The 121,921-nt window shown below is 55.1% G+C and overlaps 11 protein-coding genes across 20 annotated transcripts in view; 7 read left to right on the top strand and 4 right to left on the bottom strand.

Annotated features, from left to right (window-relative positions):
- The first annotated feature begins 3,197 nt into the window (after positions 1-3,197).
- On the top strand, positions 3,198-21,804 carry ANO9 (anoctamin 9). Its single transcript, XM_035539696.1, has 24 exons — positions 3,198-3,653; positions 8,999-9,064; positions 9,272-9,388; positions 10,038-10,177; positions 10,477-10,526; positions 11,125-11,183; positions 11,384-11,466; positions 13,143-13,277; positions 13,388-13,484; positions 13,867-13,927; positions 14,987-15,069; positions 15,539-15,643; positions 15,900-16,064; positions 16,159-16,195; positions 16,710-16,821; positions 17,095-17,152; positions 17,318-17,415; positions 17,621-17,787; positions 18,320-18,472; positions 18,787-18,934; positions 19,636-19,755; positions 19,909-20,002; positions 20,122-20,234; positions 21,128-21,804. Exons 1-24 carry the CDS (start codon positions 3,648-3,650, stop codon positions 21,153-21,155), a joined length of 2,295 nt encoding a protein of 764 aa, XP_035395589.1. The 5' UTR covers positions 3,198-3,647; the 3' UTR covers positions 21,156-21,804.
- A 4,174-nt stretch (positions 21,805-25,978) lies between these two features.
- On the top strand, positions 25,979-31,419 carry SIGIRR (single Ig and TIR domain containing). The gene is made up of 10 exons (XM_035539733.1): positions 25,979-26,225; positions 27,997-28,132; positions 28,433-28,619; positions 28,700-28,830; positions 29,058-29,198; positions 29,324-29,467; positions 29,591-29,693; positions 29,773-29,923; positions 30,311-30,491; positions 30,823-31,419. Exons 2-10 carry the CDS (start codon positions 28,126-28,128, stop codon positions 31,023-31,025), a joined length of 1,248 nt encoding a protein of 415 aa, XP_035395626.1. The 5' UTR covers positions 25,979-26,225; positions 27,997-28,125; the 3' UTR covers positions 31,026-31,419.
- A 1,362-nt stretch (positions 31,420-32,781) lies between these two features.
- PKP3 (plakophilin 3) lies at positions 32,782-42,337 on the bottom strand. 2 transcript variants are annotated; one of them, XM_050711016.1, is made up of 14 exons: positions 42,299-42,337; positions 39,315-39,507; positions 38,169-38,245; positions 37,238-37,962; positions 36,741-36,864; positions 36,367-36,571; positions 35,925-36,099; positions 35,544-35,661; positions 35,184-35,351; positions 34,654-34,839; positions 34,270-34,423; positions 33,645-33,837; positions 33,150-33,237; positions 32,782-32,892 (listed from the first exon to the last, which is right to left on the bottom strand). In XM_050711016.1, exons 1-14 carry the CDS (start codon positions 42,335-42,337, stop codon positions 32,857-32,859), a joined length of 2,481 nt encoding a protein of 826 aa, XP_050566973.1. In that variant the 3' UTR covers positions 32,782-32,856. The 2 variants fall into 2 exon arrangements, with proteins under 2 accessions (XP_050566973.1, XP_035395564.1); XM_035539671.1 differs by lacking the exon at positions 42,299-42,337 and having other exon boundaries at positions 39,300-39,546.
- Positions 42,338-44,871: 2,534 nt separating this feature from the next.
- On the bottom strand, positions 44,872-70,185 carry B4GALNT4 (beta-1,4-N-acetyl-galactosaminyltransferase 4). The gene is made up of 20 exons (XM_035539688.1): positions 70,035-70,185; positions 59,640-59,755; positions 56,887-56,994; positions 56,396-56,491; positions 56,000-56,090; positions 55,547-55,647; positions 54,752-54,819; positions 54,355-54,433; positions 52,583-52,649; positions 50,792-50,935; positions 50,414-50,523; positions 49,986-50,086; positions 49,675-49,757; positions 47,752-48,952; positions 46,661-46,968; positions 46,151-46,304; positions 45,928-46,000; positions 45,668-45,821; positions 45,209-45,335; positions 44,872-44,986 (listed from the first exon to the last, which is right to left on the bottom strand). Exons 1-20 carry the CDS (start codon positions 70,183-70,185, stop codon positions 44,872-44,874), a joined length of 3,447 nt encoding a protein of 1,148 aa, XP_035395581.1.
- A 2,639-nt stretch (positions 70,186-72,824) lies between these two features.
- LOC118244490 (dispanin subfamily A member 2b-like) lies at positions 72,825-74,123 on the top strand. Its single transcript, XM_035539521.2, has 2 exons — positions 72,825-73,098; positions 73,589-74,123. Exons 1-2 carry the CDS (start codon positions 72,883-72,885, stop codon positions 73,796-73,798), a joined length of 426 nt encoding a protein of 141 aa, XP_035395414.1. The 5' UTR covers positions 72,825-72,882; the 3' UTR covers positions 73,799-74,123.
- A 3,743-nt stretch (positions 74,124-77,866) lies between these two features.
- On the top strand, positions 77,867-79,117 carry LOC118244491 (dispanin subfamily A member 2b-like). 2 transcript variants are annotated; one of them, XM_035539523.1, is made up of 3 exons: positions 77,867-77,935; positions 77,990-78,103; positions 78,965-79,117. In XM_035539523.1, the coding sequence occupies exons 1-3, from the start codon at positions 77,867-77,869 to the stop codon at positions 79,115-79,117; spliced, it is 336 nt and encodes a 111-aa protein (XP_035395416.1). The 2 variants fall into 2 exon arrangements, with proteins under 2 accessions (XP_035395416.1, XP_035395415.1); XM_035539522.1 differs by having other exon boundaries at positions 77,867-78,103.
- A 915-nt stretch (positions 79,118-80,032) lies between these two features.
- LOC118244492 (dispanin subfamily A member 2b-like) lies at positions 80,033-81,068 on the top strand. The gene is made up of 2 exons (XM_035539524.1): positions 80,033-80,218; positions 80,925-81,068. Exons 1-2 carry the CDS (start codon positions 80,033-80,035, stop codon positions 81,066-81,068), a joined length of 330 nt encoding a protein of 109 aa, XP_035395417.1.
- Positions 81,069-82,466: 1,398 nt separating this feature from the next.
- Positions 82,467-83,367, top strand: LOC118244634 (interferon-induced transmembrane protein 5-like). The gene is made up of 2 exons (XM_035539713.1): positions 82,467-82,652; positions 83,149-83,367. The coding sequence occupies exons 1-2, from the start codon at positions 82,467-82,469 to the stop codon at positions 83,365-83,367; spliced, it is 405 nt and encodes a 134-aa protein (XP_035395606.1).
- A 1,746-nt stretch (positions 83,368-85,113) lies between these two features.
- PGGHG (protein-glucosylgalactosylhydroxylysine glucosidase) lies at positions 85,114-101,700 on the bottom strand. 4 transcript variants are annotated; one of them, XM_035539073.2, is made up of 14 exons: positions 101,681-101,700; positions 99,509-99,776; positions 98,150-98,360; positions 97,083-97,518; positions 95,876-95,995; positions 95,547-95,681; positions 95,101-95,212; positions 90,124-90,196; positions 89,482-89,618; positions 88,729-88,862; positions 88,371-88,466; positions 87,825-87,922; positions 85,493-85,707; positions 85,114-85,313 (listed from the first exon to the last, which is right to left on the bottom strand). In XM_035539073.2, the coding sequence occupies exons 1-14, from the start codon at positions 101,681-101,683 to the stop codon at positions 85,249-85,251; spliced, it is 2,103 nt and encodes a 700-aa protein (XP_035394966.1). In that variant the 5' UTR covers positions 101,684-101,700; the 3' UTR covers positions 85,114-85,248. The 4 variants fall into 4 exon arrangements, with proteins under 4 accessions (XP_035394966.1, XP_050566956.1, XP_035394967.1 ...); XM_050710999.1 differs by lacking the exon at positions 101,681-101,700 and adding an exon at positions 100,719-100,792; XM_035539074.2 differs by lacking the exon at positions 101,681-101,700 and adding an exon at positions 100,556-100,659.
- A 7,287-nt stretch (positions 101,701-108,987) lies between these two features.
- PSMD13 (proteasome 26S subunit, non-ATPase 13) lies at positions 108,988-117,344 on the bottom strand. Its single transcript, XM_035539072.1, has 13 exons — positions 117,118-117,344; positions 116,925-117,003; positions 116,038-116,072; positions 115,901-115,956; positions 115,486-115,529; positions 115,146-115,232; positions 114,677-114,848; positions 114,127-114,206; positions 113,917-114,042; positions 112,932-112,994; positions 111,905-111,985; positions 110,578-110,694; positions 108,988-109,815 (listed from the first exon to the last, which is right to left on the bottom strand). Exons 1-13 carry the CDS (start codon positions 117,210-117,212, stop codon positions 109,720-109,722), a joined length of 1,131 nt encoding a protein of 376 aa, XP_035394965.1. The 5' UTR covers positions 117,213-117,344; the 3' UTR covers positions 108,988-109,719.
- A 674-nt stretch (positions 117,345-118,018) lies between these two features.
- SIRT3 (sirtuin 3) overlaps positions 118,019-121,921 on the top strand; it is a 6,282-nt gene continuing 2,379 nt past the window's right edge. The window contains exons 1-7 of one of the 5 annotated variants that reach the window (XM_035539064.2): positions 118,019-118,096; positions 118,314-118,413; positions 119,493-119,690; positions 120,199-120,431; positions 120,576-120,676; positions 120,904-121,065; positions 121,480-121,689. In XM_035539064.2, the coding sequence (XP_035394957.2) occupies positions 118,042-118,096; positions 118,314-118,413; positions 119,493-119,690; positions 120,199-120,431; positions 120,576-120,676; positions 120,904-121,065; positions 121,480-121,689 (1,059 nt within the window). In that variant the 5' untranslated portion in view covers positions 118,019-118,041. Of the gene's footprint in view, positions 118,097-118,313; positions 118,414-118,678; positions 118,777-119,489; positions 119,691-120,198; positions 120,432-120,575; positions 120,677-120,903; positions 121,066-121,479; positions 121,690-121,921 lie in introns of those variants that run through there. The other 4 variants (XM_035539063.2, XM_035539066.2, XM_050710997.1 and 1 more) reach the window with 4 other exon arrangements.

The raw sequence follows: 121,921 nt of genomic DNA, 5'->3' as shown, positions 1-121,921 counted from the left end.
ATTCGACATCACTGGCTTCTGTCTGATTCTTGTCTTCCCTCCTTTTCCAATAGCAGGTAGGATTCAAGCCCAATGTGAATTATTTTCTGCCCATTTCACTTAGCAGATTTTCTTGGAAACTTCTATCTGGCTTTTGACTGATGTCTTCGAAATTAACCCAAAGTCCTACAAACGTTTTCATTTTTTTCTTCTCTACCCATTTTATGCCACTCAGACTGCACAAACAGAATGGCTAATTTAATTGCTAAGGATCTCTCTGGTGCTGGGCTGTCACATGAGGCTGAGCAGCCAGTTCTCATCTCTGCATATCTGAGCAGGATGAAGGATCTCTGCCTCCAATCAGTTCATAAGTGGCACAGAGGTGCCTCAGGGAAACACAGCCCTTCTGACAAAAAAGAAAGAAGTTGCAGTTTGACACAAAAAACAACTAAACAACCTCTTCTGAAGGATCTTTCTTCTTTCATGTCCTTCCAGCCAGATGCGCAGGAAGGCAATACCCTTCAAAATCAAAGAAGGAGGGAAGGAGGGAAGGAGGGAAGGAGGGAAGGAGGGAAGGAGGGAAGGAGGGAAGGAGGGAAGGAGGGAAGGAGGGAAGGAGGGAAGGAGGGAAGGAGGGAAGGAGGGAAGGAGGGAAGGAGGGAAGGAGGGAAGGAGGGAAATCAGAGGCCCTGGGGACTGAAAAGACCAAATAAATACTTTAGCACCATCCTAAATTAGGGATGCATGCATGCAGGATCACTTTGGAGCATTCAGAAGAGGACTGCTCTGTCAGAAAGCATCACTGCGAGGCAAGATGTAGACAGGCACCCTCTTTCTAGTAGAAGGGGTTTAATACATGAAGCTTTCAGCTGTTTGTTACTACTTCTCAGATGGAAATTACGTCTGCACGTCTGGCTGGGACTGACAGGACAAGGGAGTGCTCCTAGAGAGCCTCAGTACTGACTCGCTCAGTGCAGGTCAAACCACTGCCCAAAGTGGTTGAAATGTGTCAGGCTGATGCGATACCACAGCAGATTAGGATGTACTCACGTGACTGACCCCAGCAGCAATAAACCGTTAAGAACGATAACATCTTAAATAATTCTGTCTGCTTACAAAGCGTTTGTGCTGTTGCAATGCCTCAGCAAACACACAAATTGGAGTTTCACACCACCTCACGCCTTAACCAGATATTCCAGTGACAGGCTGGAGAGTTCATAATTTCCCTCCCTGCTTTTAGTTTCCCATGCTGCCATCCTCAGCACCATTCCCCCAAGAGCACTAAATGCCAAGGCAGCGTGTTGCAGGAGAGTTACGTGAGGAGGAAAGCACTGAAATAAGAACACCATCAATTTGGCTGCCGGCCTTGCTGCAAAAGGAGCTGAATCTTGCCAGGGCAGAGCCAAACTCCTCCTGAACTGAAGAAGAAAAAGTTCATTGTTTCCTCCGAGTGCTGTGAGAAACACCACAGGGGTCAAACACCTAGGACAAAAAGCCAGTCTGCAGGCACAGACTCACCTTCTCTGCTGGCTAGCAAAGCCCATGAGCTCTGGGGACTGGTGCTGGAAGCAGCTGCTGCCCGTGTTCAGTGAGCTACCCTATCTGCAGAGCAAAGTCCTCCCAGTCCTCCTTGGCAAAGTTTGCAGGACAAAGACACAGATGTGCAGGCAGAGCCACGTGGCTGTCCCACCTTTCCGTTTAACCCAGCAGTGCTCAAATTGCAAAGGGCCTTAGTATTCTGTCGGGAGACATGGAAAGCACCATAGATCCTGTCTTAAAAGACTTCACTCCTTTCCCATGTAAACACGCACATGTTCTCCCACACCCGTAGAGAGCTACTGGCGATCAAGACAGTTTTCCCCTCCTGGCCAGCCCTGCAGATCACTTCTGGGAGGCTAAAGGTTGCTCCTTGCCCTGCTCTACCCTTGATTTCAAACACAGCAGGAAACTCAGAAGACGGCTCTTTTTAAAAAATGGTAATCGCAGGGCTGATTCATCGTCTGTTCAAGGCACTTGGCAAAGCCACAGAATGACTGGAAAAAACAGCGTGGAGATGCCAGCCGCCTTTCCTGCCAAGATACACCTGGGTTACCCCCCAGGAGTCATATTATATAAGAGCTACCCAATACAATGCCCTTGGAGAGCACAGGAGAATCCGAACCAGGGGATGACTAACTCTTCTGGGAAGAGACAGCTCTTCTTATCTTGGAAACTAAAACAAGAAACCACCGTAAAATAGATATAGGGAGAGTTGTCAGACATGGCTCACACATAATGTTTTCACTGTCTCTTTTTGCAAAAAGAGAGCTATACCCTGCTCCAAGCTGTAGGTCTGGATGAACTGAGCCTTTGTGATCATATAAGCAAGCAAACAAAAACATTTGTGTTTTGTTTATGATTTCCAGTGGCTCACTGCCAAGCACCTTGCCACAAATGCCGTCAGGAAGGCAGGGACTGAAGCAGTCACACTCTAGTAAATCACATCTGCTTAGAAGTGACAAGATTTTAAGGAGCAGGGGGAGGCAAGAGGCCTATGTGGTTTGGGGGAATATTCAGGGCACACTTTGATGCTTCCCTCTTCAGCCATAAGGGAGGGAATACTTGTTCTTAGGGACTGTAAAACACCAGGAGACGTTCCCATAATTGTTGGCACTGGACGCTGAGGCCCCGCATGCAGCAGCACTATCACATATGGGAGAACGAAGGGCAAAACTTCCAGTGCTGCTTTCAGCAGCCAGCGAGGTATGAAGAAAGGATTTATTGGTCTCTGTTCAGCCCTTCCAGGAAGCCAGATTTTCTTTGTGGTTTGGAAAGACCAGACTGGGAAATATAAGAGGAGCAGAAAACACTGGGCCACTGAGAAACCGTGGAGACCATCCTCACTTACCTGAAAGCTCATACTTGGCCTCTTTTCCTTGTCCTGACAGTTAAAAAATCTCACCCATGACCCCATCCTGTTCGCTCTCAAAGCCTGTGCTGCTCTCACCATCTTTTCCATGTAGCCCAGAGCTCCCCCCAACAATGAGACAGATCGTGCACAGCCCAGATTTTTTTTTTTTTTAAGGTTTAATGCTTCGCCCCAACTCTTTATTTCTCAGCTTGAAACGAAGAGTTTAATGCTTGCTAGAGCTTCTGCTAATTTCCTTCTTCTAATTTCTGCTAACTTCCTTCCTCCTTTTGGCCCCTGTTTGTGAAACCTCCTTGGGGGTGTTCGCAGGACACAGCGAGTGGCTTTATAACAGAGAAGGAAGACAGGTGGCCAAGGTGCTCTCAGCGAGCTAACAAGAGGAGCCACAAAGGCCAACTCCACGGGGTTATCAGCCTACGCCGCTGGGCGGTACTGGGCTTGCCACTCCTTTGAACAAGGGTGAAGGGCAGATTTCTCACCTCCTCCTTCCTATCTGCCCACTGCCGAGCAGAAGCAGCTCCCTCCCAAGGCAGGAGGGAGTCCCACACGGAAGTCGAGCCACCGCTCCCGTTCACATGAGACCTCAGGCAGAGGTGCTGGGGAAGCCGACCACCTCCTGCCAAAAAACCCCAGGAGCCTCTCAGCCTGCTCCACCTGCAGCCTCTGCCACACCACCTGCCTGACAGACAGCTCCCAAGGGACCTGCCAGGAGGAGCCAAAGGAGAGCAGGGGGGGGAAGAGAAAGACTCTTCACTTCACCATGCAGGTAGGAAATAGAAATTGCTCAGCTACTTCCAAGAGGTGGGTTTTTTTTCCAGCATCTCAGAACCATCTGTAGCTTGGAAATTCCTACACTGTAAGCGCTGATCTCTGCCACTCACATGCTTTCAGCCCCTAGGGTACTCAAAAAAGTACCATAAAACCTCAGTTCCTCTTTCCAGTGAGCAATCTCATCTTATCATGACCATGTAAAGGGGAAAGCAGTGCACTGTGCTTGCTCTGCAGTTTCCCCACAGTACCTGCAGCGTGGGAGCGAGGCAGAGCTGAGCTCCACACACCACCCCAAAGATGAAGGGGGGTCAGGCCAGTGGGGTCACGCATGGCCCCACACCTTGATGCCACAGTTCAGAGTTTTCAGAGAGCAGATCACAGAAGCGTGGTTTGGTTTTAAGAAGGCTGAGACCAGATCTTTAGTTTCTACATGCCCAGGAAAAGGCACTGCTTATTCCAGCGGAGGTGACAGCTTCCCATATTAGAGGGGCGCCTATGCCAGAGGAGAAGGGGAGCTGCAAAGATTTGTTTCTTTAGCGTGAAAGGAAAAGGCAAAGTTTCTTTTATTCAAAAGGCAAACTCTCTATGACTGGGACAGCTAGAAAAAGCACAGGTATACCGTCTGCCTGTTCAATTAAAGATTGTCACATTTCTTAGGAAACTATGAGGTAAGGTGGAAGTGCTCCAGGGGAAGGGAGGAGAGCACAGGAAACATTTGTAGGAATCATCCCCAAGACAAGATAGCAGTTCGGTCATCTTTGTGTAGGTGATAGGAACCACCCAAACTTTCACCAGCCTACAGCTGGAAAGGAAAACAAGGATGCCGGATCCTGCCCAGGTGGTTCGCCTCGGTTACTCACGTAGGTGACTACACTTCCAGCTCAAGGGTACCTCAAAAGGATCTGGTAACCTCTTTGCACGGGGAGCAGGACACCTGGCTGCCTACAAGGAGCCAAGGACCCACTGGTACAGCTGGAGAGAAAACTGGCACACTTCAGGGCACGCAAACCCTCCTTGACAGTGCAAATACTGCTCTTTGTGCAGGTTGCTTCTCCCACAGCTTGGCACAGCGTGCGTCCAACCCTGCTCCAAGCACAGCGCAGGAAAAGGGCTAAATGGGAACCGTCCTTCTTGATAGCAAGGAGTAGAGTCCATGGTTTATACAACCGCTTCGGAGCTGAGGCAGCCTTGCCCACACACGAGGCTGACCTGGCTGCCTCGTGCTTCCAGAGCAAAACAGCTGTCACCAGATTAGTGCTGCCAGTCCCCAGGGCCAGAGAAATAGGTGTGGGAGTCCTAATGATCCAAAGTCCCTGCCTTCTGCAGCTGTCCCTTCACACGAGACACATCTTGCCTCAGAAGCAGGCAGGGCTCCTGCACAACGGCCCCAGCAGAGGAAGCTTAACCCAGCCTTTGCCTCACGTTCAGCCCTGCTTGCATGGATGTCAGCAGCCACCGAGAATTAAGCCTGCTGAAACACCACCCTTCTGTCATCCCAGGTCTGCAACCCCCCCCTCTGCAGCTGAATGCAATTTTGCCTGTTACTGCTCCAGAGGTGGGCACTGGTAATTATCTGCACTGATCTGCAAATAATTTGCAAATCCTTCCCCCACCTCCCCGTTTTTCAGTCCTACAGAGAGGCACTCACAGTGCCTGCAGAGGGGGGACCAGGTGGTAAATCCTATTGCTATGGGAACACAGAGACAAGCCTGCCGAGCTGCTGCAGACCCTGCTTCCACAACCTCCTTATTGCCTAGACAGCTGTACGCAGGTGGCCTGAGAAGCATCCCCACTGATTCTGGGGAAAATTAAAAAGTAACAGGTCCCTCTTGGGATTAAAATCAGCGCTTGCTGTTTCAGGAACAAGCAGAAGCAAGGGCAGGATCTGGCAGCGTTAGGTCCAGGAGACTGGCCACGTTATGACTGGGAGTGCTGGCAGAGGGAGGATGCTCTGCCGAAGCTCTGCAGGGACAGAGCAGGACTCAGGGGCTGGTGGCACCGCGGGGTCTGCAGGTGAAGCTCCCGATACTCCACAGCCCCTTGGTCTGGCCTCAAGAACTGAGTCCCGTGACTGGATGCTGCCCGTGCACGAACCTACCTCGGTAATCCCTTCAGCAAGCTTTTCTCTGGGGTAGGTAGTGCTGGTCAGGATGCTTTGCCTCCCAGTAGGGGACCGTGCGTGCAGATGACATGCGTGGGAGCCACCTGGAAACAGAAGCCGCAACGCTAGCAGATCCGTTCACCTTCTCCTGAGCTCTGCTGGGGCTGACACCAGTTGGACAGCAGCGTAGGGGTGCGTCTGGGAACACCTAGGGTACAAAAGGGTACCCTCAGCATTGCAGGGATCACTGCTAGAGCCGAAGGGCTGGCAGCCTTTGCAGGATGAGGTGCACGCACAGGCTGGGAGAAACCAGCCAGGCAGGAATGAGACAACGCAACCTGCAGAGAGGTGGTGCCAGCCCAGATCTGTGCCAGCATCAGAGCATCAGGAGCTGGGGCAGAGCCCTGACGGGACTCCTGCTCCCTCCCCGTGCCCAGAGAGGGGCTCTCAGACAGGGACAGGTAGATCCGCTGCACCAACTCGGTTATACCCACCTGGGGAGACCGACCAGAGTGAAAACTCACTTCTCCCAACCCCAAAGCCTGCTCAGGGCTTGGATGGAGCAGATGATAGCACCACAAATGCCCTTTGTGTCGTGGCTTTAACTGAGGAACCTTTCAGCAGTGGGAAGCACTGGTTCTTACCGTAACAGCGCCTCTATGGGGGGGATCCATCTTCTCAAGTTTTCTTGCTTTGACTTTCTCAGTCTCCCCACTGCTCTTCTGCTCTGGGTGAAGCCAGGGCCGTGGCTCCACATTAGAAAGTATGTGGCAGAGCATTTCAGCCCTTTCCTCATCTCAGTCTCACTGGCTCCCATGGCCTCATTCTTCAGTGGAAGCTTGGGATCCAGATCTTACATCAGGACTTGGTTGCACCACCACTGCTCCACTCCCGAGATTACAGCTGGATGAACTCGTCTGTCTGGCAGCTGTTTTTTGGGACACAAAGTCTTCAGTGGCAATCCTGACTGATGATATCCCCTTCCCCAGCAGCTTCTTCTTACTTCTGTGCTGCATCACCGTGCCCTTAGAAACAGCAGCGTAACTGTTTGCGGGGCTGCACCATGAATCACGCCAAAGAACTGCAAAAAAAAAAAAAAAAATATAATTTTTAAAAGTGCCACTTTTAAGACAAGATCCATTCCCTGCCCTTGTATAGCACGGCCTTCAGAACAGGTCTTTATTAAACTCATTGCGCTCACTGGGATCTGAAGCCCAGCACGTTCTCTCCAACCCCCTGAAGGGCTGGTTGGACTAATCCTCTCTTGCCTAAGAGCAACTATGGCTGCGGGACCGGGATGAGATCACGCTGGGGAGGCCAGGCACAGAGGATGGGGACAAAGTGTTTTGAAGCTGACATGCCCTTGTACCGGCACCCACCACCAGGTCCAGGCCACCCAAGGGTGCTCTCTGCAGCATCCCTCAGAGGAGGGGCACCCTAGGCTGGGCAGAGGGCACCTGCTGCCACATCATCATCTTACTTGCTTCATGCAGCCCCAAAACCACACCGCTTGGGTGTCTGAGCATAATTAGGCTCAGACTAACTTGGGTGCCTGAGCATAATTGTGCGTTCGCTCCTGCACAGCCTCTCTTTGGAGCTGCCAGTGCACAGGAGGTGAGCAAGAAGAAACCAAGGGTCAGCTGCCCCTGGGCCACAGACTGAGCCATTTGTGGTGCTTTCCAAGGAATTATTTTCCACCCTGTCTGCTGCGCAAGCCTCCCATTGCCTGCACCCCACTCTCTGTTCCAGGGACTTCAAAACTGCCATCCCCATCCTGGCCCAAAAGCTAAGAGCTCCCTACCTGAAAGGGAATAGTAAAAAGCAGAAAAGGCAGATGAGAGTCTTGTAAAAACCATTGATGCATGGAGAGGGAGTGAGTAAAGCATCCACACTCTTCTGGTGCAGATGTCAGTGCACCAGGTGAAACACGGAGGAGTGAAGTCCAGAACAGAGGGAGGTTTTGTTCTGCTGGCTGGCTCCCTCGGGGCCCCAGGACTCTGTAGATGTTAGGCATTACAAGAGAGCAAAACAAGGCTGCCCTTGCTCATGGAGCAGCAATCCCTTAAGGATCCCCAAACACAAAGACACATTTTTTGACTCAGGAAGAGCCTGAGCTGGAGACCAAGAGTGCATGGGAGGAGGTTTTGGACATGCCTGCTCTAACCCCCCTCCCCAGGTACCCCCTTCACGGCCACTGGGAGAGGAAAACTGGGCTGGGCAGGCCTTGATCTTACATTGTAATGCATTTTTACCTACATGGGCTGCCTCTTTTGATGTACTGCAAGCTGCCATGCCAATGGTACACCCTAGAGCACCCAAATACCAGGAGTTTCATCTCCCATCAATCTCCTCACAGTCTGTCCCTGTGCCACAAACACACACCGAGGCTGGGCCTGGAGGGATGAGGGATGCCTGCTGCTGCAGGCAGCAACCCCAGGCTGGTACAGTCAGCAAGGGCTTTGTGCTTCTGCAGCCTGAAACATTTGCAATCCTCACTCATTCATCTCCTGAAAACAGGCACGGCACCCCAAGAGATGCAGAGTGAAGTCAGATGCAGCACCCTGCAGGGAGGCGCGAACATGAGACTAGCACAACTGAGCGCAGGGAGCCTGGCTGATCCCAGCAGCTGCACCTCGCAGGAAGACCCTTCTGTCATCCTGGGCAACCTGCTGTCCCACCTGCCTTTATTTTGGACTCATTTGGTCCCTATTCTTCAGATAAACCACAAGTCGAACGGGCAACACTGAGATGCACTCTGCTTAACCCCAGCAGGTTATTTATCTCATAATCGCTGCTGATGGGCAGGAACCACTCTTTGCTTTGCTCCTCCAGGCCAACTACACGCCTCCACCAGCCCATCTGGGGCATGCCCAAGATCCTCCAGCCCATACTCTCTTTCAGGATACCTTTCATCTGCTATTACCAAACGTCCCTAGCTTGGACAGCCTGACAGAGCCTGTGCAGACCACATACAGTGCTGGGCTGGCAGACAACACTGCAAATCCTTTGCCTGCACTATTAAAGATGGGTTTCTCCATACCACAGCAGAGTGCTGCTTACCTGCTCTCACCAGCTGGAGCAGGGCAGCTTGACCCCATTGCTTCCAGCAGCATGGGCAAGACCTGACCCAGGGCATCGCAAAGCCATCCAGGTGTTTGCAGAGAGAGGTTTGCTCTGTGTTCAAATGCAGGATCTCCCAGAGACCCCACTGAAGCCTTTGCTGTTTTTCTCTTCCACAGGATGAAATTCTGTTGACTCCCTGGAGAAATTTTCCCTTTGAAGACTCAGATCCATTTGCCTCTGCGGTAAGCTCGGGTCCCTCTACACTCACAGTGAGTTCAGAGCTCAAAAATGAGGGTTTGAGGAGATTTGGGGGGGGATTTGGATTTTGCTCAATGCCAGTCCCCAGGGCCCCTCTATAGAGCATGAGAAAGGTCCAAACCTCCAAGGGACTGGAGCCAAATGGGAGAGCTTGCCATTCCCATTAATTCCCTCGTATTTTCTGTGGGCAGGATGAAGAGAAGTGGGATTTCATCCTCGTGAGTGACATCCACGAAGTGGGCAGTGTGAAGGAGATCAAGAGGAAGAAGTTCCTGGATGAGCTGAGCAAGAAGGGGTTCACCATCAAGGTGAGGGGCAGCAGATATGGGTATCTGCTACGTAATGGAACGTCTATAAACAACTGGCTTCGAAGGGAAGGTTAAAGAAAGATAATTAAAGCCAAAAAAAAAGTCTATCCCTGTACTAATATGTGTGTATATATAAACAAACAAAATACTCATTAGTGACATAAGAATTTAGGTAAGTTTATTGACCTTTATATCTCTATGTGAAAACTAAGTTTTGAACTGGAATTCACACTCACAAAATCTCTATAATTACTTAGCACAACTATCACATGCTCTTTAGATCACCTATATCTTTCACGCTACACTAAAGCATTTCCAAACCAACAGTTCATTTTAATCACCCCAATTATCAGTTTATCTGTTTTCAGCAGATCATATTTTTAAAAAGAAGAGTAAGGTGAGACAGAGGTTATTTCTCTTTCAAGAACAAAAGGCTGGGGATATCTTGTGGTACCCAGGATCCCAGCCTAGTTCAGGCCTCAGGAAGAGACCCAAGCCCTCAAGCCAATCACCCCACCATGTGTAAAACACATGGCACACTCACCCAGGGGAGACCCCAGCCCCAGGACTCACACAGCCCCTAGATCTTGCAGCTCTGCCTTTTTCTCTGCCTGCATTGCTCTAACAGCCTCTCTCTTCTACCCACTAGAAAATTGAGGACAAGAAGCTATTTTATGGGGTCCGTGCCCCGAAACATATCTTCCGGAAATACCAGTGGCTCCTGAGGAACCCTCAGGACAGCCGGCTGCAAGACTTTGATGCCTGTCATGACATACCAGTAACCGCCAGGTGGGTCCTGAGCTGGGCTGCTGGCTTCCAGCACCTTGCAGCTCCTTACCACCACACCAGCATTCACTTTTCATCTCAGCTCACAACTGTGCCCGGCTTTTCATTCTCCACAGAAAGCAAATTACCACCATTGGTACAAAGTAGCCAGCTCCTCACTGTCCACAACCAGATCCCTGTTTCTTCCCCACTTCCTTCCCTGGGGTTTGGTGCACACCTCCTTTCCCTTCCCTGCTCTCCAGGGCAACAACACCAGTCTGTATCCTCAGGCTAGCCTGTAATCCCAGTTTTTCCTTGCTCAGGATACGGATCGTGAACTTCATCTTGCTGAACACGGTCACGCCTGACCTCGGTAAGGGAGCGGGGCCAGTGAGCCCTTACACCCCCTTTATCCCCGGGGTGATGCACAGCCAGGACCAGCAGGACAGCTCCTGCCCTCTGCCAGGCACAGGCACCCCAGCTGTCTCAGCACCCTTGGGTGGGGATGTGACAAAAAAGAGGTGCGGCTCTGGGAGGTCAATTTGCTGCCATATCCAGAGGCTGGGAGACTTGGACTGCAGGAACCATCAACAGCCCTCTACTCCCTTTCCCCAAATCCACTGCCACCTTTTCTGTGTCCCCAAAAAGGCTCGTCCCTCTCTGGCACCCTGGGATCAGCAGGAGAGGTAGCAAATGTGCTGACTCTCCAGCTGTCTTTAAGGACCTGCCTACCTGGCTCGCTCCCAGCACCAGCCCCAACACAGCCTGCGGCATCCCAGCTGAGCAGCACAACCACAAGGATTAGCGCTGATCCCTTCTGGACAGCTCAGCCTCTCCCAGGCATTTTTTTTTTCTGTCCCCCGCCCTTAAGGCTTCAGAAAAGGTTTTGGGTGATGCTGCCTGGCAGGAAGCATGCGGGGGAAAAGCAAAGCTTTGTGTCACTAATCCTTCCCGTTCCGCTCTGCTACCAGAGAAGCTGAATGACCTGATGAAGAAGAAGGTCTTTGAGGCAATGTTTCCACTGCACGAGGTGAGGCCAAGTACGCAGATGCCTGGGAGGAAAAGCCACAAGAGGTGGAGGAACCAGACCGGGTGGGAGAGAGCTTTGGGTAAAGGGCTATATCGGGACACTCCTGGATGTAGGGCACAACCGGGCTCCAGATGGGAGCTGGGCTGGGGATTAAGGTTTCCCTGATGTTCCTGGGTCCAACCAACTTCTCTGCTCTCCAGAAAGAAGAGGTAAGAGAATTCCTAAAGGAGAAGTGGGCTCGCTGGAGAGATATATTTTGCCAACAGCCGATTGAGAAGATCAGGTAACGTAGGCAGAAGAGGCACAGGGGATCCATCTAGCCAAGAGGCCCCACCTGAAACCCTTTCCCAAGCTCATGCGTTGTTTTTTTTGTTTGTTTTTTAAATCACTAGTTTGTACCTGGCTCTTCTCACATGTATCGGGCCTTTTCTGCAGCTTGTGAAGTTCTTAGCCTAAAGGGTATCCCATGGCACCAAGCTCCATCTGCTAATTTTACAGCATGAAAAAAACCCCGCATCTGAGCAGTTTTTAATTAGCCTCTTTCATTTTCCACCACCCTCTCCCATGTACGAGATGAGAACAGAGCGTCAGTGAACACATCCAGCCTGAGGCCGAACTTGGGACATTAAAGGCAACAAGGGGCTCCTATAGCCACATTAAAACTCAGGGAAGAGCATGGCTATTTTAAAAAAGGGAAGAAAACTAAGTCTCCATGGCCAGGAGAAGGAAGGCAAAAATAACATGCTGCTTCATAAGGTTTTCAGTGTGGGAGGGAGATGAAATGCTAAAATCGCATTCTCTTTCCTTAAATGTGTCTTACAGTTTACAAGTCTAGCAGGGGTACCAGGGAGCCTCAATCCCTTCATGGTGCTCAAGGTCAGACAAAACACCATTTCTAAGGTCAATGCATCCTGACCTGTTGTTATCACAAAAGGATTAAGGGGCCAAGTATGAAATCATTTTCTTAACACAGGCCAGGGAGCACATCACCACCTCTGAGTGCTGGCAGGGAGTGAACCCCTCTGGAATATCGGAGGGGAGGCAGGTCCCTCAGTCACTAGTTACCAGCATTTCTTACCCATGCCTCCAACCCTCTTACCCAGACAAGAAAAAGTGAGATGCTGCTGTCAGAAGAATGAGACGTGAAAATATTGCAGGGAGATAGATGAGCTCGGGAGGGGATATTGCTCTGGTTGGAGAAACGCTGCACCTTGTGGCCCTCTCATCTTTTTGAAGCCTTTCTGTTCTGTAGACACTGATTGCAACTTGGTCTCTCAATCACTCCCACCACTTTTACCTAGAATACAATTCATCTGACCACGTCTACCCTTAAGTCAGCCCCTCTGGGATTGCCTCATGGGAGGGCAGAAGCAGCATTTGTGGGACCATGCCCACAGTCATTACAGAGGCAGGCATCACGCAACAGTGGCCCTCTCTGTGGCATATTAACCAAGACGGGGGGAATGAGGAACAAAATCTCACTCTTTAGTTTGCTTCAGTCACCAGGCTGACTGAGAACAGGAGAAACCACCTCATTGCCTTCTCCAAGCCCTGCAGGACAGCATGCCCAGCACCACACGGCCCCCAGGAGAGCTCTGCATTTCTCTCCATCCCACATTCACCTCTCAGATGGAGACGTGCTCTGAGCAGGTCTTTGCTGTGCAGCCCTACAGCAACGTCCATAGTGCTCTTTGCTGCATCCTCAATTAGAGCCCACACACAGGGAGTCCCAGAATCTCCCTTTGCTGATGAAATCCCCTGGAAACTGCTGCCCACTCCTGCTTCTTCCAGGTTGCTTGGGCTGACTCTCCCATCCCGGTCCCAACCAAATCCCCAGATATGCAACACTGCCCCTCCTGGACATGGCTATCCCTTTGGGGGTGGAAGAGCATTTCCTAGTGACCCCAGGCAGCATTGTCTCCTCACTGGCTCCAAAGCACATCTCACCTTTCCTTCCAGGTGCTATTTTGGTGAGAAGGTGGCCCTGTACTTTGCCTGGCTTGGCTGGTACACCTACCTGCTGGGGTTCGCTGCGATGATCGGCCTGGTGGTCTTCGTGGCTGGGATTACTGTTTTCAACTCCAGCCAGGTGAGGTAAGGCAGCTGAGAACACCAAATGCACATGCCCTTCACAACCCTTTGCTGTGCATATTGCTTTGACCACTGTCACTCCCCTTTGCTTCTCTCTACTCCTTTCTCTCCAGCAAGGAGATCTGCAAAGCCAATAACACCATCATGTGCCCACTCTGCGACCAGAAGTGCCCGTTCTGGTTGCTCTCTGACACCTGCACCTATGCCAGGGTAAGTAGCTCACTTTCCAAGACAGGCTCAAGGTGAAGGATGGGGAAACTCCCAGCTTATGCTATGCCCATGCCACCAAAAATAAAAGCCTGCAAGTTGGCTACAACATGCAGGAGACCTCCACTGATAAGGAGGAAGAGCTTTAGCCAGATCACCGTCTCCATCACCACCAAAAAAAAGGAAAAGACCATGGAAAAAGCATTTGCCACAATCTAACAAATCCCTGCTGTCTATCCCCTTCCTGCATTTTGCCCTCCTGCACCATCTTTACGTGTCTCTTGGGAGATCAGGGCAGCAAGAGGACTACTGAGTGCAGAGGCTTCTCCCCAGCCCCAAGGTGCTCCTTGGTGCCCCCATCACATTCTTCCTTGATCTTCTCCAGGTCACTCACATGATTGACAACGAGGGGACAGTTTTATTTGCCATGTTCATGGCCATCTGGGGTAGGTGTCAATGTCTCAGCACCACACACATGGAGCTTGCAAAGAGGAGCAGCCCGCTATAGCTTAGGGGGAGAGGAGGTGAAAGAAAATGGGACACCAACACAGCTCCAGCATTCAGGGGCTTTTTAGTCCTTAGCTCCTCTACTTCCATAGCCATCAGTTCCCCCTCCAGACAGCACAAGGGATAAAATCATCCCCCAAATTCCCTTTTACTTCTCAAATACTCCTCAGCTGTCCTGCCTGAGAGCTTTTACTCCTTCATCCACCACAGCCTCCACCCAACTCTGGTCCTTTTCTAGCAGCTGCCTGTAAGTGGTCACAGCTGCAGGAAGGAGGGACCACCACATCCCTCATTAATCCTTCTCAGATTGCCACACAATCTTATAGCTTCTGTGGAAGACCACTAGGCTCTGAGTCGATGTGATCCCATCACCATATTAGCTACACATTTAGTCTGGTTTCACCACAGCCCTTTCAGTTACAAGCACCACCATGGCTGTAACCAGCCAGCAGCTGGGCTGGGTGTTTCACCGCTGAGCAGGTTACAGACGTGGTCTTGCATGTCCCTATGGGTCAGCTTCCACAGAACAATCTTAGGAAGGTGAATTAACAGAGTGGGTGGCTGTAAATGGATTTGCAGAGGTATAGCTGTGCTGAGGTGCAACGTGGGATGCCTACTCTGTTTTAAAGCATATTTTTCATCGGTCCAGAATAATGTGTTTGGCTGGCCCCATGTAACCACACCCACCACAGCAGACTAACCCTGGTGTTTATTCCGGTTTAGATCAAATCCTTTACAGTCCCTAGAGCTGGCCTGACCCCCAGTAAAAACTCACCCCCATACCTCCAACCTCTTCTTCACTGCTGCTCATCCCGGGTCCTTTCTGGTCGCTGAGGTGCAGAGGTGGCTACTTGTCCTTCGTGGGCCAAGAGCAGTCCAAGCAGCTTTGCCATCAGGTTGGATGGTAACACGACTGTCCAGCCTGTGCTGTGGAACAGAGGGGTGACTTCTGCAGGGCCATCCCTGAGGGTCACCATGTTCCCACCTTCCCCCCACAGCCACCGTGTTCCTGGAGCTGTGGAAGAGGCAGAGAGCCACCGTGGTCACCAACTGGGACCTGTACAGGTGGGATGAGGATGAGGTAAGGATGTCATCTTTCCTGCTTGGTGCTTTTCTTTTCAGGGCAGGAAATAGCTGGGCTTGCAGAAGAGACATGGCAGAGGTACCTCTCTGTGGATCTGGACATGTAATAGAGGCACTTAAGCAAGGGGCAAAGTCAACGCCTGGCTCCTTTGACAGTCCCAGTAGAGGCAGACCCCTCCAGAGAGCTGAGCAGATGCTGATCTCCACTCTGCATTGCTAGCCCCCTCTTCACCTGCAGGAGTGCTTGAACTCAGTCAGGACTGGCCATGCTGTTGTAGGTTGGGTTGGGTGCTCAGTCCTGTCCTCTGGTTCTGCTCATCCCACACCTCCATTTACACAACCACCCTGGGCTTTCCACCACCTGGGAACGGCTCTGTTGGATCCTCCATTTTCCATATATATATGTGCATGTGTGTGTGTATTTGTTTTATTTACAAATATAGATATATATATATATATATTTTTAGGAGGAGCTGGCTTTGGAGCTGATCAATAATTTGCAGCACGAACCTCGGCGGTACCAGCACTCCTACTTGCGCAGCACCATCGTACTCATCTTGGTTCTGGTCATGGTATGTGCCAGGATAAACATAGGGTAGAAGAGGCAAACCCTTGACACTCTCATTTCTCCCTGTGAGTGTGATGGGCCTAAGGAAAGTCTAGATGAGGAGGGGTGGAAATGTCCATGTTATGAACCTCTAATCCTCCACTTAAGAGGACTGGCTTGCTTTTGAGGCCAGTTCCACATGGTGAAGAGAACCAGTGTCTGAAGGCCTGGTGGTCCTCAGCTGGAATGGCTTCTCCTCACCCCACCGCCCTCCTCCACAGATTGCTGTGCTGATCGGCATTGCCCACGCGCTCGTCATTTATCGGGTGGTTGTGACGGCTCTCTTCACCCAGAGCGACTTTGAATTCTTCCGCGAGCAGGCCAACACAGTGGCCGTGATGACAGGGGCTGTGCTGCACTACCTCACCATCGTCATCATGACCAAGGTGCAGAGTGTGGCACAGGGTGGGTGGTGGTGGGGCTTGCCCTTTTTTTCCCATCATCGACGCTCCCCTCTTGTTTTACACCTCTCTCCTGCAGGTCAACAGGCGTGTGGCCCTCTTTCTCTGTGACCTGGGTAAGGGAAACTGGGGGCTGCCCCCTGCCTGCACCTGCACCCCACAGCGGTACCCCCACCCCATGGTCCCCAAACGCAGCCAGGCTCATGGCCCCTTCCCTTCCTCCACCACTACAAAGCATCTCCCAGGCAGCTCTCACCATGCAGGTCCCCAAGGAAGACCAGCAGCCCATCAGTGGCCCCCATGCTGCAAGCTGGCTGTCCCCAGCCACGTTATGCTTTGGAGGGGCAGTGGGGCTGAGAGCTGGGATGAGCAGGAAGCCATAACAACCACCAAAGAGCTTATAACATGGTTTTCCTCCCAACCAGAGGCCCCCTTCTGCCCCAGCTTGTGGCTCTGAGGGATCTTTCTTCTAACCTGGGCTTACCACCCTCAGAGGGCTCAGGTGAAGGGGCAGGGAGAGCTCCACAGGGCGCAGGGACCCCTTTACAACCTCCAAGGCTACCATGGGATCCAGGGGGAGCGGGGCAAGGTCCCACCACCGTGTGACCAAAGCCCTGTTTCTGTCTACAGAGAAACCACGGACCTTCTCCCAGCGTGAGAACAACTTCACCATAAAGATCTTCATCTTCCAGTTCTTCACGAACTTCTCCTCGCTCATCTACATCGCTTTCTTCCTGGGGCGGTGAGTGGTGGCCGGAGGCCCAGGAGGAGCCCAGCCCATCCACCCTCCTCACCAGAGCACAGCGCCCAGGGCAGCTGGTAGACGGGAGAGGGCCACAAACCACCTGGGACCTCAGCAGGGCTTTTCCCTGAGGGTGCGGTGGGTGGGGGGAGCCCCTTGCCTCTCTGCTGATGCCTGGAGGTCGGTGCTCTCCATCCTGCCACTGGATGTTCACCCAAAGAGGGGTCAACGGTGGGGCTCAACAGATGTCATTCTTCTTGCTTCTCTGCTCAGGATCAACGGCCGTCCAGGGAACTACGTGCGCATCGCTGGCAAGTGGAGGCTGGAGGAGGTGAGGGACTTGCTGTGAAACCCTCTGACCCCGCACCACAACTCCTACACTGCATTTCCCCGCTACCCAGCAAGGCTCTGCTGAGCCTCAGCTTGGCCAAGTAGCCCCTCAGGGCAGGTCACACTGCTTGCGGTGCACAACTCCTCTCCTCTTATCCCTTTGCAGTGCCACCCCAGCGGCTGCATCACCGACCTCTTCATCCAGATGGCCATCATCATGATGCTCAAGCAGACCATCAGCAATCTGATGGAGTACCTCATCCCGTAAGTCTTCCTCCAGCCTGCAGAGCACTTCCCAGTGTTCCTGTATATGCAGGACAGCTTCCCAGCTCTTACAGAGAATAACCCTGGCCTTTGGGCCAAGATTTCCTCCTTTTCCCCATATCAGGTCTCCAGGGCTGTCACTGCCAGCAGTTCAGCCCCACTGTCCTCTGCAGGCAGCGGTACAAATTGCTTCCTCCCCTTGCAGCTGGATAGGCCACAAAATACGCACTAGGCAGAAGCGCCCCAAGAAGAGAAACATGGTGTTGGGGGAGGAGGAAGAGCCTGAGGACCCCTGCAAAAAACAGTGGCTGAGCAACTATCAACTCAACGAGGTCAACACCTTCAGCTTGTTTGATGAGTTCTTGGAGATGGGTACGTAGGGAAGGGGAGGGTGAGCAAGGAGGGGTGCTGTGTGCAGTGCCATATGTCCTCCTTGGGTGGGGAGAGCCTGACGTTGGGGAGCCCTTGTATAGGCAAGGGAGAGCTCTGAGACCCAGCTCCATGCCCAGCCCCACTCCAAGAGCCCTGGCACACCAAGATCATTCGCAAAGTCAGGGAGGACAGGCAACTGTGTTGGCCTTGGGTCCCTGCCTAGCATCTTCCTCTCCTCCTAGGAGCATCAAGGTGATGGCTGTAACCCTTAGGTGCTCCCTCTGCTTGGCTGGCTCAACCAGTGCCCAGTGGGGCCCCCATGGAGCTCCCTCTCTGATAGCTCTGGGAGAGGTGGGTGTCCCCTTTGGGGGTGGGGGGTCTCCAAGACAGGTCTATCTCCCCCTTTCAGTCCTGCGAGGCCCCTCTGACACAAGCCATAAAGCAGGACAAGCCCACACTGCAGCTGGGTCCCTGTGGGATGACCCCTCCAAGGCAGCTCTGTGCCATCACCCAGCATTTCCCCCATCTGCAGTGATCCAGTACAGCTTCACCACCATTTTTGTGGCTGCCTTTCCCCTCGCCCCTCTGCTGGCTTTCTGCAACAACCTCTTCGAGATCCGTCTGGATGCCATCAAGATGATGCGGCTGCGCCGGCGCATGGTGCCCAGGAAGGCCAATGACATCGGTGAGATGGGGCCCTCTGTAGCTGCTGCTTGGGAAAACAGTGCAGGTGGTGAGCCCCTTCTAATGTGGGGAGGTCTGGAGCATCCCTTTGCCAGGGGCTGGTACCACTTGGCTGTGGAGCACAGGGAGAGCTGTGTATTGGGGAAGGAGAAGCAATTTCAGATCCTGCAGAGGTTGAAGGGCATCTTGGATCTCTCCTTCGTTGAGCCAGGCCTCTTCTGGCTACGCCAAACCAGCTGGGGCTGGGTTTGCAACCCCTGAAGAGTGGGAGAAAGCTGGCGGGGGGGGGTCACAGTGTCTGCTCCTCTCCCGCAGGAATCTGGCTGCAGGTCCTGGAGGCCATTGGCATCCTGGCTGTCATCGGGAATGGACTGGTGATCGCCATCACATCTGACTTCATCCCTGTGCAGGTCTACAAGTACACGTACAGCCCCTGCATGACGGAAAACAGCACTGCTGTGGAGTGAGTGTTGCTGGTCAGGCGCCCCCACCCCTGCAGCCCTGCCTGCAGTGTCCTGTCCTGCCTCAGTGCAAGAGCGTGAGGCGTCCCCCAGAGTGGGGTGGGTCAAAAAGAGTTTTCAAAAGTCTTCAGAAAGAGAGTTTTCCAGATGGCACCAACTTCAGCATCGCAGCCAGCCTCCCACTCACATCAGTGGGTAAACTGGTGCCTCTGAATGGAAAGAGCACTGTGTAGCACCCGAGAGCTGCAGGGAGGACTTTCAGCTGGGTGCCTGCCCATGCCCTCTCCTCCCCTCCCTCTTTTCCCACCTTGATTCACCGGCCAAACTCAGTTAAATTGGATAGAGGTGGATAGTCTCAGAGACTTTCATCCCCTCAGCTCTGTGAAAACGAGTGGCTGGGGAGTGGAGGGAGAGCCCCAGACAGAAGCTGGCTTCCCCCCAAATGGGAGGCTACAGTCTGTGCTCAACCACACTACTAATCACCTGAGAGTCCACATACCAGGGAACCCTTAGACACAAAAACTGATTGCTATAAAGACTGTCTGCCTGCAATCTGGGGCCTTTAAGTCCCCCCCAAAAAAGGACACAAGAGCTGCAATTTCCTTTAGGGCATGCCATAACTTCTCCGAGTGTGGCCACAAAGCAGGAGTTTCCCCTCGCCGCAGGGTTTCTGTGCCCAGATGTGCCCTTTCCTCCCCCACAGCTGCCTGACCGGCTACATCAACCACAGCCTCTCCGTCTTCCATGTCCAGGACTTCGAGCCCCACACAAAGCTGGCCGAAAATCAGACAGACTTTGTCAGGGGCAAGATCACGGAGTGCAGGTACCGGCACCCCTGCCAGCCCCTCGCCACGGCACCTAGCCCCTGGAGGAAGCCACCAGAGCTCCCCTGGGACTGCCGTGGAGGGAGCTGAGGTGGGACGTGATGCCTGGCGAGGGGGGAGCCTGGGCTGGCGCTGACGGGGCTCTGCTGCAGGTACCGGGATTACAGGAACGCTGACGACTACAGCTACACCGTCCAGTTCTGGCACGTCTTTGCAGCCCGGCTTGCCTTCCTCATCCTCTTTGAGGTGAGCACTTAGGGCAAGCTGCCCGGGGAGGCACAAAGAGGCTGGGGCAAACACGGGGGTGGTGGCATAGACCTGGGGAGCTGCTCACTGCCCGCGGTGGCTCTGTTTGTTTTCTGCAGCACGTGGCTCTGTGCGTCAAGCTGATCGCAGCCTGGTACGTCCCCGATGTCCCCCAATCAGTTAAGAATCATGTTCTGGATGAGAAACACAGCAACCTTCGGAAAGAACTGAGGTGGGTGATGCCCCAGAAGGTGCTACGGGTTGCTGTGCTCAGAGACAACATAGTGTCCAGCTGGACACCCAGCTGGTTGCAAGATAAGCCCACTCCAGAGCCCCATGGTTGGGCTGCCTGCCTTCATGGGCACAGAGGAGCATGGGGCTATCAGCCCCTGCCTTCTGGTAAGCTCCTCCATCACACTTCTGGAGGTAGCTTCTCCCCAGCTTTCAGTCCAGCCCCTGTTGCTTAGGGCCTACAGCACTAAATGTTCATTTTAAGGTGGGCTGCCTTACCTGGAGAGGAGGAGCCACCTCCCTCCATGCCTGCAGCATCACTGAGCAACCCCGGTGCCTGGCTTTCAAGTGTCTCAAGGCCAGTGAGAAGAGTTCCACCTGAGGTGATTCAATACTAAAGCTCACCAGAGGGCGGGTCTGCTTGCCTTCGACTTTTCCTTTAGGAAAGACGAGCTCCAAAAAAAAACAAGGAGCAATTTTGTCCAAATTTTCCATTTAAAACTTTGCTGGGGGGTGGGGGAACCCACAAAACAATTTCAGCTGGAGGCAGAATCAACTTAGCAGAAAGCTGTAGGTGCTGCTATCCTCTAGGACTGAACCCTGCTTTGGAGGAGGGCTCAGCCTGCCCCTCCCCACAAGCCTCCCCTGAAATCCAGGTGAGAGCAGAGCTGTGTGGGGTTCAGGAAGCATCACACCACCACCATCCAGCTCCCAGGCTGCGGCTTCCCACCAGCAGAGAGATTTTGCACACATGGGGACTTTTCACAAACAGGGGGTCGTTCTTCGCTTATATCTGGCAAACGGCCCTGTTCCCACTCGGAACATTTTCCCACTCCCCCCTTCCTTCCTGATGTGGATATCCCATCCATAACCTCCCTCTCCCTTCTCCCCCAGCACGATGGAGTACTCCACTGAGGTGTAGCCTCCTCACACTGCAAAGAGTGAGAAGCACAGACCTGAGCCCCTCTCCCCAGCCCGGCAGTGCCACAGGCACCGGAGGAACCGCCGCGGCACCGCCGGCAGAGACAGGCCATGTGCCCCCGAGCTTGGACTTGAGCTGGGGAGCTGACGGCAGCTTCACAGAGCAGGATGCTTTATGACTTGCACAGCCACGAGGAGGAAGAAAGTCGCAGCAGAGACAGGAATGCTACCTGGGGCACAGGCTGGGCGAGCGCGCTGCTGGTCTGCAGGAGGTGATCGAGCTTCCGCGTCAGTCATCGCCTCCACATGCTGTGCAGCCTCACAGGAAAAGGCAGCTACTTCAGTCCAGATTCCCTCTCCAGCTCCTTCTTGTTCCTTGGCCCCTTCTTCCTCTGCCTTTAGTGACCTCCCTGCTCCTGTACCATCAAGAAAATTCAGTCCTTCCTCTTTCACACCGGCCAGCACAATCCTCTCGGCACAACTACCGTGTGGCTGCAACTCCAACCCATCGTTTTCACAGGCTGGAAAAGCGAACTCATGGGCCTGAGTGGCTTTTGCACTGGGCCCTGCCAAGTCACTGCATCTGCTCTGACTTCATTACATTCCCACCTCAACTAGAATGAGAGAACAGTAAATAAACACACTAACTGCACAGGTGCAAGCAGCCTCATCTTCAGCTGCCGTGAGTCACTGTAGTCACACAGGAACCGTTCCCACCTCCCCTCCTTTGCCATCCACATCACCCAAAGAAATCGCCTACTCCAACCTCTCTTTTCTTGATGTGGATAATCAAAAAAGGGCTGGAGCTGGACCACTTGTACCTAGCACAGCACTAGGGCTGAGGGAGAGGTGCTGGCTAGTGACAGGATTAGAAGAAGTTGGCGCTTTGACCATGCGTAGTGAGGAAAAAACATTTTAATTTGCTAGGGTAACAAAAATGCCTTAAGCTACACAGAAAATCCTGAGTCACAGGGCTAGAAAGGGTTATTTCTTGCTGCAAAACAAGTCACTAGCCTAAACCCAAGCCCTGCCAGCCTGATATTTCTTCCCCTCTTCCCTTACAGCTCTCCCTTCTCCCTACAAACACAAGGGGGTTTTGTCTGTAGCAGAGCAGGGGCTACGTGCCACAGCTGGTCTGGTGTCACAGCCATCATTGTGACTTTTCAAATATTTATTTCCAGCCTCTTTGTTTTGCTTCCTGCCAGGCCTACCTGCAGATTTACCAACTCAAGGCAGAATTATTTCCACAAAAGGAACGATGTGTTTGTTCAGCACTACACAGAAATGAGAATGTGCCCTCAAACGTGGGATCCTTCACTCAACGTCAGGTGCAGAAACAGCCCTTTGATGCCCCATGCCATGTTAGACCTGTATGTGGCAGCCTTGCTGAGTTGGGTTGGCAAACACGGAAACAAATTTCCTCTTTTTTTTTTTTTTCCTACCTTCAGTCAATGAGGAAGACAGGAGCACAGGCTGGGGCATTACCGCTCAGTTTCCAGTTTTGTTATGGTCCCTGTAAGCTCTGGGCAAATCCACCGGGGAGTTTTAAAGCTGACCTCTGAGTTTTAGGGTCTTTTTCTTTATGAGAACTGAAAACTTTTAACCAGTTTTGAAGTTTAACCTTGAGCTCCACACTTTCATCATCTCCTCTGTAAAATGGCAAATAGGAACCTCAAGGTGAATTGTGGGAATAAGCTGAATAAAACGTGGGAGCTACATGGGTAAGCACGTGTGTGAGCACGTGTAATAAACATGTAGCTACAACACAAACTCGGAAAGATGCAGATAATGAAACCAGAGAAACACAGGTCAGGAACAAGTATTTCATTAGGGCTCATACGTTCTGTAATTAAAAGTCAGAATAATCCAAGGCCCTGTAAAGAAATGTACACAGTGATGCTTCTTCCTGTAACGCAACCTGTCCTCGCTGTTATAAAGCACCATGGGCACTGCGCATCACAAGAGGCCACACTGCTTGCAGCTCGCTTGAAGGGTCAGAGTAGCCACGCACCTGGAGAGTCCCTGTCCTGATTTAACAACGAAAAGCCACCACCTGCTGTGTTTCCTGGGAAAAGGAGAAGAACAGTGACAGTGATTAAATGTCTGCTACGAGGCGGCACCTCATCCTGTAGCAGTGTTCTCATTTATGGGACGTGGAGGTGAACTCTGGTACGCAGCCGCCTGGCAGCATTAAGTAGCTCAACCTTAATTAGCTTCAAGCTGTTAAATGCATCAAGAACTGGCTATTAGCAATCTCACATCGATAAAGTTATTTTCATCTGCCTCCTAGCTGGCAGGGAGCTCTTCCTACCTCAGCAGCACGCGCTCACCTTGGGCCAGGGTGCAGCAGCAGGGGGACAGGGTCACAAACCCCACAGCAGCACAGCACACCAAAGCAACAACCTCAAATCAAGAGCATTTTGGCTGCAGCTTGGGATGCAGAGCCAGCTCCTTCCCTACGGCTGCCCCACGTGTGATGACCCCAGCCACTGCCTGCCTGGCACAACGCAGCCCTGTCAAGGCACAGAACAGGGGTAGAGCTATTTTATTGCTGAACCCCAAATACTCACGGTCTCCTGAGGGTTCCACCACACACTTCCAGCAGTAGTGGGGCTTGCAAGGGCTCTGCCTTGCTACCAAGGCCAGCAGGTGACTCTCCCAGGGGTGACATGCCTGTGAATACCTACCCAGAACTGCAGCGAAAGGCACCAAAGTTAACTCAAACTGAAAACTTCACTCCCAAGAATGTGGAAAGCCACAAACCACCAAGCAGGGAAACGAAACAAACCATGCAATGCTCTCAGCCCTCTGGCTTGTTCTGTCCTTTTGCCACTGTGACCAAGATCCGCTCCATTTCTTCTTGCTTTAACTTACCTGCAGGAATAACTCTGACGGACAAGAAAGGTTTTATCAGCCCTCAGGTCCCTACTCTGCCTCCTCGTGCCCTTGCCATTCACATGCGCTGGGGTTTGTTCCTTGGGATCCTTTATCACAGAGTCATTAGGGTTGGAAGGCCCTCCGGGATCATCCGGTCCAACCATCGCCCTGCCACCAATGTCACCTCTAAAACATGTCCCTAAGCACCACGTCCAACCTCTCCTTGAGCACCCCCAGGGACGGTGACTCCACCACCTCCCTGGGAAACACCTCCCAGTGCCTGACCACTCTTTCTGAGAAGAAATGTCTCCTCATTTCCAACCTGAACCTCCCCTGGCACAACTTGAGGCCATTCCCCCCAGTCCTATTTGTCCTATATAGGCCTATCACCAGCAATCTGCAAGAAGAGGCTGACCCCCACACACAGGGACCACAAACCCTATGGAGAGGAGCACCAGCTGCACACAAACCCAGCCTCAGTCCCTCTATACACCCTTTTTTCCCCGCACATATCCAAGCTTTTCCCTCGGGATTTTCCTGGCTCGGGGAGCGGAGCGGCGGGACTACAACTCCCGGCGTGCCCCGCGCGGGGCGGCAGCCACTTCCGACCCGCCGGCGGGCGGTTGCCGTGGAAACGGGGGGGGGGGGCACAGGCTGACCTGTGCAGGCCGGATTTGTTTTTGTTTTTTTCCCCATAGTTTTTAACAGGATTTTTTTTTTTCAACGGCTATCTGATGAGCTGCAGACAGAAGGAGCTGCGCTGGGCAGCTTCATTGAGCAACGGCAGGCCACCTGAACAGAAGATCCTAGAAAAGCCTTTTAAAAAAAATTAAATTAAATTAAAAAAAAAAAAAAGCTGTATATGCATTTTGGAAGGAAAAGTAAAACAAACAAACAAAACAAACAAACAAAAAAACACCCTTAAAACATAGAAAAATAAAAGGGCAACCAGAAGGTGAAGCACTGGGGCCATGACGCCGTCTCCCTACATCTTCCTGCCTCTGTGCATCCGTACCACACAGCCCTCCCACCAAAATCCCCCAGGAGCCAGAAACCTCCCCAGTTTCTGCCCTTCTCGTGCCACAATGCTGCCTGGTGGTCGCTGTATGAATTTATTCTTAGAAAAGTCCAGCGGGGAGAGACACCCGGCAGTTCTTACCGCTCCCACCACCATCGTACTCCACTGGAGCAGGGCGTTTCAGGAGGAAATAGCCACTTTTCTTCCCTTTTCAGCCCCAAATTGTGTGATGACTTCACTGAAGACACTGATTTTGGTGCTCTCAGGCACAGCCAGGTTCTCAGGCAGCATGTCAGGACTGGGATGCTCTTATACTAGTCATTCACTGCTCCAAACATCACCACAGCTAGGAACATAACCCATGCCTGGGAGTGCTGCAGCTCTAATATTTACCTCCTTGGTAAATATCACAGCTGTCACCTGCTGCTCATCAGCAGCCACGTCTCACCCAGCCCCGGTCCCCCACTGCAAGCTGACCCCACATTACCCACTTGGTCCTGCTGAGATCCTTCGGGCACAGCTGCCACCCTCCTGGTCTTGTCTGCGCCCCGCCATCAGTACCTCACCTTGACGAAGCCCCAAAGCACCAAGTTTTCGGGTACTCAGCAAACTCTGTCTCCAAAATGCACCCTGAGCATCAAGTCAATGCCTCTGACCTCCCCTGTGGCCTAGGGAGCCGATGTTACCGGTGGGTGCAGGTTTCGTCTCGCCCCAACGCTTCCACGGGCTTTTCCAGCCACAGGGAGCTGGGGGGAATTTCCTCCTGCATGCACCCAACTCCCCGGGGGCTGCTCGGCTGGCAGGGTGCACGGCTTGCCTTCCTTCTCCTTTTTTCTCTTTTTTTTTTTTTCCGTCTTTTTCCCCTCCCATAATGCCAAAGTTATTTAGTTTTTTTTTTTTTTTTTTTTTTTTTTTTCCCCAGCAGGTTCAGGTGGAGGTGGAGCAGCAGGAGGAAGGGAGGGACGGCCAACTCCTCCTGCAGGCCTGGCGCCCAGCGATTGGGGCGGCAGGGGAGCCCAGCAAAGGGCACGGGCTGAACTGGGGAGGGGGAAAAAATAATAAATTAAAAAAAAAAAAAAACTCCACCAAGCACTGGTCCGGCAGGTCCAGTCGGCTCAAGCGGCGCGGGAGGGAGGCAGCTGGCAGGGAGCCTGCAGCCAGAGGAAGCTCCTGAAGGTAAATGCAGCTCTCCGCTGCTTCCCTTTCCGCGTCGAAGTCGTCTCGGCCAGAGTTGGTAGGGTCTTGTCCTCTCCCTGCAAGCCCCACTGCTCTCCTCTGGCTCCCCAGGCAGCTTCCATCCCTGCTGCTTGCTCCCCTGCTGCCATGCCTCCCTGCCCGTCTCGCTCTCTCCATGGCCTTGCTCTGGGGGGGATGCCACAGCCCAACCATTGTGCTTGGATTGCTACAAATCCGGCCTGTTACTTATCCCAAGACATAGGAAATGGGAGCGTGCTACACGTTGCCCCGTGCTCCTCCTCCAGCCCTACACTGAGCTGCCCTCTGGGCACTCATTTTGTGCCCCAGAACAAAGGAGCCCCAGCTGTGCCTCCCCATGGGACTATGGAGGCATTGAGGGCTTCCCTCTGCTCTCTGACCAGCCCACATTTTGATGGGACTTAATATTTGCAACCATGAAATGATGTGAGAGCGACCCATCTGGGCAGGACGAAGTGCAGGCAGAGCATCCCACCAGGCAGGGAAAGCCCCACGCCACCCCAATATAGCCAGGTAGGGGGGGGAGCTCATCTCCAGCCCCTGTTCTTCTATCTTGAAGAAACCCAGTTAATCACAGAGACACCCAGTTAATATTTCAGGTATAAATCATCGTTCAGCTGCTCAAGCGTTTCCTGCGTACCTTGACCCCCAACTTCACCTGGTGCCAGGGCCGCTGTGCCAAAGGGAAGCAGGGTGCCTCCGTCCCCACTCCCAGCAGCGTCCCAGCATGGCTTCTCCAGGGACAAACTGGGTTCCATCATTTCAAAACCAGTTTGAGCGATGAAGGGCAGGGGCAAAGAGGCAGCCAAGAAGGATTTTTACCCCTGCTGGCCCCAGCAGTTATGCTGGGTGTGTTTACGGTCGCGCTGCCTTGCATAAACACCTGCAACGTGACGTCCTTGCTATTCCCACATCAGCCCCAGCAGGCACAACACCCGCGCTGGGGGCTCTGCAGGCGTCTGGGGACAGAGGAGCCCAACCCCACCGCCAGGCTCTGCTTCACCGTTTGCTCCTGGTGCCTCTGCAATCTATCAGCAGGGTGCAGGGTGTCCTCCCTGGTCCCCCTTCTTCCCATGGGTTGATTGCAGCCTCTGCTTGTGCGATGCCAGCTGGGGGCTGGTCCCTGAGACCCCCACATGCAGGGCACGTTGTGCGGCTGCGCCTCTCCCTGGGCATGGCCACGGGGTAGCACTGCACCAAGCCTCCTAACGTGGCCAGGAGCACTGCACCCATTTAGATTAGTTCAACAGTATGAAAGCTCATGAGATAGGGAGCCTGTGCTGCTATAAATAAACCACCCCGTGGCTTAATTTGCAATTTCTATGGGCACCTTGGGCTGGAAGCAGCACCGTGGCCAAGCCGCGCAGCACGGAGGAGGGTCCCCCGCTTGCACACCCCAACGAGTGGCTGTGTTCGGATCGTGGCTCGTTTCCCCTCACCGGCCTCTGGCTGGTTTTAGCTGGCGGAGCATTGTCCCGAAGCCATGTTTTTAATGTCCCACAGCCCTTAGTTGGTCATTAATCACCTCCTGACCAGGAATTTGCAGGCTGTAAGTTAGCACTGTGCAGGCAGAGCAGGTGACTTAGTGGCTGTGCTTTGGCTTCGCCCCATGGTGGCTCCCACCACCCCGTGACCCAAATTGCTGCGGGGAGCAATAGGGCGCTTGCCCAGCGTTGTGCCAGCCCAGCAAGGAGCACCCAGTGCTCACGGAACAGTTTCTCATCTCTTCCAGCCCCAGTCCGCCCCGCGGTGGTGGTGGCAGCGGCAGGAGAACTTTGCCCCCCCGGAAGACGGCACGCCGTGGGGGCCCTCCTGTCGTGGGTGGCCCGCCAGCAATGCCAGCAGCTGATCGCTCCTGACCATGGCAGGTAGGCTGCAAAATGAAATGTTTCACATATTTTCAGCTGGGAAGGACCCCATGCTCTTGGGCATGGCGGAGGTCCTGCTTGTTGCTCCGGGGGTGGGTGAGGGGGCTGTCCAAGCCCCCAAAACCGGCCCAGCCTGCTGCAGTGCAGCTGCAATCAGTGCTCTCTGCCAGACCCCGGCGGCTGAGCTTGTTTTTCTGGGGAAGCCGGGATGGCTACGGGGCTGTCATGCTTTCCACAATGCCAGAAGGTGTATCCCTGATGGCTTTCCCCTCTGAAACCCCCTTCCCACTGTGCCCACAGCCCTTTGCAGCGTGCCTCCCGAACTTCTCGTCCCGGCTGCCAACGAGACGCTGGCGCTGGCGCTGGGGAGCCGGATAGCGCTGAACTGCACCGTGCGCTGGGCAGCCACCGATCACTGCGAGCCTGTCCCCGCCTGGACCAAAGATGGGCAGTGGCTGGGCAGTGAGAGCAGCCAAGACACCACTTGGTAAGGAGCCTGCCCCGGGGTACGTCTGTCTGTCTGTCTGTCTGGGTTGCCCAACCCACAGTAGCTCCTTCTCTCCCCAGGTTTGGCCAAAATGCCTCGGTGCACCTCCTCGCCACCATCCTGCAGGTCAACCTCACGCATGACGCTGACTTCGGGGTGTTTGCCTGCTGGGTCAGCAACACCACGGCCACATTCACCCTGCGGCGAGAGGGTAGGGGCACACAGGGACCAAGTTCTGGTGGGGACAGGGTGGGGGACAAAGAAGGGACACCTACGAGGAGGGTGGTCACATAGGGTGTCTGCAGTGGCCCCGTGGGTATCACAAAGCAGGCACTGGGGGCATGGCTGCACACTGGGATGCAGACCACAATACATTAAACCCAGAAGCCTGGGTCTGGAGCCACTGACTGCTCACTGTTCCCTTCCCCATCCTTGCAGAGGCCGCGGGGCACGTGAGTGCGGTGCTGGCAGCCCTCCTGGTCCTGGCCCTCCTGGTGCTGCTGGCTGGGCTCTACATCAGGTGCCGCCTGAGCGTGCTCCTCTGGTACAGGAACCACTATGGCGAGCTGGAGATAAATGGTGAGAAGAGTGTAGAGAACAGGGTGCCCCCCCTTAGGACAAGCCTCCCCTGGGCCAGGGGCTCACCAGTGTGCAAAGCTCCCCCAGATAGGCTTCCCTTTTCCCCATGGTCACTGCCTCCCCAGATGGGAAGCTGTACGATGCCTACGTGTCCCACGCCACTGCCCCGGATGACCGAAAGTTCGTCCACTTCATCGTGAAGCCACAGCTGGAGAACCGCTACGGCTACAAGCTCTTCCTGGACGAGCAGAACATCCTGCCCAATGCTGGTAGGCACTGGCCGCCCACCCAGACCTCTGTGGGATTGGGCAGAGGGACAATGCCAGCACCTGGGCTTGGAAACCAAGAGAGGACAGGAAAAGGGCTGAGCTGCTTGTCTCTCTCCCACGCAGAGCCATCAGCTGACTTGATCATGAACGTAAGCCGGTGCCGGCGCCTCATCGTAGTCCTCTCTGTGGCCTATCTGGAGCAAGACTGGTGCAACAGCAGCTTCAGGTACGAGCCTGCTCCTGTCAGCTCCTGGGGGAGAGGAGGCGGTGGGCCCTCACCCTCCTGCCACATGCCTGACTCACAGGGAAGGCCTTTGGAGGTTGCTGGAGCTCTCCAAGAAACCCATCTTCATCGTCTTTGAGAGCCAGTACCGGGAGATCACGCACCCTGCCATCAGCCTGCTGAAGCAGCACAGGAATGTGGTGACCTTGCTGGTGTGGCGAGCTGACTCCATGGTAAGAGCAAGGTCCCACATTGCCAGCAACCCCCCTTTCTATCCCCGGTGACCCATTTTGTATAAACTCAGTGATCAGGAGCCCCGTGCCGCGCCAGGGCGTCCCCCAGCTGAAGGAGCCGGGGCAGTGAAGCTTTGTCCCCGCGCTGCTGTGGCTGCTCACGTCTCAGGGCTGGGCTGTGAGCTGCTGCGCTCCAGCAGGTTGGGCTGGTTTCTCTGCCGCTGCGCGGGCACGCTGCCATGCCGGGAGCACAGCTCTGACCTTGGCTGAGCTCCCAGCTCCAGAAAGAGAGAGCCGAGCCCCACAGAGCCTGCCACAGCCCCACACAGGCTGGGCTTGGCTTTGCTGCAGCCCTAATTCGACCTGGTCCCTTCTTAACCCACACAGACCCCGTCGTCAGACTTCTGGAAAGAGCTGTGCCTGGCCCTGCCCCGCAAGGTGTCCTTCCAGGGGACCATGGGGGACCCACAGACCCAGCTGCAGGAGGACAAGGACCCCATGCTGATCCTGCACAGCAGCTACCTGGACAGCCGGGGGGACCCCCACCCCGACGGAGACCTCGGTGCAGGTTCGTGTCCTCCACCCCCTCTCCCATGGGGGACAGATGTGCTGGGGACAGGGGGAGCCGTGCGCTAGAGGTCACCGGCCTGACGTCCCTCTGTGCGATGCACAAGGGCAGAAGTTTGCCAGTCCTGGGGTACAGAGGTGTTAATTTTATTGGCAGGGCCACGAGGGATCCTTTCGAGCCAGTGCCAGTGGGTTGGGGGGGGCAGAGGGGCTGCTCAGAGTGGGACCAGCCTCACAGCTTGCCCCTTTGGACTACATTTACACTACTGTAGTGGTAAGGTTGGCTTGAGCCCCTTCCCCAACACCTAACCCATCTCCCCAACTCCTTCCAGGCCTCCGTGGATGTCTTTTCAGAGGACCCCCACCTCCCCACGTCAGCAGCCTCAGGGTGCCTGCGGCTTTGGCCACCGGCACGCCGGAGGACGCGCAGCAGAGGGATGGACACAGGGCCGAGATCGACATCTCGGACCTGGGCTCGCGCAACTACGGCGCCCGCACAGACTTCTACTGCCTGGTGACGGAGGATGACATCTGAGCAGGGCCACGACGGGGAAAGGGGGTGCCCCCTGCTCCGCAGGACTGCACGGATCCAGGTCGCAGCTGGAGGATCCCAAGCGCTGTGACTGGACCAGCACTGTGAAGAGAGGAGCTGGCTCCTTCTGGCAGCACGTTCTCTGCTTGAAAACCACCGCAGGGCCTGGGCACCCTTGGGTGCTGGGTCCCCCTCCCTTGCCACGGGTGGAAGGGACATTTTTTCCACCTAACGGACAAATGTTGGGATTGGCAATGCCCTCCAAGAAGCAGTGTGCTCTTCTGTCCCTTTTCCTCTCATGCCCCCAGTGGCCTGGGCTGGAAAGCCCATGGGAGCAGCCAGAGCACCGCCGGCTGCATCACCCAAATCCCAGTGGCAATAAAATGCTGCTGCTTGGAGCAGCTCTGGTCTGTCTGCAGGGACACGGGTGACAGTGGTGGGCCCCCGGTGGGTGGCAGGGCACTGGGGGTCTCCCTGCCATGGACAGTGGGGCAGGCAGCTCCACACACTGTCCCTGTGCTGTGTGGTGTCCTGTCTCCACACCATGTTCCCACCACGTTGACTCAGAACAAAGAGGACGAGCATGCTGGCACCGCAGGGCCAAGCTCCCCCACGCCAGCATCCCGCAGGTCCTCTCTTCCCCTCCAGCAGGCACAGGGGTGTTGTTCAAGGCCTTTATTTCGGGGATACACAGTGCAAGGGGAGCTCGTACACGGAGAGCTGGGGAGACAAACGCACCGCCCGGACCACGCTGGGCCCAGGCATGCCAGGACAGCCGCGTCCAGGGCTGCTGCAGCCCCTCCTGGCAGTGCTGCCTGCTCTCCTCACCCTGCCTGCCCCCCACCCCCTGTACCTATACTCTACCCCGTTTCCCAGACAGGGAGCGCGGCACACCCCAAGCGCAGGGCTCCCCCTACCAGCCCCAAACCCACTGGCAGACCCAAGCGACCCCCCAGCCCCGCCGCACACCCCAACCCGGCCTCCGCCTCCGCAAAGTGAGCTTTGGACCCATGCTGGCCCCGCTGGCGCCAGCCCGCGCTGGGCACCAAGGGCATCTCCCCACCCCATGGGGAGACGCCGCCCAGCAAACACAAGCTGCCTGGCCCTGCCCGGATCCTGCTTACGCAGCACCAGCCCCAACCCCGAGCCCTTAACAGAGCAGCAGCAGTGCCCCAAATGGTCCCTGTGGGGTGCAGGGATGGGGACAGCCCACCTTCCCGCAGCGGGGGCACAGGCAGCCTCAGTCACAGCTCCACGCAGAGCCCCCAGCAAAGGGAGGACTGAGAACCACATCGCCGATGCCAGTCCCGGCTCCTTACAGCCACGTAAGGAACTGCCCCTCGGAAAATCTGGGGAGCCAACAGCAGCCACCTTGGACACCCCCCCCCAGGCTCCCTGCTTTGAGCAAAGCCCCGTCCCCATGCAGCCAGGGCAGGACTGGTGGCACAGGCACCTGGTACACCACGATTTGGGGAGCTCAGCCCTCTTAGTGGGGGGGAGCTGGAAGAGGAACTCCCTCAAAAGCCCCCCTTGCCACCAGCACTGCTTTGCAGGAGCCTCCCCAGAGCTTCTGCTCCTCAGCCAAGCCACGAGACGAGCTTGAAGTGGCGCAGGAAGAAGGGGGGGGGGGGCTTTGCAGCACCTGCGTCTCCAGCCCAGGGACAGGGTGCCCAGCAGAGGGGTGCAGGCACGAGGGGTACAAGGAGCAGCCGGGGACTACGCTACGCAGCAGGGGGTCCTGTGGCGAGCAGCTTCCCCAGGGCACAGGAGGCAGCGAGGAGCATCCCAGCAGGGAGAGCGAGGGCTGTGCAGTCCCTTCTCTCAGGGTTTGTCCTTACAGGCCAAGGAAGTCCTCCTTCCGGTACCCCTTCTGCAAGAGAACAGGCCACCCGTCACAACGGCGCGGGGACACCACTGTCCCCGCTCTTCTAGGCACCTGCCACCAAGGGGACAATGCTGTGGAGACGTCCCCACCTCTTCAGGAGGCAAAGGCATAGAGGCCGAGCGAGCTGTGTGCCTGGATGCATCTGGGTGGCTCGGTTTTCCAGGGTGAAGCCCCTGACCCTGGCTCCCTTGGGCTCCACCCCAGGGCCCCGCTCCAGGATCCCGTAGGAGGGAGGTACGTACCACCTTGAAGTCCCGGTGGAGCTTGGTGTACTGCCACATGTTGCCCAGGAGGCTGGCCGCCGCTCTGGAGGACTTCTCGTTGTCCGAGCTGGAGCAGAGAGAGGCTGCAATGAGTTTTTGGGTACCACCAGGCACGGGATGGCGCCCACCAGCCCACGGATACCACCCCAGAAGGGCCAAGGGCTTGGGGGAAAGAGGCAGGAGACTACAGGCTGGGGCCCACCACGACGGGCTGGGTGAGCAGTGGTGAAGGGTGGCTGCAGCAATGGGCACCCCCATGGTGGGGTGTCCCGAGAAGGCTGTTTACAGCCTTTTAGGGCTGGAGGCCGGCCTTGAGGCCCCTCTGCACTGCTCTGGGGATTCCCAACACCAAGCCTCAGGAAGGGAGGCTGGTTGTGAGCCTCGTCCACCTCGCTGGAGCGGGGGAAGAAGGGGAAGAGCAGGACTGGACCCCAGGTCCACACTGGGAGAGAGGAGCAGGCAGGGAGCTCCCACCTGTCCCTTCTCTTCTTGATGTAGAAGAGCTTCCTGAGGCCATCGAAGTAGACGATGTCGCGGGCAGCCATGGGGCTCTCCACCACCAGGTTGTTGAGCACGGCGATGATGTTCACAATAACATCAGCAGGAGGTGCCTTGTCCCCAACGCTCCCCGGCAGCTTCTCAATCAAGTGGCTGACCACCTTGGTTGCTGGTGGGCAAAGGCATCATGTCAGAGCCCCAGGGGAGGTGCGGTGGCCTAAGGGAAGAACCCTGCAGCCAAAAACCCCGTGGAGCAGGACCAGGGGTATCTTCAAGCCCCAGCTTTGCTCTCTGCGGTCCCTGCTGGGGCTCCCTGGCACCTGGGAGAGGAGCAGCCGACGGGATGGGCGAGGGGGGCAAGGACAAATCAAGTGAGATGGCGGGGTTGAGGCAGAGCAGAGCACGCAGGAGGCATTTGGTCACTGGGGACAGGGGACGGAGAGGACACCTCACATGCAGGCAGTCTGCCTGCCTCTAGCTGTGAGCTCAGCAGGCAGGAAGGTGCTGAGACACGCCCGGAGGTAACCAGAGGCCAAACGGAGGATCAAAAAGGGTGGAGAGCGTCCAGCCCTGGCCCTGCCCAGCCCTCCCTGGCACTCACACATCTCGTCCTTGTTGCGTGCGTGGCGGGACAGGTTGCGGATGAGCCCCGTCAGCGAGCGCAGCTGGTGGTGGTCGGCGGTGCGCACGCGATCCAGGACGGGGTTCAGGATGCGCTCCTGCTCCAGGGCCAGCCGGCTCAGCACACCCGCCCACTGCGGGGGCAAAAACACGCGGTGGAGGCACCCATTAGGACCACTGGGCACCCGCCTCCTCCTGCCCCGTTCCTCCTCCTCCTCGCCTTGCCCAGCGTGGCCGGATGACCTGGCTGGCGAGGAGCGTGGCGGCCACGTCCCCCCCCCCGCCCCAGGCACAGCAGTGACCAGCAGGAACAGCCCAGCGAGACGGGACAAGCCCAGGGGACGCTCCCCTCCCGCGTCCTCACCCTGCGGTCCCCAGCAGTGATGTTCTGCAGGGCGCCCGAGGCCGCCTCGGTCGTGTGCTTGTTGAGCTCGCAGCGCTGCAGCAGCCGGTTGTAGATGCCCACGATCTGCGGGTTCCAGAGCCACTCCATGCCTTTGGGGTCCTTGGAGACCTCTGTGAAGGTGACGATGTCCGCGTTCAGGTAGTGCTGCGGGGACGGGGGGGGTGCATTGTTAGACCTAGAGGGGTGTCCCCTCCGCAGTGTCCCTTGCCGCTGGCATCCCCTGTGTGCACGGGCACCCCCAGGACCTGGCAGGGAGCTGGCAGGTCACACCCTTCAGCGTGGAGGGGGTTGGCACCCATTGCCGCATGCAAGCGCCATCTGATTCACCCTCTGCTGAGTTCACCCGCGTGTCCCACCCAGCAGCCAAAGCCAGCGTCCACCTCCGCCCCGCTGTCATCACATCCACCAGCTGCTTCCCTGCCCCAGCTGATGCGGCTGTCATGGCACAAAAAGGGCCCCCCCAAACCCACCCCCCCCCCGCCACTGACCTCACGTGCTTTCTTGCTCTGGGGGCTGAAGCAGCCCACCAGCTCCCCCGTCATGGTGCCACCATTGTTCCTGCGGTGGCCCTCCAGGCGCTGGAGGGAGGAGGGGGGCATTTCGTCATACAGACGGTAGGAGAGGTTTCGCAGGACGCAGACTGCATTCTCCACGCTCTGGGGAGAGAAACGGGGCATGGAGGGGTCAGTCCTGGAGAGCACGGAGCGTGGGCACATCCCCTGGAGCACAGTCATAGGGGGGTCCCTACTGGGATCCATGGCCGGAGTCACACCAATGACACCAACACTGGCAGCGCCCTGCTGTGCCCAGTAAGCTTGGACATATCCAGAGCAAATCCCGGGGCTCACCTTGTCCTCCGACTTGCCCACTTCCAGGGAGCTGTTCACGTAGTGGATCATGGAATCCACCAGCCCGTGGCACTCGCGCATCTTCTGCCGGGTCTGCTGGCTGGCAGAGCTGAGATTCCTGCATGGGGAACAGGGATCCATCACAGCAAGAAGGGGTTTTACCGTGACCACCACCTCCTGGTGCCCCACCACTGCAGGGAAGGCAGCTAAAGCCACGGGGCTGACAACACTTTGCCTTGATGCACCAGCGCTGCAAGGGATTGGGACCCCAGAAACAAGCCCTAGGGCCCTGGCTCAGTACGTTGGCAGTGCAAGTGGTGTCTCTTCCCCCACCCAAACCTTTACCCTCAAGCAGGAGTGGAGCTGGTGCAGAGCAGGTACCTGAGGAAGCCCGTGGAGTTGTAGAAGATCTCTGCCTCGGAGGGGTTCTGCTGGATAACGCCCGAGCCACCCAGCCCAGAAAGGGGGACCAGGACGAGGTCTGTGAGCTGCTCCAGCGTGTCCCGAGCCAGGCGATCCTTCAGGTTGTCGCTGGAGGAGAGATTCCACAGGATCCCTGTGCAGAGGAGAGGGATCCTCAGACCTGGGGACGGCTGCAGAACATGCCCACCCTGACCCACCTCCCCAGGGCTCACACTGGCCACCCACAGCCAGGCACAGCAACGGGACAGCTCGCAGCTGGGGACACCACCCAGGTGGGTGCTGACAATGCAAAGAAGTTGTCCCCACCAAGCATCACCCTGGCCTCACTCACAGCGGGGGGTGGACCAGACCCACCTCCACGCGAGGAGGACCCCAACCTGCCCCCGTGGCCATCTCTGACCTGTGACGTTCTTGCGGAGCTCATCGTCAGGCTCCCGCAGCGTCCGCATGAGCTCATAGATGCCGTTCTCCTCCACCAGCGCCAGCTTGTTCTCGGCGTTGTCGTAGATGAGGTTGCGCATGGCGCCGGTGGCGTGGCGCTGCACCTCCTGGTTGGGGCTGTTGAAGAGCTTCACCAGCTTGGGCATGGCCTGGAGGCTGCGGGCCTGGGAGGGGAGAGGCCGGATGGGTTGAGAGGCCAAGCCCCTCTCCCTTTCGCTTGGGGTCTGGGGCTCCTTCCACCTCCTTCACCCCTCCAGGAGCGCCCCACCACAGCAGAAAGGAGCGGGGGACCTGATGAAAGCAGGGACAGCCCCGTCCTCTGCAGGTGCCCACCTGCTTCTTGGCGTTGCTGTCACTGTAGCATTTGTGCTGGAGGTAGGCAGCGCCCAGGACCTGCAGGTTGGGGTCACTGGCTATCAGGTATTTCACCGCGGAGGGCAAGTCGATGTCGTCAAACCTGGAAGCCACAGGCAGATAAGGAAGAGCCCAGGCAGGGCATCCCCCGAGGGTCTTCTACCTCTGCTCCCCACCACATCCCACTTCTCCAAGACCAGCCAACCCATCACACTCCTTCCTGTGGCCGAGTGAGTGTCTTCCCACCCTCACATCTCAGGATGGGCTCCTGGCAGGAGATAAAGGCACGTAGAGGAGATAAAGGCACTTAGAGCTCGACCCGCACCGTGGTACCTTGCTATGGGGCTGAATCCTGCCAACCACCTCACCTCTCCTGCTTCCCTCGCAGCAGGGCAATGCCAGGAGGGCTGGAGGGTTTTGCCCTAAACCAGCCGAATGCCTAAGGAGGACAAAGGACACAGCTGGTTGGCACTCACCCTCCCGACTGCTGAGTGAGCAGCGTGCTGTGCCCGTTGTACATCTCCATGCCGCGTTGGTCCTGGAGGTGGTGGCTGGACTCAGCCAGGCTGCGCACAGAGGGCGCACGGGAGCTGTGCTCCACCATGCCCATGTAGGAGCCCCCGATGCCCGCCTGCGAGGACGGCTGGATGCTGCCAAACGAGCTGGTGCTGAGACGGGAGCGGTTGTTGCTCTGGAAGCGCTGGAGCGTGCGCATGGCCGGCGCCCGGATGGTGCGGCTCTGGGGCACCTCGCCGCCATCCAACCAGTCGGAGGAGCTCTTTGCATTGGAGCCAGCGCTCATCTGCCTCTCGAAGGTGTACGAGCGGGTGAAGCCGCCGTTGCCTTGGCTTTTGTAGAGGGACCGGTGGCCTATGGGGTCCAGCTGATCCGAGATGACGCTGTAGCGGTCATCCGCAGTGGTGGGTGGCAGCGGCCCGTCAGCCAGCCGCAGGGAGCGCAGCGACAGCGTGTCGAAACTCTGCCGAGCCCGGTAGTTGCGCTCGTGGAAGGAGCTGGGGCGCGGGGAGGTGTTGGCAGCCTGCGACATGGCGTAGCCGGTGCCGTAGGCCCGGCCCTTCGCTATGCCCCCATTGCTGATGGTCGCCATGCGTTTGTGTGGCGTGAGGTCCACCGCTGACCGTGAGGACCAGCTGCTGCCCTTGAGCGTGCCAAAGTCTTTCTTGGCCATTGACTGATACATCTGCAGGGTGGGGAGCACAGGGTTAAGGGAGGATGCCTGTGAGCCTGTCCCCTCCATCCCCACCATGAGCAGAGGAAAGGACAGAGCCAAGAGCCCCCTCGGTGCTAAGTTGCAACTAGAAAACTACAGCTAGAGGCTGGGCATCCCCAGCTGACTGGGAGATGGGTCCCAGTGCAGGGGGGGATGGCGAACCCCCCAGTACATACCGAGCTTTTGGAGTCCAAGCCATTGCTCTGGGAGCGGGAGCTGAAGGACGGGCGCAGGGTCGTGCCATACTGACCGCCTGCAGGATGGAGGTTGGAGGCAGTGAGGGGCACACCCACATCCAAGCAAGCGGGGAGACATTTGGGCAGAGTGGGACGGATGCTGCTCCCCTACCCTGCTGCCCTAGGGGTAGCAGAGCCCCTCTGGGAGCTGCGCTGGTGCCAGGGCAGTGGCAAGAGGGATGAGCGAGTCGGAGGACTGGGGATGTGCCTGCCTTCCAGCCACGGAGAGCAGGAAGAGGCCGTGGAGACAGCGCGCCTCCCACAGCCTCCCTGCCTTTCATCGTGCCCCGACGGCGAGAGGAATAATTGCTACCTTGGCAGGGACACGGTGGCTCAGCACGGCTCCCCTTGGCCTTACCAGGGCTGGGATCTGTGCTCAGAGAGCCTGCCGTGCCCTAGCCGGGACGCTTAGTCATGGCCTCCTGCTGCGGGAGGCTGCGGAAAGCACAAACGTGCCACCACAGCCCGCCGGGTGGCCGTCAACAGCAGTGCTGTGCCTTGGGTGCCACCAGGTGTCAGAACGGGGACAGCTGAGGATGGGGACAGCTTTGGGGCTTGGGGGGTGAGCAAGGCAAGAGCTGGGAGCCCCCAAAAGCTGGTCCCCCAAAAGCTGGTTCCAGGGACGGGGCACGAGGGAGGATAGGGAGACCCTGCCACCGCTGTGGCCGCAACGGGAGCATGACCCGCACCCACACCCAGCCTTGGTGAGCCCAGGGGTGCCGCGGGGTCTCTCCCCTTGCCGCGGCGCAGCCCAGGGCGCAATGGGGAGAAGCAACAGGGCGGAGGCCACGAGCTCAGACGTTAAATGGAGGCGCTTGGAGCCCAGCCAGCAAGGCGAGACGCCGCTGAGAACCCAGGGACGGGGAAGGCGCAGCCCGCAATCCCCGGGGAGCCCAAAGCGGGGCACGGGACCCCACTTCCCTCGGGGTGGGGGGAAACTGAGGCACGGGGGAAACCAGCCCAGGCTTGACCCAGTTTGCTCCGGGGCGTGGGGCAGGTGTGGGCACGGGACTCCTGTTGAAGCGCAGGGAAAAGGGAAACCCCCCCACCCCCCCTAAATAAAAAAGCCACCTCGCGGTCTCCCACCTCTGCCGTCGACCTGGTCGAGCACGGCGGCCTCGGGGTGCGCGGCGGCCGCCTGCCCCCGCAGCAGCATACGGATGCGGACCTGCTCCTGGACGCGGGCGCTGCGCAGCCTCTGGGCCTCGGCTGCCTCCCGGCCTCGGCCATCCAGCTGCCGGTCAGAGGGCAACGCCAGCGAGCAGACGCCGGCCTCGGGCTGCAGGGCCGAGAGCAAGAAGTTGTTCGTCTCCTGCATGGTGGTGGCGGCGAGCGGGGCCGAGGCGAGCGGGGCCGCCCTACTACGCAGGTGAGCACGGCAGGGCGGCGGCGGGGCCTTCCCTGAGCCGTAGGGAGGCACCCGGCCCGCCCCGCCGCTGCCACGCCTCGGCGGCCGCTGCTCACACCCGGGTAGGACAGGGCGGCCGCGGGCCCCCCGCCGCCATCGAGGCCCCCCGAGAGGTGCCCACAGGTGGAGGCGCCAAGGGGCGGCCTCACAACAACGAGAGCATGAGGGGTGTGGAGGCTGCCCGAAGGGGTTTGGGGGAGGACGTGCCTGAGGCTACCATGACTCCCTTGGCAGGCTCCCCATTAACCCCCAGAGTCTCAGAAGCTGCCCTACCAGTAAGCCCCAGACCTCCCCATTAATCCCCAGACCCCTGCACTGACCCACCAGTGAGACGTGGACCCCTACGTGGTCCTGCCAGCCGACCCTTGGAGAGCCCCTGACCCCTGGGCAGCCTCCCTATTGACCCGCAGACCTTTGTGTGGTCTCTCTGGTGAGCCCTGGACCCCACCATGGACCCACTAGTGAGACCTGCACCACACCATGGCCTCTCCAGTCAGTCCCAGAACCCAAGGCAACCCCCCTGGAGAGCCCCAGACACCCACATCACAGCTCAGAAGGGTTCCGGACCACCAGCTAGCCTCCTTGTTGACCCCCTTGTGGCCCACCAGTGAGCCTCAGACCTCCACGTGGCCTCTCTAGTGAGCCACAAACCCCACATGGACAACCACTGATCTCCCCCATATCCCCCCATCACCTCCCAGCCAGCCTCAGACCAACAGACAACCTCCTTAGATAGCCCCAGACCCCCAGGTGGCCTCCCAGGAGAGTCCTGGACCCCCATGCAGCCTCCCCATTGACCTGCAGAGCCCCCAGCAGCGAGCTCAGGACCTCCACAGCCAGTCTCAAGCCATCTCCTTGGAGAGCCCCAGCTCCCAGGCAGCCCCTTAACGCTGACCCTCGCCCCCCAGGTGCTCCCCACCCCAGGTGGGGCGCAGGGCTGGCCCACCAGGGGGCTCCACTGGGGGCTTGGGGCAGTAATTAGGGGCCAGGCTCTCCCTGCTTTGCTTTTCAAATCAGCTGGGGAATTAAACAATAATAATAATAAATAAATAAAAAAAGGGGGCGGCTCAACGCCGCTGGGCTGGTGGCTGTGAGCATGGAGGCAATGAATGTGGGGTGACTCAGCTGCTGCCACGCACAGGCACTAATTAGGCTCGCCCCACCCACCCAGCCACCCTGGCCGACCCCAGCGTGGGGGGGCACGCCTGCTTTTCCTCAGCCCAGCACGCTCCCGAAATCCCCACGGCTTTGTTTTGTGCCAGGCCGTAAACCACCGCTTTCCCTTCTGCCCAAGTTCTTTTCCTGAGCTGCGCACTCGTGAACCGAGCTGTGTACGTTCTCAGCCTCGGGACGGGGTTGGAGCGGGACCGTTGGTGTCTGCGGTGGCTTTGGCGTTCAGCGTCACCGCTCTGGCCCCGCCTGGCAGAAGTGTCTTGGGGTTTGGCAGCTGGTGAGCTGGCCAGGGCTTGCAACACCCAGCGATGACAGCTCCAGACGGTAGCTTTTGTGCTTCGGTAGGAGGGGGAAAAGAGCAAGGAGGAATGTGCCGCCGTCAGCAGGAGCAGCGGCTTATGCTGGGCGGGAGAGCGTTTCACGGCCAGGCAGCCTGTCCTCTGCTTTGATGTGTTCCCCAGTGCTGGTGGCTGCAAACCCCAAAACCCCAGGGCCACCGCAGCACCATGCCCTGGGACTGAGGACCCCCCCCCACCTCCCCATCTCTCCCTGGGGGGCTTTGTAGGTTTCGGAATCACACCTGATCCTTCCTTTTTGGGGTCTGCAGCCCTAAGGAGACCCTGCTCCCGGCTCCGTGCCCACCTTGTGCCACCCACACGGGTACACCGAGTCGAGCAGAGCTCGGCAGGGCGCTCCCAGCCTGCATGAATCACATCCCCCCCGCCCCAGGAGCAGGCGGTTCGCTCCCCGTGCAAGTTGCTGCTTGCTCGCGGCCCCATGCCAGGCTCCGAGGGACACCCCTCAGGTGTGCCTCCGCACCCCCAAAGTGGGCAGCCGGGGCTCTGCAGCCCCACAAAATCATTTGGATCGGGCACTTAGAAAGAAAAACAGCAGCAAATCGGCGCAACGCTCCTATTTGGAGCAGAACCAAGGAGATGTGGCCACAGCCAGAGCAATGCGGGGATGAAAAAACTCTGCGGACGCACCAAAGCAGCTGCTGGCTTGCACCCTGGAGGCACCCGCGTCCTCTCCTCTGTGCTGCGACTAACGCCGTGTCCCCCACGAGACCTCTGTGCCCGGATGCAGGTTGTCCCCTCAGCCCCACTAGGTGCCTGTCCCTAAAAGCAGGTCCCCGGGGAGCCTGTGGCTGCCGGTGCCACCGGCGGTTCAGGCAGGGAGTGGCTGACAGCACCGCAGCGCACGTGGGCCTCCCTGCCCACAGTGTCCCTTTGACAGCAGGGACACAAGAGGCACAAGGACGTTTGGGGAGGGACAGAAAAGCTGCTCGGCCAAAGCTGGCCAGGAACTGGCAGCTGACGGACACATCGTCCAGCACGAGCTGCCCCTTGCCACCTGGACAAGCTGGCTGTGGGGATGCCAAAGAGTGGCTGATGCCACCAGCTCGTCCTGGTGGGACCCACAGCCCCTCAACACAATGACAACCCACACTGGGGACAGCCACACACGTGCAAGACTGGCCGGCACGTACCTTGTTGGGTGGCCCTGGAGGGCCGGTGCCCTGCAGCATCCTCCCGGCCAGGCGTGCGCCCCTCTGGGTGCTTCAGGGGAGCCGAGCACCCCGGTGCGGGGTCGGTGTTGCCGTCTGTGCCGTGGCGGGTGTGGGGCCGCGGCAGGGCCCGCCCCGGGAGCTTACCCAACCAGTCTCTTCACCGTTGTTTTGCATGTGCGCTCAAAAACCCGCTTGCCTCACAGCCAAGTTTGTGCTTTTGGGGCTCGTGACAAGGCTTCGGCTCTCGGTGGCTCTGCGACTCACCATCAGTGGGGTTCCACGGGTCCCCCCGTCCCAGTCACCTCCACGATGGTCCCAAAAGCCCTTTCGGTCCCCACCACCGTGCCCCTTTGGCTAATGCGTCCTTCCCAATGTGGGCCATTGAACCCCCCACCCAGCACAGGGCACCCATGGGTGCAACAAGGGGCTTCCGAAGAAGACAAGAGGGAGCAGAAGCAGGGGAGGGGGATGCAGCTTTTGGGGTAAGGGGCTCCCCCCTGCCCTAGAGGCTCCCGGGGAGCATGTTTGCATGTGTGGGATTGAGCAGGAGCCCTTTGAAGCCCAGATAAGCCGAAAGGGAGCGTTTGAAACGAGCCAAACCAGTTTCAGGGCCATCTCTCCCACCAGCGCCGGAGCCACGGCTCCACACCGCACCCAGTGCTTGCCAGCCCCCTTTGCCCACCACCATCCCTGTGCTCAGCTCCATGGCCGGCCCTACAGAGAGGTGCTGGGCCACAGGCTCGGGGCTGGCACACATCTCTGTCCCCCCCCACCCCACAGGACCCAACAAGCCCAAATGCAGCACCCCCCGGGGCAGGGCGAGCCGCTCAGCAAACGCCTCTCCCTCTTGCTCCTCAACAAGAGGGGAACTGCCCCGGCCCCGCTGTCATTTGGGGTTCCCCTGCCCTACCAAAGCTGACACCGCAGAGGCTCAGTGTCCCCAACAGGGTGAGCGGTGACAGCGCTGGTAGCAGCAGCTCCAGCGGGAGCGCTGCCCACTCTGACGGCTGGAAAAGTTGTGCCTAAGGAAAAGCGGCTTTGGGGATCATGCTGCCCACGAATTTTGGGGTCGGCGTGGCCACCCGCCCCGCCCGGGACTTCTCAGCCCCGAGGCCACCTCCTGGTGCAGCAGGCAGAGCCCTTGGCCACAACAAAGCGTTGAAAAAGGGCTCGAAAACGAGGGCAGCTGGGCGAGGAGAGCAGCCTGCGAGTGGCATCGTGGGGATAAAATCCCGCTGCCTGCCCTCCGTCCTCATCCCACAGCAGAGAACGACCCCAACAGCAAATCCTGGGGTGACCTGAGGGACATTTCAGCTCTCCGGGGGTGTTTAGCCTCGCTGCATCACCCACACAACGGGCAAGGAGGATGCCCCACGGCCTGCTTTTAGCCCCTGCTCCCGCAGCGGGGTGAGCTCCCCGTGTGGGGCACGGGCGGGTGGAGCCCAGGTGTGGGGTGGAGGTTCCCCAATCTCCCTGCAAGCCCGGGCGTGCATCAAAGGCACCTGGCTGCCTCCTCCTCCTCCTCCCTTTTTCTGCATGTTGCCACCCAAAAGAGCAAACCCTCACCCCGTACCCGTCCTCCTGCTCTGCCCCACCAAGGCTCTGCCTTGAGGTGCAGGGTGACATGGGGTTTGGGGGGAAGGAAATCCCAGCCAAGACATTGATTTTATTTTTTAAGAATTAAAAAAAGAAAAAAAAAACAACGAACAAACAAATAAAAAAAAACAACAGACAGAACTTCCTGAAAACAGCTTCCTACCTCATAATTTCACAGAAATTAGCTTGGAAACGTTGTTTGCTCTCCCCCGCTCCCAATACCTGCTTCGGGCTCTGCCCTTTCCCCCCCCACAGCCCCCCCTCCCGGGCCTAAGCATCGCCAGCTCGTCCTGCTTGAGGGGGTCCAGGAAGGGGCTCTGCCCCTGCCCCATCCGCCCACAGCAGCGGGGGCAAAGCCGAGCCCCCTTCTCCCCTCCAAGCCTGCCTCTGGGGTTCCAAGGGAGGGCACAGGCAGCCCCGCTGGGCTTGGACCCCCACCCTGAAGGTATCTGCTCCAGCAGCCCCCCACAGAAGCTTGGCACTGACATTTTGTGGGGGATGCAGAGTCGGCACTGCCTGCGAGCTTAGGTACCGCATTTTTGGGTACTGTTTTTCCAGGTACCCTTTTTTGGGTACCTTTTTTTTGGGTACCATGTTTTTGGGTACCTCTTTCCCACCTCCAGCATCGCCGGCGCAGCACAGCCCCAGGGCTCAGCCCAGAGGCTTCGCCCCTCCTGACAGCAGGATGCCCGTTGCCCCAGCGCTAATGAGTTAATAAATTCATTTCTGACTAAGAAATTAGACCCTTAAGAAAAAAACCACGAGCCCGCTTTCGCCCACCCCCCCCTTCCCCATATCACCCCCCCAAAGTAACTGCGGTTCGTTTAGAGATCCTGGTGGCAGCGAGCGCCCTCCGTGCCAGCACTGGTGGCTATGGGCAGGGTTTGGGGACGGCCAGGTGGCGGCGGTGGCCGACCTCTGGTGGGGCCTGGCAGCTGCAGGACGGGCTCGGGGCGCTAGTCCTTGGGCGGCTTCTTGCTGCGGGTGTTCCACATGCCGCGCTTGGAGTGGTAGTAGTGGTAAAAGTTCCTGAGACGTAGGCGCTCCACCTCCAGCCCGCTCTGAAGGACCCTACAGCCAGACAGAGGGACAAACACTCAGGGAAAAGGAGGGCACGGACACAGCTGGGGGCACCCCAAAGCCAGGTCGTGGCCTTGGGAAGCCGAACACCCCCTCGGAGGTGGCTCGAAGGTGCAGGTGACACAACCTGACAATGGGAAGGGCCCAAAGCAGAGCGGAGGCCAGCCATGCCCACAGGGGAGGGTTCAGAGGTCCCGGTGCCCCCATCCTCACCTGTCCAGGAGCTCCCAGTCCTCCCCGCCCCAACGGTCCCTGAACTCCTCCGTGTTCATCCCTCCGACGCGGTCAAAGTCTGACTTGTAGATGCCGAAGAGGCCAAAGCCATTCACCTCCCAGTAACCTGCAGGGGAGAGCAGCGGGACCCCCGCCCCGCCAAAACATCACCCTCGGGTGCTCCCTACTCCCTGAGGCCCAGCCATGGGAGCACCCCATCCCAAACCCCCCTTTCAGCCATCCCTTTCCACCACGGGTCTGCCCCCATCACTGCCACCTCCTGCTGTGGTTGGTTCACAGGGTGACACCACAGTTTTTGGAGCACCCTTGGGCTCAAAGCCCGTCTCACCAAAGCAGACCACACTCATCCTCTCGCGTGACCGAGCACGACTGTAACCCAAGCCCGACACCACAGCGATGCTTGGGCACGCAGGGGGCAGTGCCTAGGACACCACTCACCGTTGGGCTCCCGTGGGGAGCTGCCGCAGCTCAGCCTCATGACGATGGGCGCGTAGGCCAGCTTCCCCTCCACGCAGTGCTTCCGGATGCTGTCCAGGATGTTGGCAGGGAAGTGGATGTGCAGGTCACACAGGAACACGATGCTGTGCCCGTCCTGCAGGAGGGGACAAGACGCGGCCACAAGGCTTGCGGACAAACAGCCCCAAGCCCCACCAGAAGCCACAAGCGAGGGGAGCAGTGGTTCCTACCACACAGCTCACCTCAACCATGTCCACGCCAGCCTGCAGCCCGGCCGAGCGCTCGAAGTTGCCCATGCGCCGCAGGTACTGGTAGCTGGGGAGAGAGACCGGGGCAGTCAGCATTGGTGGTGGAAGGGGACAAAAGCGAGAGGGACTGAGAATAACAGAGAGGATTGGCCCTGTGAGCCTTGTGAGGACCGTAGTGGGATGTGGATGGGGTTCAGGGGTCTTTGGGGTAGGTTACCGGGGCAGCTTGGCATCCTGCAGGGCTTTCTCAACGTCCATGTCATCACTGTCAAAGTCCACCAGGATGACGTTGAAGTTGGCGTCCTTCGTAGCCTCGTACAGACCGGCCATGTCCGAGATGAACTGCTGGACCCAGCGCGCTTGGTTCTTCACTGCCAGGCACAGCCACAGAAGTCTCTCAGACCTCGGGATCCCAGCAATGAAAGTCCCAAGAGCACGCCCAACCACACCAGCACCCCATCTCATGAGATCAGATAACCTCAGCATCACTGTGGACCTGGCCTCCTGAGACAGCCCTGCTCAGTGGTTGCCCAAGACACCAGAAAAGATGCTTGGCCCTACCATGGTCATGGGGATGTCCCTACACCCCTCTGCCCAACACAGTGTGTGCTGCAAGCCACAATTCATACCCTCTTGGCTGCCAGCAGAGCCTTGGGCCAGCCTGGAGGATGCAGTGGGCAGCAGGAACAACAGACACCCCGAAGAGCCACGTCCTGCCGTCACCTACCAGGTACCACGAAGTGCACCATGATGTCCTGCTTCCAGCTGAGCTGCAGAGGCTGGCACAGGATGGGTTTGCCATACAAGATGCTCCAGGTGCTGGGCTGGGGCTCGGTGACCCCCAGGGCTGGCCCCTCAGGGTTGGTCTCGGCACTGTCGTCCTGCTTGCCATGGTGCAGGAGGACATAGACGTACTCAGAGAGCCGCACCGTGCGCTGGCCCCGCTCCGCCAGTTCCAGCTCCAGCAGGTAGCGGTTCCCTCGGGCTGTGTCCCGGCGCTTCTCCACGTTGACGATCCTCAGAAGGGTGTAGATGCTGCAGGGAGAGGAGAAGCAGCTGAAGCCACCACTGCCACGAGCTCTGCTCCCCGTGCTTGAGGGGCTGGGCTGAACCTGGTATAACCTAACCACCTTCTACAACTCAGTAATGTGTCTGTCCACGTGGGAAGCAGTGGGTATTGTTTACCTGGACTTCAGCAATGCATTTGATGCTGTTTCCCACAGCCTTCTACTAGACAAACTGCCAAAACACAGACTGGATAGGTGGACTGTAAGATGGGCCAGCAGTTTGCACTCAGAGGATGCTGAGCAATGACTTACTCAGGCTAAAGAACCTGAGCAAAGTCTGAAGGAGTTGGGTCTGTTCACCCTGGGGAAGAAAAGGCTCGGGGGGGGACCTCATCACAGTATTCCAGTTCTTAAAGGGCAGCTACGAGGAGGACCAAGGCTCTCTCTTCCCTAGGAGCCACATCAAGACAAGGTACAGCAGACACAAGCTGCACCAGGAGAGGTTCTGTCTTGATATAAGCCAATTTATTTTTTTTTTTACAGTGAGAACAACCACTCGCTGGAACAACCTGCCCAGGGACATGGTAGCATCCCCACCACCGGAGGTTTTCAAGATGTGACTGGAAAGGGTGTCAGGTAATCTTGTCTAGGCTCCTTTTTCCCTCCCCAGAGGTTGGGCCCGATGATCTTCCGAGGTCCCTTCCAACCCCTATGATTCTAACCCAATGTCAGGATCCCTCGGTCCCAAAAAGCCAAAGGGGGCAAAAAGGCAGGACCCCCACCTCCCGCCCACACCCTGCTGCCTCCCTACCCGCCGTTCTTCTCATTGAGCTTCTCCATGTACTGGGCCACCACGTCGACCACCTCGCTCTCGCTCAGCTGCAGGTTGCCCGAGACATTGCAGCGCAGGTCGTTCCAGTCGGAGCGCAGGAGCTCGAAGTCCACCGAGCTGACGCTGAACGTCCTCTGCCAGTTGATGGAGTCCTCCAGCCAGCTCTGCGGCAGCTCTGCCGTTTCGTAGCTGTAGTCCGAGACCTCCTCCTCTTCTTCCTCCTCCTGGCCCTTTCCCTCCTGCTGGGACGCCGTCAGCTCCGACATCTTCAGAAAGGATGTCACCCTCGTCCCCACCTCGGAGGAGTTGTAATCGGTGGTGGCAGCCACCCTGCCCGGGGTAGCAGTCGTGTCCTCGCGGGTCTCCCGGCTGAAGATCCCCTCGGCCCCCAGTTCTTCCCATTTGTTCACCCGCTCCCACCTCCTGCTTCCCATCCACGTGCTCTTCCTCCTGGCCGCGTCTCTTTCTTTGGAGATGTTGCTCAAGAGCCAAGGGGTCCGGTGGCCGGGGACGGCTCGGAGCTTGCCGGAGGTGATGGGATGTCTCTGAGGGGTCCTGGAGTGAAGGTGCACTTTCTTCAGAGGCTTTGGGTAAAGGAAGATGCCGGGGAAGACAGGCTCCTGGGCAGGGGTTTTGCGCTTGCCCATCTGCAGCCTGGTCACGTACACCTTCTCCTGGGTTTTCCGGGGTTTTTTGTCCTTCTTGGACACCATGGGCTTGTTGGGACCTGGTGTTTTGGCTCTTCCACCAAAGATAGGAACAGAGAAGTGGGGTTGGAGGCTCAGGGCCCCAGCATGCTTGGAGGATGCCAGCAGCCCTAGCTCATCTTCCTTGCCCTTGCTGGGCTCCTGGGGTAGCCACTGGAGCATCCTCCCGTTGACTCGCTCCTGCATGGGTCCTGTAGCCCCATAGCCATGGGGACCCTCGGGGGTGGCTGCAGGGCTGGGGGTAGCCAGGGGCATGCTCCACCTTCCCATGCCTGCCTCATCCTGCACCTGGTCCCGCTTGTGGCGAAAGCTGTAGTACTCCAGCTCGTCCCCATAATCCTTGGTGATCGACAGGATCTCCTTCTTTTTGGCTCTGGTTACGGGCTCGAGGTTTTTCTTGGCTTCAGGAGGTGGGTCGGTAGGCTCAGGGCTGTCTGCTCCATCCTCCTCCTCCTCATCGTCCTCAAGAAAATCTAGGAAGCAAAGCCAGAGGTAAATACCCAGAGGGTTCAGGCCATTCTGCAGCACGATGGCTCAAGACAAGCAGGCAAAGCTCGTCTCCCTAAGGAGGATAAACCTGAAAACTGCCCCGAGGTGAGGGAGACTGAGGTGGCAGGTGCTGAGTGATGCACGCCAAGAACAGGGGTGAGAAATTCTGCTAATTAACCCCTCCAAACCTCGGCTAATTAACCCCTCCAAATCCTGGCACTACTCCCATCTCACCTGGGAGCAAACCTACCCTGCACCAAGAGCAGGGAAGGCTCTGAAAAAGCCTGGCTTCTCCCCAGGAATCCCTGCCTGCACAGGCATCCCCAAAGTCCACACCGGGCCCAGCTCGGAGAGACCAACCCAATGCTGAATCAAACCTGGGTGACGCTAATAACAGCTCGATTGGAGAGGAGAGGCAGAGCAATCAGACAATTAAATAGTGGGCTTGCAGGACAAGAGAGGGAAAAACCACACTGGTCTCCTCTTACAGATGCTGCAGCCACAGCTGCTTTCAGCCTGGGAGATGCAGCTTCAAAAAGCAGGGAGGGTGAATCCCCGAGCCCCCAGCAGCAGCACATCACCGGAGGCATCCCAATACGTTGCCTCTCGCAGCAGGTGGGCCGGTGGGTCAGGATGCCAGGTCCTCAGCCCCGTGCCAAGCTGCTGATAGATGCCCGAAAGCTGCCAGCGGGCAGGCATGACTCACTGTCTGGGCTGAGGAAGAGAAACGCTCGCTGGCGTGGGTCCTCCTCTTCCTCATCCATCTTCATGTACTTATAAAAACCAAACCTGAGAGACAGAGATGAAAGATGAGGTCCTGCAGATAAGGGAGGGGTGCTCGCGGGCGGGCGGGCGCGTGCTGCCTCGCACACACACACACGAGTGCACGGGGGAACGTCCCCAACCACAGCCCGACTCTGGGATGGGAGCTGGGACCCCAAACCCAGCCCAGGAGCCCACGAGATGGAGGTGGCCCTTTGCTGAGGACAGGGCTTGGGGTCACGCCCCGACACTTACTTCTCCAGGTAGAGTGGGGACTCCCGATAGAAGCACTTGTTCTCGGTCTCCATGTGAGTGAGGCGTGTAAAGTCGTTGGGGTACACGAACGAGAGGTAGACCTGGGGAGCCGAGCACACGGCCGTCACCCCTGCGCAGGGTGGGCTCACTCTGAGGATGTGGGGGACGGGTGGGGGGCATCCCAACAGCCAGGAGACCTCAGCTCCATCCCAGCACCACAAACACACCGTGGGGTGCTCATCTCGGACCCCCTCAGGTCAAGAGGGGGAAGCTCAGCCTGACCCTCCAGCCGGGGACAGCTCCTGGCGTTTAACCAGGTGGACACGGCCCTGCCAAGCCAAACCCCGAAACAAGGGCAGGACCTTTGGCAGGCATCCCATGGGAGCGTGACCCCGTTCCTCCCGCAGGCGTTGTGGGGAGACACTTACGAATTGCAGGCCCTGGTAGCGGGCGATGGGGAAGTCCTTCACCACGTAGGTGGGGCTGTAGGCACAGGGCACCAGCACGTTCTCCACTCGGGATGGCTCTATCGCAGGGGCTGAAGAGAGGCAGCTGCAGCTCAGCCCCAGCCTGTGCTCTTCCACCCCTGCAGCCCCCTCCCACATTACAGTTTGTAGCCCAGACCATCCCAAATCGCTCCCTGTAGAGCTGTCCTTCACCTTCAAGACGGGCAGAAGGCAGGGAACATGCTCTAGGTACCTGGGGCAGCCAGGTCCTGCCTTTTTCGTTGAATCACAGGATGGTTTGGGTTGGAAGGGACCTAAGAAGTCACGGAGCAGTGCACGGACCCGGTCCCAGGCACTTACTGAGGAAGAAGGTGTCCCTCGGGTCGGGCTTCAGCATGTCAGCCCCATGCTCGTCCTGCTGCGCCTCCCAGAGGTAGCTCCCGCTGTGGCTGGCCAGGGACTGCGGGATGTGCTCCACGTGGTTCATCTTCAGGGACGACTCATCTGCGGGGAGCAAGGGCAGAGGCTGGACCCCACAGGCGCCCACCTCAGGGCTCGCCCTCCAGCCTCCAAGCACTGTCCCACCATCCCTAGGGAGCCGGGAGCACCCTCCAAGGCGGCACATCCCAGCCTCTGTCCCCATCCCACCTGGAAGGCTCAGGGGATTGGGGATTCCCCCTCCTGTCCCCATTTGTTCACCCAGGACACAGTGTGGGAGACGGGTCTGGGGGGAGAGGGGAGCCCTGGGGACCCCCCTGTGACTGTGAGGGGAACCTGGCTGAGCCCCACTGCTCAGCACCGGTTCCCGTGTCCCCCCTTGCCCAGCAGGGACACAAGGGACATGCCCCCCAAAAAGAGACACACGCACACACACACACGTGCTCTGTGACCCCAAACTGATGGTGGTCCTCACTGGGAACAGCACGCCCCACAGATTCCCAGCTCCTGCGGAGCCGATGAGCCTGCACCTGTGCAAACACAGCTCCTTCAGCCCTCTCACGGGCTTGCAGACCCTGTGACTAATCAGCCTGATAATTACTGACATCAGCTAATGACACGGAGGGACAGGGTACAGCTGATCTCAGCCGGGAGCCCCAGCTCTGATTACAGCATCGCTCGCCACAAACACAAGGGATGGCAGCACGCGGAGGCTTCAGCTCCCAAGGACACGGGAATTAAGCCACGAGCGCCGTTCCCCTTCAAGCTGCAGGTAAACACAACGCGAGCTTGTTTTTGCCCTTTCTTCTATTTAAGGATTCATGCGACACGTTGTCCTTGGCTATTAAGCAGCCCCCAGAGTGCCCAAAGGGAGGTCACCGTGCTCTGGTCACCTCGGTCCCACGCAGAGCTGCCTGTCCCTAGCACCCAAGGGCGCCCTGCGAGGCAACGGGCAGGTCCCGAAGCCAGCAGCACCACAACCGCTGCTTTTTGCTGTGGAGTGTGGGGAGATGTGGGACACGTCGCCTCGGATCAACGGACCCAGGGCTCCCCGTACGTCCCCATGCAGCAAACCGAGGTCGGGCTGCAGCCCCTGGAAAAGGCTGGAGCAAGGGAAAGGGAAAAGCTTTTGGAGGAACCCCAAGGACAGGCACCTCCTGCGTGGCTTGGCTTTTCCCTGGGATGCTGCTGGGCTCCAAAGGGAGCTCGGAGGCAGGAGCGTGCCAACACTGACGGATAGTGGCTGGGGGGGACTTATCTCAGCCTCATCCATCTCCTAGGCACTGGCATCAGCGGCTCAGCCCCCTCCATCCCTCTTCTCCCCACTGATCCCCGTGCACTGCCCGTCCTGTTGCCTCATCAGAAACCTTCGAGGGCATGTTTGATGACCGGCTCTCAAGCACGGTGAGTGCAAGACCCATCTATCAAGCGCTTTCTTGCTGCCCGGCCGGGGAAGGGGCAGGAAGCAGAAGATCTATAGATTTAATTAAATCCCCCACCATCCGTCCCCACCTAGATGACAGCTCCTCATAACTCAGGGCTGGGCCGAGGAGCTGAGCTGTTCGCCGAGGAACCAGGTCTCTTTAGGAGGGTGGAGGCTGAAGTGCAGCAGCCACGGGAGCTGCGTTTCCATGGCGTGTCACCTCCAACATCCCGTTTTTGGGAGGGCCACAGAGCGATGGGGTGCCTAGGGAGGTCCCGGGTGGTCCTTACCTGTGTACAGAGAGATGTAGGAGGAGTCGATCACCTCGAACTTCAAGCTGGGAAGGAAAACTCGCCACTAGGAAAAGAAGGACAGGGAGGATCAGTGGGAGGACGGGCCCTCATCCACCCTCAGCTCTCAGGAATTCTTCTGCATCGTTCCCAGCCCCAACCCTGCAGGGGTGGAAGGAGAGGTAGGGCTGACCCTACACAGGTCCAGACCCATCTCCTGCCTTAACCCAAGGTGGTCTGGGCTTATTCCATGGGTGGCTGGAGAGGACAAGGCTCCCAGAGGTGGGACAGAGGGGCTCATGCTACCTGCTGGCTGGGACTGCCACATATTCCAGTTATTTGTGGTCCTTCCAGGCCAGGCAGGACAGATCCAGCCCTGCTTCAGCAGCAGCCTCTTCACCGGCATCAACAACATCACAGGGGCAGCACAAACGTGGGCAGTGCCTTGGCAGGGCAGGGACAATGTCAAGGATCAAGACCATGACCAAAGCCCTAAAATACACCGAGCCCCAAAACACATTCTCCTTCCTCTGTCTCTCCGCAGGGCTGCAAAACGCCGGTGGTGAGGACCACAACCCACACCAGCCACTGCAGGAAACCAGCACAGTCCAAAGCAGGTCACGAAGCAACCCACTGCAAATTCCTGCTGCTTTCTTCATGACTCGTTTCAATGCAGCTTAAGCTGATCTAGGGTACGTCAAGTTTGCATTGACTTACGAGGGTCTTCCCAGCTGCCTGCACCGATGTGACTACATGTTAAAAGCATGCCTTCAGATGGATGCGAGCCTTTGTCCAGACAAGCCTTTAAGTACCCCCAGGGAGAGATGCATTAGGGTCCTTTTTTGTTGTTGTTTCTTTGCAACCATCTGCGAGGCTTCCCTCCCTCCAGCAAAAAATGCCTTCCCCACCCCCCATTTGTTTTTCACATCAGAAATCCAGATCTTATCAGCGCTGGATGCACTGGGACCGGAGCCCTCGGAGGGTGAGGTTGAGAGATGAGGAGGAGAGAGGCGAGGAAGGGGAGTTGTCAGCCTCTCTCCCCGATGCTTTGCTGGCACAAGTCTGACTGCAGTGATTAATGGCTGTTTGGGAGAAAGGAAACCTTGGCGAAAGAGCTGACATCTTCCCCTCCCAAAAAAAAAAACAAAAGCCCGAGCTCCTGAGATGTATGCTTCAGGGCAGCGCAGGCAAGGCAGGCAAGTTCAGATTTGAAGCTCCTGGTATCTCTGAAAAGAGGGTGGGAAGAAAAAAAGAGACCCAAGGTAACAAGGTGGGCTGACAGCTCGAGGTGACAGTCACAGACAGTCCTGGATTGGACCTGTGGCTGTCCCGATCTTACCCACGGTCTGGGCTCCCCCAAAAAGGGACCTTTCCTCCTTTTCCAGCCCAATTCTCTTCTGCACAGAGCAAGAGGGAAGGGGAGGGGATGGGACTGGCTGTGCAGCACTGGTGTCTGACCACCACTGCAGCCCAGAGCAGAGTCACTCTGTTAGCATCCATTACAGGAGGTCCAGGGACACAAATGAGGGATGACGGAGTCTTTAGGTCCCTAAAAGCCGTCGACACGCAAGGATCGGACAAGGTGGGAGAAAAGCATGGTGTGTAGGAACAGCCCGGGTGAGCGAGTCCCAGCTCTGCTCCAAACCAAGGAGAAATCCTGGCTTTGTTTCGGGATAAAGCACTTGAAGGCACACCAGGAGAAGCCCCGTTAATGGCTTTGACGACGCGATGAAGTAAACCTGGGAGGAGGAGCACAGGGAGCATTTACTCACCCCAACCTCTACGTGGTCCGAACCTCGGTCGTCTTGCTTATGGAGCAGCTCGAAGTAGTAGCGCCTGGACGACATGAGGCTGCATAAGAGGAGAAAAGGCTGTTTAGGAAATATGCCTGTTACTGCTTCCAGCACGATGGGGAGCCCCTGGACCCTCAGGGCCAGAGGAGCTCTCTGCAAACTGCCTCTGCCTTGCTCACGTGTGGCTAAACTTCTTGGGGTGGGGAGAAAGGCACAGTGAGCAGGATATCTGCTGCCCAACTCAACCGTGGAGAAGCCTTATAAGAACTGGTCCCCACCTTGTAGTGCCCAACACATGTGAGCCCTGGGCGAGTGTTGTTTTTTTGGGGGAAGGGACTGTGGAGGAAGAGCTGGTCAGGGTCAGGGCACAGCTTACCGCAGAGGCTTGGAGACCTGCGAGCTGAACTTGGTGAACTCCCCCGGGGCCGTCCACTCAGTGCCCAGCTGGGGGAAGGAAAAAGGAGCGTGTGAGAACCGCTGGGCCAAGCAGGCACAAGCCCAAATTCAGACAGGCGGCAAGGAGCAATCCTCCGCCTCCACCAGGCACTGTGCCACGCTGCAGAAAAGCTCCTCAGGCAGGAGGACAGAGGACTCTACCCCAGGGTCCCCCTGTCCCCCCAGCATGTGGCACTCCTGGCACAGGAGCTTGCCATCAGCCATGATCAGCAAGATCCCAAAGGCACATAGGTGTGGGGACAGACCACAGGGTGTCCAGTTAACCAAGAAAATCCAGGAGCAGCCGATCCCCTATCCTGGGACATGAGCTTTGGTAGCTACAACTAAGATGTGACCAAGGAGCAGATGATACTTCAGAAGCCAAACTTGAGCCTGGCCAGGGGCAGAGATGGGAGGCCTGGCCTGGCTAAGATGGCCTGGCATTTCCCAGGAGGACGAAGCAGCAGGAGAAGCTGCCTCTGACAAAGTCACCCACGAACTCTGCTTGCTCTTTTAAGAGCTGCTGCAGCAGAGGGACTCATCAAAGGGAGATTTTGTGGTGGGGACGGTGCCTATGGGTTCAAGACACCAGTAACTGAGTACTGGGGATCCCCACAGCACAGTCAGGCAGGGTATTAGCATGCTGGAAACGAGAAGCACCCCAAGGGAGGAGATGCCCTCAGCAGGAGCTCGAGCATCCCTGGTGCAAGCTAACCCCGAGGACAATGGTGCGCACCTTGCCCACAAACGCAGCCAGCCGGGAGTTGGACGGGCTCTCGTCAGAGCTGAGCCAGAACTCCGAGTTGTCATCTGATGCCACGGAAAACTGGAAATCCCCTGGGGAGAGCAGAGGAGAAGATCACCACGGAGGGATACAGCAGTCCTGGCGGCCTGGGCCGGGTGGCTGAAGGTGACAGCTTCTCCTTGTGACCCAGGGAAACAGAGGGATGGATGGACAGAGGCAACAGGCTGCCCCAAACCCCACGCTGTGCTCTTCTGGGTGGGACCAGGGCTTTGTCTCCATTCAAAACAACCACAGAAAAGGATCTTTGCCCCAAAGGGGCAAGCCAGGGGATTTGGGACTCTCTTCTGTCCTCCCCTTCTGTCCTTATGTGGTCCAAGAAGGGGGGAAGGAGGCAGCTTCTCCACATCACAGCAGGGGGAGAAGAGGCCGAGCTCCATCACTCACCATCCTTGAAGGGGTGGATGTAGCCAAAAATCCTCAGCCCGTAGTTCTTCCACTTGGGCGACACGGCCAGCTTCTTCACTGTGGTGCGGGTCTGGGGATGCAAAAGCACCCATGGTTCATGCCTTGCACCAACACCACCCGCCCCTTGTCCTCCTGGGGTCTTGTACCCCTAAAACCAGAGGGGACACGGCGGTCCCATCGCCACCCAGATCCCTCCATCTCGGCTCTGGAGCTCGGCTGTCTCCAATGGAAATGACCTGCCTGAACAGGACCCAAAACCTGAAGGCTAAGGTCTCGGGGAAGGGCCAAGCTCACAGCAAGGGGAGATGAAGAAGCACCCAGAGGGGGATGAGCAACCCCCCCCTCCCACCCACCACCTTTGGGTCCGGGACTCACATGGGGAAAGAGCGGAAAATGGAGGTTCTTCCTCAGGTGCCTCACGGCTCCTCCGCACCAGTCTTCGAAGACGTGCAGGTTTGCCTTCCCTTTGTACTGTGGGATGAGAGTGCCGGGGAAGAGGGGGGGAGGTAAGTGGGGCACCTCCCCAGGACAGCATCAGGGAAGGCTGAAATGTGGATGGGGCCGTCACCCATGCTAACAACCAAGAGAAAGGCTGATCCCCATCCCTGTGCCAGCCCCACGGTCACAGCACCAAATCCCAGCAGATAATCCTCCTCCTGCTGCTGCAAGGGCATCCTTTGGCTCCCAGGCAAGCTCATACAAGGGCTGATTCCCTTATGGGTATGACAGCAAAAGCTCATCCCCATCATCACCCATCCCACTGGCACCCGAAGGCCGGGTGGAGGGGACCACATGATGCTACCACATCCCTGGACAGCAGGGTTGTGGCTGTGCTTCCCCTCCACCATCACCTCCTGCCTGCATACCTGTTCATCCCAGGGCAAAGCCTGCTTGGTCAGGTTGAGTTTGGGGTGCCTGGCAGCTCGGTCGGACCACGAGCCCCTGGAAAGCCAGCCATCCAAATCCTGTCCGTCCTGCCAAGGAAGCAGGAGAGGGAGGTGAGAGGCGCAGGGCATCGGGACCAGTCTGCTGCAGGAGGAGGCCCCCCTACACATAAATGTCTCATTTGGGATGTCAAGCATTTCCAAACCAAGGGGAAAGCTTTCCAGGATAAATGCAAAGGAAAGCAGGGCACCCCAGCACAAAAACATATTGGCGAGGTGTCCCAGGGAGCAGGGCTTCAAAAATGTTCCAGCTAAACGCATTTCCCATCCTCTGTTGAAAGTGCTCCTGCTCCTAAACAGCATGCTTTCTGTTCATCCAAAACACTTGGCCGGTCCTACAGGCTCCTGGAAAGGGAGCATCTGGGGCTTTGTTTCCAAAAGAGCAGAAGCCTGGGCAATAATGCAATCTGTGTGTCTGCGCCTCCCTGCTCCCCTCTTCCTTTAAGGGGGATTAGGTTAATCCCATCACTCGGGTCTCATAATTTAGAAGGGATTAGGGGAACAGTCACTTGCTGAAAAAGTGGCACAGAAGAGCTGTGTGCTTTTGGAGCTTCCCCTGCACTAACACCGGCAGAGGCCAGAGCAAGCAGGTGAGCCCGAGACAAGGAAGGATGGGAAGGGATGAGCGACACGGGGCCAAAACCTCACCCTTCAGCCCCAGTGCCCTCCGAGCAGGGACATGCTGTGTGGTCACTCTGAGGCTGCCTGACCCCAGAGGACTCACAGTCCCCCGTGGACTTGGATGGGGACGGAAAGACAGTGTCATCCCCCCCCAAAAGAGGAGCCAAGCGTCCCCAAAAGCAGCAGCGAGCCCGCTCCAGAACCGCAGTGCCGGCAAAGCCCAGCCCGTTAAGATGTGCAGCGCCAAGGAAATAATTAGCAAACTTTGCCTAAATGAGCTCATTACCGTCCCGGAGGAGGGGAACGATGACCTTGGAAGGCATTATTAGGGAGGAGGCGTAATCGTGCTCCCTGGGAAAGCCAGGATGCAATTACAGAGCAGCCTCACCAGAACACCCCAGCATCGGGGCCAGGGTGTCCTGCACACGGGGGCAGGGAAAACAGCAAAATTAAAAAAAAAAAAAAAAAGAGCAAAACTAAAGGATCGGTGTTGCCAACAGCAAGATCCACACCAATGCCTGGCACACGCTTGGAGCACAGTGGGAGTAAAGTTTCCCATCTTTGCGTTTAAGCTGCAGCTGTTGCTCCGGATTCAGGGAGCCTCTTCGATGCCTCTCCAGGCATCCAACCTGCTCTGAAGCATCTTTGCCACACAGCGAAGGGCTGCTCTTTTGGTAAGCAACGGGGCTTGCTGTCCCACTCCCGAGAGCCACAACAGGACCAGGGCTGCCTGCCTGGGGCCCCCGAGCAAGAGGAAAGCAGGCAGGAGGCTGAGCAGTGTGACAAGAAGGCAGCAGCAGGCAGAGAGCATCCTCCAGGGGGGAGAAATGCAGGGAGAGCCTGCAATGAGAGGAGGGCAGGGATGCTGGCATCTCCTCCGAGGGCCCTTGCGATGGCAGGTGCAGAATGAAAAGCACTGGGGGGAGCGCGGCTCACTGTCGCCACTCTCACTGTCAGTTCCCACTGACTGGAAGAGTTTTGGGAAACATAACCCTGATTTTTAAAAAAAAGGAAAGAAGGAAGACCCAGGGAGCTACAGGCTGGTCAGGCTCACCTCTGTACCTGGCAAGATCATGGAGAAGATCCTCCTGGAAACTGTGCTAAGGACCAGGGAAAATAAGGAGGTGACAGCCCACGTGGCTTCACTAAGGGCAGATCATGCCTGGCAAAGCTAGTGGCCTCCTACCATGGGGTTACAGCATCGGTGGATAGGGTAAGAGCAACATCATCTGCCCAGAGGAGCTGTGGATGCCCCATCCCTGGAGATGTTCAAGGCCAGGTTGGATGGGGCTAGGGGCAGCCTGGTCTGGTGGAGGGTGTCTCTGCCCATGGCAGGGGGTTGGAACCAGCTGGGTTTTAAGGTGCCTTCCAACCCAAACCATTCTGTGGTTCTAGGACCATGTGCAACGGGGCAGGGGGTGAAGAGCGAGCTCACCCTGCTCTACAGCCAAGTGCTGTCTCCCAGAGCAGCAGTGCCGGCCCACTGCCACACATGGAGGCAGCTCCCACCGCAGCCAGCTGGCTGGAAAGCTCCCAGGGGCCTGGTGACAACCAGGTGAACAGAGGACAGCAGGGTGTCCTCACGGCACAGATGTCAAGTGCCTCCTGTTAGCAAGGTGAGACCACACCTGGGCTACTGGGTCCAGGCTGGGGCTCCCCAGTACGAGACAGACGTTGACAAACAGGACTGAGCCAAGAGGAGGTTACCAAGACACACAGGACACAGGGGAGGGTGGCCTTGCCCAGTGAAGCAGGACCTTATTGCCCTCGACACCTATGTAACAGTACGTAGAGGACGCCAGACTTCTCAGACAGGGCAAGAGACAACAGGCACAGGTTGCAATGCTGAAAGCTTCGCGCGAGCGTGTTAGGGAATTTATTTTCCACCATGAGAGGTGTCCAACAGAACCAGAGAGGTTGTGTCCTCTCCATCCTTGGGCCTACTCCAGACTCGGAGCCCCCTGCTCTACTTGGCCAGGTGTTGAGGCACCAGACTCGGGCCAGGGATCTCGGCCGGTCCCACCCCACCTCAGACACGTTACGGCTCCCGTTACCACCTGCTCCTCCTCACGGCTCTCGCTGGAGTCCTCGGCCTTCCCCCGCCGTGCCAATGCCTGGGCCGACGCCGGCCGCCTGCCAGGGTCCGTCACCTCCGCCAGCCGCTCACCATCTGCAACACCAACAGGGAACTGGTGAGCGGGACCACGGCCACCCCCCCTTATCCCAGATCCCTCTGGCATCCTTCGCCCTGAGAGGCTGTGGATGCCCCATCCCTGGAGGTGTTCAAGGCCAGGTTGGACGAGGCCCTGGGCAACCTGATCTAGTGGGTGGCATCCCTGCCCATGGCAGGGGGTTGGAACTGGGTGATCTTTGAGGTCCCTTCCAACCAGAGCCATTCTACGACCCCATCACCACAAGATGCTCCTGGGCCTTTCCTGGAGCCACCTCCTCACCCTGGGGCCGGGATGGACGGGGTGACAGTGAGGCGGGTTCTGGCTGTAATTCCCTTTGTTGCATTCGTCCTAAGCAGCTTGCGGTGGCTCGCCAGCATCAGGTTTAATTACTCCTCTCACAGCCCTTTGACGTAAGAGACAGGATAAGCTCCCGCGGGACCTCGGCTGTCTGTCCAGCGCTGGGGACAGCGCTGAGCTCTGCCATGAATTAAACTCAATCCAAGCATGGCGTGGAAACTAAAATCGCAGAATATCCTGAGGTGGGAGGTACCCACGAGGATCATCAAGGCCAAATCCTGACTCCACACAAGGCAACCAAAGAGTCAAGCCATCTAGGAGCATTGCCCAAATGCTTCTTGAACACCAGCATGCCTGGGGCCATGATCATGTCTATGGGCAGCCTGTTCTGGTGCTTGACCACTCTCTCAGTGAGGACTCTTTTCCTAATACCCAGTTGAAACCTCCTCTGATGTAGCTTCAAGCAATCCCTTCGCATCCCACCACCAGAGAAAAGAGATCAGCACCCCCTCTGCACTCCCCACCATGAGGACATGGCGGGCAGCCAGGGGGTCTCCTCTTCTCCAAGCTGAACCAAACAAGCATCCTCAGCTGCTCCTCATAAGCCGTGCCCTCTGGGCCTTTCAGCACCTTTGCTGCCCTCCTTTGGGCACACTAATATTTTTATACCCTTCTCACATCATGGAGCCTAGAACTTCACACAGCCTATGCACGCATCCCGGGTGGGATGCTCCCATCTATCCAGCTCTCTCTGTAGGGCCTCCCTACCCTCAAAGGAACCAACAGCTCTTCTTAATTTAGCATCATCTGCAAATTTACTTAGTTTAGGACTCAACCCACATCCCAGCGCTCTGATGTAACCAGAGAGAAACCAGCCCAGCCTGCCCCATGGGCTGTGCATGGGACAAGGACAGGTCCCAGCCCTCCTCCCACTGGTCCCCAGCTCTCCTGGGGCATCCCACACCTCTGAGCTCACCACACTGACCACCTTTTCCCCCCAAAAAATCTCTCCAAATATATCTTCCTGCCCGCTAAAGGGGAAGAAGGGATCCTACACCCACCGAGGGAGCTCAGGGACCCACTGCAGATGGCTTCGTTACCGGGTGCTGCGATAATTAGTGCCAGCCTACAGGCTCCCCTCTGCAGCTTGCACTGATCTTCTTTGGCTGCCAGGGAGGGTTCATATTAAAACGCCCTCGCTTTGCAGTGTGAAAATAATCTGCTTCCCCCAAAATAACAGAGCAGACTTGAAAACGGTATTAGCTATCTCTTGGAGGGGCGGCAAACCCCCTTCGCTCACCACAACAGACGGATGCCTGCGAAACTTTTAAACAAGCACGGAGGACCCCAAAACCAGCACGGCAGCCCCCCGATGACCACAGCGGGGTCCCCCCTTACCAACAACCCCGCACCCCAGTGAGAAACCCCCTTGGGGAGCCTAAAACACCACAAGTAGTGACGGGTCCCCACAGACAGCAGGAGGAGCGGGGTGGGGGGCACCAAGATGCCCCCCACTCTCCATCCCCTCGTCTAGCAGCCCCGGGGGGCTTGTCCCTACCCGATGCCATTAGCATTCAGGCGGCCGCGCAGCCCATGTCTCCTTGGAGATGGCGGCACAAATCCCGTCCCTAGCGCAGCGCGGGAACAGGAAATTAAGCTCTAAAGCCCCCTTATTCTGCTCTCAGCCATTATTCAGCCCTGGCAGCTTCGGCTTTCTCCTGGCAGCTCCCTGCCTCCCTCCCACGTCTTTAGACATGCATCGTTCCTCCTGCGACCCCATCGAGGTTGAGAAGGGGAGCGTCGCGGGGGGGAACGGGACCGGCTCCAGCTCTGCAGACCCTCCCCGTTCCCATACATCCTCTCCGGGAAGACCTGAGCTAGCAGCATCCCAGGCTGCAGGACACGGAGGCATGCGGCTGTGGCCTTCCATTCACTGCACAGATGCTGCCCCCAGTTTTGGGTCCGGTATATGAGGTATTGGGGAAATTGGAGCGAGGTTAGCAGAAATGCACGCAGTGAAAGAGGAGTCACCACACGGAGGCAGGCACCTGCCTCTACCCCACGCAAAGCAGAGTCTGAGATGCAAAAATTCAATTTTGGCCATGCAAAACCAGCCAGGGTGAGGTCGGTCCCCAAGCACACCATCATCACCTCCCCCAGCAAGACAGCCGTGGAGCAGGAGGTGCTGCTGCTCCTACATCCCCCAGCCTTACAGTCCTCTACAGGTACACCACAGCAAGAGATGCTCTTGCCAATGAATTCACTCATATCCCAGCCCTGCCACTACAAATTCATTAGGGCAGGGTTAATTGCGCCTGCATGCTTTCAGCAAAACCCTCTCTTCTTAGCAAGGATAGGGAGGCAAGCGTGTGCTCAGAGAGGTGGCCGCATCCCAGGAGGAGGAAAAGCGCCAGCAAAGCCATGGAAAAAGGTTTCTGCGACAATGTTTGTTCTTCAGCAATTCAAATATTGGGTAGGAAAGTCAAGGACAGGCTTTGGCCCAAAAAATAAGTGCTAATCAGCCTGGCTGCAGCATGTGGGAACTGAAAATGAGCACCCCCCTTGAGAAAGGGAGGGAAAGGCCAGCATCTCATACCAGCCAGCAATGGGTTGGGAAGGAAAAGGCTCCCCGAGATGGAGCCCGTCAGCACGGGAGCGAAGGCCTGTCCCCGGGGGACGAGCCAGACCTCTGGTTTTCCACAACCGCAGCCACACAAACCCGCTCCGTGCCGCTCCAGCCAGCCAGTACCGCGGCGCACAGAGGCCCTTTCAAGCTGCGAATTCCTGCCTTCCTCTTCCCCTCCTGCTCCGCCGGCGGCACGCGGCTGGCTCGCCCCGAACACAGCCCCTTTCTTCGGGCAGGCTCTGGAGCTGGGATTTCTCCTGCTGCCTTGATTCGAGGCCAACCCTGCCAAATCGGGGGGAGATGCCCCTCAGTGATGCTTTCTCCCTAATCGTTCCCAAGGCGGTGCTGAGAGCTCGCTCTGCTCTTGCCCACCCAGAGGAGTCTCTGGGGATAAATGTGAAGCCAGCGAGCTGAGCTGCCTGTCCCCAAACCCAGCAAGCCGAGCTCCCCGTCCCACCCCTCCAGCTCTTCCCGTGTCCCTCGCACGGATGGGAGATGCTGCCAAAGGGTTCACAACCAGGCACGCACCACCCCGCTGGATGTAAAATCAGGGATGGATGTAAAACCCTCCCCACCTCTCCTCCAGACCCAGCCAGGCTCGTGCAAGCCGTCTCCCTCCTCCCAGCGCCCTGCTGTCATTATCAGCATCCCCAGGCAACGCCAAGAAAGAACAGAAGAGCAGCCCTCGCCTCCAAAGCAGAGGGTGCTGGAAGCCCAGCCCCAAACAGGGGACAAAGGCACTGGCGAGCCTCATTGTTCGGCTCCTGGCCCCACTCCGCAGCAAAGCCCAGAGGCAGCAGCGAGGATAAAAGGCTCCTAGGAGATGCTGCTGTACGGGGAGGAGCATCCCCTCTCCTCTCCCTTCCCCAAAGCAAACCCCGACTGGGTGCTGCCAGCAAGACGAAAAGCCCAGCACCAAATTTCCAAGCACATCAACCAGGTGGGATTTGGGGCACAAATGGGTTATTTGCCATCACGTTCCCCCTGAGCCTTTGCCCGGTTGCTCCTCTCGCTGCTCGTCCCCTCCTAGCAGGGCCCTGCACCAGCCCACCTGCAAGGTGCTGGTGAAGATACAGGTGAGGTGTTTGGGGCCAGGAAGAGCTGGGAAATGAGGACGGTCAAGCAAGATATCGAATTTGCACTGAAGCCCCCCAAAATCTTGTGCTAAAAACAGAACTCAATTTGTAAATGCCACCACAGAGCCTCCAGAGTTTGGTTTCCCAGGCTCCACAGCACCTACAGGGGGGCACAGAGGGATTTGGGGTTTGGTTGCCCCCCAAAAAGCCAGCAGCACTAGCAGTGCAGGCTGCTGCAGGATGTTTCAGCTGCCCCAATGAGCAAACCACGAGCGGAGTGATGCAAATGGGGATGGAGAGATGTTGCTCGGTGCTCCCGACCGAGAAATCTCCCCAGAGGCAAGCATCTGCTCTTGTCTTCCTCTTTCTGCTGAACTGGAGATGCTAAAGCAAGCTGGATCTTACTCCAAGCCAACCACCGGCAGCACCTCCACCACCTGCCCCCGAAATATCGGCAGACTGGGCTGCACCAGTTGCAAAACCATCTCGGTGTCTTCAGAGCTGCATCCTTACAGCCTGACCCTCCCGGCGAAGAGATGCAGAGAGGCAGCAGCTCAACTCACGCACAAAAAAAGCGTGGAACATCAGGACGGAGATGTAACAACCCCATCAAAGCCCGGCCCTGCGGTCTAACCAAGGCTACAGACGGAGCTTTACTGCTTACAGAAACCCAAGCCCTGGGTTTGCTGCTCCTTGGCATCCCAAAGCTGCTCCCGGCACACCGGTGATGGGGTGAGATGCAGGAGCATCTGCTGAGGGCCAGGTTTTGGGTACGCTCGGTACCTGACCTCCCATCTTGTGAGGCTGAAACGCCTCGGCAAGATCTGCGCACGTCCTTTTCTCCTCCAGAGGCTGTGTGCTGACCTCAGAATTTTTAGGGTGCTTTTGAGCTCCCCGAGCTCAGGAAGGGACAGGCACAAAGCTCTCCCAGCCCCGTCACCCCTCTCCAGAGGGAGCCTGGCCACCCCGAGGTGCCATCCCAGCGGATAATTACCAACAGCTCGGTGCTCACCGCCGTCATGCAGCCTCTGAGTCAGCAGCCAGCAGCGCGAGCTTCCCCCGCCAACGGGCTGCCGAGCGATTACAACCAGGCAGCCAGAGTCGATACTGCAAACTCCTCTCAAGGCCACAAAAACCATCGGTGCATCTGTCCGGGAGGTTGGGACGAGGCAGAGGACCACACGTGGCATCCCAAGGAGGGACACAGACCAGTGGCCGGGCAGGGATATTTCCCCTGACACCGCTGCTCCCGGCAGCTTCGCTCGTGCCACAGGAGGTGGCAGCGGGATGGACCTGCAGCACCTTCCTCTGCTGATCGGTGGTTTCTTGGAGCTCATCAGGCTCCAAAACATCAACGCCTCACACAGGCAGCCCCACATCCCCATGCTTGGCCCCAAATCCTTCTGGGCACCCAGAGCTCCCCAGCTCCCACCTCCCTGCACCCCTGTCGGTCTCCATCCTCCCGTTTCATTTCATTTGACACCAGCCCCAAAGCACCTCACAGTGGCCAGCGCCTGTGTTATGTCCTCCCCGTCCTCCCCCAGGAACTTCCAGCAGCCTTGGGTGCTTTTGAACCTTTGCTTGGCTTTTAAATTAAACTTGAGAGGGCACAGAGGGGGCTGCCGGGCTGGTGGCCAGGCTGGGGACGCAGCAGCTTCCCCACATCCCGCAGCGGGGCTAGGGGCAGACGCAGAGGAGATGGATGGTGACCCCAGCATCACCAGCCCCACGGCAAAAAGAGACTTCAAACGAAGCCTGGAGACGAACAAAACAGCAAGAAATTCATTTTTAGCAAAAGCCCACATTAAAGAGACTGAGGAGTATTTTTTGTTGGGTTCTTTAATGTCTTTTTTTTTCTTCCGGTTTTTTAAGAGAACTCAAGCTGCTGGAAGAGGTGATGCACCTCCCCTGCTGTGCAAAACGGTGCTGGGGAGGACCAGGACCCTGCAGAGCTACAGGGACGCTCCGACAGTGCTCCGGCACCCTCTGCATCACATCCCAACCCAGCTGGGCACTGGGCACCAGTTCCTCCCCCCCTCATTTGGGGTCTGACCTACTCAGGGTACCCGCACCGGGGACCCTGTAGAGGATATCCTTTATGTATCTATCTATATATCCTTTAAAGGACCCTTTAGAGGATAAAAGGCACCCTAAAGGAGCATCACCTGTCACGGCTCAGGATGCAGAGGGGATGCTGAGCCCCCTGTCCCTGACAGCTCTGGGATTTCTGCTGAGGCAGGAGCCAGAAACGTGAGCTCTTAGCCCCCTCCCAGACATCACAAAGGGGAAGCAGGAGGACTGTTTGGATTAGTTAGGTGTAGCCCATCATTTCACTTAATTACCAAGCCTTGCAGTTGTCCCCACCCCGTTTTAAGGAGCAGCTCAGTGCTCAGCCAGGGCAGAGGTGCCCAGGGCAGCTCAGAGCCGCACTGCCACGTTTCCGAGCCACACGCCAGCTCGTTTTCCAGCCCCAAAGCTCCGAGACAGCCCCGGCCTCCCAAGGACAGGACTCACTTGTCTGCCTGCCTCCTCCTCCTCCCCTTCCAGCAGCTCTTGGCAGGGCAGGAGCGGTTACAAAGAGCCGATTCAGGGCAGTGGGGCCGCCATGAGGAGGGAAAGGGCTCCCCGGGGGAGGCCCAGGGGATAGCACGGAGGGTAAGACAGCGGCTCTGGGGACAGCAGCTGCCATCCGCCGCGCTCAGCCTCCCCGCGAGCACCGCTGCCCTTCCACAAGGGCGACCGAGCCTTTTCAAAGGGCTCTTTCTAATCCTCTCCCCTACCTGCACCTCTGAAGAAAGGAATAAAGCCGCCCAGCTTCACAAGCGTGCCAGCCTTCCAATTAAAAAAAAAAAAAAAAAAAAGCATGTGAACCAACAAGATGTGCTCGGGATGCTGCACGTCAGCCCGAATTCACTCCTTCCTGCTGTCCCCAGGGGAACAGGCGAGGACGGGGTGTGCAGGCAGCGATGCTCACAGCTCCTCCCGGAGAAGCATGGTGCTCCCCACTTCAGCGCTTTGGATGGAGGTGGGAATTGCTCCGGCATCCAGCAGGGCCCGAGAAGGTCCAGGGCAGCTCAGCCAGCAGCTGGGCAGCTCGTGAGGTTCAGCAAGGCCAAGTGCAAGGTCCTGCAGCACTGCACCCAGCCCGTGCCAGCACAAGAGGAATGGAGTTTTCAGAGCAAGCTGGAACACCTCCTCTATGAAAAAGGGTTGAGAGTGCTGGGCATGCTCAGCCCAGTAAAGAGAAGGCTCCGGGGAGACTCGTTGCAGCCTTTCCATACTTAAAGGGGGCTCTTAAGAAAGATGGATAGGATGAGGGTTTTAAATTGTAGATTTAGACTGGAGGTAAGAAAGAAATCCTTCACTCTGAGGGCGGTGAGGCACTGAGCAGGCTGCCCTGAGCAGTTTTAGGTGCTCCATCATTGGAAGAGCTCAAAGTTGGGTTGGACAGGGCTTTGGGAAACCTGGTCCGGTGGAAGGTGTCCCTGCCTACAGCATGGGGGCTGGACTAGCAGGTCTTTAAGGTCCCTTCCAAGCCAAAATATTGTGATTTATGATCTCAGCACCCCCCAAACCAGCACTGCCTCTGCTCACAGCATTTTGGGGAGTTCTCTAGGCCACCCCGCACGCCAGCACCTCACCCCGCAAAAAGCCCTGCTAGATTTTCCTCCCCATTTTGGCTTTGGATAGAGCCATCACCCTCCTCCAACAAATATCCCACACCCATCGCAGGACCCTCCCGAAACCAGGATCCCAGCACATCTGCTGCTCCTTTGGCACCAGCAAGAGCCCCGCGCATGCGATCACTGCTCCAGCAAGGTGGCAGCCAGGGAGCAGGACCAGCCAAGCACCCCTGCTAAGAGCGATTTTAAATGTCTACTGTAATATTTTTTTTTGTCTGTTCTTCCCCTTTTTTTCCATTTTATTTTTTTTCCTTTCCACCTGGCACGCAAGCATTTCCACCCCATTGACTCAGTGCGGTTTCCAGCCGGGATAACACTCTAATGGTCTCATTATTTCAGATGAGGAATCTGTGTGTTAAATTAGGCAGAGAAGGGTAATTATCTACTTGTGGGAGATAAGGAGAAAGGGGGTATTTTTTTTTTATTTTTTATTTTTTAATCAGGGACATGATGGCAGCATGGTTCCCAGCTAAGTCCCCAACCACGCTGCTCCTGCTCCTTGTGTGAGTGCCTGCCAGGCCACTGGACCCCACAAACCCCCCAAAAATCCCACCCCCCCATGCTCAGACCCCCTCCACGCATACCTCTTGGCCTGGCCCACCCCTACCTTGCCCCCAACAGAGCTGCCAGGAAGACTCACGCCCCGCATCTTCAGCTTCCAGAAAGCCCGTGGGCTCAGTGCCACTTGGTTTAATGAGTAATTAACCCTTCCAAGCACCTCCTGCTGGCTGACGCAAGCCAGGCAGCATCCTCTGAGGCAAGCTGAGAGGTCTTGGGCACCCCCTGGTTCTCTTGGTCACAGCTTCCCAGCCACCTCTCCCACTCCAGGCACAAGCGTCCCCCAAATCCCCACAGGCTCTGGGGCTGGGGACACCTTTAAGCTCAGAAGATCAGGTACCGGCCGTGCCAAAACCTGTTTTTCCCCCAGCTTTTAGGCAGCCACGTCCCCAGATGCTGGGTCTGAATCTCCACCACGTACACCACGGCGTGGAACAAGCCCAGAGCCCAGCAGAAAGCACCAGAGCACCGTCCTCACCCAGCACCTTCAAACCCATTTCTCCTTACGCAGCCCTAAGAGCATTCCCCCCGCTGCGATCCCCAGGCTCTTTTTCCCCCACCTTTCTCCCCCAAAACGAGGATCCCACCGGGAGCTCGTCTTTTCAGGGCTTTCTGCCGGGAGCCAGAGCACGGCGATGCATCTCGCTGCTACAGCAAACAGCATCCCCTCGCCCCCCGAGCACCGTAACGGGCCAGCACGGATGCGGGGCACATACAGGAGGTGGCGGGGGAGAGCAGGAGCAGGCACCCACTGGATTCAGCACCCCTAAAACACAGCCAGGGAACGTGCTTTTGCTCTGAGCATCCTCCTCGGAGAGGAGGAAAACCTCACCCAGAGGGGCTACAATGGACGGACAGCCAGGCTTGCCATCCCGCACCATCTGCCAGTCCCGAAAGAGGACTTTTTCTGCCCTAAAAAGGCTCCCAGGCAGCCTCTTTGGGGTTAGACTTCTGTAATTTGGGGGTTTCCTGATAAGCACGATCCTGCAGCAGAAAAAAGAAAACAAGCAGCGCTCCCTGCAAGTGCTCCTCGGAGATGATGCCCAAGCAAATCTCATTTCCTGCTCCTCTTATTGGCGTTATCCCGATTGCACCGGTGGGGCTTGAAAATCTGCAGGATCATGCTGCTCCTGCAGTCAGAAACTTTGGGTTTAGCAGCTGAGAGACTTCACCAGCCTCAATCTGCTCAGAAAAGTCATTCCTCCCCTCTACGAGCACCAACTCCTTATTCCTTTCCCATGATTTTAGGGCACAAAGCACTAAAAATAAATAAATTAAAAAAAAAATGGGAGACAGGTTCTTCCTGCAAGCCCATCAGAAACATTTCAAACTCAAGTTTTGGCCCACCTGTCAAATATTTTGTGCAGTTTCACACCAGGCAAACAGCCCAACGAGGTCTGCAAGGCGGAAAGCTGGGGGTCCATCAGCGTGAAGCCCCTCGCCCAGCCGCTCCCCTGGGGCTAAGCTTTTGGGGGAGCACAGCACCGGGCCCTCAGGGCTAGCCATGCTGCAGCCTTCCACATCCCTTCCCAGGTAGGAGAGGGGTTTGGGGGTTTCTAGGGGGGTCCCCACTGAGGGAATGGGGATGCTCTGGGGACGGGGACCTGCATCACTGCCTGGGTGCCCCCAGGTTTATGGACAGCTTTCTTTTGTTAGCACGGAGAAGAAGCAAATGGCTGGGAAAAGAGGTGGGAAACCCTCAAGAAAAGAAAATAACAGAGTAATAAATTTTAAAAATAATGAAATAAATAATAAAAAAATGGAAAATAATAAAAAAATGAAAATAAATAATATTAATAATAATAATAATAGCCCTGAGGGCTCCTCGGCTTCCTCCTGAGGGTGCAGGGCTACGGATGGAGGACACTGGACATATGTCCCCTACGGACACTGCCTGTAGGGGAAATATGGGATGGATGGGGCATGAGGGGAGACACCGGGGAGGGGGGTCAACGCCCACCGGGGGGTCTCTGTGATCCCAAGGGAGGAGTCCCGGGGGTCTCGAGGCGGGGGTCCCGAGGGATGGGGGGATTACCTCTGCCGTAGGCGAAGGGGATGCGGAGGGCGCGCCCCTGGCGCACCAGGCTGATGTGGAGGTAGGTGAACCAGACGGCGAAGGTGAGCAGCGCCAGCAGCAGCAGCAGCTTCAGCTGCTTGCGGATCTTCTTCACCGGGAGCCGCGGCATCACCGCCCGCCGCCGCCGGCCCCCTCTCCTCCTCCCACCGGTGTCGCCCCCCCCGCCAGCCGCCCACCGCCCCCAGCCCCCCGCCGCCGCCTAGCCCCGGCCCCTCGGGCCCCCGGCCGCCGCTAGGGGCCGGCAGCGGGGCAGGGGCGGCGGCGGCGGCGGGGCTCGGCAGCCCCCGGCCCCCCGGAGCATCGCCGCCGCCCCGTGGCGCCGGGACCGGCGGGCGGGGGATGAATGGGGTGGCCGTGGGAACGCTGGGAGGGGGCGCCACGGCTGAGCGACGGCGCCGCCGGCCAATCGCAGCCCGCGCGGCCCGCGGCTCGGCCAATGGGTGAGCAGAGGGGGCGGGGGGTGGGGGGGCCGGGGGAGAGGCCATGGGGGGACGGGGGGGACGGGGGGCGGCTTGGCCGTGCCTGTCCCTGGTACCGCGCGGGGAGGGGGGGGGGGAGATGGTGGGGAGGGGGGAAGGAGCCGAGGGGAGGGGGGGGATCGGGATGGGGGCTCCGGCTGGGCAGACCCCCGGGGGTCGCGGATCCCCCCCCCCGCCGTGGGGTGGTACGGCCTGCGCGGCTGCGGAGGGGCGGGGGGAGCCCGGGGGTGGGGGAAGGAATAGTGGGGGAGGACGGGACATGGGCACCAGCCCCAGCCCGTCCCCATCCCATTCCACCTCTGTCCCCATCCCCATCCCCGTCCCCGTCCCCGTCCCATTCCATCTCTGTCCCCGTCCCTATCCCGTCCCCATCCCATCCCATCCCATCCCATCTCGTCCCCATCTCATCCCATCCCCATCCCATCCCACCCCATCCCATCCCATCTCCATCCCGTCCCCATCCCCATCCCATCCTCATTCCATCCCCATCTCCGTCCCCGTCCCCATCCCATTCCAACCCTGACCCCATCCCATCCCCATCTCCATCCCCATCCCGTCCCCATCTCATCCCATCCCATCCCCATCCCTATCCCCATCCCCATCCCTATCCTTGTCCCAGTCCCAGCCCCGCGCGGTCCCACTGCCGCCTACCGGCAGCTCCTGCAGGCTCGGGCCCCCCGTGTCACCAAAACCTCTCCCACCGTAGTTCCCCCAGTCCAAACTCTGCCAATAATTAGCGATGGAGCTAATAATGCCCGTGGTGATGACGGCCATCACATTTGGCACCGGAGGAGCCGGCCCCAACTCACTTCACCTCTGCAGAGGCAGCATTTGGGGGGCAGGATGGTTTTGTTTTTTTTTTTCTTCCTTTCTGCTCCGCAGCTTGGAGCAGCAGCTCCCCCTCCATGTAGCGTGGGGCTGGGAATGAAATCGGGGGAGAAAGCACGGTGATAAAAAAAAATCACAGCAGCCGCAGCTGGGGAAACTAGAGGGCACCCGCACTCCAGGCTGCGCTTTCCCGCTCAGCTGGCGAGCAGATGTGGAAGGTTAATTGGCTCATAATTAAACCTTTTAGGCAACCATGCAATATGTGACATGGGGAGCTCGGCTCGCCTGACTGTCCCAAATGGCCACAGCAGACGTGTGTCCCTCCAGACAGTAAGGAAATTCAGGGTTTTGTCCCCTACGAGTGGCACCCTCCGGCCTCCCCCATTTCCCCACGGGCCAGAGCGGGGCCTGGGTCCCCGGCCGAGAGCTCTGTCCTGGCCCTCCGAAGGGCTGCATGGCACAAGGTGATGGCAGGGACAGGTTTGGGGGATCAAAAACCAGTGCCTGCTTTCTGAAACACCCGCTGAGGGTGGGGAGAGACGGGGGTCCCAGCGCCACACAGTGAGGACACGGTTTGGGATTTCTCCCTCAAGCATCCAGGCTCAATACCAGGGACAAATCTTACAGTGCCACACGGTGGGGCCATTATTTTGGGGTTTCATCAGCGGGGTCGCACGGTGGGAACATTATTTGGGGTTTCTTCCCCAAGCAGCCAGACTCCACACCGGGGTGAAGGCTTCCAGCGCCACATGGAGGGGACATGATTTAGGGTTTTGTCATCAGGTGCCCGGGTTCAACCCCAGGGACAGGGGTCGCAGCACCACATGGTGGGAATGTTATTTAGGGTTTCTGCATAGAATCGTACAATCGTTCAGGCTGGAAAAGACCTCCTAAATCACCTGGTCCGACCCAGAACCTCGCACTGAAGTCCGCCACCAAGCCTCGCTACGGGGTGCTGCATCTCCACGTTTCTTGGAGCCCTCCAGGGATGGTGACACCACCACGTCCCCGTTCCAATGCCTCACACCCCTTTCCGTAACGAAATTTCTCCTAATATCTAGCCTAAACTTCCTCTGGCGCAACTTGAGGCCGTTTCCCTTCATTTGGTGGACGGGAAAAGAGCCCTCCCCCCCCCGCCACGACTCCCTTTAAGCTAATTTTTTTTAGCGCAATGAAGCCTCCCTGAGCCTTCTCCCAGCCCAACAACCCCCCCCCCAGCCCATCCAGCAGCCGGCACCACCCTCATCTTCTCCCCTTTCCCCCCTCCACCCCCCCAAAAAAAAAAAAAAAAATCACTTTAACGACCCCAAATCCTGACGCTTGGGGACGATGCAGGGCCCAGCTCCGGGGCCAGGACATAGGAAGAGGGCGGGCAGGGCTTTTTCCCCTCCCCAGCCCCAGAGGCTGGGAAACGAAACCTCGAAACCTGCGGTTGCTGAGCGCCCCCTCGCCGGCAGCACCGCCCCCGCCGCCCGCCCCCGAACCCCGAGCAAGCGGGGATGGAGAGAACCCGAGCCCCGGGAGTTTCGCTGCCGCCCTACGAGCCTCTGGTGGAGGGCTTGGACATGGAGAGCATGTCCCGAAGCGTCGTGGTGCCCGTGGAGGCCCCCCCGGTGCAGCCCCCCCCCCGCGACCACCTGGCTTGGTCGCTGTGCTCCACGCTGTACGCCAACGTCTGCTGCCTCGGCTTCCTGGCGCTCGTCTTCTCCGTCAAGGTTTGGGGAAAGGGGGAAAGGGGGAACGGGGACGGGGATGGGGTGAGGGGGGCGGTCGGGGTCAGTGTCGCCACCCGGGGGGTGGTGGGGTAGCGGCCGCGCAAGGTGGGGGGGATGGAGCCGGGGAGCCCCAAAAGCCCAGCTCTGGGATGCGCCGTGGACCCCACAGAGTCCCTTGGAGCCCCCCAAAATTGCCAAGCCTGGGGTTGCCCCATGGACACACAGAGCACCAAAAGCCCCGGCCGTGGGTTAATGGGTGGACCCCGCAGAGCCCCTGACCCTGGGGTGACCCGCGGACCTCCCCAAATCCACCATCCTGGAAGTGACCCCGCACCTCAGGGAGCTCTGCAGACCCTCCGCAGACCTCCAAGCCCAGGATGCTCCACAGGTTGCCCAGAGCCCCCACGCCGGGGGGCGAGGTTCCTCTCCCCCATCCGCACCCCCCTCTCGCCAGCCCTGACCCCACTGACTCCGGCTTTGGTCTCCCCAGTCCAGGGATCGCAAAGTCCTCGGCGACTACAGCGGGGCGCTCAGCTACGGCTCCACCGCCAAGTACCTGAACATCACGGCCCTGCTGCTCAACATCTTCCTCATCATCCTCATCATCGCCCTGATCGCGAGCGGCACCATCACCATAGTCAACGCGCTCAACCACCAGCAGCAGCAGCAGGGCAACCACCCCTTCCTCGGCCCCACTTAGCCTCTTCCCCGGCACCGGGGGCAGAACTCGGCCCGCTGCAGCCCCCGCCGCCCCTCAGAGCAGGGCTGGGATCCCCGCGCAGCCCCTCCGGTGCCTGCTGGGGTCTTGCCCTGCTTTCCTTGCTGCTCCAAGTCCCTCTGACCACCGCTCAAAGTGCCTCGTGACACCTCTCCTCCGGTGGGAGCCGAGCCCCCAGAAGCTGGCTTTGGGAAGGGGACGCGCACGCTTTGCCACTTGCTTTGCTCTGGCTTTTTTTTTTTATATAGCCCCAAGTACCTTCTTGTCAGGAGAAAATGTGGTTTTAATAAAAGTTTCTTTCACTTTTGCCCATGGCTCATCCTTTTTTTTTTTTTTTTTTTGGGGGGGGTGGGGGGGGAGTCCCCAAGCCCAGCTTTTTGGGATGGGAAATGGTGGCTGTCCTGGTGAAGCACTGCCATGGGACAACTGTCCCCTCTGTCACCCTCGGTGCACGCGGCATTGCAGGGACGATCCGAAATACACAGATTGGCGAACCCAGCTCAGTGCATTGGGATACGATGGACCATGGCAAGGATGAGGGCAGGAGGGAAGAGTGTCCCCTTCCCTGGGGTGCCACCACCATCACCCCTACCCCTAGAGATGCAGGCAGGCTTCATCTGGGGACAGGGATGTGCAAAAAGGGGTTTGGCCCAGCTCGGGGCAGTGGGGGACAGGAGAGGCTTCCAGGAGGAAGGGGAAGCCATGGGTGGGATGGCCCCATCCCAAATCACTGCGCTGGGGAAGCAGCACCGGGTGACAGTGGCGTGGGATGCTTTGGAGGACAAGTGAGATGGCAACACCTCTCCCCTCCTCTCCAAAACCTCTCATCGTCGCCCCATCCCGCCAGCCACACTCCCTCAGCCCAGCCGAAGGTCGATGTAAAAAAAAATCACGTCCGTGGCTTTCGTGGCTTCAGCCATGTCCAAATTGACCCAGGCAAGGCCCCGACCACCCGGACAAAAGTCCCGGACAAAGCTGATCTGGCAGAGGTTCAGGTATGTGCTTGGCCTGCCTTTCCTGCTCCTCAGCTCGCTGGAAGCCTTCGCTCTGCTCCCCAGGGTTGGGGCCCCGCCAGGCTGAGAGAAAGCCTTTGCTTTTTTTTTTTCCCTGAGAACAACTCCTGCCAAGAGGCTCTGCTCATGAGCGAGCCATCCGAAATCCTTCCCGCAATAAACAACAGTTATTTGTTGCAGGATCCCTGGCAGCATCGGCCGGGTGAATCATTTATTCCTCCTCTCCTTCCCGTAAAAGCAAACAGACACGTGCCTCCGGCTGGGAGCAGTGCTCTCGGCCACCTTCCTGAGCAGCCAGCAGGCAATGCATGTCCACGAGCAAGATTTGGGACTCCGTGTTCCCGTCCAGCTGGTGGGGTCAAGGAGCCTTTGCAAAGGGCATGAAATCCCTGCTCGAAAACGTTGTCCTGATCTCTCAAGGTCTCAACATCGCTGCCTCCTTCTAGTGTTGTCAGCAGCCTGGTCCCGTTATACAAGGTCTTGGCAGGGTGCAGGTGGGCTGGGCCGAGTCCCACTCTCTGCTGCGTGTTCCTCCTCCTCCTCAGAAGCGGGACCCAGCTGAAATCCCCCCCAAAAATCAGGTTTTTTTTTTACGCATGCCACCTCTCCATCTGACAGTCTTCCCAAGCAGCTGACACATGCGAAAACCTGGGGACAATTCCTAAGGATGTCCTGCAGCCAAAAGTGGACTTCAATTCTCCGGTCTGACATCCCCATGGGGAGCGGGACAGACTCAGCGAGCGCATCCCCAGCCCCAAAACCTCTTCCCTAAGCGTGACCGTGCTTTTCCGTGCGTGGCACGGCTCTGGGAGGCACAGCTCCTTGGGGCCAGATCCCTGCAGGCAATGGGAGGGGTGGTCTTTGGAAGCAAAGCCCTTATTCTTGGGGTGCACAGGGGCGGGTCAGGGGTTTTCCCGGGACATGAACAGCCCGTTTGTGCTCTTGCGGCAATCGCTGCGGGCTGTTGGCAGGCAGCCACCGGGCCACTGAACTCCCTGCCCTGCTCCCAGCAGCGAGCCCAGAGCGAGCAGCGGGCTCGGTGAAACCCAGCACCCTGGCTGAGAAACTCTCCGACAGACCTAAAAAAACTAAAAATCCCATTCTTGCTTTGCAGAGACTTTCCCTCCTTGCATGGAAAAAGCCAACCCTGGCATTTCGCTTTCTTGTCCCGTCCCTGTGGTGCGTGGTGCCCGGTAGCATCCCCCTAACCCTGCGCAGCCCCCTTCTCACGCCAGCATCCTCCAGGCTAGCGGGGACTGCGGCCCCCACCCAGCAGCAGCAGGGGCCGGACTTTGTATCTTCCTTGTGCCTTCTTGTCCCTGTCATTTGCTCAGGTGCAAAAGCAAACTGAGGGCAATGCAGGCGACTGCGGGCAGGTGGCAATTTCAGGATGTTCGCGCTGAGCTCATTTAGATAAGACCACAGTCGTAAAGCCACTCTCAGGGAGGATTTTTAGAAACCTCGGCGGAGATGTGGGGTCTTTTGGGATGAGCCAGATGCTCACAACCCTCACAGCTGCCAGTGCTGTCTGATTCTGCCACCAGCACCATGGATACACACCTTCGCTCTTGGCTTGGGTGAGGCAGAGCAGTGCATTGTGCCCCGTGGAATGACACCTGCAGCTTTTTTGGCAGACCTGCAGGTCAGGTATTTGTCTTCAGTGCAAACCCAGCCCCAAATCCCCACCGAGCCCTCTCCCTCCTCCAGCCAGAACATTTCCCCTCCCCGCCAGCCTCTCCACTTAATTGCCACTACACCCAACTGAACCTCGTTACCTTCAAAGAGTGGCGCCCTGACAATGGGTAAATAGCTTTAGGAACAGGGAAAAAATACATTAAAAAAATTCTTTCTGTTCCTAAGGTTTTGAGATAAGCAATGTTGGGGGCCAGGGCTTGGATCTGCATCCAAAGCATTCAGGTGGCCTCAAAAGCCATGCAACAGCAAGCACAGGTGGCTGATGCCCTTGATGTGCCCCAAACATGAAACCTCCCAATCTTCACTTTTTTCTGAGTAGGAAAACCCCATTTCTCACAAAAAAAAACAATTGTTTCAGTTTCATTTTCTCTGCCTCTACCTCACTTACCCAGGAAACGTGAGTTGAATGTACAGGCTGTTGATGTTTCTGAAACACACACAATGTGTTTGCTCTGTGCATCGGAATTTTTTTAATTCAGGTCATTTTTAAATCCTTGCTGCTTTTCTGAACCTTTTTTTTTTTTTTTCTTTTTTTTAATTACCCTAATCATTTCAGCAGCTGCAAGACACTACAAAGGAAGGAAAGAAATTAAAAAAAAAAAAGAGCCAACAACAAGAAAACCCTTCAAACCCAAAGTGCAAACCCAGTAGCTTTATTCCTCACAGATGGGGATTGAGTCCCCAAATCCTCCTGGGGACAAGCACACCCTATGCCCCCTTCCAGCCACCTTGCCCTGTGCCATCAAAAAGCTACCCTTTGCACTCCAGCCTCACCAAATCACTGTGCCCTTGCTGACGCTGTGCAAACGCCTCAGCACGAGACAGCTCCCAAATGCTGGCACTGCTGGGGATGAGATACAAAAGCTGAAGCAGCTCCGGAGTGGTGTTTTGCAGCCTGTCCCCCCCCCCCCAGCTTCACGATAGGGGCTGTCTGGGGGGCTTGTGGTGGCCCCCGCCTGCCCCTGCTGCCCTCCGTGTCTGTGCTGGGACAGAACAGCACCTGGCACAGCTCTGCCCTGCCCTCCCCAGGGTGCGTATAAAGAAGCATAAAGCAAAGAGGACAAGGAGGTGCAGCTTCCCTGCCACATCACCCAGCCCGTGGCCGTCCCCTTTGGCCCAGCTCCCTGTCCTCCCCCCAGACCGTTTCCGGCTCCTTGTTGCTCCCCTGTCCCGATCCCAGTGAACCCAAGCCAGCCAGCTAACGTCCGGCTGGGACACGGGGCCGGTTGCCCCCACCCTGGTGTGGGGCGGGGTGACCCCACCCTAGCAAACGTTTCCACTCGCCCATAACTGGGTGAGCCCAAGCACCGGTGCTCCAACTCCCCGCTGCTGCCAGGCTGCCATGGAGAACTACCCGCAGTCCTTCAGCATCAACATGCAGCCCTACGGCAGGAATGGGGGGGCCACCACCGCCAACCCCATGGCCACCTCTTTCGGCCAGGCCACCTCTTTCGGCCAGATGGAGCCCACACCTGTTTCTACCCCGCCACCCAAGGACTTTGTGCTCTGGTCTTTCTTCAACGCCATATACTGCAACCCGTTCTGCCTGGGCTTCCTCGCTCTTGTCTTCTCCATCAAGGTGAGGGAAAAGTCAGCCTAGTCCCTGCAACCCCCCGCCCAGCCTGGGAGCCCTGGATGCCACCTGCCCCCATGCTGGGGCTCCCTAATCCCATCCCACCCTACCTTCTCCCATCCCATCTTGTCCCATCCCACCCCAGCTTGCCACAAACCTCATTGTCACCACTCTCCCTTTCCTGCCTGTCTGATGTCTCCCCCCCCCATCCTGGCACATCCAGCCCTGCCCCACATCCAACCTCCCCTGGAAAGCCACCGTTGGAGGGCCACCTGTCACCCTTCAGCGCTTCACCGTCCCCAAGGGCCACAGGGAGAGGGGGACCCAGCAGCCACGTTGCTCTCGGCTCTTCTCCCATGCCCCCGAGCGCCCCAAATCAGCCGATAGCAGCACGAAGCCAGGGAGCTGGCTCCCTGCTCCCCCCCCAAGAGCCTCGCGCAACTCTTTTACCCTACCTGCGATAAGAAGCAGCTGCTCCCCGAGCACCTTCCCTTTATTGCCTTTAACGCTAATCGTTCGTAATGAGCACCCAGGGAGGGGAGGGCGGCATTCACCGGCGCCCCGGGAAGCACACCAGGGACCCCGCTCCTTCTTCCCATCTCTCCTCCACCGCCAATGCCGCCACCTCACCGGGCTCCGCAGGACTGGGCAGCACGTGGCCAACTGTAATGGCTTTTAGTAAGCCATTAAGAAATTGCTTTTAGGCTGCCGGGAGCTCCGTTTCCAATCTGGGGGGAGGGGGCTTCCTGAGGGTCTGATGTCCCGTGGATGCTGGTGCCAGGTTTTGGCAAGAGTGCTGTGGTGGTGGAGATGGCCGGGTATCTGCGGCCTGCAGGGTTTTGCTCCCTCGCTCCTCTCCCTCTGCAGGCCCGAGATAGGACAGTGGCAAAGGACCCCATGGCCGCCAGCAGCTACGGGAGGACAGCCAGGAGCCTCAACATCGCGGCATGCTGCCTGGGTATCGTGGGCACCATCATCCTTCTGGTCCTGGTGATACTCTACAGACCAGTACGCCCCTGACCTGCCCCACCGAGGAGAGGCAGCACCACGGCTTTGCTCTTCCTTAACGCCCCCTGCCCCAAACCCCATCACCCTTCCGACCCCCTCCCTCCAGCTGAGGGGGTGCACCCGCCGAGGTGACCCCATTGGGAGTGAGCCTCTGGGGTGAGCTCAAGACAAATAAAGCATTCCTCACTCCCTTTCACCTTGGAAATGTTGTAGTTTTGGGTTTCGGGAGGCATTATCCGCCCTAAGCATCCCCACCTCAGGGGGCTGTGGCTACCCTATAACTCGGACGAGAAGGGAACAGGGCCAAGCAGCAGAAGAAGGTCTCTGAGAGCACATTGGTGCTGTTAAATATTTCCCCCTTCCTGGGTTTATGGGGGTGTTTAGAGCCCCCAGAGCCCCCTCCCAGACCAATAAACCATCCCAGGTGGAGAAGGCCACGGTGGGGAGGGGGACCACCAAGCTTTACAGCCATGCTGCTGAACCCAGGGGGAGCTGGGGGGGGGCTCCCACTTGTCCTCCCTCCCCCCCCCAGTCAGTCCCTCGGCAACTTTTAATCCCCCTCAACCCCCCCGAGCAGTAGCTTTGCCTTTTTCTCCCCTTGTAGCCCCCTCCCCCCCCCCCCCCCCAAAGCCTCCCCACACACTCCGAGCCCCGCCGGCTGCCAGCTATGTCCACGGCTGCCAGTCCCTGAGAGGGGTCAGTGTCCCCGCACCCGGGGGTGGGGGGGGGTGAAAAAGCGGGGGAAGGACGGACACCAACCGGGCTGAGCCTGGAGGCAGGGAGGGGGGCTCAGCTGCTCCGCCTGTGCTCTGGGGCCTCGGGGCCGGATTTAGGGGCGGTGTGGGGCCGCTGCGGGGTTGGGTTCCGTTTCAGTTCCCCTACACGCTTCCCAGCCCTCCCGTCCTCACTCGGTGCCCCAGCCCCGTCATGAAGCCCCAGCGGGCGGAGGTGAGCATCCCGCTGTACCCCCCCAGCCGGGGGCAGCCCCCCACCACCGACCCCGACGAGCAGCCCCGAGACTTCTTTCTCTGGTCCCTCTTCAATGTCATGATGGGTTACGGGCTCGCCTACCTCGGCTGCCTCTGCTTCCCTGCGCTCATCTTCTCCATCAAGGTGAGACCCCCAAATCCCCCCCACCCCCCCGACCCCGTGTCACTTTGCCCACCCAACCCAGGACCCCTGCCCACCCCGTGTCCCATCGTGTTGTCATCATGCCCCCCTCCTTCCAAGGCACCTCCTCCCGGTGTCTCCAGAGCCAATCTGTCCGGACCCTCCCCCGCAACCCAGGACCCCCGATCCGCCCCCTTTGACCTGCCCTGGGACCCCGCACCTTGACCTCCTCCAACCCGACCCCTGACTGAGGACACCCCCCCCCCCGCCCCGACCTCCTCCAATCTGGTCTCCGCCTGACCCAGCCTGACAAAATATATCCCCCCCCCCAGCCCCAACCACCCAATCAAGTGCCCCCCAAATTTGTTGCTGCCCAATCTGACCCCCCCCCAACCCAGGACCTCCCCTCCACGACCTGACCACCCCCCAGCACAGAACCCTCTGATCCAGTGCCCCCCAACCCAGCCCGATTTTTCCCTGACACCCCCTCAGTTTGTCCCCCCCAAGCCTTCCCACCTTGCTGCCCATACCCCAAAATCCAGGACTGTGGGGGGGTACATGGGCAACTTCACACCCTGCCCCCCTGAGGGAAGGCACCCATGAGGTCCCAGCTCCCTGTGGCAGTTTCCCCAAGTGTGGAGGGGTCCCCAGCTTTTCCTGACCCCCCCCCTTTCTCCCCCCCCCCCCCAACCTCCACTTGTTCGCACAGGCCCGCGACTGCAAGATGCTGGGGGACGTGGAGGGTGCCCGGCGGCACAGCACCCGGGCCAAGGTGTTGAACATCATCTGCTCCCTGCTGATGGTCGTCACTGTGGTCGTTGTCATCGTTGCCTTCGTGGCCATCATTACCTGACCACTGCTGGCCACAGCCCCTCGGCCAATGGACCTACCTACCACCCTCCCACTGCCCCCCCCCAAAAAAAAAAAAACACGTGTACCCTCTGTCTCTGCTTTGGGTGGAGGGGGAAGGGGCGGCCAGGAAGGCAGAGCCCTGTCCTCTTGCTGTCCACGGCTTGGCCAGCACCGCCGGTGGTTGGAAGGGGATGGGTGGGCGGCCAGGGTGGGATGGGTAGGGGGCAGCCCCCTTCCTCCTCCTACACTTGTGCTCCTCAGCAGGGAGCTGCTGGGCTCCCTGGGCCGCTCTGGTGTTTGTCCAAGCTGCAATGCTCATGTAGATTGCTGCTGCCACAAATAAAGCTCCTGCTTGTCAAGCCCCTCGCCTGTTGCCTTATTCACAGCAGGGAAGGAGAAGAGAGGGTCCTTCAGCATCTTGGTGGCGGCCTCCTCCTCCTCCTCCTCCGCCTCCTCCATCCCCACCGCCTTGCAGGGCACTGCCAGCCCCTGCCTCTTCCCCTAGCTGAGGACATGAGTTTCTTCCTAAAGATTTAGGCACAGCAGAAGAAGGAAACAGGAAAAAAAAGAAGTGTTTTCTGGCTGTAAACACACATCCTGCTGCAAAGCCCCATCTCCTCCTACTTTCAGGGAACCCTAGAGGGCTTTGCTAGAAGCAGCCCTTCCACATTTTAGCATTAAATGCCCACGTAATGCATTCCTGGGGGAGGGAGGGTGAGGACGGGATGCCTAAGTGTGGAGCTTTTAGCAGTACGTAGTCCCACACGCTGCTAGCCCATTACCCTGGGCGCTGTAGTGACAGAGATCAAGACGATTACTTATTGCAAGTGCAATTATTGAAACAATTGACATGAAAGGCGCGTTGCAAGGCAAACACACACACCCAATGACAGCAGCTTTGGCTGGCGCACAGGAAACTCCAGCCTCCGAGAGCAACCAGGCCTTGCTGGTGTTTGAGGGGTTTTCCTGACCACCACCTCCCACAGGGCTTGGCTAGAGGCACCAGTGTGAGGAGAGGTCTCCTGGCACTCTGCGTCGTGTCCGGGGGGTGGTGGCCGCTTGGTTTCCAACCTGTCCCATGGCTCTGTCCCCTTGGTCCTGCCCCAGCATGCAGGGCTGGTGCTGCCTGTGCCCCTCACTGTGGGAGAAAAGCTGGATATAGAAAGCCCATCCACTCGCAAGAGAAAGGCAGGCTCACAAAACCAACTTTGTTTCTCCTAGCTCCCAGCCAAGCATTTCTGATAACCACAGCTCGTGGAGGGCTGTAATTTCTCTGTTTTATATATAGAGGAGACAAGGCCGGGCTGGAGGCAAGCACTATATAAAGGGGCCGCCTGGCCCCGCTCCCCCAGCCAGGCTGGTGCAGCAGGAGAGCCGCGGGGTGCCTCTCTCCGTGGCCATGGACACGTCCTACCCACGGGAGGACTACCTGCCCATGACATCCCACAAGCGGGACCTGTCTCCCACCGTCGTCACCATCGGGGCCTCTGCGCCACCCCGCGACCACCTCATCTGGTCCATCTTCAACACCATCTACATGAACTTCTGCTGCCTTGGCTTTGTGGCTCTCGCCTTTTCTGTCAAGGTAAGCTGTGCCACAGCCAGGGCATGAGCAGGGGTGGGAGAGAGGATGTTTGGGGTCACCTGGTGTTTCTAGGAATCCCCCCCCCATGCTGATGCAGGAGCAGGGAGGATTTTCCAGGGCATCACAAATAAATGCCTAGGAGGGCTGCGATGTGGGGGGCACGAGGGCCCAACACCCTCAGAAAGACCATTTTAGGTGACAGCATCCCCTGGTAAAGACCTCCCATTTGTCCTGCCACCTATTAATAAGGCTATGAGAAGGTCCCCGGTCAGATAATCACAGCTTCTTGTCACCACCTGAGGAACTACCGCTGTCCCTAGATGACACTGGAGGGGCTGAGATGCCCCCAGCCCCATGCCTGGATCTGCCCTCCAGCAGGAACACCTCCAGCTGGGCTGGAGCTGGGCAGATGTCCCAGGGGAAGGCTGGAGGAAGCTGGGAGGAGGCACGGGTGCATGAGGGAAGCCAGTGCTGCCCTGCGTCTCGGCTCTTGCAGGCACGGGACCGCAAAGTGGCTGGGGATGTGGAAGCCGCTCGGCGCTTCAGCTCCAAGGCCCGGTGCTACAACGCCCTGGCCACGGCCGGGAGCGTGGTGCTGCCTCTCCTGCTCGCTGCCCTGGTCGTCACCGGTGTCCTCCACCTCTCCAAGCTCGCCCAGGACTCCGTGGGCTTTTTCAGCTACCAGTTCAACACAAGCGATGACGAGGACAAGTGACTGGTGGGCGATGGGCTGGACAAAGTTCCTTCGCAGCACTGGCAGCCTCCCGAAAAAGGACTGCCAGCCCTGAATAAAATCCTCATCCAGCCCAGAAACCCCCCAGCCCCGCCGTGCCCAACCCCACGCTTCTTTGGGCAGCTACGTTATTTCTGTTTACCTTGTGTGGTTTTGTTTGTTTGTTTGTTTAAGCCCTGCCTCCTGTGTGGACTACAGCACCCCTCCAGCCTCAGTGATTACTATTTAAATCATTAAAACAATTCACCCATTGCGAATGTGTGGCATGCATGTGTGTATGTGGTGCAAGGATTGTGCTAAGGGATGATATAAACGTGTTTTGTGTGCTCAGATAGTGCACTTCGCAGATGGGGGCGTTAATCCACATCACTTCTAGGGTGTCCCAGCCTAAAATAGTCATGGTGAGAGGAAGAATACTGGCCTCATCTATAACAGAGGAGGGGAAAGAAGTAGGCAGATGTTTCCTGGCTTGGGATGGCAACAGCTGGGTAGAGCAGCCACCACCCCCCCCAGGCAGAGCTGAGACCTACAAATTCATGGCAGCACAGCAGAATCCGCCCCCCGCCCCAGCTGGTTCTCGGGCCATGACAGAGGGGATCTGCCTGCGGTGATCATGAGCCACACGGGATGCTGTGACCCACAGCACGCCCTGGCTCAGCCCACACAGGATCCATGGGGACCTTCCCCGTTGCTCTAAGCAGGTCTGGAGACATCCCCAGCCCTCAGACTTGGCTCTCCCTGCTGCTTTGTGCTACAGCCAAAGCCGTCTCATTTTGGCAACACAGCCAAAAACATCCATCCACAAGTGGGGCCTTATTCCTATCTCCTCCCCAAGCACCATAATCCAGGTGTGGCCCCCAGAGCCGTTATCATGGTGCAGGAGGACAGAGGGGTCCATACGTCCTGCCCTGCTGCTGAGGGCTGCTGCTAATTAGTGGTTCAGGGCCCAGTGAGGAGCCAGCCCTAATTACAAGGCAGAGGACCTGCGTTGCTGCCTTCCCTAAGTGTTCCCACATGCTGTCCGTGGTGCCGAGAAGCCACAAATCTTTTTATAAACTCCTGGCCATTTAGGTGAGATTCCTGGGGTTTGCGTACAGAGCAGAACAAGTCTCGGCAGGGCAGGGCAGGGAGCGCCTTCAAAATCCCCATGCTCAACACGCGGCAGCTCTAATGAAGGCATGCAGGCAATACAGTACCAAAACCACAAATATTGTGCACCAGAACAATGCTCAGTTTCAGCCTTGCCTTTGTCCATACCTCATCACGCTGCCTCAGCAGCATTTCTCAGTACGGGGGGGGGTCAAGGTTTGGGGTGCTGGTGCTTGGCACATCCAAACACCAGAGGCAAAGGGAGCCTCCTCTTTCTGCTGGCTGCTGCTGTGGATTGACGTGGCAAAGCAGCCATGGCTAGGCCTGCAAAACCCTTTGAGAAGCACAGCAGGAAGAGCACCTGCCGCTTTCTCAGGATTTAGCATCCGCAGGCCGCTCAGGGAATGTGTTTCAAACTGAGCTCGCACATTCCACCGTTCTCCCCTCGTGCAAAGGACGTGGCTTTTAGGCTTGGTGTTGTCCCCTCTACTAAGCAAGAGATGGGGACGGCCTGGGAAGTGGGGACACAGGGCTCAGCGCCCCCACTGTGGACAAGGATGCTCAGCTTCACTCAAAGAGCTGCTGCCAGCCCAGTGATGGTGAGTGCTCCACACACCTTCCCTAGGCCCAAGAAACAAAGCATACACAGTCCCACGGGGGCAAAAGTTTTATGGCACAGGCCAGAACACCGCAAGGGTGCCCCATGCTTCTTCCTCTGACATCTGCACTTCAAGATTTTAGTCTCCATCATGCAAAACCCAGCTCAGCCAGGTTTTAATGCGCCTTGGTGGGTGACCTCTGAATCCATCCAGCTGCCGTGGGGAACGAGATGCTCTGCCCTGCAACAAAAACCAACATGCATGAGGCACAGGAACAGCTTCTCCCCACATTTTATTCATTTATAGGGAAGTTGCCCAAGCAATTACTTCCTGAAGAGCTAGAGAGCAGGAAGTGCTGTTGGACAACTGCAAGGCCAGCACGCATAGTCACCCAGGGTTGTGAAGGGTCGTGACCGTACCTTCACCCAGGGGAAACCGCTGCCCTGACTCCTCCAGCACTGCCTCCAGGGGCAGAGCGGGAGGGTCAAGGGGAGATTCAGTCACTTTAATCCTGATCTCTTCCTTGGTGATGGTGAACTTCAGTTTGTTCCCCAAGTAGGAGACACCGGTGACTTTCAACTTGTGGACGTCATCAGGACACGAGGGGTTGAAGAGAAGGCTGGTCTTTGTGATCCTGGAAAGGCAGGTGCAAGTCAGTCAAAACAGCACCCCCTCATGTATCCCAGGGGCCCCTCCTCTTACTCCGTGCATTTTCGGGCAGAAAGACTCCTAGGTGTATCCCAAGGCTCTCTGGGCAAATCCCGAACACAACAACAAAGCATCTGGTGAAAAGCTACTGGGGCTGTGATTTCACAACCCAGCACCCTCTGGTGTTTCTGTCCCTCTTCCAGTTCCTCAGCTTAGGGTCTGTAGGTTGGATTTTGAAACAAACAAACAAAAACACAGCAGGATTATATTTTTTCCCCTCTCAGTTTCCCACTCCAGCTCAGGGTGTGACTTTATCAGCAGCTATGCTGGCAAAACTTCAGAAATGCCCTGCTCCAGAATGGGGAGGAAAACTGGGCACAGCAACAAGCAGTGGGCAGCAGAGTTGGATAGAGATAATAAACTGCCAAAATAACTCAGAATAAACTCATATGTGCTCTTTCACAGAAAGATAAAAATCAGGCCAACAGCGCGAATCCTTTCTCCAAAGCCTTATCCAAAGTCAAGCAGAGCCCATTTTTGTGTTTTGGCTTTGGACCAAAAAAAAAAAAAAAAAAATAACAGTCACTAAATCTCTTACTGAAATATTGACTTGTGAGAGCTCTTTACCATGGTCTTGAGACTACTGAGAGGACTTGAGAGAGGCCAAAGAGCAGAAACAGCACACTTCTCCCACGCTGGAATACCAGACACACATGCCACCAGTCCTCAGCCTGAAATTAAATGGGGCTCATGGCCTGGGCCAGTGCTGCCTCCACAGAGGTACTCAGCGGCAGACCAATGTGCCAGCCAGCCATGGCTTACAACAGGCAAGGCAGGAGTGTGGTCTCAAGGACTACATCAATGTCATCGTGACATTTTTGGAAATTTGGCTCGAGCCCCAAAGCCTGTGAGTTGAGCCTATTGCAAGAGGGGCCCAAATCTGACACACACACACAGCGTCTGAAGACCTTGAAGCTTTGCAAAAGCTGAGATTAAGGTTTTCAGCGAGGAATATAGTAGCTCACACCCAGTTCCACCAAGAGTCTGGTGGATTTCTCAGCAGATTCTGGCCACACACACACAGAGTAAAAACACAGTGCTAGAAGGCCTTACTGGCAATCAAAAGACTTGCCAGTGTGATCCATCCTCAATTAAACTCTAAGAATACACTCCAGAGACTGCTGCTTCAGAGGTGAAACCACCAAGCTGCTCCAGATGCGAGGCAGGCTTGAAATTATATGAAGAGTTTAGTGTGTTTTCTAAGGTATCTTAATACTGTGGCAATTCCAGCTGACCACTTTTCCTCCACAGAGTTGCAGTCCTGTGTGTGGATGGCAGATTACTTCAGAGGGGTTGCAGAAGGACTTACATCTGTGTGTATGGCATCTCTCACTGGCAAGGCTGCTGTTAACCAGGCCGTCTACGACCCTCTGTACTAGCTTCCTTTTCCACACAACTTCTGGGACTCAGCAGGAGACTTCCCCTCTCTTACATATACTATTTTTAGTCTTTTGGCATGAGAACAGCAAATACATTTCCCAGTCCCTTGCCATTTCAGCAGCGTCACCATCTCTCACTACAGTGATATCCACCATGGCCTTTGCAAAAAAGAAAAAAAAAAAAAAGCAAAAACAAACCAACAAAAAAAATGGTGCAAAAGAAACAGGGAAAGAAGAACTGCCTGCTTGAGACTCCCTTTCTACTCAGCAGAAAAACAGGGAAGGGAGAAAACAGCTTTATGAAATAGCATTTTTGCTCACGATTACTTTTATCTCCTTCTTCCACCAAAAGGAGGTTAAGTCTTGACTCCTTTTGAAGCCAATGGCTTTAAACACTGATTTAGCTGGAGGAGAAATGGATCAAAGCTCATCATTTCTGGAAACTCCGCTTTGTTCTCCGGCAGTGACCAACCGTCCCCAGTGTCCACAGTTCATCAAGGATCATTAACCACTACCTGCCAAGAGCCATTGGCAGATGTTCTGGAATTTGCTAGATGCTTCAAGTTCTTTTCTTTTTCACAAGCAACAAGTTGCTCCAGCTAAATGCTAACGCTTCAAGTCACTTGTTGGTTAGAAATTAGATAAGACATAACATAGGTCTCACCTGAACCCTGTGTAACCAAAGAGGACAGCTTGCAAGAATCCACCCATTCCTGTCAAGAAGTTCACAGCTCCAGATCCATCTGAATTCTCCACCCAGATCTACTCCAGTATGAGGGGGAGGAGGGGAAAAAAAGTCAGTGGTTTCACTGGGACCCTTCATATAGTTATGTGCGTTTGAATATGCTTACCATCACAGCCACATATTAGGGGTATTGCAACAGTCATATGCTGTTGCCCATCCCAGCATGAGATGGCCTTTAAAATACCACCATCTCCATTCCCTTTCCCACCCCTTAAAGGAAGAAGGAAGCCTGGGATGAGCAGGATACTGACCCCTGGCTTTGTATTGCTTGGTAGGAAGCAAGTTTTGCTGTTCTTTGGAAACATGCAGAGAGTAGACTGAATGTGCAACCACCCAGCTCAATATGATAATCATCTAGTGACTGCAAGCACAGACAGCATAGAAGGGACCTACTTGGGAACACGCAAGATAGAAGCAAGAGACATTTGTCACATGGAAGCAGCGACAATACTCCACACAGCTGACCTTGAAGGGCTCTGTGATGTTGCTGAAACACTTGTTCAGTTGGCTCTGTGCTCTCTGCATCTCCTTCAGCTCCAGCCAGCCCACCGCAAACATGCTCTGCAGGAGGGAAAACTGTCCTTTTGCTGGCCGCTGTTTCCCCCAGGGGTGACTATGCTGCAAAGCCTCCAGAGTGACCGTAACTAGCAACCTTCAGTGTAGATCCCTTTAGCACACTTTTCTAGCTCCGAGATAACTGCCCGCATTCTCTTATCACTTAAAGTAGGTTTATGTCCACTGATATGGGCTAGCATTAACTAACTCAGCTAGGAATGACCACCTTGCGGATGAAAACCACCTCAGACTTTGCCCCTCTCCTTACCCAGGTCATGGCTGGCCCATTCAGCTCAGTGACAGGTTCATATATCTCCAGATCATTCCTCCGGACCTCAGGGCTCATGGGGTGCATCAGAGGGAATCCAAGCAAGACAACATCAGCTTGTTTCACACGCTCACCTGGGGAAAAGAGCCAAGAATCAGTCAGACCACATATGCCAGCTGGGAGTAATTGATTGTCTATTTACTCATAAAGGGAATGAATCTGGTATACAGAATCTTAAACTTAGAACAACAGAAACCACATCGTGTTGGAAATGTTGTGGAACTGCAAGGAGGACAAATCATTGCTGCCTTGCTAAAGGCAAATAAAATGTACAAAGGGGGCATTAAACTGAATGTGCACTTCCACACGAACTTTCACTGCTAGAGGTTGCTGGAATGGCAATACATCGCACTTGACCTTGGAAGGACAGACCTAATTGCCAACACACGGGTTCATAGCCACCATGTCATCTGCAGCCCAGTATCCCATGCTCTCAAGGCCTCTTCCTACCCTCTGCGTACCTAAAATCCTTAGTTGCATGACCACAATAATGAAAAATGATCCACCAAGAAGCAGAAAAAACATCTACAAATCAGGATCCCCACACTGGCAACCCAAATTCTGCACTGAGAGAGCAAACGCTAGAGGTTTTTGCTTCAGCCAACCATTCAGGCACTGTCCCTGCCTCACTTGTGTGCTTCAAAAGAAAGAGCACCGGCCAATTCAAAGGTCTGCTGCTGCCCCTCCACTCACCTGGGCTGTAACCATCGTACTCAGGATGATAGTTCTTCTCCATATCAAAAGGCACTTTGACTTTGTTGGCACATTCCACCCACTCCTCTGGCACAGGGATCAAGAGGTCTTGAGCAATGTCAGCTGCAAAACGTAAGCTGAAAAGGAGTGAGGAACAATGTTTTATATCAGGCACAAGTGCCTGTGACCCCTTGGAGAGGGAAAAAGAAGGGAGGGAACACAAAAAACTAATTGAGCCATAACTCACCGCCAAAGAAGCAGGTGCTTAGAAAGAATATGGGTCAAAGTCTAAGCTCGGGGTAACAGCTTTCATTGCTGGAGCTGGGACTCCTTGTCTAGCTACATATATTTCCAGCTGGCTAATTGTCTAAACATCCCACACAATGCAGGGAGATGAAATGAAAAACTTGTGAAATGCCTCTGTAATGCATATACCTGAAGGGTCAGGTGAACTGCCAGAGGAGCATCTACCTCCTTCCACCAACTGCAAACAAAAGCAAAGGAGACCAGCTCAGACAGAGGTATGCAAAGAGAGGAAAGGTGTGCAGCATGTGGGAGACTTGCTGTCTCCTACCCCTGCCAGACAGCTAGGCAGAAGAGAAGAAAATTGGCCCAGTGCCTTAACCAAAGCATGCATGTTACCTCCGCTGGGCCAAGGCATTGGTGTAAGCAGAGTTATCAACCTGGTAGTGATATTCATCTGGGGGCATGACACCTGGAGGGAGAGAAAGGGTACACTTCATACTGCAGCACACTCAAGGTTTGCCATGGCTCTGTGCCCCTCCTCAGGGAGCTGGCACAAGAAAGGGAACCCCTCCTTCCTGAAAGGGAACCACTGATGCCTGCTCACATGACTAGTGCAGTGGAAAAAATATTAATCCTTAAGATTTGAGAGGTCTAAGAAGTTTATCCTAATGAAAGGAGCACTCTTTTCAACCAAAAGTTAGTAGTCCTGACTGTTTCTATCTCCCACTACTGAGCTAATACTGGATGTGCTGCTCCTATGGGCCCTAAGGAGTCCATCCCTCCCAGAAATGGGAACTTGGTTTCATTAACATAGATGATTGTCCAACATCCATTCTTCCCAAGAATGTATTCCTGCCTTTTTAACATTAAAATGATTTTCCTTATGTCCTTGAAACAGCATATAAGTGGGGCCTCTGCAACGACTGAGCAGAGAGCATAGAGGAAGAGATGCTGCCTGAGCATTCTCACTACGATAATCATTAATAAAACTACTAGAAACACCTATTGAATTGTACCTGCATTACTGCATGCTTGGAGTCCTGATATTTCCTGACAGTAGGTGTTGCCTCCCTGTTTCTGGAAGTTACCTCAGTGCAATGCTCAGTAGAGGGGAACATAAGTGGTGTTTGCATTTGCTGTGAAGGAGAAACACCCTGTCTTACAGCTTTATGAGTTAGCCTTGATGATCCTTGTGGCTTCGTTCCAACTTGGAATATTCTGTGATTTAGCTGAGAAAGTGCAGACTCTCAAGGTAACAGACATCCCGAAGGCATTTCCCTTAATTCAGAGCTGAGACTCGTAGGCAAGGTGACCTTCAAGTCCTTAACCGGATATATTTCCCTAGTTATAAGCTCAACTCCTTCCCTTGCTGATGTCCACTTTCCGAAAGAAAAGTGAAAATAGGCATTTCAAGTGCCTTCTTCTGGGACAACCTTTGGGACACTGGGGTTTAATACAAAGGATCTATCGATCACAAGCTAACCTGCAGCAACTCCGGGGACTTTTCTAGCTCTGATCACCCCAACTGCATTGAGATCCTTTAACTCTAACCCAGCCATCTCCTCCAGACCCTCCACCAACAAACAGCTCTGCTTCACTTCTAGCTCTTCTTCAAGTCACTGGTGATGTGTGCTCATTCAACATAACGTGCTTCAGCAGGATTGCTGCCTGTGGAGACACACTTTGTCCTGCCAGACATATCAGTGGTTGTACTTAGTTGGCACCAACACCAGGAGACCTTCAAGGAATGAACTCCTACAGGCTACTGTCAGATTTAAACTCAGGTCTTGTTTAAAAAAAAAAACAAAAATGTTGGCCTGGGTTGCCAAGTCATAGAATGACTCGGGTTGAAAGGTTTTGCATTCCATCTTTTTCTTTTATAAGCTCCCTTTAAGTATTGAAAAGCTGCACTGAGGTCACTCTGGAGCCCTCTCTTCTCCAGGCTGAAGATCCCCAGCTCTCTCAGCCTTTCTCCATAGGAGAGGTGCTCCAGCCCCCTGAGCATCTTCGTGGCCAGAGCAGAGGGGGACAATCCCCTCCCTGCCCTGCTGCCACCCCTCTGGTGATGCAGCCCAGGATGCAGGTGGCTGCCTGGGCTGCAGGCACACACTGCTGGGTCCTGCCAAGCTTTTTGTCCACCAGAACCCCCAGGTCCTTCTCTGCAGGGCTGCTCTCAGTGAGGTCTTCTCCCAGCCTGTGCTCCTGCCTGGGATTGCCCCGACCCAGGTGCAGCACCTTGCACTTGGACTTGTTGAACCTCATTAAGTGGGCCCTCTTCTCAAGCTTGTCCAGGTCCCTTTGGATGGTATCCCTTCCTTCTGGTGTGTTGACTGCACCACTTAGCTTGGTGTCATCTACAAACTCGCTAAGGGTGCACTCAATCAAACTGATAAAGATATTAAACATTACTGGTCCCAAAACAGAACCCTGAGGGACACCACTTGTCACTGGCCTGTACCTGGACATGGAGCCATTGACCACCACTCTCTGGGTGCAGCCATCCCGTCAATTCCTTATCCACTGAATGGTCCGTCCTCCAAATCTCTCTCCATCTCTCTCCAATCTGGAGATCAGGATGTCACGTGGGATTGTATCAAAGGCCTTACAGAAGTCCAGGTAGATGACATCAGCCGGTCTGTCCTTATCAACTGATGCAGTCACTGCATTGTAGAAGGCCACCAGGTTGGTCAGGCACAATTTGCCCTTAGTGAAGCCATGCTGGCTGTCTCGGATCACCTCCTTGCATGTGCCTTACCATTGCCTCCAGGAGCATCTGTTCCATGATCACCCCAGGCACAGAGGTGAGGCTCACTGGTCTGCAGTTCCCCAGGCCCCCCTTTCTACCCTTTTAAAAATGAGAGTGATGTTTCCCTTCTTCCAGTCACTAGGGATTTCATCTGACTGCCAGGGCTTTTCAAATATGATGGAGAGAGGCTTGGCAACTCCATTAGCCAATTCCTTCATGACCCTGGGATGCGTGGCACCGGGCCCCATAAACTTGTATGTGGGAAAGGAACTCACAGGTGGCTTCGCGCTGTTTCACACTTCCCTGAATTAGAGATAATGAGGAAACAAGCGGTAGAAACAAAAACTTGAGCAAGGTCAAGATAAAGTAAATTGGCTACAGTGTTAAAGATGAGCTTTGGGCAGTGGCCAATTGCTGGCTGGCTCGAGGCGCGTGTCTGAGGGTCTCTAACCAATTGTATGACAGATTTGGGTGCGTGGACAGCGCGTGGGGCTATGGGGAAAGTATATGTAGTAGTGAAAAAGGGCAATAAACGTCTCCTGTTCAAGAGCCATCCGGAGTCCATGTCTTGCATCCCTTCACTTGTACCCGTTCAGTTCCGTCAGGTGGTCTCCAGCCTGTGTTCTTCACTTACAGTGGGAGGGACTTTGCTCCCCCAACTTCTGCCTAGGCGTTCAGCAACTCAAGAGATGTGGGAAGCCTGACTGGCAGTGAAGACTAAGGCAAAGAAGTTGAGTCCCTCAGCCTTCTCCATGTCTGTCGTTATCAGTTCTCCCTTCTCATTTATCAGAGGGGGGGCACTCTCCTTGGCCTCTCTTTTCTGGCCAGTGTACCTATAGAATCCCTTCTTGTTATTTTTTACATCCCTTGCCAATCTCAGTTCCATTTGTGCCTTGGCTTTCCGCATCCCATCCCCACACATCCAAACAGCATCCCTGTACTCTCCTCAGGCCACATGTCCCTGCTGCCACTGCTTGTTATTTCCTTCTCACACCCCAGTTTGACCAGCAGGCCCTTGCTCAGCCATGCTGGTTTCCTGCTTTCCCTGCTTGATTTCTTACACCTGGGGGTAGAGAGCTCTTTCACTCAAAGGAAAGCATCCTGAAAGAGCTGCCAGGTCCGATGAGCTCCTCTATTCCTAAGGACAGTGTTCCAGGGGATCTCATCCACTAGGCCTTTAAATAGCTGGAAGTTCCCTTTTCTAAAGTTCAGGGTCCTGACTTTGCTCTCTGCCAGGCCCATAGTCCTCAAAATCATGAACTCAAGCAGGGTGTGGTTGCTGCAGCCCAGACTGCCTCCAGTCTTCACATCTTTAATGAGTTCATCTGCACTGGTGAGTACTAGGTCCAGTAATGCCTCTCCTCTGGTTGGTTTTTCTAACACCTGGACCAGGAAGTTATCCTCAGTGCACTCCAGGAGTCTCCTGGATTGCTTACAGCCCGCTGTGCAGCTTTCCCAGCAGATATCTAGGTGGTTGAAATCCGCCCCCACCATGAATGCCTGCGAGCATGATGCTGCTTGTAGCTGAAGGGCACGTCCACAGGCTCCCCTTAATCAGGCAGCCTATAGTAAACCCCAGCCACGAGGTGTCCTTTATTGGTCCAGTCCTTAACTTTTACCCACAAGCTCTCAACCTGTCCGTGGCTGTTTCTCAGAGGCAGCTTTTCAATGTTGAGCCGTTTCTTATAGAACCATAGAATATCTGAGTTGGAAGGGACCCACCAGGATCATCGAGTCCAACTCCCGCGTCCCCAAAGGGCCACTGAAAATATATATATATATCAGACGATGTGTCTGAGAGCATTTTCCAAACGCTTCTTGAACTCCGGCAGGCTCAGTGCTATGAGCCACTTCCCTGGGGGAGCCTGTCCCAGTGCCTGACCACCCTCTTAGTGAAAAACCTTTTCCTGAAATCCAACCTGAATACTTAACATAGGCAAGGAAGGAGGGGTAGGAGTGCTGCCCTCCATCTCTTCTGAAGCCCTTCTTGTAACCCTCTCTTCCAGTGTTCCTGTTATGTGATCCATCCCACCACATTTCCATGATAGCAATTAAGTAATGGTTTTCTAATTGCCCTGTGGTTTCCAACTCCTCCTGCTTGCTTACCACGCTGAGTGCATTGGTGTAGAGGCACTTCAGCTGGGCCACCTGCCACATCACCTTTTTAGAGGAGTCCTTCCCCAATTCCTTTGGGACAATTCACAAGCATTTCCCTGCTGTTTCCTAAAGTGACAATGTTCCCAGGTTCACTTCCATCACACAGAGGTACATCCCCGTTCCCTGCTGAATCTCTCTCCTTCCTCTCTAAAGCCCTCGTACCCTATTTTCCAAAGTGTTGCCAGTCACACCATCAGACCTCAAACAGCACCCAGGCCTGTCACATCAACTTATATTGCAATGGAAGGAGACGCTAAGGGGTGTCCTGTGAGCAGCAAGGGGCTAAGAGGAAAACAACTGGCCCTGTGGCACTGAAAGAGCTTGGCATCTTGTCACGTGGATACAGACACGGATAACAGGGCAGGAGGCTACAGAACCCATGCACTCCCACCCAGGTCTGGCTGGAGGGGCTCTGAGCCTCTCTTTGCAAAGCCCTTCCCCACAAACAGGCCTGGCAGTTGCAGAAGTACCTCTGATGTGGTAGCATTGCTCCTCCTCGCTCCACACCATCCTGCTGCACCAGTACTGAGCCACGGCCCCCACCAGCTTCCATCCTCCATCCTCCCTGAACAACTTCTGGTCCTGGAAGGAGCCAAAGCCAGAGAAAAACAGGGACGGGGAAGCATGAAGGAAATTCAGACAGGCCTAGACTCAGCAGAAGGAAAGGAGCTATAAGAAAATGCACAGAGCAGGGGAAAAAGGCAGAAAACTGGCCTGAATTGAACCAATAGGATGCTGAGCCACCCATGAGGAGCAAGATTGGGAGGAGGAGACGAAGAAAGGACCCCAAAGTGCTACTGGCAGTTCCGACAGGAGCAGATAACTGCAGAGTTTCTCTGAGAAGGGACAGCGACAGTCATCAGATGCCCTGCAGGCCTTACCACCAGGCCCTCTGCGTGGCACACGCTCCCTTTACCTGTGTGGTGTAGTAATACTGCTCAAAGGCCATCAAAACATCCCCAGTGATGTGAATTTCTTGGGCTCCATAGATGTCCTCAGGACAGACCTCCTGGCCAGTGGCTGCACTCTCCCATGGGAACTTAGCACCCTGCTGGGAGAAGACACCCATGGAGCAGCAAAACACCACCTCTCCTGACACTCTTCCCTGTTTACAACCTGCAGGCAAAGCCCAGCTCACAGCCTCTGGCTAAAGATAGAGCCATAGAGGAAGAAGAAAGTCGAACTGTCCTGCTGGGTGACGCTGGCTGGGCTGCGCTGTCCCCAGCCCAACAGCCCTGTCCCTACCTTGTAGCCTTGCTCCTCTGCGTTGCGTAAGGCTCCTTCCAACATGCGAATTCGGTACTCCAGAATGGCTCGGGCAGCCTCAGGGTAAAACAGCAGGATGTTCGGGAACACCCAGGTGTCCTGAAAACATCCAAGCAAAGCAAGGTGGTGAAATCAGCTGGTTGGACACCCAACTGCTCCCACCAGTTCAAGTCCACCCCCAGTCCTGAATGCTCTGACCATGACTTTGCTGCTGCTTAAAGGTGCTGTCATATTGGCTCACTAAAAGGGATAAATCCACAAAGCTCTGTTTCTGCCCTCAAAAGTGCATCTAGGCACCCATACCTCCTGTCCTCTGCTAGCCACCCCCCTGGTACCTTGCTAGGATAATCTCAGCGGGACCCTCAGCATGCAAAAGAGGGGAGGCAGGAGTCCTCCAAAAGCCAAAGGTTCTGGGGTGGGTCAAAAACAAGGCCCACAGGACTAAAAAAGCCTTTGCCTGTTTGAAAGACCAGGCTGGGTTCAGCACAGGGGGCTCAGCACCATCTAGCCGTGTTTCTCACTCACATTATGCATTAAATATTCAACTGCAGAGCTGCGTGCTCATTCAGTGCAGCTGTCTCCAAGGGCAGCTCTGAGCCTCTGGTTAGGACAAAGCTGCCCGGATGGACTGGTTTGCTGAGTACACACCAAACCTACACTGAAAAGCTGAAAACATAGAAAACGCTTGCTTTTTCAATAGTTACCTCAAGCACAATAGGGTTTGCTGATGCCACCAAAGCTGGGAGGATTTCAGGCAGGTTTCAACTTGTTTCAAACTTGTTTCCCGTATGTTAGTGGCCTTGCTTTAAACTAGACACTGAAGTTCCCTTTGCTTTGGCCTCTCTTGGGTGAGCGACCTATCTTAGCATGGGGAAGAGAGCTGCCCTTCTGTGGGATCCCTCTTGGCCTCTCACCCCCACTGTCCACACACCAACACCAGCCTTCTGGCTTGGCTTTAGGCAATTAACTTTTGAGTTAGAGGAGATAACTAACATGAGTAATGCCTAGGATGGAGCTGAGCCTCACTAGTTGTTAGCGAAGGAGAAGCAGGATGCTCTTCTACAAGAGGCTGGTGCCAAGATACCCCTACTGCCAGCAAGGAGGAGAGCAACCTCACACCGAGTTTTCTCCATCCCAGTTGCTGCTCAAAGCCTCAAGGTGAACCGATAGCACAGCTTCAACCCACCTGGTCCCAGAAGACGTGCCCCCAGTAGTCCTCACGCCGGGTGCCGTTGGACAAGCCACCAGGGCTGATGCCGTGGAATAGGAAACCCGGGTTGTCCCGGGGAGGGATGGCGCTCAGCAGGTAATATAGACACCCGTAGAGGGCCTGTCTTAGAGGCAGAGGGCCATCCAGGTCGATGCAGCACCCTCGCCACAGCGCGTCCCAGGCGCGGGTGTGGGAGGAATGCAGGGAGCCAGAGGCAATGAGGGCCAGCCCCTCGCTGTAGCTCCTCTTCACCTCCTCTTCGCTTTCAGCCACAGCTGTCAGGAACTCCCAGGACTGCTCCCACTCCTCCCCACACAAGGTCAGGGCTTGTGGCACAGGAGTCCAGAGCATGTGAACAGTGGGCCGGGGTCCCCCCTCTACCTCAGGAACCAGCGTTGTCCCATAGACATAGCTGCAGGGGATGGAAAAAAATAAGGGAAAAGTAAGAGCAGAGCCGAAGTGCAAATCAACCCACACAGGGTGAACCATCAGCTGAATTTTTCCCCTGTTCCCACCTAGGATAGAAGCTCCCTTGTCCCCATACTTCGGCTCAGCTGCAGTCCCAGTTCCAAACTGTAGAAGACTGAGATTCATCACAACTCTCTCACAGGATCCCCAGCCCCATCAAACCATTTTTACAGGTTATCTCCTCCGAGCTCACCATCTTCCCCAAACTCATTTCTTTGTAATCACATATAGTCCCTGTGGCCTCTGATGCTCTTGTGTGTCAGCGTAGATGATAATTTTGGCATTGCAACTAATGAAAGTATTTCTATATATTTTCTATATATTTTATATATAATAAAAAAATAGATATATGTATGTGTGTGTGTATATATATGTATGTGTGTGTATGTATATATATATATACACTTTTCATTCCTGTCAGGAAGAAGTAAATTTGCACAAGCCTCAACAATACTTATAATCTCAGTCTAGCTCTAGCCTTACTTTTTCAGTTTCCTATCTGGGAACAAGGCAACGTGCTACAATCTATGAAGGATTTGTTCCAGGCCAGGCTCCTGCCTGTGAAGCAGACTCACTGTGCTCCCTGGAAGTCCGGTCCTTGGTACAGGTCCAAGTCCTGGCTCTCTGGCACAAAAGGAGTCCGGAGCTGCACCGTGATGGGTTGGCCGGTGTGAGCTGACCGCTGGATGGTGATGCTGAAGGCCATCAGGTGAACAAGGGAATGGTGAGCGTAGATTTGATGGGTGGCTGTATAATTGGTTGACTGAAGCACATGGCTGAAGGTTCCTGTAAGCACAAAGAGTCAGCCTTTTTAGCTGTCAGGTCCTGATGTTCTGCCCCAGACTAACATTTCTCTCTTATTTACTGGTTCCTATTGGCAAAGGAACAGTCTTTCCCAGATCCAGGCCAGAACACAGGTTTTGACTGGACAACACTGTTAAAACACTAAATCTGACCAAGCTGGTGAGGAATGGATTCGTAATACAATTTTTTTTTTTTTTTACCAGGTTTCACCATTAAACAGTCTTTACTGAGCCTGGCTCCAGCAGGGGTTGAGATATAACCTGAAAATCGCCTGCTTTTATTCTCCACTTATTCCAAAGCAACTTCATAAGAGTAATGTAGGAGTTGGACTTGATGATCATTATGGGTCCCTTCCAACTCGGGATATTCTATGATTCTATGAATGTGGGAAAGAAAAGTCTTCTGCATGTCTTCCATGCCTGAATGAAAGTGCCCCTTTCATTCAGTAGATACCACTACTTAGAGAAGAACTGCTTCTGAAAATAAATGAATTTAGTACTCTGTACAACTAAATCCTGAAATCTGCAAAATGAGCACTCGCAGAGGGATCAGCAAAAAAAACCCTCCTCACCTTTCTTCCAGCTACACTTTCTAATGTATGACACCAAGGTCAGAGCTGGCTGCTGTCCAAAGGCAAGAGCAAACAATGCCGTATCCATTTCTGGCTCCTTTACAAACACACTGTGGGGTTCACTTAATTAGCTGCCTCCAAAATAAATGCCTGCACCTGAACCAAATGGTTAGACACCTCTGACAGTCAGTGAAATCTGGGGTACGATTCATCTCATATCTTTATAACATTTGAATTGATTGATCAAATCTCCTTTACCAACAAAACTACGTATCTGTTCTGCACAAAAACTCCAGCACTGGCTGCACCTAAAGCAATGAATTCCACTGCTGGGGTGGAGCTGACGTCCTTCACAGACCTATTTGGTACACACTGAGTCATCCCACGGGTGAGTGGAGAGCGGGGAGAAGAAAGAGGTGACCTCCTGGAAGAGGCAAGGAGGCTTAACTTCTAGAAGAGGGTGGCCAGCAGTCAGAGAGAAAGAGCAAAGGGCGCACACACTGCAGGTAGGAAAGGAAGTTGCAGGACAGGAACACCTTCTCTGTGCTTTGCTCTTTACCCGTCTGGGTGTTCAGGGTGAAGGTCTCAGCCAGGCTGTTCGCACCAGGCACAGTCATTCTCACACTGAGGGGGCTGGGGACGTCAGCACGGTGCGTGTCGCCCACCGCTCCGTTGTACACCCCGTTGACATGGAGGATGTCACGGTACACACGGGTGCCGAGGTACGCATTGGTCACCGTAGCAAGAAGACGCTGGTCTGAGGGCAAATAAGTGGTGGTGAACACAGCAGGGTCCTCCTTGCCATCAGTCATTTTTACCAGTCCAAACTACGGAACAAAAATAAAAAAGGTAGAAGTCAGAGAAAACGGCTGGACAGTGCAATCCCAACACAGACAAAGTTGGTGCATGGCTGAGTGTGGTTGTGGGGGATGTCAGCTGAAAACAGTGGCTGCAAATTGCCCCTCTTTGCACAACCTTCCTGCTCATCTGCTTCGAGCCTCGCTACATTCCTCGGGTCTCTATTTCCTGTATTTTCCCCTCTGATAACCGCTAGCACCTCCAAGCCACAGTTTTCCTCCATCCCAGCACCTCAGGTGAGTCAGCTCAACCCAGGCTCATTTCCTCCTGTGTAGCTTCCTTTTTGGCAGACATCTCCCAGCCAGGCAGGGCAGTTTCTTTAACTTACCCAGATCTTGCGTGCTCATTGCTTTTGTCACTTCTCCAATTTTTCCCCTTTCACTTCCCTTTCTATGCTAGTATCTCACCACTTTCTCCCAATACATCACATAACTATCTTCTTAGTCCTTCCTCATCCTCTCAATATTATTCTGCAACATTACTGAATGTTCTTTTATTCTTTATCCTTGTGGTACCTCCACACTTCCCTCTTGCATCTCTAGTTTCACTTCTATTACTGGCTTGCTGGGGAGGAACATTTTATTTATTTTTTTATATATACACATATGCACATATAAAGAGAATATTGCAAAAGTGAGTTGGACCTGGTGCCTCGCAGCATTAGGCACTGCATTAATATAAAAAATGATAGAAGTGGAGCATGGACAGGCTCTCCGAGCAGAGGGGGGACACCAGCTCTGGGCAGTACCCGAAAGCTGTCCCCACGGGCTGCCGTGCTTGGGGACAACTCAGTTGGCTCACATTAGGCTGTGCCCGCGATCAAATCACAAGAAAAAACACTCCTCCTGCCTGCAGGGAGGGAGTTAAAAAAAAAAAAAAAAAGTGTGGGAAGTTCGGAGATTTGAGCTTGCCTTTCATGTCAGGCTGTGCGCGGACTCTGACCATGCAGGCTGCTGCCGTGGGGCCCTGGTGGAGGGAGGACAACGGAAATTGCCCAACTGAGATGGGAGGAAGGAAATAACTTCCCCCGCCCTTCCCATTCCTTAAAAATAACCTGGTTGACACGTAGGTATTTGCCTAGATAAGCTCACCATCCGGTACACCAGGGACTGGGTCTGCCTCGAGAACCAGGAAAGAGGGACCGAGACAAAGAAGCTGAAAGTTGTCCAAGAAATTTAGCAATGAGCACAGCCCTGGCAGACGGCCATCATCGCTCTCCATTGAGAGAGCAGCACAAAGACCTCTGCAGAAGGAATTGTGGCTGACAACTGCCCGTTGTCCCTAGCTGCATTGTGACCCTTTCACTTGCCTGCTTTTGGGGATCCAGACTTTAGCTTTGTAACACATTCCAGCTTCCGTCCTTTGAACCACTGCTGGTGCTGCAGCCAGTTTTTCTGGTGCAGAGCAGTCCCCACCCTGATTTTCTGTGCCACGAAGGCACTTCTAGCATTAATCCCCATTCCTCCCAGACCCCAACACCTATTGTTTTTAAAACCCTGTCACACATGGAACACAAGGGTTTACTGAGCTGTCCTCAAAGATGCCCATCTTACCTTCTGCTACAAGGTCAAACGTGCTTTCTTCCGCGTGTTGAGCGCTACCTGCTAGGCTGCATCATCTTGATGCTACCCGAGCACGGAAGCACCTGTAAAACCACGTCCCTGGGTAGCACCCAAACCCCAATTCCAGCTTGCTGATGCAGATAAGCCATGGCCTCAATGCACCAAAGCCCCTGCTTTGGCGGAGCAGCCATCTGTCTCCAGCAGAGACTGCTTTGAGACAGCCAGAAGCCACAGCACTGCACAGACATCCTCTATGGCCCAGACCATGACTACTCATTTCCCTGCAGACCTTTCCAGAGCTATGTTCTTACCATCTCATGTCACAGTCCGGCTTTATACACGAGCAGAAAAACAGGTCTTGCAATTGCCAGCTGCAGTGGCCAAATTCATCCCATGTGTCCTGCAGCAAAGGGAGATGGCTGCTCTTCTGCAGACACGCTTGTGCTCTCCATCAAACGTGGCAGCCACAGGAAGGCACAGAAGCATCGTGTTGCTGACCTAGGCTTAGGAAGTGGGGGCATTAAGGAGAGGGATGAAAGAAAGAAACAGGAATTTACTGTAGATCTAAGTGCAAATTTCTCCCTGGATCCCAGACGTGCCTCCAGTTCATTTGTCAATGCCCACCAGAAGATGGAGGTCCCAGATCCACCTCTTACTTGATTCGGTGTCTCTTCTCTCTGAGTCTGATCCTGCTCCCTTTCCCTCACCTTGTCTCCAAGGTCAGCCCAGGCATGGGGCAACCCCAGCTTTTGTTAGCCTTCACTTTCCTGCGAGCAAGAATATCATCAAGGCTCCCTGCTCAACCAAACCAAGCACTGCCTCTGTCTCTGATGCAGGGGAGCACTGCATCAGCAGCTTGCCTGGCACCTGAAACACAGTCCTGCCACGCTACAGCTGCTGGAAAGCTTTGAACTGATTATGGGAGAACATAAAAATAATCCACCCTATACCAACATGAGCAATATAGGTAAATGTGTAGGGCAGCATCAATGCCAAAATGCTTTAAGGCCAAATCCTAGCCTCTACACAGCTACCCTCTTTAGCCCGCACGATCCTTGGAAGGACAAAACCTCCTTTAGCCAAAAGATCTAAGGTCCATTCCTCGTAGATCAGTGGACACGTGGAAAGCAGCATGGCCAGATGCTGTGACTCTTGTAGCAACCTACTGCCTCTGGCTCGGTGCTCAGAGAGAAGGATTATCTTACTGAACAATCCAGCATTTATGGGATAAATACCACACATCTGTTCTACTCTCTGTAAATCCACAGAAAAGCCAATGTCTGACTCAAGCAAAGCTGTTATCAGTGTGAAGGAAGCAAATCCTTCATCCAGAAGCTCTCCTAGGCAAGCGAAGACATTGCTTCTCTTTGCTCGCTGTGGCTCGGGGAAGATGAACACTCCTCATCACATCTTCCTGAGCAAGGCACTGTGAGTCACTTCAGATTTGTGACTCAAGTCTCCCACAAGCAGCACCAGAGAGAAGTGATAGTGACTGAGCCAGGAGGAACATGACCAGAAACCACACTGAAAGCATCATGTGAGCTTGCAAAGAAAATAAAGGTAATGCTCCTTGTCCCACCTCTGGGTCCAATCATGCTAAATGGGGCTGAGGGGTTTTCCATGGGCACACTTGGTAACATGTCCTGAAGCAGACTTCCTGCTAGAAACTACCCAGGGAGGAAGGGGAAAGGAGAGGTGGAATATCAAGGGTGCATGAGTCAAGAACAAGGGCTGCTCTACAACTTCTTTAAGAGAAAAGATAGAGGGGGTCAAAGTGTCTCCTGTGTCAACTGCTCCAGGTACATGCATCTGCTGCTTCCAAGAAAATTCACCAGCCTGTGAGAGACAAAGGTAGATAGTCCCTAGGTAATACAATTTGCATAGCAAAGCATTGCTGGATCAGTCGTATCGATATCTGAGAGATGCCTTGGAGAAATTCTGATGAGCAGCGAAGGTCTGAGCCCAACTATTAACATTTGCTACCAGCTCTGCTCTGCGTATTTAAGGATCTAAAGTCAAACCTCGCCGCAGGAAGCTTCATTTAGGCTTTTCTTTACTCTTCAATTCCAACAGCTGGTCTCAGGCAAGGAATGAGTCTGTGGCAGAGCTACATGAATCTAATCCACCAGAGAGCACCCCAGGTTCTGCAGCTCGGACACCGTCAAGGCTTTCAGTACAAGCATTTCCTTCAGCAGCTGCGAGCGAATAAGTGGAGAGCATTCACTCCTCCAGCCCACCCAACAGATACGCACTGTTTTCTTTGCTTTGTTGAAGGAACATAAAAATACCCTTCTCAGAAAAATCCCTTTATCTCAGCAAGACCTACTCTGACTCTGTCACAGCTTTTTCAAAGCTGATCTTGCTGTGACCAGAAAGCAGTGTGTCTAAAGACCCTTTCTTCATTGGCAAGATGACCACAATAATACCCCTTATTCATCAGCACCATATGATTTTCTCCCAGATAAGACAGACAAGTTTCTTCAAAAATTTGAAGAGAAATCTGTTAACCACAGCCATCCTTTGTCACCAGCTGTTCCTCCAGCTTCTCAAAGGTTCATAATTGGTATTTTTCCTTGGCTCCTGTTTGAAACAAAACTTGCAAGACTTCACTGCTCAGACAAGGTTATTCCCTTACCATTTATAGGAAAACACAACCAAGGCTTTCCCAGCTGCCCCAGACCAATGTGGCCACTCTTGCTGTCATCCATGTTCATCCCAGCAATGCTCCTCAACATGAGTACTTGTCTCACATGAGAAGATTGATCAAAAGAGCAAAACGGTTGAGCAAAAGATGTTTCTCACCAAGGTTTACAGAAAGGTACAGGAATGCTCCCCCCTCCTTTGCCCCCTAAAAAGCTGAGCGTGTGAGGACTGATTGAAGCAGGTGATGCAATGTCTGCTAATACAATTATGACTGAGGAGGAAAGTGAGTAAGCATGAGATATAAAGGGGGATTTCCTGGAGGTCAGAGGACTAAGAGTCTCCTTCCTTATCTCAACATGGAAGGTATTTTGTGAAATTGCACAGAAGAAAAACCCTTTGCTGCTGGAGGCTCCGCCACCTCCCCAGCTTTGTGACTGCTGCATAGAGAGATCACTGTCAGCGAGTTGGAAAAAAAAATCTGATGAGACAGGCGTCAAATAGGAATCTTTTGGAAAGCCAGCTGCAAGCAGCAGATATAAGGTAAGAGGATTCTCTTACTGCTTTTAAATTTCTTCAGTCATCTTTCATCAACAAAAGTGTGCTTGGCCTGTCCTGGTCCATGCAGCTCACTGTGCCACTTGTAAGGTAAAAGCCTGTGCCTTCCTGAGACAGCTGGTGCTCTGGGAGAAAGTCTCTGACCTTCTCAATATGATAATAAAAACCCAGTTTTACCCCAAAGAGGAGCCTGCTGCACACCGCAAAACCCCAGCAGCTGCCAGGAGAACAAGAGAGCATTCCCAATTCCGTACAAATCCCGATAATCTTTCTGTGTACCTGTTTTTAAGGGAGAGAAGAACAAAGCTGGGTTATTCAACGAAGCTGGCATGTGTTGAAGCAAGGGGACCTGACTTGTCTCTCTGACAAGTGCCTGCACATCGCAGGAATGAGACCCAGGCTTGAGGCTTTCAGCCACTTCTGCTATCAGGTTGAGGCAAGTAGGAAGTTGCTTCTGCAAACATCAGCCCAACCTGACCAAACACCACCAACAAATCCGTCAGCGGCTCCAACAGTCCATGGCTTGCAGGACAGATCATAATACCACGTAAGGCCTGTATGTGTTTGGTTTGGAGCCTGTACATCCACTGAGCCACAAAGGGAAGACGGAGAAGCCAAGCAGCCATTGCTGGTTCAGGACAAGCAAGGGTTGGCCATCGCATCTGCAACGGCTTAAAGAATGTATGTTTTTTATGGGTCTTACAAATTTAAGAAAGTTCAAAATAAAAGGTTTGCCCTCCAGCAGGACTTTGCAGAGACGCCTTCCCTTAATGGTTGGGACTGCTGTTTGTGGCGTGCAGGCAGAAGGTCAAACACTTCAGGGGGAGGAAAAAAGCAGTGAGCACTCGAGGAGAACCTTGACGCTTGCAGGTTTTCTGCTGCCACGCTCCCAGGAGAGCGGGCCCAGTGCCGAGGGGTGGCAGCAGGGGGGTGGCAGTGACGGGCTGGGCAGCTGCAGTCCGGCAGTGGCTGCAGCGAGGAGGGCAGCGCTCAGCCTGCCGCCGCCATGTGGGGCTTCCAGGGGGGCTCCCGGCTGCTGGCCACCATGCTGCGGGCACCACGGGTCCCCCGGGCGGGGGTCACCTCCAAACCACCTGAACACCCCATTTCTGCTGCTGTGAGTAGCTTACGGGGGGGGTAAAAAAAAATAAACGGGGGAGGGAGGTAGCTGGGGAGGGCCTGGGCATTGGCATACAGACCCAAATTTTTGCTGGGAATTAAAGCAAGGTGGGGGGAGAGGTAGGAAGAAGGGTGCACGTGCACACACCTCCTACCCCCTACCCCCCCAGCTCTTGCTTCCCTTTTATTTTGTCCATTCAGCACCCCACCCCCCTTTTAAGTCCCCTACAGCCCAGACTGCCCTCCATGGGCTGCTTGAAGGCCCCAGGCACCTCACCAACACAGGGACAGCCCCATTCCCCCCCCCCCGCCCCATTTTTACTGCCATTTCCAGGGGGGCACTCACCCCCAAAGCAGGTGTGCTCCTGGGTAGGGAAGGTCTGCTGCCCCGGCAGAGCTGAGGTGTGTAGGTCCTTCCACTGTTCCTTCCTTTTGCGGTGGGGATGACTGCCCACCAAAACAGCAGCTGCTCCAGCTGCAGAGACCCTCCTGGGCTGGGTGAAAGGAGTTCAAAAAAAAAAAAAAAAAAAAGGAGCTTTATGCCAACAATCCTGGGTGGGTTTCACTGCCAGCCTTTATTTGTGGAGTTTACCCCCAAGCTGCATTTCCAAGGTCTCCAATGAAGCGTTTCACAGGTCTGAAGACTCTTCTCCAAGCCAAATAAGAAATAAAAGTGACAGCACAACGGGTTAAGTGCTGTGCTTGTGTGCCAGAAATAGCAGAGGCTGCTGCGCATTGCTCTTCCCACCTCAAAGTCATTTGAAAGTCAGGCACAGCTGCTTCTGGAAACTGTGGGCCCAAGCCTGAGTCTCGCAGCCGACTGAAGGACACAGTCACGCTTCCCAGCGAGTATCGTGACCAAGAAATACAGAGCAATAGAAACAGACCTAGAGAGCAGCCAACTTGGTCCGCTGTTGGTAGAAACTGCTGTGCTTACCCAAATCTCCTTTCCACAGGCCCAAAAGGTGTTCACCTGACAGCCTGGAAAGGGCAGGGAGTGCAGATGAGCGCACTCTGTTGCATTAGATGCAGCAGCATGCAATTGCCCTGGGGACCCCACGGGCATTGCAGCTGCTGTGCAACCATCCCACTGATTCTTCTGGTCCTTCTCCCACCCACAGGAGCAAGCCATCGCGCTAGCTGTGATGTTTACATGCTTCCTGGCACCAACAGCCTGGGTCTTGGCACACGTGGAGCACTACAAGAGCAGAGGAGATTAAGAAGTGGACAGAACCACCTACACCCCCGGGAGCAGAAGTGTGAGCGAAGACAAGATCACAGAACAGACCTTCATCCGGGAAAGAATCCTGAGTTTGTTCATTAAAATTCATGTTTGCATTAAACACCGGGGTCTGTTGGCTTTGCTTGGTCTGTGTGCTTGTTGATAGGGGAATGAACCAGCAATCCTGTGCTGCTGGACAGCATGCTGTCCTGGAGGCAGTATTCCTTTATAAGTTTGCAGCAGGCCCCAGGGATGCATGGTTTCCCACTTGAGCTTTTACCTAGTAGAGTTGCAGTGCAGCAGAAGGCAGATACCGAGGAACTACTCGGCATGAACACAGAAGAAAAAAATTAAGTTGAACTCCTGACAAGAAAATGCTCAAAGGCTTTAAACATCGCTTTAAAATACCACTTTAAAAGTGGTCTGCTGGCTGCTACACACCTGACTTCTTTTGATCCTGTGTGAAGACACACACACCAAACTTCCTAAGTCCTAGGAAAGCTGACAGCCAGCACTTGCTCCCACTCAGAAAGATCTAGAGAGCAAACCGTATTTCCAGACATCCTGAAAAAACTTCTGAAACTGCCACAATTCACTTGGACTACACATCTTTACACTCACTTCAGAAGCTGCTCAAACATTTCTGTACAAACACTCCCCACAGTACAAGAGGGTTGTCAAAATATTCTCAGGGAAAAGACTCGAGTACTGCCTCAACAGCACTGCCTCAGCTTTTTGATATGCATCAAAAGTGATGGCAGTCCTATGAGCTTGCTGCGCTGTTGGCACTGCCTTGACTCCCAACATGTAGTGACATGAGGCTGCTAAGGAAATTCTATTTTCGAGCCCTCTTCCTGTCTTTAGCTATGAGGTAAAGGGAAGATTTTCCCGACCAGAATGCTCATTCCCCCAGCCTTCTCTTCTGAAGCCAGTAAGAGCAAGATCAGGAATGAGCTTTGGAAGACGCAACAAGGCATGAGCTAGGGAAGTCAAATTGCATGAGATAGGAGGAGAAAACATCGCAACGTAGTTCAACAGCTCAGCTAAGGGCAGAGCAGAACATTAAAGCTGATGGAATGGGCAGAGAAGACATGGGTATTCAGAACTGAACCAAGAAATTTAGACAAAAACTAATAAGAGGCAGAAGGGTTGAGGGTGACCAGATGTAGGGTTTGACACTTTTACTTTTGCTGTTTTAAAAAAAGTTTAATTCTTCCTTGCCCAAGACATCTTTGCACTCGCATAGCAGCGTAGCATCAGCCATGTGCTTTCTTTTTTGTCGCTGGTCTTAAACCCTGAAAGTCAAGACAGCAAACAGAAAAAGCATACAAAGAGTAAGAATTTCTACGCTAGTTTGAGTGACACAGAATATTCAATAACCAGAGAATCAAAATGCCAACCGAAGCTCTTGAATCACAGTAGTCCATCAAGCTAGCACTGTGAAGCAAAAACCATCCATGGATGCTTTGGCAGCAGTACTTACAAAAATCCAGTTACACCCTCAGGAATTTATCCAAGTCGTATGACTGCTCAATTTAAAGCTACTGTTATAAGTTTTAGTGTAGTTTGCTATTACTACTGTTTAATTATGTGTATTGTGCATCCAAATGGATACTTGGACATAGCCCCCAGTTCAGACCTGCATTTGTTTCAAAGTCTTGATGTGTACAGTTATCTTCCATCCTTACACAGACAGCAGCAGTAGCAGAGTAAAACCGTTACATTATGGAAAGCTTTTAAAGTCATTAAGAGGCAAAAGCAAAGAAACAAACCCGGAAAAACACAACCTCATCTCAGGCCTTATTCAGACCTTTTCAGTCACTCATGCTTATTTGTCAAAAGATATCAGGAGTATAGCTTCCCACAAAAGAGCAGAACTTGCCAATAAAGAACACATTTAAATAGTACCACATACTATGCAAATTATACACTAATCCTGCTGGTCATTAGCGGACTGATTTAATCTGTATTGTTCTTGGAGAAAGGGGATTTGTAACATGAAACCTAGAAGGAAGCATATTCGTAAACAGAGCAGAGATCCAAATGCAAGTCAGAAAGAAGGCACAACCAACTACAACAAAAGGGAAGGCAGAGACGTTTATTCCAGCAATACTGCTGCAACTCACTTTAGCACAGTGTTCATAAAAGACAACAACCCCCAGAAGTATATAAAACCAAATCCACTGAACGGTAATCCTGGAAAAAACCCTTTGATGGAGTAAACACTCCCTCTACTGCAAATGAGGAGGAGGGGTTGTGGAGAAAGAGGACGAAAAGAGAAAGATGATTTCAGCAATGCTGCCTTGGGGCTGCTGCAGGGGCACAGAGGGAGAGGATACCAGGGAAGGTCACGCCCTCCTAAGGCCAATACCACTACGTAATACCACATACAATGATCAGGCACCTCTCTAGCACGCTTTAATAGAGGAGCTTCTGCTACCCCTTTACCAGGCAAATAACCTCCACCCCTGTAACATGCAACCAGCATCATCCTCCCGCAACAGCTTGATAGCAAAACTGATAAATAAACCACTGTGGAGCCTGTGTCCACTTTTTTACGAGAGCAGGATGGGAGCTCTCACGGTCAGTGCCACTAATGGTAGCGTGTAGGGAAATCTTGACTCCAAGCACCAAAGGGTTACGCTGCAAAAGGCCACTTACTCCTCCGACCAAGCATCAGAAAGCTGCTCTCCCCTCTGCCCGCCCGCCCGCCCACCCCCCTTCCATATAATTCAGTACAGAGTCAGTGGTCTGAGTGCTGCTAGTAGCAGCAGCAGCAGAAGTTACTGTCCCAGGGTAGTGCAAGGGCTTCTATGTCAGGATGTCGTGGGCTTGGTGCTCCACCAGCATCTCCATGCTCCTCACATCTGTGCACCAGAACTCCAGGCGATCTTTCATCCCTTTGATCTGGAAGACAAGTCCACAAAGTAACTTTGCTGCTCCCTCCCACTAGAACACCAACATTCACTGTTAAGGACAAATGCTTTGAGATTTCAACTTCTCATAACCCCATGCATCTAGAAAAGACACTGTTTAACGTCTCTTGACATCAAAACTACGGTATTTCAAATTAAACTGAAATGCACAACAGGAATTGTTTGCAGCTATTATTCCATGTATGTAGCGATTTTGTGTGTATGTGTGTGTTTCTCAAAAGGTAAGGGCACTTTATACTGTCTCCCAAAACATTTATTACGAAGGTGCTGAGTTTCTCAAATTCATCTTCTTTACCACCCTGAACTAGTCTCTTCCCAAGACAAGGCTGTCACCTACAACCCAGGAACACAGCATTTTGTTCCATGCACTTGGGTCTGAAGAAACCACGTAAATGTCTGCAGCCTTCTGCATACTGTCATCGCATCTGTGTTTCCTGGTGGTTTGTGTGGTTTTTGAGAAGTGTTGCTAGTAGTTTATCGCCTGACAGATTTGTAACTAGCTGCTGCAAAACAGACACAAGATGCACTATATACTTAAGGTAAGAGCTAAAGAAGGCAATATAAAAAGGATGGAGGAAAAGCTGATATACTTCTGAGCTCCTTGAACAGCTTCAAGAAACACTAGGGAGACATTCTCAGCTAGTGACCCTTCCCAGTCGTTACTTTAGTTTCTGGTCACCTCAGACACAAGAAAACAAGTCAGTACTGCCATAGTATTCAAGCTGGTCATTACCTGCTGTAAATCCAACACACGTGGTTGTACCCACGTCATGTGCACCCTCTTATCCACTTCATCAATACTGCCCTTTACCAAGCCTACTGAGAGAGCCTTCATCACCAGCAGTTCCACCTTAAAAAGAAAAAACACATCAAGAACACAGAATCATCCGCTTTTCCAAAGATGGATGAAATTTTTAAGTGGATCTAGCCTGCGGAATTCTTTCTACATTCAAAGAACATCAAGACCACCTACAGTCTCTCACACCCATCTTTTAAATGAAATAACTTATTCAGTGGATGAAGAGCTGTAGGTGCTCTGCACCTTTCTTTTAGCAAGGCACTCAACAAAACCTTTTACCACATTCTTGTTGACAAGCTCGTCAGAGCATACAGAGGGACCGCAAGATGAGTGAAAGAATGCTAAACCTCCGAGCTCAAAGGGTAGTGGTTAGTGATTCAGAGCTGAATAAACAGCTAGTTACAAGCAGAGTTTCTCACGCATTGATACTGGGTCTGATACCAGTTAATTATATTTGAAATCAGGAGCATTACAAATCTGCAGATGAAGCCAAACTGGTAGGAGAGGTAGATAAGCTAGAAATAAGAGTCACCGTAAAGACAGACCTCAACAGATTGAGCTGACAAGAACTGCGTGGAGTACAACGAAGACAAGTGCGAGGTCCTGCACCTGAGACAGAAAGTTTCCCAGCAACAGCACAGGCTGAGCTCTGGCTGCAGAAACCCTGCTGAAAAGGAGCAGACTCGCAGCAGGGACAGCGAACTCGCACTTCCTCGAACATACCTGCAACACTGGGTCCTGCTTTCTACCACCCCCTTTTTAGTTTAAGTCAGGCAATGCAAAACTGGAGAGTACAGCAAAGAGCCACCGAGATTAGGAGGTGGAGAACCTGACATAGGAAGAAACTGGATTTGTCCAGCTTCAATAAGAGAAAGCTTGGGGAAATCTCATCATTGCCTTCCAAAACTTAAAAGGCAGTAACACAGAACATGGAGGTACCGTTCTTACAAGGACACATGAAAAGACAAGGGACAACAGGCAGAAGTTGCTTCAAAGGAATTCCACCTGGATTACAGAAAAAAATCTTCACTGTGAGAAAAATTAAGCATCAGTGACACGGTGGAATCTCCCCTCACTGGATGACGAAGAATCTGCCAAACTCACCAAGAAACAGGAACAATTCCTCGCAAGAACAGAGCTCTCCAAATGCACAAGAGCAGGGGAGAACTTTTATACTTAGAGTTCAGCTATGGGAGTAGACCTATTCAGAAGCTTTTAGAGCTTCAAAACTCAGATATCAAAGTGTCAGACCTGAACTCACCTCATTCACAGTGACTTTGGCACTCTTAGCAATCTCTTCAAAAGTGAGTTGCCTGTGATTGGCTGGTCGGGTGAAAGTCATCTGAATTCAAGCAAACAAAACAAAAAATAAAGCCCCATAGTTCTATTTCCCCTCCACACACAGGGTGCACAGCTTTCATTGCACCACCCTGCTGGGCGCTCAACATGCAGCGCCAACTACGTTCCTTACATTTAATCAAAATACTTCAAATAAAAACAGATTTACATCAGCAGAAAGGAGCAGCAGCCCTCGCTCCTCCCTCCACACACCTAGATTCTCTAAGCATTTCTTAGACAACAAAATCTCCAAATAAAGTAGATCAATCTGTGCGCAAGTGTCTCGGTGCCCACCAAATTCCTGGCATAACACAACGCCTAGAGGACGTAAGACTAGTTCACAGTAAAACACACGAAGTGGAACATATGCGCACCCACCTGCGCACAAATATATAAATATACATTATACTTCAGATACTCAATATTTAAGTTTTTGAGAACAGATCCAGAGCCATGGAGGATTATACATCAGTGTTATTTGGTAACAATAGAGCCAAAGCCTTCCAGGAAAGAAATTGTTTTAAATATTTAGGGTTGCCACTCAGGGAAAGGATTTTCAGGCCTCCTGAAATTAAAGTGTTACCTGTGTTTACAGAAGTCTTTGTTATACTAGAACTTTTATACTTGAGCAGTTTTTGCAGATGCTATTCTCAGATACAAAGGCTGCACCTTACTTCCCCACCTCCACATCCTGCCTGAAAGAGAGCACACCCTTCACACTGCAAACAAGTAGTAGCTGAAGACTCTTCCTAGCAGTACTTGCTTTTTGGCACCACCTAGAGGCAAAACTTGCAGTCAACAACTAGTTATAACCCCGAGGATCTGTGAAACAAGTAAATCCAGCAAAGAACACACCACTTAACAGTGCTACCCCCATCAAAAGGCAGTTAGAGCAGTGCCTTTCCATTTCCCACATTTAACACGTAACAGCTCTCAGCTCAGCAGCTCACCTCCATAAGACATAAAAGCTGAATCTTCTGCAGCAGAAGTGCTTCGTTTGCGGCCAGATCTGGCTGTGAGAGGATAAAATGAAACAAGTTCATTAGTACTTATTTCCCCCCACCCGTGGGAGCACGCTGTACGCGGAAGGAAGCCACTTGGCGACCCATTATCCTCATTTACAAGGGGAAGACACCCTTACAATCCACCTGCTGCTTGGCAGCGGTTCCATAAAACCAGTCTTGAAAACTGCACGCATAAATGGGCTTCACAAGATGGGCAACCTGCTACTAAACGGCCACAGCCTTGTAGAAGCAGACACATCAACCTGCAAAGTACTGCCATGTCGATAATCATGGAATCAGAAAATCCTGAGTTGGAAGGGACCCACGAGGATCATCAAGTCCAACTCGTGGCTCCACACAGGGCTTCCTAAAAACTAAACTGAACACAAGTCCTGTGAGGAGCGGCTGAGCGAACTGGGGGTGTTTAGTCTGGAGAAGAGGAGGCTCAGGGGAGACCTCATTGCTCTCTACAGTGACCTGAAACGAAGGTGTGGGGAGCTGGGGGTCGGCCTCTTCTCGCAGATAACTAGTGATAGGACCAGAGGGAATGGCCTCAAGTTGTGCCAGGGGAGGTTCAGGTTGGAAATCAGGAGACATTTCTTCTCAGAAAGAGCAGTCAGGCACTGGGACGGGTTGCCCACGGAGGTGGTGGAGTCACCGTCCCTGGGGGTGCTTAAGGAAAGGTTGGACCTGGTGCTTGCGGACATGGGTTAGCGGGGAAATTGGTGGTAGGGGGACGGCTGGACCAGATGATCTTGGAGGGCTTTCCAACCTGAACGATTCTGTGCTTCTATGAAAGAAGCATTGCTATGCCATGATTAAAATTACACCCATGCAAAGATTCAGGAAATTTAACTCAAGTTATAGGATCTCCTAAGCAAACTCTGTAAACACCAAGCCTAGCCTTACGCGACGTAACTCGTTCACTCACCTGCTGTCCCCATGCTGACTTCAAAGCCTGAAACGTCTCTACATTACCACTGTTGAAGGCATAAAGCGTATCAATCAGCCACTGCCTGTCAGTGTTTCTCAGGGACTCCAGAACAGGGTGCATGAGCTGCAGAACGCAGGCAAGGCAGTGTTAACAGGGTAAAATCACCTCGTGGTACTTAAGAACTGAAACAAAGCAGCTGCAACTTACCAGCTCCCCAAAGTTATAAACACCTTCTCCCAAGAGCCCCGCCAGCCCCAGGGTAAAGGCTCTCTCCTGCTGCTCTGACACTGCAGGAAAAAAAAAAATACAAACCACCCTCAAAACAACAAAAACAAAAATCAGGATGAAGCAGCAGCCTAAGACCCACCACCCCTTCCCTCACCCTCCTCTCTGTGTCCGTATTAAATCACCTCCAGCCTTCCTCCTCCTCATCTACTCCAAAGACTGTTACTGCAGGCTTCTGAATTTCCACAGTAGTGGCACAAACTGGCTATTTTTTAAACCTATTTTGAAGATTTTGGGGAAGTAGAAAAAACTATCCCTTCCAGTAGAAGCACTACCCCCTGCCCCCCGCCCTTCAATACACTTCTGTGTCGAATCCTCCTCGGGCGTTCTTCTGGTGTTCCCCCTAGACCCTGACCCAACAACGACAGATTCAAAATCATGTTGAGAAAACCTTTTCTCTGCCAGTGCATTTAATTTAAAACGGTAAAACAGAACGGAAGTCGGGGCTTTCTGTGCCTGGCAAAGGAGTCACCTGGCAGATCTTTAACATCGATGCATCCCAGGAAGCGCAGAGCATCCTTGTAGTAGGAGGCGTGGTTCCCAATCGTCTGGTAGTACTTGCTGGAGAGGTCGTAGAAGCGGCTGTGAACTGAAGTCACCCCGGGGAGATTGTTCAGCATCTCCTCAACCTCCTCGATGGTCTCCTGGAGGAGAGCAGGAAGCCTGTTTGTTACAGGTAAGGGTACAACTCACACACGTCCACCTGCCAGTTTACTGCTAAGGGTTTGGCACTCCTCTTTGTTCCAGGAGTAGCACCCCTTCAGCAGTAAAGCAGACGAGGCCACTGCCAAAGCCAAGCGGATGAAGGAAAACAACGCAGGCCACGAAGTACTGCAGTTCAGTCCTTGTTAGCTGAACGTCACCAGGCACCCTAAATGCTGCCGGTTCCATGAGGCTCTGAGTTGTGACCCGCAATACACGAAGAGCTCTCCTCTTCTCACCTTTGTGACCTGCAGGTCTCCGATGTTCAGCTTCAGGGCCCCGATGGCTGTTTTACACAAAATGACAGCTTCATCGCTGCTTTTTACCTGCAGTTACACGGAGATACGCAGTTAGAGAACGTCACCACCCCAGCCAGGCAGGCTCCCGAAACCTGCGGGCAGTTGCATGTCAGTTGTTAACAGGCTCCTGCCTTAAAACACAGGATCATTCGCTGTAGAGAATGAGTGTTCTCCAGTGCAGGTCTCAACACACACAATCTGCCTCTTCAGCTGTACGATATGGTCACATGCAAAACAATTCCTGAAAGCGAACCGCTAGAAAGGGCAACCCCTAAAATACCTTTTCTCGAGTCTTCTCCAAAAAAGTAAGGGCCACAGCGGGATCTGCAGTGGAGGAAAAAAAGCAGCAATATCAGGAATTTCAGCAGAACTAGATCTCAACCTTGAAAAAAAATTCCTTTAACAGAATTCCAGAAGACTGGAATATTTTTTCCTAGCGTATTGCTCAGCCCCCCAGAGGTGCCACTGTCTGTAGGCCAGGCTTTCTGCACGACAGCTAATTCTCCAACAAAACAGCGGTACTGCTGCTCTCATGCAGCAGCAATTATTTCAGCTCTTCCTGTTGGGGCTTCCCTTTCCAACATAACAGAAACACAACAGCTTAGCGTTGGATATTTAGCCATTCCTATTAACTGGTTACATTTCATAGTCATCACTTCTTAAAAACACTGTAGGCAGCGGGTAAGGTCACCTACCTGTCATCTGCCTCACTACATGAAGAATGATCTCTACGAGGGACAAGGGATTCACCCTGGAACAACAGAAAAGTCACTGCCACAGGAGTCGTAGCCAAGGGCACATTACCTGAAAACTTCCAGGCAAATAAACTCACCTGTGTTCAAACTCACTGATGAAGTTCTCATAAAGCTGTGGGCACAAAGATATCGGCAGTCAGGGTGAAGTTATATTTCGTTTTACCTAAGACATTTAGCTTTCATTGCATTCCTATTCCTCCCTTCAACAAAGCAGCGGGCATCCAGCAGAGGAATGCCTACGGCACACAAAATTCAGGAGCCCCAGGTTGCTTAGTTTGGATAATTTCATCTGTCCTGTCTCCTTCCACCTGCAAGGCATGATTCAAGAAACTCGTGAGCTGGCAGGTCCTGTAGCACAGTGCCTTCCTGCTACGGACGGGCCTGGTGCACGCCTTCAGTTACCGCGGCACAACCATCACCTCCCTGAACACTTCCAATCTCTCTGCACGCATCCTGAGGAGCCTGCACCTAGAAACTGACAGCTCTTTGTCACGGAAAGAAGTACAAAGTGGGATTTGAATGGAAAAACACAAAGGAGAGGGAAAGGCAACTACTCGTGTAAGCGGTTATCTCCAGAAACAGAAAAACTTCCCAGAGAACGGGTGAAACAAACTACCGCATGATTTGAAGCAACTGTGAGCGTGTGACAACCCACCCTGTGTTTGGGATTGTAACCCTTCTGTTATGAAAGCAAAGAGACTCCCTCTGCACCCCCACAAAAATTTAAGCGCCTGGAATTAAGACAGCGTTGTTTTGAAGCTCCTCACACTAACACATTTAGTCTCGGCAGGTTTTTAATACGTTAACCAAAGCCTGCATGCCTCATAACCCCCCCCCCCCCGACTGAATTCACCTAGCTCAGTAACGCTCTAAAGTCCCAGAGCTCTTGTGATGGGCACAATAACGCCCCTACCGATCCGTCACGGACAGCAATAACCCCCGCGGGGACACCCGCGCGCCTCACCTTGATGAGCCCATCTCCCTGGGCGAAGCACGGGTCCTGAACGAAGTCCAAGACCTGCAGCGTCAGCTGGTGCCACAGCCTTTAAAAACCACAGAGCCGCTCAGCACCCCCGCGCTTCGCACCGGCCCCGCGCCGTCCCTCGCCCCCCGCGCCCGACATTTCCCCCACCCCCCGGCCCCCCCCCGGGCCTCACTTCTTGTTGTAGAGCTCCTCCAGGCGGTGCCACACGGCGGCCTGCCCCGGCCCCGAGCTCTGGCTCTGCTGCAGGAAGCCCGGCACGTCCTTCATGGCGGCGGCGGCCCCGATCCGAATCCCGATCCGGATCCCGATCCGAATCCCGGCCCCGGCCCCGGCCAGCGACACCGACGCTGAGGTGGGGTAGCACCCCGCCGGAAGTGCGCACTCACTTCCGGCCCCGCGCAAGGCACGCTGGGTAGCCCCGGTAGCCATGGCAACGCCTCAGGCCTAGGCCAAAACACCGGGCGCGCAGAAAGGCTCTCACTTCCGGCCCCGCGCGGGGCACGCTGGGTCCCCCCTGTAGCCATGGCAACGCCTTGCTCCCGCCTCCCCAAAAATAAAACCATTAAAAAAAAAAAAAAAAAACCACTAAAACACTCATTTCCGGCCCCGCGCGGGGCACGCTGGGGATCGCCTCGATAACCATGGCGAAGCTGGCATTTAGTTGTTTTTTTTTTCCCCGCTCCTAAAAAATAAATCAGAATAAAAATATGAAAACACACACGCCAAAATAAAATAAAATAAAATAAAATAAAATAAAATAAAAAGACGCACACGAAAGCACTCAGTTCCGGCCCCGCGCGGGGCACGCTGGGGATGGCCTCGACACCCGTGGCAACGATTTATTTTTTTTCTCCCCGCTCCTAAAAAATAAATCAGAAAAAAATAAAAACACACGCCAAAATAAAATAATAATAATAATACTAAAAAGCCACACACACGAACCCCCCAAAGCCCTCCTTTCCGGCCCCGCGCGGGGCACGCTGGGTCCCCCCCGCAGCCATGGCAACGCCTCCCTCCCGCCCAAAATAAAAAAAAATAAAAAAATAAAAGCAACCCCAAAAAAGCCCGGCCCGGCCCCAAAGCGGGCCGCGGAGCCATGGAGCGGGGGGCCCGGCGCGGGGTCGTGGCGGCCGGCGGCCTCCTGGCGGCGGGTGGGGGCCGGGAGGGGGGGGGAAGATGGCTTTGGGGAAGGGAGAGGGCTCCGGGGAAGGGAGCGGGCTGCGAGGGGTGGGTGAGGGCTCGAAGCTGTGAGGGGCGCTGGGGGGAGAAGCAGGGGGTGAGGGGCAGGGCTGGGCGCTGGGGCAGGCTGAGGGGATCCCCCCCCCCCCCCCCGAGCCGCCCCTTCAGCGGCTCTGTGCTTTCTTGCAGCATGGAGGAGCCTCCGGGAGCGCGGCCCAAAGGATGGAGGCGGCCCCCGGGGCCTGGCTCGGCTCTTCTCCTGCTCCGGGATGGGCTGCGGAGCGTGGAGGTGGGCTGCGTGGCTGCGGGAGAGCAGTCACCCCGCACCTGGGGCTGCTGTCTGGTCCCGCCGGGCCTCTGCACCCGTACGGGAGCAGGACCCCAGCAGGAAGCGGCTCACGCTCCTACACTGAAAGTACAGCGTGCAGAACGTCGCTCCTCCTGTCTAAACGGGCACACGGTCTCCGTGTCTGTGAGCCTGAGCTGGTGTGTTCCAGCCTGGGAGCTCAAGGAGCTCTTCTCCTCGGAGTAGAGAGGTTTAGCCGAAAAACGTTAGCGTTTGCCAGGTTATGAACTTAGCTCTCTGGGAATCTGGCCTGGCAAGGCAGAGCCACGTCCTTGTCAGCCACGCTGAGGACGATGTTAGAACTCGGTAATTGTTATCTGCAGATTGCCAAGATCCAGCAGCTCCCTCTTGGCTCTTCATGTTCCCACGCCTTCCCTGGACTGCTCTTAATGTCCTGCACTAGTAAGCGCTAATTGTCCAGGGAGAAACTGTTCCTTGAGATGATAATGACTGTTCTTAGCCCCATCTGCATGTACTGCTGACCTGCAATTCCTTTAGTCATTTTCCATTCATACGTGGAGCTCTCCCATGGCAGAGCCCCCGGGGGAAATAGAGAACTGGTGAAATATCTGTGCTAACCTGGGCAGCATTGTCCCAGAGTGACCACACCACCTTGTTAGAAACCTCTTGAAACCAAGGATGTAGAGAAGAGTCTTCATTATCCCAGAAGCATTGCAAGTAGATTATGAGACTTGCAATTCCCTGAACACTGTTCTCACAGTCCTGTGTCCACCCCCGTACAAAACAAAGAAACAAACAAAAACTCTCAGGGGAATGTGGTGTGTTTTGATTTGGCATTTTTAGGTCTTCGTAAGAAAGTGTAATGCAAAGCACCTTTTCCTAGGGTATTAATTAGACTAACGTTTAAGCTTTCTCCTCCTTGATTAAGTACCAGCACACAGTCCTGCAGATGGAAGAGCTTTCTGCAATTTCTCGGGGTGTTTTTCTCCCCCTGAACAGTTCTTTCAGCTGAAGTCTCTGACAGCATGCTACCTCTTATGCTTTCTCGCTGTTCCAAGCAGGAGCCAAGGGACCAGGCCCTTCTGTCTGTCTGCTGCCGCCAGAGCCATTTTAGGATTGGGCAGATGGGGAGATGATGGTGGGAAGAAGCAGCTCACCCTGCAGGACGTGGCAAAGCTAATTCGGAAGAAGGAGTGTCGCCGAATAGTGGTGATGGCTGGTGCTGGGATTAGCACCCCCAGTGGTATTCCAGATTTTAGGTATAATGCCTTTGTTTTTTTATTTATCCTTTTTCAGTGCTGGGACTGCCAGGATCTTCAGCTTAGGTAACGGTGGTGCCTGCTACGTTTTATTTGTCTGTGCCAGGCTAGGCTAATCACGGGAGTTTTCTTGCCTGCTTATTCTCTGTCCGCTAACGGCAGGCTGGCACCACTCTGGGTCACGTTTTGGCCCAGATCTTCAGGATGATAGTCGTGCTTGCTGCTTGGGTCTGTGGCTGCATTGATTGCACCACCTTGGCCCTTCCAACTCTGACTGTCAGCACACCTCTGCAGCCAGGAGAAGGTGGGGTGGCATTAGATCAGACCCACAAGGCACGTTCTGCTGTGCAGCGATGGTTTCAGGTGCCCTCTTGATGCAGCTCTGCTCTGAATGGATGATGCAGAACAGCAAGAGAGACCACAAGGACCTGTCTGTGTGCTCTGTTGTGTCTTGATCTGGTTCTCTTCCTGCAGTCTGACCACCGGTCCTGCTTTCCTCTCTTTGCAGGTCCCCAGGGAGTGGCCTCTACAGTAACCTTGAGCAGTATGACATCCCTTATCCAGAAGCCATCTTCGAACTGACCTATTTCTTTGTCAACCCCAAGCCCTTTTTCACTTTGGCCAAGGAGCTGTACCCTGGCAATTATAGACCCAACTATGCCCACTATTTCCTGAGGCTCCTTCATGACAAAGGGCTCCTTCTGCGGCTCTACACCCAGAACATTGACGGGCTGGAGAGAGGTGAGTTTTCTCTTCCCCAGCTCTCAACGGCAAAATACCAGGAAGAGGGTGAGGAGCAGGACTGGGGAAATGCCTAGCGAACAAGGAGTTTCTGGTTCAGTCACCTCATGCTGAGCTGATCCGTCCCCATGTGCTGTGTTCCAGCTGCTGGGATCCCTCCTGACAGAATGGTGGAAGCCCACGGCACCTTCGCCACTGCCACTTGTACAGTCTGTCGAAGGAAATTCCCAGGAGAGGACTTCAGGGTGAGTGGTTACAGCTGGGCATTGACACAAACTAATGCAAAGAGAAGAACCTATCACAGGCCCGTTACTTTGCCCTCAGGGCCAGCAGGGCTTGTTGGAGGGGATTAGACTTGGTGCAAGGAAATGAAGGGGCTGGATGTTACAGCAAGGCCACGACGTGGTTGTGACCCTGCCTGTGCAGGTATGTGCTGCCCCATAACGAGTGGTGTTGGGTGCTTTTACTTCAGGGGGACATCATGGCAGACAAGGTCCCTCACTGCCGTGTCTGCACTGGAATTGTCAAGCCTGATATCGTGTTCTTTGGCGAGGAGCTCCCGCAGCGCTTCTTCCTGCACATGACAGACTTCCCCATGGCGGACCTGCTTTTTGTCATCGGAACGTCCCTGGAGGTCTGGGACTAGGGAACACCCCGTCTCACAAGAAGGAAAAGGCACACCAACAGGGCTGAGGGCCTTTGGAGGAGAGAGGGGGTTTAGAGAAGGCAAGAAACTGGGTTTCAAGGTAAAATGTGAGGTGGCAAGGTGAGAAATAGGGTGCATGCGCTCTGTGAAGTCCAAAAACCTCATGTGCTCCTGGTAAAGGTGGGCACCTAACGAGAAAGAAGCATTTTTTTGTGTCTACCTGAAGAAAGGCCACCAGATAACTGGTGACATCTGTGACCTGTTCAAAGCTGGGGTAGCTTAGCCCACAGTGGGAGAATCTGTTAAGCACTAACGAAGTCCTGGTGTGCATGAGTTCATGCCTTCAGTGCCCCTCAGCCAGGTGACGGTCTCTCTCTGCTCCTTTGGGTTGCCTTCCTTCAGGTGGAGCCCTTTGCCAGCCTGGCAGGAGCTGTTCGCAGCTCTGTTCCCCGAGTCCTCATCAACCGCGATCTCGTAGGACCGTTTGCCTGGCAGCAGCGCTACAACGACATAGCCCAGCTGGGGGACGTGGTCGGTGGGGTCGAGAAGCTGGTGGAGCTGCTGGACTGGAACGAAGAGATGCAAGCACTAATTCAGAAGGAAAAAGAAAAGGTGGGAAGGGGCTCAGAGCCCCATCTCCCTCCCTTAGCCTCTTTGTTCCTCATGCTGGAGTTATCTCGGGGGGGGAGCAGATGGTACTTGCTGGGATTAGAGGCTTGTACCCCAGACATTGCCACGCTTGCAGTCTGCATTCGGAGAGAAGGACCACAGAAACGTGCAGAAGGGTTGCAAAAAGAAAAATAGCAAACCCAAGTGGTATTTCACAACAAAGGCAGGCGCAGTG

The sequence above is a fragment of the Cygnus atratus genome, chromosome 5 (assembly GCF_013377495.2).
Source record: "Cygnus atratus isolate AKBS03 ecotype Queensland, Australia chromosome 5, CAtr_DNAZoo_HiC_assembly, whole genome shotgun sequence".
In the NCBI taxonomy this organism is placed as follows: domain Eukaryota; kingdom Metazoa; phylum Chordata; class Aves; order Anseriformes; family Anatidae; genus Cygnus; species Cygnus atratus.
This window is presented reverse-complemented; position numbering and strand designations above follow the sequence as displayed.

Excerpts from the sequence above, each read along its gene's own strand:
- ANO9 (XM_035539696.1), top strand. Across the intron at positions 16,065-16,158 it reads CCATCGTCATCATGACCAAG|GTCAACAGGCGTGTGGCCCT; the intron begins GTGCAGAGTGTG and ends TCTCTCCTGCAG. Across the intron at positions 17,416-17,620 it reads CTGATGGAGTACCTCATCCC|CTGGATAGGCCACAAAATAC; the intron begins GTAAGTCTTCCT and ends CTCCCCTTGCAG.
- SIGIRR (XM_035539733.1), top strand. Across the intron at positions 28,831-29,057 it reads ATTCACCCTGCGGCGAGAGG|AGGCCGCGGGGCACGTGAGT; the intron begins GTAGGGGCACAC and ends CCATCCTTGCAG. Across the intron at positions 29,694-29,772 it reads TGGTGCAACAGCAGCTTCAG|GGAAGGCCTTTGGAGGTTGC; the intron begins GTACGAGCCTGC and ends CCTGACTCACAG.
- PKP3 (XM_035539671.1), bottom strand. The coding sequence starts at position 39,546 with ATGCAGGAGACGAACAACTTCTTGCTCTCGGCCCTGCAGCCCGAGGCC. Across the intron at positions 37,963-38,168 it reads GCTTGGACTCCAAAAGCTCG|ATGTATCAGTCAATGGCCAA; the intron begins GTATGTACTGGG and ends CCCACCCTGCAG. Across the intron at positions 34,840-35,183 it reads AGAGCAAGAAAGCACGTGAG|CACTACCTGAACGCGGACAT; the intron begins GTCAGTGGCGGG and ends CCGTCCCCGCAG.
- B4GALNT4 (XM_035539688.1), bottom strand. The coding sequence starts at position 70,185 with ATGCCGCGGCTCCCGGTGAAGAAGATCCGCAAGCAGCTGAAGCTGCTG. Across the intron at positions 56,995-59,639 it reads GCCGTGAGGAGGAGCAGGTG|GACGGACAGGATTTGGATGG; the intron begins GTAACGGGAGCC and ends CTTCCTTGGCAG. Across the intron at positions 46,305-46,660 it reads GGTGCACTTCGTGGTACCTG|TGAAGAACCAAGCGCGCTGG; the intron begins GTAGGTGACGGC and ends TGTGCCTGGCAG.
- LOC118244490 (XM_035539521.2), top strand. The coding sequence starts at position 72,883 with ATGGAGAGAACCCGAGCCCCGGGAGTTTCGCTGCCGCCCTACGAGCCT. Across the intron at positions 73,099-73,588 it reads CGCTCGTCTTCTCCGTCAAG|TCCAGGGATCGCAAAGTCCT; the intron begins GTTTGGGGAAAG and ends TGGTCTCCCCAG.
- LOC118244491 (XM_035539522.1), top strand. The coding sequence starts at position 77,867 with ATGGAGAACTACCCGCAGTCCTTCAGCATCAACATGCAGCCCTACGGC. Across the intron at positions 78,104-78,964 it reads CTCTTGTCTTCTCCATCAAG|GCCCGAGATAGGACAGTGGC; the intron begins GTGAGGGAAAAG and ends CTCCCTCTGCAG.
- LOC118244492 (XM_035539524.1), top strand. The coding sequence starts at position 80,033 with ATGAAGCCCCAGCGGGCGGAGGTGAGCATCCCGCTGTACCCCCCCAGC. Across the intron at positions 80,219-80,924 it reads CGCTCATCTTCTCCATCAAG|GCCCGCGACTGCAAGATGCT; the intron begins GTGAGACCCCCA and ends TTGTTCGCACAG.
- LOC118244634 (XM_035539713.1), top strand. The coding sequence starts at position 82,467 with ATGGACACGTCCTACCCACGGGAGGACTACCTGCCCATGACATCCCAC. Across the intron at positions 82,653-83,148 it reads CTCTCGCCTTTTCTGTCAAG|GCACGGGACCGCAAAGTGGC; the intron begins GTAAGCTGTGCC and ends CGGCTCTTGCAG.
- PGGHG (XM_035539073.2), bottom strand. Across the intron at positions 90,197-95,100 it reads GCAATGCTACCACATCAGAG|GTGTCATGCCCCCAGATGAA; the intron begins GTACTTCTGCAA and ends CTCTCCCTCCAG. Across the intron at positions 85,314-85,492 it reads GCGGTTTCCCCTGGGTGAAG|GGCAGAGCATCTCGTTCCCC; the intron begins GTACGGTCACGA and ends TTTTTGTTGCAG.
- PSMD13 (XM_035539072.1), bottom strand. The coding sequence starts at position 117,212 with ATGAAGGACGTGCCGGGCTTCCTGCAGCAGAGCCAGAGCTCGGGGCCG. Across the intron at positions 116,073-116,924 it reads AGGGAGATGGGCTCATCAAG|CTTTATGAGAACTTCATCAG; the intron begins GTGAGGCGCGCG and ends TTGTGCCCACAG. Across the intron at positions 115,957-116,037 it reads ATCAGTGAGTTTGAACACAG|GGTGAATCCCTTGTCCCTCG; the intron begins GTGAGTTTATTT and ends CTGTTGTTCCAG.